This window comes from Pan paniscus, chromosome 4, assembly GCF_029289425.2.
Source record: "Pan paniscus chromosome 4, NHGRI_mPanPan1-v2.0_pri, whole genome shotgun sequence".
In the NCBI taxonomy this organism is placed as follows: Eukaryota; Metazoa; Chordata; class Mammalia; order Primates; family Hominidae; genus Pan; species Pan paniscus.
In genome coordinates this window covers 118,785,754-118,929,932 of record NC_073253.2, presented here as the reverse complement: position 1 = coordinate 118,929,932, position 144,179 = coordinate 118,785,754, and the positions used below count along the sequence as shown (strand labels likewise).

The following is a 144,179-nucleotide window of genomic DNA, read 5'->3' as shown; positions in this document are numbered from 1 at the left end:
TATGAGAAGACATTGGATGATGCCCAATGTATACTTGTGTTCAAAGATAGACAAACGTGCAAGACTTTGCCTGTTTTAAGGTTTTTTAAATTACAGAACAATATTTTTCCAATGATAAAATATCTAGAAGGAAGAACCCTTTTAAGTGAGTGATTGAGAAGTGTTGCTGGTCTGCGTTCATATTCTTTTTGTCTCCTAAAAGTATTATCTCCCTTTCACGTCGCATACATTTTATTTACTGTAAGTATACTGTGAAAGCACAAAGGAGAAAAATATAAACAAAATCTGATTTCCCCTCTAGAAGAGGAAATTTCTACTTGTACTGATATACAAATATATTGCAAATAGAAACTTATACATCTGTGTCTAAACCAGCAAATAGACTCAGATCTTAGCTGGTTAAAACATAAAATGTGTTATGTTCTAAAATAAAATGAAAATTTTAATTTATTTTTTCAACTGATGAATGTACAACAAAGAAATCTGAAATCATTTTCCTATTCTACTTAATTACATTCCTTATTTATTTCCATTAATGAAATCAATTCGAAGCAATAGAATTTTGTGTATTTTCTTTCTTTTTATTTCGGCTAACACCTGATTTAGGAAAGCCTTTTCCTTTGTATATAATCTTCATAATGTAAATATATAAAACTAGTGGGAGTTTTTGTTTTTGTCCCTTAGTTTGTTTTTTTTAATTTTATTTTAAGTTTAGGGGTATATGTGCTGTATACATATCTGACAGCAAAATGATGAGTTGCATTGATACTGAATTTTTAGATCTTGAACTAACTAGATTTCTACATCTATACAAAAAACAATGTAAGATGATTAATATGGAACATTCATGAAAGGTCAGTACATGCATAATGCATCTAATATTTCCAGGAACTCTTTAAAAGAGCAATTTGCTTATGAAACATTTCTTATGTATATGAAGATATTTTTTAAAATGAATTCTTACCATGGCAGAGGAGGAAAGAGTTCTTCATTTTAACACAAGTTTATAATTCAATCATTTTTAAGTCAGTAACTTTATACATTGCCCGAAGGAAAACTGAAGGCCATGGGTAGCAAATACTATAACAAAATTAAGTTTGAAATAATTATGCTTGTTCTTTGAAATTTTTGAGAACCACCCTTAGTCTCTTGATGGTTCCGTTTTCTCTCAGATAAACAGCAACTTGTGGGCAGCCTCCTCTCAGACTCACTTACATCTCAAACAAACAAAAACACCATAGCCAATCCCTTTCTTACCTCCCTCATACACACCATCTCTACAAAGCCTAAATCTGGGCAACCCCTTCTTCTTTTCACTTTCCCCTTTCTTTGGAATCCTAGCTCATCTTCCCAAGGTTTTATTTTCCTCCACATTCTCTCTCTCCCCAGTAGCTTAGTCTATCCTCACTGATAGATTCTTCCCTCAGTAAAAAAAAGTCAAGCTTCTCCAATCCTAAAAACACAAGCAAAACACTCTCCCTTGATTCTGCTCCTCCCTCCAGTTATTTCTCTATCTCCTTTCCTCTCAGGCAAGCTTCTTGAATAGAGAATTCAAGCAATTCAAAGTCTCTGTTTCCTCACCTCTTCATTCACGTACTTCACTCGTTTTAAATTTTCATTTGAAAATTACATATATATGTGTGTGTGTATATATATATATATATATAATTTCCTCATGATCTGATCACTTCTTAAGAAAAATTATATGTTAAAATATGAAAGTTTGCCTTCTCCATTTATGCCTTTCTTTGTCAGGCTCTTAGAAAACTATGCCAAGACTTTCTCTGGGTTAAAGATGAGCCCTCTCCAGGGTAGGACTAAAACATAAAACTTGCTCTTTTATTCCTCTGAAGTAATTTATATACCTTACCATCAGAAGGAAGCAAAAGCATGCAATAGTTTTCAACCATTTTATCTCCCTCAATGTCATGAGAACTTTTACATGCTTACAGCTTTGAATATTTCTATGAGAGAAGAAAGGAAATATGCTTCTCAGTGTCCTAAATGTGAAAGGAAAGGTAGGACTTAAATATCATCATTGCTGGTATTTGGTACACAAAAAAAGGAGCATTGGACTAGATTGCGTCATGGAGCTTAATCACAGGTAAACCTCTTATAGGGTGATATGGTTTGGATTTGTGTCCCTGCCCAAATCTCATGTCGAATTGTAATCCCACTGTTGGAGGAGGGGCCCGGTGGGAGGTGATTGGATCATGGGGGCGGATTTGCCCCTTGCTGTTCTTGTGACAGGGAGTGAGTTCTCAGGCAATCTGGTTGTTTAAAAGTGTGTGGCACCTCCCGCTTTGCTCTCTCTTCCTCCTGCTCCAGCCATGTAAGTCGTGCCTGCTTCCCCTTGGCCTTCCACCATGATGGTATGATTCCTGAGGCTTCTCTAGTAATGCTGCCAGCCTGCAGACCTATGAGTCGACTAAACTCTTTCCTTTATAAGTTGCCCAATCTCAGGTAGTTCGTTCTTTACAGCAAGGCAAGAATGGACTAATATATAAGGCTGCCTTCACTCTTTAAGTTTCTTAAGTAATTTGAGGAAAGAAGTCACACAAGCAAGAACTGAGAAACTGATGGGAATAATATGTAATGATCACTTTATATCATCTTAAGTAGAAATAGAAGGATTTTTGTTGAAGAGCCTTTCTAGCTGAATCTGTCCCTTGGTGTTCTGAACTTTTCACTCACTGTCTTATAGGAAGAACCCATTAATTAACTTGGGATCTGGTCAGAAGAAGAGTTTTTGCCAATAATTTCCTTAAACACCACACCATCTGACTTCTAACAGTTTTCCATTTTTTTCTTGCGTTTATCCATACTTATCTATGGATGTTCACAAAACACAGATAAAACAAGAATTGCATTTTAAACAAATTCAAATGCTATAGGATTTACTTTTACAGTTCTGGCTCCCAAAGCAGCAAGAGTAGGCTAGCCCTGAGAAGACCAGGCAGTGGTCAAGTAATCACTGATTCAGTCCCCAGAATATTAAAGGAAAATACTGTATCTCTTATTTCAAGGAGACTGACTGGAAAGAAAGGAGAGAGATCGAGGAATAACTAGATGGGAGATCAGCATCAAGGGAGGGTGTTTTCCTTGTTTTTTTAGGATTGGAGGGGCCTGGATGTATGTGTTTACTGGGGATTGGGCAGTGTTGGCCCAGATCTGAGAAGGAAGGCCAGTCAGAAGCTAAAATAGTGAATATTAAGGTCATTGAGCAGCATCAGAAAAGCAAGTCTTCTATATCCATTATTTCATGTGATCAACACATTATATGAAAATGCCAAAGGCTAAGAGAATCTTCTTCATAGAATTTTTTAGTTTGTTTTCTTGAAGGAAGGTGTCTTAGTCTGTTTTGTGTTGCTATAACAGAATACCTGAGACTGGGTAATTTATTTAAAAAAAAGACTTTTTTTGCTCACAATTCTGGAAGCTGGGAAGTCCAAGAAGCATGGCATCTGCATCTGCTTGGCTTCTGGGAAGGGTATCATGTTGTGTTACAACATGGCGAAGAAGTAGAAGAAGTGGGCATGTGCAAAGAGGTCAAACATGAGAGTCAACCTCACTTCATAACAACCCGTTCTGGCAGAAACAAATTCATTCCTAGAAAAACTAATCCACTTCCATAAGAACTGTTTCAGTTTCCTGAGAAAGATATTAATCTATTTTAATGACCCAGTGATCTCTTAAAGGATGACCTCCCAACATTTTTGTACTGGGAATTAAGGTTCCAACATGAGTTTTGGCAAAGACACCTAGACCATAACAGAAGAACTCCCTTATAGATATAAAATTGAGGCCTAGAAGGACTGAGTGACACAGCTAGTTAGTGGCATGAGGGATCCAGTTCCCTTTCTGAGGCCACTGTGCCACTGCTGAGGTGGAAAAGAAGAAGAGAAAGGAGAGAAGAAACATTTGACACCTACTTAACATGGAATTATTACCGCCTCTCAGCAGTATTTTCTGTTTTCTACAAAATAAATTCAATTGCCTCATTGATTTGTTGCCACACATATCTTACTTGCAGAGATTTGAATTACTACAAACATGTGCCCCAGTTTCATGCTGAGTAAATGTGCAATCAGGGTTTTCACACATCATCTTTTGCTTGACATCCCTACTCTCTGTATGACTTAAATGATAATAGCCAATAATACTACCATTCATTAAGTACCTACTGTGAACCTAGGATTTTGTTACAATTAACATATCACATCTTCCTCACCAAAATTCCATAAAATGAGATTTATTAATTTCCTTCTCGAAATGAGGAAACCAAGGCTTAGGGAGTTAAATAAGTTGCCCAAGATCACATAGTTTGGAAGTATCGGTCCATGATTTAAACACAGGTTTACCCAGCTGTAGAATTCAAATCTTCAACCACACCACCACTCTGTGTCTTAATCCTAACTGCCAACTTCTCTTCAGGGTCCCATGTTACCCTCATATCTAAGAGTCATAATTGTCCAAAATCACTGATAATAATTCATCTTTTTGTGAGAGAGCTCAAACTCGGAGCTATTTCTCTCTTTTCTCAGATTGATAGTATTTCGTTATTTTTTCAAATTTATTTATGTATTTTAAAGTGACAAATAAAATTGCATGTACTTATTAGGTATGACATGATACTTTGAAGTATATGAACATTGTGAAATGGCTAAGTCTAACTAAAATATACGTTACTTCACATAGTTATTTTGTGATGAGCATTGTTCAAAAATACAATATATGGTCATTAACTATAGCCACCATGCCACAGATTTCTTGAACTTATTCCTCCTAACTGTAATTTTGTATCCTTTGACCAACATCTCTCTAAATCGCCCCCTTGCCCGCTCCCTGCCAAGCAGCCCAGCCTCTGGTAAACAAGATTATTTTCTGCTTCTATGAGATCAACAATTTTAGATTCCATATATGAGTGAGATCATATGGTATTTGTTTTCCTGTGCCTGGCTTATGTCACTTAATAGAATGTCATAGAGGTTTATTCATGTTGTCATAAATAACAGAATTTCCTTCTTTTTATGGCTGAATAGTATTCCATTGTGTGTGTGTATATATATACCACATTTTCTTCACCCATTCATTCATTGATAAACACTTAGGTTGATTCCATATCTTGGCTATTGTGAATACACATGGGAGTGTAGATATCTCTTCAACATAATGATTTCATTTCTTTTGTTTATATACCCAGTAGTAGGATTGCTGAATCATATGGTAGTTCTCTTTTTATTGTTTGAGTGACCTCCATGCTATTTTCTACAGTAGCTGTATTAATTTATATTCCCACCAACAATGTAAAAGAATTCCCTTTTCTGTATATCCTCACCAATATTTGTTCTGTTCTCATTTGTGTTTTTGATAATAGGCATTCTTACAGGAGTGAAGTGATATCTCATTGTGGTTTTAATTTGCATTTCCCTGATGACTAGTGACGAGCATTTTTTCATATACCCACTGAACATTTGTACATCTTCTTTTCAGAAATGTCAGTTTAGGTCCTTTGTCCATTTTTTAAATTGGATTACTTTCTTTCTTTCTATTTAATTGAATTCTTTATACATTTGGGTATTAACCCTTATCAGATGTATAGTTTGCAAATATTTTCTCCAATTCTGTAGGTTATCTCTTCACTCTGTTTATCATTTCCTATACTGTGAAGAAGCACTTTAGTTTAATGGAATCCCACTTGCCTATTTTTGCTTTTGTTGCCTGTGCTTTTTAGGTCAAAAAAATTATTGCCCAGATCTATATAAAGGAGATTTTGCCCCATGTTCTCTTCAGAGAGTTTCATTGCTTTGGCTCTTACATTTAAGTCTTTCATCTATTTTGAGTTGATTTTTGCATATGGTGTGAGATAAAGGTCTAATTTTATTCTTCTGCATGGGGATATCTAGTTTTCCCAACATAATTTATTGAAGACAATGTCCTTTCTCCATTGTATGTTCTTGGCACATTTGTCAAAACTCAGTGGCTGTAAATGTGTGGATTTATTTCTGGGATTTCTACTGTGTTCAGTTGGTCTATGTGTCTTTTTTTTTTTTTTTTTTTTTGACATCCAATGACCTCTGAACTTTTTATTGACTTCCTGCTCCCCAAAGGGTACCCTGCTTCTGCTGGCTGAATGCCTCAGAACTTTGGTGTCGTGGGTCTCAGACACCACTTTGCCATCCACTGTCCAGTGGGTGGTGGTGGTCTTTTGGATGGTTTGCCTGGAGTTGCTGGTGTCCAGAGCATCACCAAAATTGAAGTCCTCGCCATCTTCCAGCAGGCTGCGGTAGGTGGCAATCTCAGCCTCCAGCTTGACCTTGACGTTCAGCAGGTCCTCCTACTCCTGGGCCTGGCGCTCTCCCTCTGCCCGGGTCTGTGCCAGCTCTGACTCCAGGTGCAGCAGGATCCCATTGAACTGCTCCATCTGCAGGGCGTAGCGGGCCTCCACCTCCCTCAGGCTGTTCTTCAGATTCCAAGCTGGCCTTCAGATTTCTCATGGAGTCCAGGTCATCTCCAAGAACTGGACTGTACGTCTCAGCTCCGTGAGCGTCGTCTCAGCAGCTCCAACCTCAGCGGACTGAGTGGTGACCACTGTGGTGCTCTCTTCAATCTGCTGAGACCAATGCTTGTCCAGCTCCTCTCCGTTCTTCTGAGCCAGCTCGTCATATTGGGCCCGGATGTCTGCCATGACCTTGGCGAGGTCCTGAGATTTGGGGGCATCTACCTCCACCGTCAACCCACAGCTGGCAATCTGGGCTCGTAGGCTTTTTGCTTCCTCTTTGTGGTTCTTCTTCATGAAGAGCAGCTCCTCCTTGACAGCCTCGATCTCTGTCTCCAGCTGCAGCCGAGTGACAGTGTCATCAATGACATTGCAGAGCCCGTGGATGTCGTTCTCCACAGACTGGCGCATGGCCAGCTCTGTCTCATACTTGACTCTAAAGTCATCAGTGGCAAGACGGGCATTGTCAATCTGCAGAACTATGCAGGCATTGTCCACAGTATTTGCGAAGATCTGAATCCTCAGGTTCTGGATGGTCTGGAAGTAATGGCATCAGTCTCTGACCTGGGGTCCCTTCTTCTCCAAGCGCTACCGGATTTTGCTCTCCAGCCTCCGGTTCTCGGTCTCCAGGCTCCTCACTCTGTCCAGGTAGGAGGCCAGGCAGTCTTTCAGGCTTTGCATGGTCTCCTTCTCGTGCTGGATGCCTCCTATTCCTGCCAGACCCCCGGCCATCCCCGCGGCCAGGCCCCCGGACTCCAAGCCGCCCTGGAAGCTGGTGGAGCGGGACACAGAGATCCGGGAACCAGAGCCCCCAGCGCCTGCATAGACTCTGGCTGTGCTGCTGACCAGCCGGGCGCCGTAGCTGGTCGCCTGGACAGAGCCCAGGGACCGCTAGTTGGTGGAGAAGGTGGAGCGAGTGGTGAAGTTCATGCTGTCCGGGGAGGAGGGCGACAGGACCCGACTCCGGCTTTACCGACCCGTTGTGTCTATTTTTATGCCACTGCTATGCTGTTTTGATTACCATAGTTTTATATATTTTGAAGTCAGGTTGTATGATGCTTTCAGTTTTGTTCTTTCTGCTCTAGATTTCTTTGGCTATTCAAGGTCTTTTGTGGTTCCATACAAAATTTTGGATTGTTCTTTCTATTTCTGTGAAGAATGTGATTGGTATTTTGGTAAGGATTGAATTGAATCTGTAGATCATTTTGGGTAGTATGGACATTCTAACAATGTTAATTTTTCCAACTCATGAATATGGGCTATCTTTCCATTTAATTGTGTCTTCCTCAATTTCCTTCATCAATGCTTTATAGTTTTCAGTACACCTCCTCGGTTAAATTCATTTTTAAGTATTTTTTTAATCTGTTTTGTAGCTCTTATAAAGATTTTTTATTTCATTTTCAGGTAGTGTGCTGTTAGTATATAGAAACACTGCTGATTTTTGTATGTTGATTTTGTATCATGCAACGTTTCTAAATTCACTTATTAGTTCTAACTTTTTTTGGTGGAGTCCCTAGAGTTTTCTATATATAAGATCATGTCTGCAAACAGGGAAAATTTAACTTCTTCCTTTCTAATTTGGATGCCTTCTGTTTCTCCTTTTGCCTGATTGCTCCGGCTAGGATTTCCAGTACTATGTTTAATAAAAGTGCCGAGAGTCTGACTCTTAGCGGAAAATTTTCAACTTTTCCCTATTTGGTATGACTTTAGCTGTGAGTTAGTCGTATATGACCCTTATTGTTTTGAGGTACATTTCTCCTATACATAATCTGTTGAGATTTTTATCAAGAAAGGATGTTGAATTTTGTCAGATGCTTTTTCTGTATCTATTGAAATGATCAGATGGTTTTTGTCCTTGATTTTATTAATGTGATATATTTTCTCTATTGGATTTGCTTATGGTGAATTATCCTTGAATCCCTGGGATGTATCCCACTTGATCATGGTGAATAATCTTTTTAATGCACTATTAAATTTCATTTGCTAGTATTTTGCTGAAAATTTTTGCATCGGGCACATTGTCCTGTAATTTTTTACTTTTTGTAATGCTCTTGTCTGGCTTTGTTGTCAGATCAAAGTGTCCTCAAAATGAGTTTGAAAGTATTTCTTCCTCTTTATTTTTTGAAAAGAGTTTGAGAACACTTTGTGTTTGTTCTTCTTTAAATGTTTGGTAGAATTCAACCATAAAACAATCTGGAACTGGGTTTTCCTTTTTTTTTTACTTTTAAGTTCAAGGGTACATGTGCACGTTTGTTATATAGGTACACTTGTGTCTTGGGGGTTTGTTGTACAGATAATTTCACCACCCAGATATTAAGCCTAGTACCCATTAGTTATTATTCCTGCCTCTCCATCCTCCCATCCTCCACCCTCCCATAGGCCCCAGTGTGTGTTGTTCCCCTCTATGTGTCCATGTGTTCCCATCATTTAGTTCCCAATTATAACTGAGAACATACAGTATTTGATTTTCTCTTACTGCATTAGTTTGCTAAGGATAATGGCCTCCAGCTCATCCATGTTCCTTCAAAGAACATGATCTCATTCTTTTTTACAGCTGTGTAGTATTCCATGGTATATATGTAACACATTTTCTTTATCCAGTCTATCATTGATGGGCTTTTAAGTTGATTCCACGTCTTCACTATTATGAATAGTGCTGCAATGAACATAAACGTGCATGTGTCTTTATGACAGAATAATTTATATTCCTTTGGGTATATACACAGTAATGGGATTGCTGGATTGAATGGTAGTTCTGTTTTTAGCTCTTTGAAGAATCACCACACTGCTTTCCACAATGGTTGAACTAATTCACACTCCTGCCAACAGTGTATAAGTGTTCCCTTTTCTCTACAACCTAGCTGGTATCTACTATTTTTTGACTTTTTAATACTAGCCATTCTGACTGGTGTGAGGTGGTATCTCATTGTAGTTTTGATTTGCATTTCTCTAATGATTGAGCTTTTTGTTGGCCACATGTATGTCTTCTTTTGAAAAGTGTCTGTTTATGTCCTTTGCCCACTTTTTAATGCAGTTGTTTGGTTTTTGCTTGTAAATTTGTTTCGTTCCTTACAGATGTTGGATATTAGACCTTTGTCAGATGACACGTTGCAAAACTTTTCTCCCATTCTGTTGGTTGCCTGTCCACTTTGTTGATAGCTTCCTTGGCTGTGCAGAAGCTCTTTAGTTTAATTAGATTACATTTGTCAATTTTTGCTTTCGTTGCAATTGTTTTTGGCATCTTTATCATGAAATCTTTGCCTATTCTTGCATTCAGAATGATGTTGTCTAGGTTGTCTTCCATGATTTTTACAGTTTTGGGGTTTATGTTTAATTCTTAAATCCATATTGAGTTGACTTGTGTATATGGTGTAAGGAATGGGTTCAATTTTGATATTCTGCATAAGCCAGTTATCCCAGCACCATTTATTGTAAAGAGAGCCCTTTCCCCATTGCTTGCTTTTGTCAGTTTTGTTGAAGATCAGATGGTTGCAGGTGTGCAGCCTTATATCTGGGTTCTCTGTCCTGTTCCATTGGTCTATGTGTCTGTTTTTGTACCAGTACCATGCTGTTTTGGTTACTATGGCCCTGTAGTATAGTTTGAAGTCAGGTAGCATGATGCCTCCAGCTTTCTTCTTTTTGGTTAGGATTGCCTTGGCTATTTGGGCTCTTTTTTGTTTCAATACGAATTTTTAAATAATTTTTTCTAGTTCTGTGAAGAATGTCATTGGTAGTTTAATAGGAATACCACTGAATCTTTATATTGCTTTGGGTAGTATAGCCACACTTTAATGATACTGATTCTTTCTATCAATTTGTATGAAATGTTTTCCATTGTTTGTGTCATCTCTGATTTCTTTGAACTGTGTTTTGTAGTTCTTATTACAGAGATCTTATTAGCTGAATTCCTGGGTATTTTACTCTTTCTGAGGCAATTGAGAATGGGAACACATTCCTGATTTGGCTCTTGGGTTAGCCGTTGTTGGTGTAGGAATGACAGTGGCTTTTTTCTTTTGACTTTGTATCCTGCAAGCTTAAGGAACCATTTGGCCAAGACTATGTGGTTTTCTAGATCTAGAGTCATGTCATCTACAAATAAGGATAGTTTGACTTCCTCTCTTCCTATGTGAATGCCCTTTATTTCATTCACTTGCCTAATTGCTCTGGCCAGGACTTCCAATACTATATTAAATAGGAATAGTAAGAGAGGGCATCCTTGTCTCATGCCAGTTTTTAAGGGAATGCTTGCAGCTTTTGCCCATTCAGTATGATGTTGCTGTGGGTTTGTCATAGATGGCTGTTATTATTTTGAGGTCTGCTCCTTCAAAATCTAGCTTACTGAGAGTTTTTAATATAAAGGATGTTGAATTTTATTGAAAGCCTTTTCTGCATCTATTCAAATAATTCTGTGGTTTTTGTCTTTAGTTCTGTTTAATTAATGTATCGCATTTACTGGTTTGCTTATGTTGAACCAACCTTGCTCCCAGGGATAAAGCCTACTTGATCATGCTGGATAAGCTTTTTGATGTGCTGCTGGATTTGATTTTCCAGTATTTTGTTGAGGATTTTTACATCAATGTTCACCAAGGATATTGGCCTAAGTTTCCTTTTTTTTTGTTGTCTCTGCCAGGTTTTGGAATCAGGATAATGCTGGCCTTATAGAACAAGTTAGGGAGGACTCTGTCCTCCTCAATCTTTTGGAATAGTTTCAGTAGGAATCATACCAGCTCTTCTTTGTACATCTGGTAGAATTCAGCTGTGGATCATCTGATCCTGGGCTTTCTTTGGTTGGTAGGCCATTTATTACTGATTCAATTTGGAGCTCATTACTGATCTGTTCAGGGATTCAATTTCTTCCTGGTTCAGTCTTGGGAGGGCGTATGTGTCCAGGAATTTATCCATTTCTTATAGATTTTCTAGTTTGTGTGCATAAACCTATTCATAATATTCCCTGATGATTATTTGTATTTCTGTGGGGTCGGTGGTAATATCCCTTTTGTCATTTCTAATTGTGTTTATTTGCATTGTCTCTATTCTTTATTAATCTAGCTACTGATCTATATATTTTTGTTAATTTTTTCAAAAAACAGACTCCTAGATTTGTTTATCTTATGAATGTTTTTTCATGTCTCAATCTTCTTCAGTTCAACTCTGATTTTGGTTATTCCTTGTTTTCTACTAGTTTGGGATTGGTTTTCTCTTGCTTCTCTAGTTTTTTTAAGTGATGTTAGGTTGTTCATATAAGATCTTTCTAACTTTTTTGGGGGGCCTTTAATGCTATAAATTTCCTGCTTAACACTGCCTTAGCTGTGTTCCAGAGATTCTGGTATGTTGTATATTCGTTCTCATTAGTTTCAAAGAACTTTTAGATTTCTGCCTTAATTTCAGTATTTACCTAAAAGTCATTCAGGAGCAGGTTATTTAATTTTCATGTAATTGTATGCTTTTGAGTAATTCTCTAAGTCTTGAACTCTAATTTTATTGTGCTGTGGTCCAAAAGAGTGTTTTTCATTATTTCAGTTATTATGCACTCGCTGTAGAGTGTTTTGTGTCTGACTGTGTGGTCAGTTTTAGAAATTGTGCCATGTGGTGATGAGAAGAATGTATATTCTGCTGTTTTGGGGTGGAGAGTTCTGTAGAACTCATTTATCACATCCATTTGATCCAGTGCTGAGTTCAGGTCCTGAAGATCTTTGTTAATTTTCTGCCTCAATGATTTGTCTGTTACTTTTGGTGGGGTGTTGAAGTCTTCAATGATTTATTGTGTGGAAGGCTAGGTCTCTGTAGGTCCCTAAGAACTTGCTTTATGAATCTGGGTGCTCCTGTGTTGAGTGAATATATATTTAGGATAGTTAGCTCTTCTTGATGAATTGAACATTTTGCCATTACATAATGCCCTTCTTTGTCTTTTTTTTTATCTTTGCTGGTTTAAAGTCTCTTTTGTCAGAAACTAGGATTGCAACCCCTGCTTTTTTCTGATTTCCGTTTGCTTGGTAGATTTTCCTCCATCCCTTTATTTTGAACCTATGGCTGTCATTATGTGTGAGATGGGTCTGTTGAAGACAGCATATCATTGGGTATTGCTTTTTTTATCCAGCTTGCCTCTCTGGGTCTTTTAATTGGGGCATTTAGCCCATTTACATTGAAGGTTAGTATTGATATGTGTAGCTTTGACCCTGTCATGTATTGTTAGCTGGTTATTATGCTGGTTTGTTTGTGATTGCTTTATTGTGTCACTAGTCTGTGTACTTAAGTGTGTTTTGGTACTGGTTGATAACAGTTTTTCCTTTCCATATTTATTGCTTCCTTTAGGAGCTCTTCTAAGGCAGGTCTGGTGGTAATAAATTCCCTAAGCATTTGCTTGTCTGAAAAGAATCTTATTTCTCCTTTGCTTACAAAGTTTAGTTTGGCCGATATAAAATTCTTGGCTGGAATTTCTTTTCTTTAACAATGTTGAATATTGGCCCCCAATCTCTTTTGGGTTGTAGAGTTGCTGCTGAGAGGTCTGCTGTTAGTCTGATGGGCTTCCTTGTCTAGGTGACCTGACCTTTCTCTCTAGCTGCCTGTAACATTTTTTCTTTCAGACATTGGAGAATTTGATGATTACATGTCTTGAGTATGATCTTCTTGTGACTTATCTTACTAGGCTTCTCTGCATTTTCTGAATTTGAAGTTTGGCCTCTCTAGCTAGTTTGGGGAAGTCCTCATGGCTGATTTCCTGAAATACATTTTTCAAGTTGCTTCCATTCTCCCCATTTCTTTCAGGCACACCAGTGAGTTATAGATTTGATCTCTTTACATAATCCCATATTTCTTGAAGGTAATGTTCATTTCTTTTAATTCTTTTTCTCTGTTATTGTCTGTCTTATTTCAGAGAGCCAATCTTCAAGCTCTGATATTCTTTATTTTAATCTATTCTGCCACTAATACTTGTAATTGCATTATAAAATTCTTGTAGTGTGTTTTTCAGCTCTAACAAGTCAATAACATTATTTTGTATACTGACTATTTTGTCTATCAGCTCCTGTATCATTTTATTGTGATTCTTAGCTTCCTTGGATTGGGTTTCAACATGCTGCTGCATCTCAGTGATCTTTATTTGTATCCTTATTTTGAATTCTATTTCTGTCATTTCAGCCATCTCAGTTCAGTTCTGAATCTTTGCTGGAGACCTAGTGTGGTTGTTAGGAGGAAAGATAGCACTCTGGTTTTTTAAGTTGTCAGAATGCTTGAGCTGGTTCTTTCTCATCTTCCTGGGCTGATGCTCCTTCAGTCTTTAAAGTCACTGTCCTTTTATCCTATTTGATGAACTAGAGAATTTGATTGTGGTGTAAGATGGTTTCAGTCAGCTGGTTTCATTTATGGAAGATTTAAAGGAGCCATGGCTCAGCTCACAACTCCTGGACTGCATGCTCTAACTCTGGGGAACTCTTATCAGTCCCGAGAATTTGCTCTCTGGCTTCTTGGGATTAGGAAATCACTGCACTGGCAGTGCCGCAGTGCTCCGGGACCACTGTGTCACAGCACTCTGATGGATGGTGCCACTCAAAGCTTTTTGTATGGTGGTAGCAGCAGGATCTGTTCTCATTTGCATGTGCCAGCAGCAGTGGCAGCAGCAGCAGAGCAGGGTGGACTTCTTCTCTGCTGTGGCAGGGTACTGGCGGGTGCTGGGTGCTGGCCTCTGAGAACGCATTCACAGTAGCAATGGAGGCAGCATGGCTGAGGGTACCTCTGGCAACTATGTGCACAGTGGTGCTGGTGGTGGGGTTAGCACAGGGGGCAGGGTGCTGGTGGGCATAGGACTGGGCGCACCCTCCATGAGCATTCACCCAGGTGGAGATGGCTGCTCAGGGTGGGGAAAGGCCCACTCTTCTCTGTGCCTAGTTTCACTCCCATGGCAGTGTTGTCACAGAGGTGGGGTGCTGGTGGGGGCGGGGGTGCGGCTGGCAGGCTCTGTGCCTGCCAAGGCTTTAACTGCAATGGAGACTTGGCGGGGCTGGGGTGGCAGGGAGCCGGGAGATGGAGTGTACTCATGCTAGCATTTCTTCTTGATTATCCAGTTTGTTGGGGGTATAATTGTCCATAATAGCCTTATAATCCTTTATATTTCTGTGTTATCAGTTTTAATGTCTCCTTTTTCCTCTCTGATTTGAGTCTTCTTTTTTTCTTAGTCCAACTGGCAGGTTTATTAGTTTCATCTTTTTTCAAAATAAAACCAACACTTTGTTTTTTCATCCTTTCTATTGTTTTTCTAGTCTCTATTTTATTTATTTCTGCTCTGATGTTTATTATTTCCTTCCTTCTACTAATTTTGGGCTTAGTTTATTCTTTTTTCAAGACCTCGAAGTAAAATATTAGGTTGTTTACTTGAGATCTTCTTTTTTGATGTAGGTGTTTATTGCTATAAACTTCCATCTTAGAAGTGCTTTTGCTGCATCCCAGAAGTTTTAGTATGCTGTGTTTCCATTTTCATTCGCCTGAATAAATTTTTTAATTTTACTTGTAATTTCTTCGTTGACCCATTGGTTGTTCAAGATGTTCAATTTTCATGTGTTTGTGAATTTTTCAAAGTTCTTCCTGTTATTTTTAGTTTTGTACCACTGTGGTCAGAAAAGATACTTGATATGATTTCAATCTTCTTAAATTTGTTAAGACTTGTTTTGTGACCTAACGCATGATCTAGCCTAGATAATGTTCCATGTGCACTTAAGAAGAATGTAAATTCTGCAACTCTTCAATGAAATGCTCTGTATACATCTGTTAGGTCTATTTGGTCTAAAGCAGAGTTTGAGTCCAATGTCTCAATGCTAATTTTCTGTCTGGATGATTTTTCCATTGTGAAATTGGGGTGTTAATGTCCTATACTGCTACTGTACATACTATTATTGTCCATTTCTCCCTTTAAATCTGTTAATACATGTGTTGTATATTTAGGTGCTCTAATGTTGGGTGCATATATATTTATAATTGTCATATCATATCCTCCTGCAGCATTAAGCCCTTTATCATTATATAATGGCCTTTTTCATCTTATTTTACAGTTTTTTACTTAAAGCCTATTTTGTCTAATACTCATGTAATACACATCTAATACTTTTGATTTCCATGTGCATGTAATATCTTTTTTCATCCCTTCTTTCAGTCTATGTGTGTCCTTACAGCTGAAGTGAGTCTCTCATTGGCAGCATATACTTAGGTCTCTTCTTTTTAAAAATCCATTTAGCCATTCTGTGTCTTCTGATTGGATAATTTAACATATTTACATTCAAGGTAATTATTGATAGATGAGGACTTAACCACTGCCCTTTCACTTATTGTTTTCTAGTTGTTCTGTAGATTCTTTGTTCCTTTCATTCTCTTTTACTGTCTTCCTTTATGATTAAGTGTTTTTCTCTAGTAGTATGTTTTTATTCCTTGTTTTTTGCACACATCTACTATAGGTTTTCACTTTGTGGTCACAATGAGGCTTACCAAAAAAAATCTTATAATCAAAACAAGATATTTTAAGGTGATAACAAATTAACTTCAATTTAAAAAAAACTTTACACTTTTACTCCATTGCCCCTGACTCTGAGTTTTTTTTATCATAATTTACATCTTTCTTGTGTTCAATATCCCTTAACAAATTATCATATTTATTTTTAATAGTTTGTCTTTTAATCTTCACACTAAAGGTACAAGTGATCTTTTTTTACCATGATTACAGTATAATAATATTCCAAATATGATTGTGTCCCTGCTTTTACTAGTGAGTTTTATACTCTCAGATGTTTTCATGTTACTCATTAGCATCCTTTTCTTTCAGCTTGAAGAACTGTCTTTAGCATTTCTTGTAAGACAGGTCTGGTGATGATAAACTTCAGCTTTTTTGTGTGTGGGAAAGTGTTTCTCTTTTTCTCTTTCATTTCTTTCTTTCTTTTTTTTTTTTTTTTTTTTGAGACAGGGTCTCATGCTGTCACCGAGGCTGGAGTGCAGTGGCATGATAATGGCTCACTGCAGTCTCCGCCTCCCAGGTTCAAGCGATTCTCCTGCCTCAGCCACCCGAGTAGCTGGGATTACAAGTGTATGCCACCACACCCGGCTAATTTTTTGTGTTTTTAGTAGAGATGGGGTTTTGCCATGTTGGCCAGTCTGGTCTCAAACTTCTGGCCTCAAGTGATCCATCCACCTTGTCCTCCCAAAGTGCTGGGATTATAGGCATGAGCTGCCATGCCTGACCCTTCATTTATAAAGAACAGATTATCTGGGTACCATACTCTAATTGGTTGTTGTTGTTGTTGTTGTTGTTGTTGTTGTTTTCCCCTTCACCACATTGAGTATATCATCCCAGTCTCCTGGCCTATAAGATTCTAGTGAGAAGTCTGCTGCTATGTGTATTGGAATTCCTTTATATGTTATTTGCTTCTTTTCTCTTGCTGCTTTCAGGATCCTCTCTATCTTTGATGTTTGACATTTTGATAATAATATGTCTTGAAGTAGTCCTATTTGGACTGAATCTGATTGAAGACCTTTAACCTTCCTGTAATTAGATATTTATACCTTTCTCCAGGTTTGGAAAGTTTTTTGGCTATCATTTCTTTAAATACACTTTTTGTCCCTTTATTTTTCTCTTCTGCTTCTCTAACTCCTATGGACTCAAATATTTTCTCCTTTGATACTTTCTCACAAATTCCGTAAGTTTTCCTCATTTCTTTTCATTCTTTTTCCTTTTTTTCCTTCTGTTTATTTTCAAATAACCTGCCTTTGAGTTCACAGATTCTTTGCTTGATCAATTCTGCTGTTTATATTCTCTGTGACATTATTCATTTTGTTCATTATATTTTTCAGTTCCAGGATTTCTATTTGATTTTTATTATCATTTCATTCTCTCTGTTAAATTTCTTGTTCTGATCACTTATGGTCTTCTTTTTATTGAATTGTTTCTCTGTATTTTCTTGAAGTTCGCTGAAAATGGTTACTTTCAATTCTTTGTCAGGAAGCACATTCATTCATCTCCATTTCCTTAGGGTTGGTCACTGGCACTTTATTTTGTCCATTGGTGATATCATGTTTCCCTGATTATTCTTGATCTTTGTTGTTCATTGGTGTCTGAGCAGAGATTCTAGGTATATCATCTGGCATGCTCTCTAAACCTGGTACCGCTGAAGTACCATTGAGACACTGAGGGATGCCCTAATCCTGGGATCACTGCAGCCATATGATGCCAGGCTGGAATCTCATGTCTGCTGAGGATATCATGGAGCTGGGATGTGCCTGAAACTCACAGCTGCTGAAGTCTGCCTTCCAATGGGGGTTGTCCAGAGCCCAAGGCCACTGTAGTAAGCTGTCAGTGATGCATACAGCAGACTGAGCTCACCTAATAGAAGCTATGCGTTCCTGCTGATGCCAGGGCATGTCTGGAGGTTCAGTCTGCAGGTACTCCCCTAAAGTCAGGGGTTGTGGGAGGTCTGCCTGGTGCTACCTAATTTTAGGTTTGAAGACAAAATCCTAGGCTCACTTCTCTTTCCTGCAATTTCATGCTATCTTTTCACTTTGCTGCCTGGGGTTGGGAAAGGAGTGACATGGGTAATGTGAAACTGTCCTTTCTACTCCCTTCAATGCATATTTTTAATAATTGTGCTACTACTGGCCCAGCATGGTGGCCCACACCTGTAATCCTAGCACTTTGGGAGGCTGAGGCAAGCGGATGGCCTGAGCTCAGGAGTTCAAGACCAGCCCGGGCAACATGGTGAAACCCTGTCTCTACTAAAAAATACAAAAAATTAGCCAGGCGTGGCAGTGTGTGCCTGTAATCCCAGCTACTTGGGAGCCTGAGGCAGGAGAATTGCTTGAATCCAGGAGACAGAGGTTGCAGTGAGCCAAGATTGCACCACTGCACTCCAGCCTGGGCGACAGAGCAAAACTCCATCTCAAAAGAAAAGAAAAAATTGTGCTATTACCAAGTACCAAGATTGTTCACCTGACTCACTTAGCTCCTGTGAAGGTATTTTTGTGCATGGATAGTTGTTCAAATTGATGTTTCTGCAAGGGGAAAGATCACTAAAAAGTCCTCTTCTGCCATCTTGCTTTGCCTTTTTCCATTCTTCTCCATTTTTATTTTTAACGTGAATAAAGGAGACATAATCTACTCTGCCAAACTGGTCCTCTTGCAGAATAAAGACTCAGCAGAAGGATAGTCTTGAGCATTAAAGCTTACCAGTCCAGGTACCAGAGCTTGTTTAATACATTTGGATGGAGATCTCTCTATATCTTTAGGGACATAGTATACAGAATACAGAGTGTATAGTTTTCTGATTTCCTAAGCACTCCATACTAAGTTTAATATTTCACATTATTTAGGGCAATGCTTTTCAAGCATTTTTAAAAAGAAGAACCCATTTTTGAAACATTTTTCCTGGAATCTTAGTGTAACAGAAGGAAAGAGAGGGTAACAGTAATAACGTAGCAGAAAAAAGTGTAATAAATTGACTATTTAGAAAGGTGCAGCAGGGTTAAAAGAAGTCAAAAAGGCTGATTATATTCCTGGGTGTGGTATTTCACTGGAAAAAGCTGCTGTTGACCAACAGATTTTCTAAAGCCTGGTTATTGGAGCAAGGCACTTGCTGATCAGCTGTTGTCTAGAAGCATGGGGCTGTCATTAACTTGCTTACTTTCAGAAGACTAGAATGAAGCTGTTGTTGACTAGCTTATTTTCAGAAGCATGGCCAATGGATGATGTCATTGATTGATTTTTTTGTGTATTTATTAAAGTTATCTTAAATTAACAGTGGTTACTTGTTCACAACTTCAGGCTTTGGCTAAAATTCAAATAGCCTTTTTCTTTCTTGAATATGAAATGTAAGTACTTTCAAGTCTTACTCCCCACTTTTGGTATTCATTGAAACATGTAGGAGAGATAAGGGATTGTTCAGATGTTTATTTGTGGAGGAATAATTTTCAGCTGCTGTTACCACATAAGTAATTTAAGCATTCCACATTACTGTGGAGTAAAAATAGCTCTAATTGCCAATATTCTTGCAATTTATCAAAAAAAAAAAAGCCTAATAAATACAGGACATTTAGGGCACCTGACAAAGTCAATAAAGGATTCAGGACAAAATACTGTACAAGGAAGACATGATTGATTTTCTACCTATATGACATTTAAAATGAGATTTTCATTTCCAAGACTTAATTTAAGATGGCTAGAATGTAATGGTATAAGCATAATTGACATGTTTAAATGATTTTTTTGCAATGAGGATGAAGGTGAAAATAGAAGATAAAAATCATGAAAGGGATTGTTATATATACCATCTACCATCTGGTTAGACATGACCAAATGATTCACTCCAGAGAACTGAGCAGGAAGTTTGAAAACAATACCAAGAAGTCTTCACACTAATGCACATACAAGACTATGATCAAGAAGACTTACATACAAATCAGGGTAGTGTAAGTAAGACATAGAAATCATTGACATGGTATGATGAGGTTTCTGACTGGAATACACACTTATGAGAAGGAAGGGGCAGAGGAGTATACTGAGAGGATGTATACTTGCAATGAAATTTAGTACACCCAAGGTAAATGCACTGTGGAAAATATTTGAGCAAAGAGAGGGGAAATTAAGATACCATTATGAAAGTACATTACAAAATGCCAGGCCAGTTAAAGAAAATCAGTATTTAAGCACACAAGTCACTGCCTGACACAAGGTGTTCAAGAGGAGCATAAAATACTAAACATAAAATTGAGTAGTGATAGAGGCCCCCAATTGTCTGGAAATTTCTAATTCTTATTTTACTTCAGCTAGGGTTTCTGATGTTCTCACTCTTTTGTGGGAGCTAAAAATCAATACAATGTATCTCATGGAGATAAAGAGTTGAAGGATGGTTATGAGGCTTTGAAGGGTAGCGGGGAGGGGGATGGGGTGGGATAAACTGGGGATGGTATTATGGGCACAAAATATAGTTAGATAGAGCTGGGTATGGTGGCTCACACCTGTAATCTCAGCACTTTGGGAGGCTAAGGCAGGCGGATCACTTAAGATCGGGAGTTTGAGACCAGCCTGGCCAATATGGTGAAACCCCATCTCTACGAAAAATACAAAAATTAGCCAGGTATGGTGGCGCACACCTGTAGTCTCAGCTACTCAGAGGCTGAGGCGGGACAATCAGTTAAACCAGAGGTTAGCCGAGATCGTGCCACTGCACTCCAGCCTGGGAGACAGAGCTAGACTCCGTCTCAAATTAATGTATGTGTATATACACAGATATATATACACACGTGTATATATACAGATATATATACACACGTGTGTATATACACATATATATACACACGTGTGTATATACACATATATACACACGTGTGTATATACACATATATACACACGTGTGTATATACACATATATACACACGTGTGTATATACACATATATACACACGTGTGTATATACACATATATACACACGTGTATATACACATATATATACACACACACATGTATACATATAGTTAGATCTAATGAATAAGATCTAGTATTTGGTAGCGCAATGTGGCTATAGTCAACAATAATTTATTACATATTTTAAAACAACTAAGAATGAAATTGGAATGTTCCTAACACAAATGACAAATGCTTGAAGTGCTGGATAACTTAATTACCCTGACTTGTTACACATTGTATGCCTGTATCAAAACATCACATGTGCCCCATATAGATACCTATCATGTACTTGTAATAACTAAAAACAAAAACAAAAAAACTTTAAACCCAGAAATTCTGTAAATTCTTTATATGCCTAAAATCTAATCTTCCAGGAAGTAGAGAAAGCAAAAATTGAAGCTACTATTCTGGACCACAAAAATGACCAGCAAGAGGAATTTGTTGATAAAGCAGAAGGGTCAGGCACCTTGAGAGAATGTGAGCATCTCATCTTAAGGTCTATGATACCTTGTGAAAAGAACTGAAGACTCTGATTTCATTTCTGCAATGAAAAGTGATCCTAAAAAGAAAAAACGTTTGAGAAAAGAGTCTCCTTTCTAACAAGCTCAGCTTTTAAAAGGGTATAGGAAATAAATGTAAAAAAAAAGATAACATCTTTAAGGTTTCATATTAGCTGGAGATTCTTTTTAATGCTAAAGCCAACAAAAAAAGAGCTCTATAATCTGTATGTGGAGCCATATGTAAAGGAAAGGCTGAGGGATGAGGAAGAGAATGTAAGACTCAGCTTTCTAAAATCAAGAATAATCTTTAGCCTGAAAAGTTAAGGGGGGAAAAAGGCAAGACGGAAATAAAATCCAAAACTCATGTCAAACTCAATCCAATTCCTTTTTTGATGGCATAATGAGAATGAGGGGGCATGGAAACAGACCAAATGGTTTACCTGGATTTCAGCAAAGCTTCTGATAAATAGCTAATAGTAATTAAGTGGTGTTGAAGGACTCATACATTACAGAGAACATTTAGACATGTTATTGGTTCAATGGATTGATACTGACCTTAACATGGACTACAGCTGCTTCAGACAGGACTGATATTGACCTTAACATGGACTGCAGCTGCTTCAGACAGGACTTTGCCTGGCCCGCTCCTGTTGTCATTTTTATCAATAAATTACATATTTTGAATTTGTTGATGTCACTAAGTGAGGCAGAATGCTAACTGTGCAATGTGATAGAATTAGGGCCCAATATTTTTAAACACATAGGAATAATGGTGTCAATCTAGGAAGACAAAGTCTAATAAACACCAGACCTTATTCTCGTCTTAAAGAGCAGAAGTGTACACACTGTATGAGAAATCCAGGTGTTGCTCAGTTTAAAAATTGTACTTGTAATGAAAGTAATGGTAAATGCATTGAGAGCTATTATAAAGATCATCCACTAATCCTCAGAATCACACTTCAAAGTAGGCATTATCTCCAGTTTAAGGTGAAGAAACAGGGTGAGTTAACTTGCCACAGTTCTCACAAGAAGTTTAGACTGAAATTAAATTTGTCTAATTCTGACATTCATGCTCTTTCTAAAGCTGCACACTGCTTCAATATCTAAGTTCATACGTGAGCCAGACTTAGACCTCATTTGATTTCTAACTCCCATATGTACTGTGGTTGCACTTTCCATAATATTTTAATTCTTGGTGCTACTTCAAAATGAAATTTTCTTTCATAAAACGAGGAAAGGTCATCTTTTGGTAAGCAGTTTCATGCAATTAGGTAAAAACTAATTTAATTCAAACATTCAAATCTTTCCAGTGTGGCACAGAACAAATGTTGGCAAACTATGGTCTGCAGGCCAAGTTCAGCCCGCCTCCTATTTTTGCTCAGCTCACAAACTAAGAATGACACTTAACATTTCTAAATGGTTGAAAAAATCGAGGGAATTTTATGACACATAAAAATTATATGAAATTCAAATTTTAGTGTCCATAAATAAAATTTTATTGGAACACAGCCATGTTCATTCATTTACATATTGACTATGGCTGCTTTCATGCTACAAAGGCAGAGGTGAATAATTGTGACAGTAACCATATGTGGTGCTTTCATTGTTTTGCACTGCTATTCACCATGCTACAAATCTCAGTGATGGCTATAAAACTCAACAGCATTTCAAGTGTCATACATATTGTCATACGGACATTTTATTATTTTTTATTACCAGTGCATATACATCATGTCAAAAAAAGTTTTAAAAAGTGGACTTTGAGTGTTGCACTTTTAAGGCACAGTGGAGTGTGAATTGTAGTACAACTATATGGCAAAGCATTGTGTTTATTATGCAATGACACTTTCACTGTGCTAAAAAAATATATTTCCAGACTAAGCACTCAATATTCCCAACCCACAGGAAATCAACAGAACAATTAGAAAACTTAAAATGTAGTATCTTATCACAGCATAATCTACTAATTTAAAAAATTAGAATAAGGGTGTAACCAAAGTAACTTTCTGAGTGGCTCATTTGTTAGCCAAGCAAAGACAGCTATATACTGTTGGTGAGTTAGAGTTAATTTAATTGTGTTTGATTGTAGCAACCAGAAAGTGGGCCCAGACAAAAACTTCTTCATGACTACTAGCTTTTCAGCAAGAATACTTGCTTGGAGACATGAGGACACTGTGGCAACACCAACAGTTAATTAAAAAACAAGGCAAATGATTTCAAGTAGCTTTGCTTGGCTTTTGGTGAGTCAACAAATGTTATCAATACTGCCCCGTTGTATACTTGAGAAGTCAATGCTGAGTTTGAAGTGACTCAAGAACTAGCCTTTATGAATAGTCTGCATACAATAACTACAGGAAAGAATATTTCAAAGAAGTCAAGAAAACACCAATTTAGTACAACCTGAAGTAGAATCTGCTAAGATGTGTGGCAAAAATGTGCTAAGATGGTGGTAAAAATGTGTGAAGTGGCAAAAAAAAAAAAAAACAAAAAAAACCGCATAGCTGAATAAATTGCTCAATGGTTATATGGTGCATTATTCATCAGCAGGTATTTGTGGGAAATATTTGAATTGTCATCGAACTAGTAAAGTCAATGGTAAATTTTATTCACTTGTGATCTTAATCATCATTGGTTCCATTTAGTTTTGTTAGAAATAGAAGTTGAGTATTCTGACTTGCCCAATTACATAGCGGTTTGATGGCAGCAGTAAAGTTTTTTGGCTTTGTTTGTTAGACACAGGATCTCACTCTGTTGCCCAGGCTGGAGTGCAGCAGCATAATCATGGCTTGCTGCAGCCTCGACTCCTGGGCTCAGGACATCCTCCCACCTCAGCCTCCTGGGTAGCTGGGACTATGGGTGCATGCCACCATGTCTCGCTAATTTTTTGTAGAAACGGGGTTTTGCCATGTTGCCCAGGTTGGAACGGTAGCTTTATTGTAATTTTTTGAGCTCAGAACCAAGACTGAAATCGTTATGAATGAGGAGAATCACCCACAAACTATTTTCAAACACTGAATAGCTTTGGAAATTAGCTTTTGCTGCAAACTTAATACTGCTTTTTAATAAATTCAACCTACAATTATGAGGCAAAACAGCACTTATATGTGAAACATACTGTGACAAGGTCATTTTGATGGCAACAAACGTTGTTTAAATCACAAGTAATATCAAGCTGGCTTTATATATTTCCCATGCTGTCAAGATAAGAAGCAAGATCTCCATTCCCGCACAAACTTGCAGTGAACATATTTTCCAAGTTCCACTATAGTTCAAGCTGCATTACTGAACCTTAAGGCAAGTGCAAAGGAAATTTTTCTATTTAAATATTCATTTAAATATACAATTGAGCATCCACCTAACCTTCAATAGGAAGTGATTAATATGCAATGTAATGACAGCTAAAAGGCAAATGGCAATAGCAGAATCTAATAGAATTCTATAAATACCTTCCAAATGATGAATATGATCAATTAAAATTATACAATCACAACTGATAACAGTACATGGATGTATCTGAGTGAGAAGATGTTTTCAAAGATGAAATACAAAAAATCACATTATAGGCCAGCATTAACAAATGATGCTTGCAATTAATTTTGAACCCCAATTTAGTGAGAAATCCCCTCCAAATCCCTCAATTCTTATCATTAGTAGCCCTGTATCACACAAAAAATTCAAGTATTAATATATTTTGAATTTTATCAATAAAATATATGTGAAAATTTTTCGTTCTCATTACTTAAATATATAAAAGCCTCAATTTTGCCTTTTGGCTCACAAAACCTAAACTTTACCAAAAAAGATTCCAACCCCTAGTCTGGAGAAGTGCCAGAGTGTCTGTCCATTTAAGTGAAATCAAAGTATAAATATCCCAATAAACAATTGGTTTAACAAAACCATTTTTATATCCCAATAATATTACCTGATCATTCTTCTATATATAGTCCTTTCTTTGGTTATGATCCATGTAGTCTTATGAACAAGTAAATGTCCTAAGAAAATAATTTATGTGGGTCTGTATTAGAACTGGGCAGAGAAGAAATTAGTTATCCTGAATATCAGCAAATCTTTATAATTCTATTTGCACTCTAGTAGAAAAAAAAATTTTTAACTCTTCTCAACCAGTTCCATCACCATTGTGTCTCCTCAAGGTCAAACCATGACTCAGGCTCAGCCACTGGGAGAACAATATTCCCTTGTCCATAGTAATTGGCTCAGGGGTGGGCACATCAACCAATAAGGGAAGGTCAGTCTTAAGCTTCTGTTGGAACTATTGAGAAAAATGGCCCTTTGTTTTTGCTGAGACTACTAAGATGGTAGGGTAGAAGTCTCAAGCTGCTGGATGACCACTTTACCATGACACATGGAAAGTCTTCCTGACTTGAAAACAGCAGGGTAGGAAAGCAAAACCAAAAGATATGGAGAGGATTCCTGTCTTAACTCCAGGAATAAGCATGTCTGAAGGCAGTCCTACCACTGGACTTTTCAGTTCAATGAAATAATGTACACTCTTATTGCTCAAGCCAGGTTAGATTCTGTCACTTTCAATTCAAAGAGTTCTGACTAATGCAACTATACATTCATTCAGACTGAAATCCCAATCTTAAGTCGAATTTTTCTAAATAGAGCCTTTAACAGTTTTGTGTCATCTCCAGATCTTTCTCCTGCTTCTGAAGGTCTCTGCTGCTTAATGGACACAATATTCACAGGGTGAGAGAGGGCTGCTTTGCCTTATCTTACCTGTAGCATCCCTAAGTAGCATACCATTAATGCCATTTTGTAAAATCCCTTAAAGCACCTAGCACAATGATGAACTATGAGATACTGTTAGAAATATGGGCTCCCCATCTACAATGATTTTAAAGTCATTCACTTAAAACTGGAATAATGCTTAATTTCTGTGAACATAATAGTATGATTCCATTCTCAAAAAGGAAAAATGATGCTATTTCCCTTAATTTATCAGAAGATGTATTTAATTATTGCTCTATTAAACAGTTCAGAGAAGTATAATTTTTTTTAATATTAAAGAAAGCTTAGATCCTTCCTAGTGTGTGCTTTTTACCACTGGATTTCAAGAAAGCAAAACAAAACATAAAATAACAAAAGCATATTCCTTTAGCTCTGCTTCTCATATATAACAGACTAAATAAACCAAATTTTTATAATTCCTATCTTAAATTAGGGAGTGACATTATTTTACCCATCTTTAGAGGAAATGGGAAAGAGCAAGTTTAAAAAAACTACTTTTATTTTTTTTTTTATTTCTTTTTCAGTTACATACTTTTAAACAGGGATGTGTTTCATTATTCAGACATTCAGGCAATGTTGACTTCATTAGTGTTGACAGAAAATAAGCATAAAAATGCAAAACATTGTTGGCTTAACCTGAACATACCTGCATTACCTATTATTGACCAGTTTGTGTTGCCAAAAGACTTATTCCTCGGCATTAAAATGGAGCACTTAAAAATATTGCTAAAAAGCAAATGCCTACACACTGGTCTTTGCAGCAAATAAGGGTATTTATACTTTTAAAATATTTTAAGTCCATAATTGGATTAATATACACACCTTCTTATGTATAAGGAGTTCAGATCATATAAACACTGTACAATCCAAAAAACCCTACTGAGAATAAAACTAAATAGGCTTATGATAAGAAATACAGATATTCGCATGTATTTACAAATATCATAGACACACAAGTTTGGTCAAATACTGTAAAGAAAGAAGAAGTGGTTTCACATTATAATGGCCAAAACGTTTATCTACCTTGCTCAAAGCAAATAAAAATATAAACTCAGTATGTAACTCCTGCAGTTTAAGACATCATGACAGTATACAGATAGATAAGAAACTGTTGACCAAATTATACAGCAAATGTTTTGTAGGTTAAGTGTAGGTCTTTAAAATAAAAAAAAGATCATTCATAGGATTCATAGCAACAATGATAAACAACGTCCTGATTTGTGGTGTTCATGTGGGTGCCTAATTCATAAAAAAAAATGCATTAAACTTTTGGCTAATAAGAAAAATAAATTACAAAGTACAATTAAATCCCTGTAAATGCAATAATGAAGTAAAAAAATGTAGCTTTACTTTAATATACATCTTAAATGTTACCTTGAGACAATAAAAATAAATAAGCATGCCTGGAGGCACACACTTAAAGACAACGAAGAGACTGCATGGGAGGAATAAGTAACAATTTTATAAATGAAAGATGAATATGAGATTTGTTCAAAATAATTATCTTTCTAGCCAGTCTTTGTTTTAACCCTTCTGGAAAATTCTGGCTAGTAGAATGTGACAAAACTACATGTGTGTCTTTATGGCTTAAAACAAAGCATACTTGAAAAGTGGAATGGGCTTCCTTTTTTACAGAAATTTTTTGTTGTTGTTGTTGTTGTTGTTCATATGCAGGCACTTCAAAAGACTATGGAGGCAAAGCACCTGACCCATCCTTTCCAAAATATTTTTCAATCATCAAAATTATGCTAAAGAGTAGGAAAATTCCAGAGAATCAGCAAAGTTGAATACAAGAGACTAATGTGCACAGAGGGCATAGAGTGACCCACTTTTTATTGCTGGGGGTCTTTTTTTTATCAAAGAGCAAAATAATTACACAGACACCATTGCATGGCACATCCAAAGTTTTCTGCTTAAGGGAGAATGTAATCATTCAGCAGTAAGTTTCGGTGAGATTTCTTTAGGCTTCCACCTTATACATTGCAACAAGGTTCACATTTACTACCTCTCCTTAGTGTATTTCTTTATAACTCCAATATATATCACTTTTTAAAGTATTCATTTCTTGCTGTCTAACATACATTATTATTTGGAAGCATAAAGTTACATTGTACAAATATTTTGCATTTTTAAAAATAAGCGCTTTTGCCACTTCTGCAACACAGTACTTCACATAGTGATGCAACAAAAGCGGAGCACATATTTACCACACTCCTTAAGATTCATTTTACCACCACCATCTGCCGAACCCATATTGCTTTTTCCTCAGTACCTCTGGGCAGTGACTGTACCATGATTTCACGGAGAGAATGTTAATATGACTTATGAATAACAGTACCATCAGTAATACTGAAATCAATGCAGATGTCACAAAATATGAACTTCTCAAGGAATAACTTCTTTTAAATATTTGGGCAACTCTGTTTTCTCTGTTGTATTATCCACTGAGAAAAGAAAATTCCTGTTTGATTATGCTCTTACAGAAGTTATAAAAAACCAGATTAGGTATATAACTGGTTGACACTTAAGATAATGTACTGCTTTCTACAACAGAAGAACTTCTGGAAAATGTTCTATGGAACTATATTCATCGATACCACCTCATTGGTCCATTCCATTCACTGATGGGCAAAGCACTCATGTTTTGACAAAACTTTAAAGCTTCCATAAAAGTTAAATTAGAGAAAAAAAAAAAGAAAAAGAATGTAAGACAACCGCAAAATGAAGTATGAAAGTGTGACATTTTTGTTTCTAAGAGTGAGTCCTTGAAAATATATGTGGTCACTACAGAGATGATTTTAATCACAAGACAGCAGATGAACATGTAAGTAACTCCCCAGGATCTGTCTGTGTCCAGAGTCATTTGTGGCGCTGTATGGTTTTCCTTTTCCTTCGTTTGAAAAAACAGCAGCACCTGCAGATGAGGGAAACACTCTTTTTATTTTAAAAGCACTAAAATGTCACAAAGTTGAGTATATCACTTTAACTTAAATGATCATAAAAAGCAACAGGCTAGTGCAAGATAAACAGTGATTACACCAATGAAGCATACGTATTAGTGAAAATATGGCAGAGCTATTACTATTATGTTTCATTCACATGCCTTTTAAGAATAGCAAGACATTCTATGCAACATAAAAAGGAGCCATTAAATTCAAAAGGTTTTTCACTAAGAGTAATTAAAAATTTCATTCTATGCATTCTCACCCTTTCTCTCTGATATTTATATGTGATTGTTGAAGGCATTAGGAAGGCAATAATGATCCTAACACTGGGGAGTTTATTCTCACCAATAATCAGTTTAGACTCCAAAAATAAAAAGACACTCCAATATACACTAGTCAACAACATTTTCCATCATATTAAAAAAGTGAAAGACAGAAAATACATTATATAGAATGCCAAGACTGGCAATTTTGAATTCTTTAAGGGTTAAAGAAGGTCAAGCTTATTGAAAATTTAGTTAAGGTAAAAACTATGCTTAATATTTAAAGTAGCACAATTGAGGTGATTCCATTTTACAAGTCAAAACTGTATATGCAAAAAAATATAATCCTGACTTTTATTTCTAGGTGAAAAAAAATCTTGGCTGGGCACAGTGGCTCATGCCTGTAATCCCAGCACTTTGAGAGGCCGAGGCAGGAGGATTGCTTGAGCTCAGGAGTTTAAGAATTCAAGACCAGCCTGGACAATACAGCAAGACCCCATCTCTAAATATCTCTCTCTAACTATATATACACATACACAAATATCTCTAAATATATATATACACACATACATATATAAATGTACACACATATATTATATTATACATACATACATACACACACACACATGCACTGGACATGGTGGCACCCGCCTGTTACCCCATCTCCTTGAGAGGCTGAGGCAGGAGGAATGTTTGATCTATGATTGTGCCACTGAAGCCCAGTCTGTGTGACAGGGCAAGACCCTGTCTCTAAAAGAGGAGATGAACACATCAAGGCTGCTGTGGGAAAATGCTGTGGTCTGGTATGAACTGAAAAATTAGAATCACTGATCTGCTCCCACCAAAAAAAAAAGAGAAAAAAATTAAATACACATCTATCTTAAATGCCTCACAATCCTTCAAATAAAGGTATGAAGGTATGGCATTTTCCCCTTCCAGACATAAAAGAGTCTATTAAAATATACAACACGACAGACACTACATATAGTTAGGCACCTTTTCTTTTAACCTTTAAACAGTCAACCCCTTCCTAAGGTTGAATTTACTTTTGGCGCAGGCAAGCATGGTTGAGTATCCCTGGTTTCCACTGAAGTCCTCTGTGGGTATGTGGGCATGTTTATAAATCATATTTTGTAATAAAAGCAAAGTATATTTATATACATGGTGATTTCATCATCGAGAGCTGCCAATTCAGACTGTGTATAATATGACCTTATAAAGATGTTTCTATAATTCTTACTAATCTATATTCATAAAAGAATAGTTTTGGCCAGGAGGGGTGGCTCACGCGTGTAATCCCAGCACTTTGGGAGGCCAAGGTGGGCAGATCACAAGGTCAGGAGTTCAAGACCAGCCTGACCAACATGGTGAAACCCTGTCTCTACTAAAAATACAAAAATTAGCCAGGCGTGGTGACAGGCGCCTGTAATCCCAGCTACTCAGGAGGCTGAGGCAGGAGAATCACTTGAACCCAGGAGGCGGAGGTTGCAGTGAGCCAAGATCGCGCCATTGCACTCCAGCCTGGGCGACAGAGTGAGACTCTGTTTCAAAAAAAAAAAAAAAAAAAATAGCTTCAAGTGTCCCACCCGGCAAAAGATTACAGAATATAAAATAACTACTAGGTATGTTTTATATACCTCTGTGAAATAAATGTAAACAGAAATCTACACTGTCCAGTTAAATTACATAATCTCTCTACCCACATAATCTTTAGTCAAAAATAATTTTAAATTATTTATTGTGATTTCTGCCATAATTATGAAACCACTATGAGGGTACTGCAAACCAAATTACACAACTGCATTTTTTTTAAGTAAACCAAACAGTACACACCAACTAGACCATGGAATGTCAATAATTTAAAATTGTGGATCAGCTGATAAAGATTCAACTAGAAATATATGTAATGATGAATGTTTATCAACTTTACTCTCATGGAGGTGACTAGCAGAAAGAACTGAAATGGATTACCCAGTCAAGAGCCTAGGGAAGAACTGCCACAGTACAAGACGACTACACATGTAAGAGATTTGTTCTGGATTTAAAAAAATAAGTCAAATTTATTTTTAACTGTCAGCTACCTAATATTTCTCAAATCTCAATTACTTTCTAAAAGATAAAATCCTTTACTCCAAATGAACCTTTAAATTTAAGACTTAGAAAAGAGCAGAAAAATATGCAAATAGCAGAAAGCAAGACATAAAAATAGGTATTTAGAAGTGACAGACCAAATACTTAGAATATTAAATTTAAGAATATGGCCATATTTCAATGGAAATTTATTGTTTGATATAAAATTCCCTTAATAATGTTCACTATTCTTAAACACTGTCTTTTCAAATTCCAAAGTAGATTCTTTCAAAATTTTCTAAAGTTGTATTAGCCCTTTGAAATGGGCAATTTAATGTAATACACATTTTGATGAACAAGACAAAGTCCCAAATTTTCTACACTTGTATCAGCAATTTACTTTGCTTAGTTTGTATTTCCAGTACTGAGAGTTCCGAGAGTTGAGTTCTGAGAGTTGAGTTCTTTACACTTAAGTAATCTTTCCTTCAACAGTGTTTTACTGAACTACGCCAAGCATTTATTTGAGACTAAATAAGATTTTCAAATAAATTCTAATGGCCCTTAAATTCAAACACAATCTAAAAAGGACATCTATTTTAAATAAATCTCACTAAATAATGAACGTCCTTATAAAGATTGGCAAAAGTAAAGCTGGCATGCTATTAAAGTTACTACCACCAGAGGACAGCACTGCCTTATGTGATACAAATGCATCCAAATAGACGAGAGAGGTTCTCAAAATACGATATACTTACAGAAGTTAGGAAGTAAATTGATGTTTTAACCTTATGGCTTATTTCTTAAAATAAAAGTAATTACCGAAACAGCTAATTTATAGTCTTAGAGATTAAGAAATCAGGTCTCATCTCAATTGCTTCCTCTTCCCCAGCACTTAATCTGAAACAGTGCTGCTCCCACGTAGCCACTTGAGCACACTATTGTTTTATTTTTCTGTAATAACTTACTCCTACTTTGAAATTATTTTATTTATTTATTATCTGCCTTTGCACTAGAATTTAAGCTTCATAAAGGACTGCTCACAGTTATAGCCCAACAAACTGGCACAAAGTTAGTACTTATTTAATAGTGGTCCTCCCACTTCAGCCTCCTGAGTAGCTGGGACTACAGGCGCCGAGCTGGTAATTTTTTTTTTTCATTATTTTTAGTGGAGGCAACATCTCACTATGTTGCCCAGGCTGGTCTCAAACTCCTGAGCTCAAGCAATCCTTCCACCTCAGCCTCTCAAAATGTGAAGCTACGTCTCTACTCTAAAATTCTTTGGGAATATATGTTAAGTCCTACTTATGATGAACTTTAGAAACAACTTTAGTTTCTTTAAATACAATTAGGCAACAAACAGGCAATCAAAATGGATCAAAGTCCTAAAACACACAAAGGCTTTTGCTATTGACACCGCACCACCATTTCTCCTTTGTTCATTGCCTTTTTCTTCATATATTTGTATATACTTCCTTCTCTCAAATCCACCCAGAAACTGAAGCATGTTTCCCTATCTGGATATGATGTTCTTATTTAACCCTTCTAAGATGACTCATTGCTCACCCTTTGGTTGAGAGACTGTTGGTACCTCCTAGAACTACCCATGTAGGACTCCAGAACCTAGCTTCTCCTGACCTGGGTTGATGAGTGTACAGAAAATATATTTTATGGCATCTAATCTTTAATTCTTTGACAAAGAATATTTCCCCTTAAGGTTTAAACCTGAAGTGTAATTTCATATCTCTGGATCTCTTGATTTAAAGAAAAAACGAGGAACCATTTAGCTAAGCAAGAAGAGTTTAGATCAGAGAACAAGATCATCTACAAAATCACTCCAACCAAAAGCCTGCAGGCCCATCTTCATCTCCAATTTCTTCCTCCCTATCCACTTGCAACTAGTCCCTTAAGTCTGAAATGACTTGCAAAATTTTCCCATTTTCTCATGTTGGCTGAGTTCTGAACTTTTCAACTTGCCTCCACCACTGCTAAGCACCTTTTAAAGGACTTCCCAGTCTAAGTCTCTCCTCTCTCCAATCTGCCATCCAAATTGCCCCCATCATAAATATGGCCATGCCCTTTTCCTCTCAAATCTCATCAATGATTCTCCATTGACTAAAGCATTAAGTTCACAGAGCTCTTCAGAATTTTGTTCCCAACCTATTTCCACCCTCCTCTTAGTCTCATTCTCCATTAGGCTTCCTTCCCAGGTGGCCTATACTATGAATGGAAGGAAGGGAAAGTAAGAAAAAGCAAAAATCTCCTTGTCATTCCCAGAACACACCACGTGGGATTTCTTACCTCTGTATCTTTTCACATGCTCTTCTTTCCACTTAAAATCCATTTGCTCTCTCCCAAAAGAGTTATACAGTCTCTGTCACTTTGTATTATAATTTTTATACCTCTCTCTTCCTCACTGAACTGATCTCTTGAGGAAATAAACTATTCTTTACTTATCTTTACAGTTCTAGAGACTATCAAAGTCCTGAACACTTAATATTATAGAAACTAAACAAATGGTCCAATACTATAATCTTAAAACATTTTTTAAGGAATAGTTTCTTTACTAGAGAATACTAACACAAAATGGAAATTATCCATCTAGTTTCATAGGAAAACTTAATTTATATTTTTAAACCATTTTCTGCAATCTGTTGAACCCCAGGAAGTGACATAAGCCTCATAACTGCTGCCAAATTAATTTTCCTAAGGATCAACCTGATCATATTGTTTCTTGGCTTAAAACCACATGTCGTTTCTTGGCTTCCTTTCTTGTGCTGAGAAAGATAATGTCCAGATTTGGTTACTGGCTACCAAGGCCCTTTGAGATTGGGAAATTAGCCTATCTCAGTTTTCATTAACGTGTTCATATATTCTCTGCCTGCATGAGTTACTCCTCCGACTGGTTCAATTCTTTCCTTGCATCAACCTCTTCTCTCTGACTCCTTCTATCCATTTCCCTTGCCAAATCATTCCCATCTTTGAGAACTAGTGTAAATGCATCCTTACCCATGAGGACTTCTCTGATCTTCCCAACTAGGAGAACATACTCCATTTTCTGAACTCCAGTAAAAATTATCCCTTTCCTATAGTGCTAATCATGTAATACTTTGTATTAGACCAATGATCCTTAACCCTGGCTGCTCCTTAGAGTCACCTTGGAAGTTTTTTAAAAATACTGATAACCAGGCCCCACCACAGACCAACTAGTAAAATCAGAAACCTTGAAAATACAGCCTAAGTATTAGTACATCTTTAAAACTCCCTAGGTGACTATAATGTGAAATCAAGGTTGAGAACCATTGTATAAAAGTTGTTAGTATACTTTCCAACCAATCTAATGGTATGCAAACTTTGACATACCTTAATAATCATCATATTACAAAACATATGATAATCTGTTCGGTAAATGTTGGAAGAAGGAAAGAGAAAGAATAAAGGATGGTTTCATACTACTTAAAAAGTAAATAATTAAACTAAATTATTTTGTTTTCCTAAGTTCCTGGAAGGAATGGTGAAGGTGCTATCATTTGTATTACCTGTCTTAAAATTCTCAACTACAGTAAACAAGAAAGACAAAACCTCATTACTAATGAAGGTAATTAGCTTTTCCATCATTTTCCATATGGGAGAATAGAGTATTTTCCATCATTTGGAAATCAAGTATTTACCCCAATGAGATACTATTCTCAGGAAACATGAGGATGCTAAAATGTGCATTATAGAATACATTCTACTTAATGGGGTGGGGTGAGAAGGATCTCTGCTAATTATAGGTAAGAAGAAAGATGAAAAAGAAATTCCGAAAGAAAATTCTAAGCAGGTCCCTAGTTACGTGTCAAATGGTGGCACAGAGAAGAGAAGTATAAGATGCAATTTAGAAAAGGAGCTGGGTATGATGGTGTGCACCTATAGTCCCACCTACTGGGGAGGCTGAGGCAGGAAAATCACTTGAGCCCAATAATTCAGGGCCAGCCTTGGCAACATAGCAAGATTCCATCTCTTAAAAAAGAAAAAAAATCATGCTCAAATTTCTTAGTCACAGATTAAGAGGGTATGAGGAACACAATAACAAACTTGTAGAAATGTCAGAATAAACCTAAAGAAAAAATCTTGTCTAAATAGAATGTTTAACCAGCAAAGAGGTAGGAAAGTTTTGAGGATTTCTGTAACCTACCTAACCCACCTGAAGTAAGGCTTCACTGATATTATGAGTTGCTATACTTTTTTTAAAACAACCATTTTATTAAGATATTTTTCACGTTATAAAATTTATCCTTTCAAAATATATAATTCAGTGTCTTTTAGTATTCAGAATTGAGCAGCTATCACCACTATCTAATTTTAGAACATTTCCATCACTCCATAAAGAAATCCCATCCTCCTCTTCCCTGCCCTGGGCAATCACTAATCTTTTGATGTCTATATATTTGCCTATTCTGGACATTTCATTTAAATGGAATCACATAACATGTGGCCTTTTGTGTTTGCCTTCTTTCATTTAGCACAATGTTTTCAATTTCATTTCTTTATATTGTCAAATGGCAGTCCATTGTATGGGTATACCACATTGTTAATTATTTAGTAATGATTTATTAGGACATATAGCCACTAGGAATCTGAGGATGAAAAAATACCTGTTTTCAAGAAATTCAGTAAGTTTCAAGAAGTGGGAAGTACATAAAGAGGATAACATAGCAAAGGCAGATTTAAGGAACCAATGCTATATAAAGTTCAGAATGGAAAACGGAGCTGCAAAAATAGATGGGCCAGACTATGACAGGTATGAGAAGCCTTGGTGCCACGCCAAGAAATCTGGACGTGATGTGGCAGGCAATGGCGAACCCTTCCTATAGCAATAGCCTTCCCACCACTTTCTTCTTTCACATCCTCCAGTGTCTACAGATAGGGACCCAAACACACACCCACACTCATTCCAACTAAATAACTATGCCATTCTTCAGAGCCACCTCCATCAAGTATTCTCTGATCATCCAGGTCAGGAAGTAATCTTTATCTTTACAAACTCTAACCATTTTTTAAAATACCTTTTTTATCGTAATAATCACATACTGACACATACTAGTACAACTGCAATCTTCCTGCTGGCTTGTAATCTACTTAACAAGGACAGCATCAGGTATGTCGGAGACCTCAGCAGTGTAACTGCTGAATGAATAAGTGGATAAATGTAATAGATTTTATTAAAAGCAAGTCTCCAGGAGGATGTAAACACAGAACAGCCAGTTTCAGTGAAGAGTGTGGGTATGGAAGTAAAAATATAGGACACAGATAAAAGAGGCACAAGCCCAAGAACAGAGATGAGAAACGTCACCAGCAGTTGGAAGAGAAGAAATAAATAGGGGGTGATAATAGCTATTGAGTACCTGCCGTGTGCCAGACAAAATACCAGGGCTTTATCACATTTAATTTTCTCAACCTATGAAGTAGGTATTATTAGCTTCATTTTACAGAAAAAGAAACAAGCTTTCTTGAAGGTAACAAATAAGTGGCAGAAACAGGATTATATAACCTATGTAGTAGGTATTATTAGCTTCATTTTACAGAAAAAGAAACAAGCTTTCTTGAAGGTAACAAATAAGTGGCAGAAACAGGATTCTATAACCTATGTCTAACTGCAAAGGACATGTGCAGTCGAATCTGCCACACCACCACCCTACTTTCCTGTCTTAGGATTGTACCTAAAATTCACAAACATAAGCTGTTGTTTTTATATTTGATTTAAAAACACACAAGTAAGACTATACTTTCAGGGATTTATTTCTGTAGTTCATAAAAATATACACGTATATAGCTAATTATATCCTGACATACACTAGTCTTAGTCTTATGTCAATAAATTCTATAGTCAAAAGTGATTAAAATGGATTCTTAATCACTGCTCTTTAACAAAAAAAATCCACAAAAGTTTCCTAATTTTGCAGCCAACAAATGAGCATAATTTTGAAAATCATATAAGGTGCCTTTAGATATGAGTAAAATATTTCAAAATTTACTAAACTAAGCAACTTCCTTTATTCACTCCCAGTCTGACTCAAAATTTGTGCTGAAACTGAGAGAAGCATTTTAAGCACAGTATTACAATTAAAGGCAAATGTCAGAAAATAATTTAAATCTAAAATTATTTCTATTAATGTTACTTTCCATAATATCTGCAATTATTAGCAACCATTTAGATGAGGATTTTTAAAATGGCTTTCTCACTACAAGGTTATCATGAAATTTATCAATATTGTACTCAAGGGCAATGATAATTGGTTAGTAAATGAAATACTGTTTTAGTGATACTACTGTGGGGGATGAGGTCTGCTACATGTATTTAACAATTGCAAAGAGAAAAAAGAAAGCTTAATGCAAAAATCTATCTTTCTATTTAAATAGCAAATAAAAACTAATATAAAACAAATGCACAAGCACAAGCAGGGTTGGTGTATCATCTACGCAATTAAAAAGTGGCCCCAAATCTATGTCACTTAAAGTAAAAAAGTTGCAGCAGGCAAAAGAGCTCCTCAAACAATTATTTCTTGCTTTTCAGAGCTATCTTAATGATATCAAATACTTTTGAATAACTTTTACCAATTATAATCACTGTGTTGAGAGTTTTGTTTTCAAAAGACACAAAATGATGCTAAATCTTTGAAATTACAGTCAATGGAGCTATTTCTGCCTGCCTACACTTGAGACTCACCACATGTTCAACACTTTCTGGCAGCTATACACACACACAAAAAAAAAAATACAAGGAAAAAAAAAAAGAGAGAGAGAATCAGAAACAGCTCACATTGAAATTATCACATTGTTTTTCATGCTTAATTTTTTCCAAGCAGTGTTGTTATAATTTATGTTTTGAAAAAACTAATTCAAAATATTAAAACATGCATTTTATAAAATTTATTCTTATGCTTACAGAAAAAAGATTGATAGTACATCAATAACTTTCATGCATCAACACTCCTAAAACTCAAAAGCTAAAAATATGTTGTTAATTCTAAATAAGAATTTGAACACAGTTCTTAAATATTTTGTATTATTAAAATGTTTACTGGAATAGCACTATTTTAAACTCATTCTAGTGATTAAAATAATTAAGCATACCACTTGTTTTGCATGCACCTATTCCCTGAAAAAAATTTCCTGAAATAATTGTATGTAACTATAAATCTCAAGCATGCATAATTTAAGAACAAAAAGTTACTAAAACAAGTAAAACAAACACATACTTGGTTTCATCCATCACTTCTACTTCAGTAGGGGCTGTGATGGGTGCATTTGAACGTCCTGCGGTGGGGTCATCTGTGTTTAACTCTCCATTTGTAGAACTTACAACCTGTTTGAAAAAAATTTTTTTATATATGTATATGTACACACACATGCTCATAAATATACATACATATTAAATAGGTTATACAAGGATAAACATAATTAAGGTTAAAGTATTTCAATTAGAAAGTTAATGTGAGGAACACAAAACAATATGTAGCTGTTCATAACTAAATACAGTAATTGGTCTAGCATTTTATTAAAGATTAAAGTCATCTAATATGTGCTTTTCAACTTACTTTCTTTCCTTATTGAAATCTGTGTCTTCTGTCTCCTTCCCTCTGGTTTTTAAGGCTAACTCCTGCATGTATGTCTCAATCAGTTTCCTCTTGTGTGTCTATGTCCTCTGGCACCTTGCTATATCATGAATTACTTTCCTTGAATATTGAAAAACTTCAATATTACTCCTTCTAATGGATCCTTCACTTCAATCTGCAATTATGCTCAAGTCTCCATTTCAAACTGCCCATTTAAATAGGGACAACACCATTCATTCACCGAGTTGTTCAAGCCTAGGGGTCACTGTGATTCCTCTTTAACTTAAAACCCACATCTAATCCATAAATGGCAGATCCTGTTAAATCCTTCTCCAAACATATCCCATATCTAATCAATTCTCACCATCTCTATTACTACAAGGACTCCAGTCCAAGCCACTATGATCTCTTATGTGATTAAGAGCAAAAACCTATTATCTAGTCTTCAGCTTTGTCCCCCACTCAAATGTATTGTCCACACAGCAATCAGGGTGCTCCTTTTAAGATGCAAATCACATCATGTATAGCTCTCTGCTTAAAACTCTCCAACTGTTGGCTTCCCGTTTCACTTAGAATAAAAAATCTATATTCCTTACACAAATTGACAAAGTCCCACATGATGTGATGCCTGCCTACCTCTCAGAGCTTACACCATCTTCTCTGAAGCTCACTAGCCTCCATCCAATATGTCGAGATTCTTCCCACTTAAAGGCCTTGGCATTACCTATTGTCACTGCCTAGAATTCTCTTCCTACTTATTAGCTGACTTCTCATCTTTCAGATTCTCAAACAGCATCTCTGAGACAGGCCTTTTCTATCACACAGCTAAAAATTTCTATGCTGACACAGCATAGAAATTATGTTACACCCTATTTTAAATTATTTGTACAGTATTTATCAGTATTCATGTTTTTCTTATTTGCTTGCTCATTTATTTATTGTGTTTCTTGACATCCATCCCTACCTCCATTAAAATTAAGCTCCAGGACAAGAGAGACCTTGTATTGTTTCCTGCTATGTCTTGCACAGAATAGGAACTCAATAAATATTTGTTGAAATAAATGAATGCATGTATGCATGAATGAAATCCTGAAACAAGATAAAAATGAGGAAATTCCCAAATTCTCCCAAATTCTCTTGTTTCTGCAAATTTACCTTATTGTTTTATTTCTTCCTTTTCCCTTATTGCTAAACTTTTTGGAAAAAAAAATATATAACTCACCACTTCCATTTTTATAAAATTTTCCATGTGTTTATTCCTTTACTCCTTGCAATCAGTTCTCCAACCCTACATAAGAACTCTAATAAGAGTTATCTTAAAGGTTACTGATGATTCCTAGAAAATGTATTCAGGACACTTTGCTCGGTGCCTCATTTTCTTGTACATCAAATCACTTGGCGCTAGCTGATCATTCTGGAGTAAGATGGGTCTAGACTCAAAGCCTAGCTCTACCACTTACCAGCTATGAGACTCTGGGAAAGATACCTTACCTTGCTAAACCTCAGTGTTCTCAAGTATGAAATGGTGAACAGTAGCATCTAATTAACAAGGTTGATATGAGGGTGAGATGAGATCAATACATAAATGTTAATATATAAAGCACAGTGCCTGGCATATGGGAAGAGGTCAATAAATGGTGGCCATCATTATCACTATGTTTTATCTATAATCATGGCTTCAACTCTCACCTCTAGGTAAAGGACTCCCTGGGCCTAACCACTCACCCATATCCTCAGTTTGCTAAGCCAAGTTTGGCACCTTAAACTCTGCATTTCTAAAGGCAAATTTATCCTACTCCCTCTGAAATGTATTCTCTTCCCAAGGCTCCCATTTCAGTTAAAGCCCTCCCACCTTCCAGACTTCCAGGCTCAAAAATCTAAGAATTCTCTTTGATGCCCCTCCTACCCACTACCTAATCTCTTTAAATGAAATAAAAGGTTAGCAACCCTGGCATGGGCTATAGAGTTGACAACTGACTATTAGACTTGAAAGTAGTATTTATAGTACCTCATATTTCTAAGTTCTTACTTTAGTCTACAACATGCTTAGGCACTGTTCTAGGTATTTGGAATACCAAAGTAAGCAAGATAAACATCCCTGTCCTTCTAGATCTGACACTTTAGTGTAGAGAAACAGGACCCTCTCCAACTCCAAGGAAAGTATTAATATCTACAAATCAACCAACATATTTAACTTAGGAATTGTAGAAATTCAGTTTCCTATATCCTATATGGAATAAGTACTTAGAAATGAACACTGCAGTTGTGCCTACAGCTGAAAACATACAAAACTGCCTTGATAATCTTCAAAGGCAATCTAAAGAAAAGAATACTCTTACATCTAAGCATGCCTCTCCTTTTCTGGGGCACTTGCTTCCCCCTTTCTGTCATTCTATTGAACTGTAAATTTTTTCTCTTTATTTTTCTCTCTCTCTCTCTGAAAACATTTAAAAATAATTATTTGTTCTAATTATTGAACATAATTTTGTTCTTTATTCTTAATTTTGAAAATGTCATTGCCTCTGCACTAAATTGGAAAGGAGACACAAAGTAGTATTGTTATCTCACATATTCTCCACTACCTTGAACAGAGTGCCTGTATCCAGTACATAATCAAACAGTTCACTGAACAATTTCCACTGCTCTTTTCTCAACATACTATTCAACAGGTTTCCTATTCTCCCTTTAGTTCAATGGCCCTAGACAGCTAGCGGGATGCCACCTCAACTTACAGGCAGCTCCTCTAACATGTCTTCCCTTATTTTAAGCAGCATAATTGAAAATGAAAAACTCAGGTAGTCTAAATTCTAGCAACAGTACATATTTTCTAGCAACAGTGACTATATATACACTGTAATTATATAATCGGATTTACTTCAGTTCACAGAGGAAGACTTTTTATACCTGACTTTGGTACACTTTATTTTATTGAAATGTTTCAAACCCCATTTTACCTGGTTGACCAGAACCAGACCAGAAGGAAGCAACATCTTCCTTTAATGTAATTTTTCCAGGGTTTCCCAGATTCCCCAGTCCTCTCAGTAAAGGCTAGTATCTCAAGTTCAGAATAGAATCACTGTGGTAACAGAGTTAAGATAGGATACTGCTGTTGACTTTCATAAAACTGGACTATTTAACACCGGTGACTTGAGAGTGTATCATGGCATTAAAAGTATTTTCACTTAAAATTTGTGTCTTTTTGCAAAAGGGATTTACAAAGAAGAAATGAAGATATAATACTGTAAATAATATATCATTATATTCCTGGAAGGCTAAAACAATCAAATATGCACAAATATTTTTATAAGCCAAATTCTACAGAATAATTCTATTAAAGTGACATTTCTAGAATTATAACTTGAACTAGAAGATGAGTCTCTGAAATACTAGTGTACATCAGGCTGATTTCTTGAAAGCACATAAAAATGACAGATATTCTGAGGTTTGACATTTCAAAAAATAATTCAGGCATTACACAGGATTGTTGTTGTTCTTAAAAAAAATTCCCTCTGACATTCCCAATTTGACAAGAAACTTAATACGGTTCTTATTTTAAGAAGATTAAAAAAAAAAAAAGGCAACTAGACTCCAGTTTTACTGTCAGAATTTAAGAGGGATATTGGAAAAACAGCCCACAAGCAAGTGTGAGACATAATTGTAAACTTAACAGATGCCTGACAAATCCAATTCCAAAAGATGTTATTCTTGTAGATTTTAGAGTACAGACATAACATATAGTATTTTTATTGTCAATGATTTTTAAAAGCAATTAATGTACTTTCCAAATATAATCAATTCATACAAATTAGTTATACTACTGTCTTCCTAATTTCTTTCTTTCTTTTTTCTTTTTTTTGAAATGGCATCTTATTCGGTCACCCAGGCTGAAGTGCAGTGGCATGATCTTGGCTCATTGCAACCTCCACCTCCCGGGTTCAAGCGATTCTCCTGCCTCAGCCTTCCAAGTAGCTGGGATTACAGGTGTGCACCACCATGCCCGGCTAATTTTTGTATTTTTAGTAGAGATGGGGTTTCACCGTGTTGGCCAGGCTGGTCTCGAACTCCTGACCTCAAGTGATCACCCGCCTCAGCCTCCCAAAGTGCTGGGATTACAGGCATGAGCCACCACGCCCCTCCTGTCTTCTTAATTTCTATTTGATACCTTGTAAGCAAGATTACCAAGTAGAACCTTGATACAATGTATGAATTAACCAAATATTTTAATTAGCCAAATTCTCATCTAATAATGTATTAGAAATACTAAAACATTATATATTTTATTTATGTATTCAGCTTTTTAAAAAGGCATCTATAAGAAAGCACACTGAGATATATTAATAGTTAAAAGAGTGACTTCCAAATAACTTCCTGAACCTGTGCTAAAGTATACATATACTATATGAAACCAACTTATTTACATATCCTAAAGACTAAAGGTATAATTGATACTCTTGGTATTCCAAAAGATGACCCTAAAGCACCGATAGTGACATGCTCACCAACTTTCAACAAAGATAAGCCAAAATGGATTTTCAATTAACTTTCACTTAGGATAATTATTTTCCTTGATCATCCCAGTCTTCAGAGATGTTACTGTAAATGTTATTGTAAAAAAAAAATAAATTCATAATGCTGATTTACCCCAATGATACTAGATAAGGAATTTCCTAAACTAGATGAACTATAAATTATTTATGTAATAAAGGCACATAACTATACTCCCTCCACAATCTCTCTTTTGCAGATTTCAGTACCCCAGAAAACTATGAATAGAAAGATGTGATTGTAATAGTCACTAGATTTTGTTCCTTGTTAATAACTGCATTTTCAAATATTTTATAGACTGAAACTAGTATTAGAAATGTTTTAGAAAGGTCAGTATTCACAATTAATGTAATTGAGACAATAGTATCTACTATTCCTCTTGACTTTTAATCACATATGTTTTATTATCATCTCAAGATACATTTATTATCATCTCAAGATAATCCTTTTCAGTTATCACCAAGTGTATTTATTTGTTCTGATGCTTCACTGGCTGAAAGATCAGACTGCTTATTACAACAATGAATGTTATTCTTTCGTTTTCCTCAACAATGCCTGGTTGCACAACATATCTGCACCATTTGTAATTCTGCCCCTTTTTCTCCCAAGTGCTCGGAGTCACATTATTCATTAGATTCAAACCAAAGACTGTACAACTATAAGAGATTTCCAAACAATCAGGAGGTATACATAGTACACATACATAGTACAACCATGTAAAATAGTTTTTCAGCAGTGTCCTTAATATTTGTCTTTTTCCCTTTGCTTACAGTTGCCTCTATATAGGATCAGATTTTCAGTTTGCACTGAGCTCAATGGATTTGTGCTACAGTGAAAAGCATAGCTACAATGGAATTAGAGATTACTACTATCTGTTGCAGTGGTATATTTTAAAACCTAATTTTGGGGATCTTGATTTGCCATGTAGAAACATATCAAAAAGGGGTAACAACTGAACTTTTCCTTTCCCGTCAGCCCCATACCCAACTAAACTCTACCTTCTAATTCTTTTCAAAGCCTTTCATTTCTTGTTTATCCCCACTACCCAACATTTTTCCTCAACTACAGACTTTTGACAGCTGTATCCCTCATTTAGACTTGTCTCCTTTCAATCTAGTGTCCAGCAAACGCAATCTTTAGAAAACACTAATCTAGTCAAATTTGGTCTCCTAATCCCCCTTATGGCTACCCATTATCCTCAGAATAAAGCCAAATTTAGTAACAAGACCCGTTAGATCCTTCATGATTTACCTCCAGCCTACCTTCTCAGTCTCATTTCTCAACACACACCAGCTTGACTAAATCAGCTTCCTCAATATGTCTCTCTCTCCACAACCTTATTCATATTGTCTTCTCTGCCTGGTATACTCCTCTCTTGACCCCTTCTATCTTCAGTTGATTAACTCCCACTGATTCTTTACGTCTCAGTTTAGATGTCACTTTCCCCAGAAAGTCTTGACTCATCCAGGTTAGGTGCTTTTCGTATCAATTCTCCTAGTACCCTGTGCTATCTCCACTTATCACCCTGCCTGTTCATCAGCCTCCTTGACTGACTTCTTCATGGACACAGCCACCATGTCTTTACACACTTCTTTTCATTCAAGAAAACCTACAAGAGCCTAGCACATAATGAACACTTAGCAATTTGCTGAGTAATGAATGGCCAAGAAACTGAATGTGGTAGGTCCGAGTTTCTCAGCCATATTTATTACTACCAATGATTCTAAGAGGGAACCGAGAGGGGCACACTTGATTCCCCTAGGGGTTTTCCAGAACACAGGCTGATACAAAATAAAGGTAGTAGATATCTGAATATTATTCTTAGTCTCGTGAATGGAAAAAGTTTATCAAACGTACAGCTGTATCTTTTTAGCTAGTGACTTAACATGACTGAACTAAAGAGATAAAATAAGAAAAATCCCATTCATCAATGCTTTCTTTTGACTGTACCTCTAATACTTCACTTCCCAGAGATCAATAAAATAAAAATACTAGTCAAGTTTCTTAATTTGCAAAAACAATAGATTCTACTTATCTAACACTTCCTAAGCCTCAACATCTATGCTAAATACTTTTTAAATTAAATTTTCATAACAAAACCATAAGGTAGAGGAATTGTTAAAATCCTCATTTACTAATAAATAATCTTGGCACAGAGTTTGAATTCAAATCTGACTGCAGAGCTTAAGCTCTTAACTGCAACATCATCAACCTGGTAACTCTCAACTTGGTAACTCTGTCTGGTCTGCTATATAATAATTCTGGAAAGGCAGGGAGTTCAAATTTAGACTCTGCTGATAACTTCTACTAAAAGTACATGTGAAATAAATACCTGAGGATCTTTCTATAGGTCAAAAATGGCAAGAGGTTTCATCTTATATGTCAACTCTAAACAGCTTGGAATGATTTTCAGTGCTTCACTGACAGCAATAATCAGTTCCAAGGAAAAGACTGCAATGATAGTGAGGAGTGAAAGCCATAGTCTTACCGAGGCTCATTTTAAGTAACTGTTGATTCTGTTTCTGGATATCCTAAACCTGCGTCACATTTCAATACCAGACAGTGACCTATTAATTAGGGAAATGTCTCTCCTAAAAAAACTATTTGATGACATACTCTTAGTATGTTTATTAAGAATAATTTTTTAATTGCCATATAAAGTCTTTGCATCTCCTGTAAAGCCAATGCTTGAAAGTTTGTTCAACAGGTGATTTAATGACCATTGCACAAATAAGCCCAAGGCAAATTCTTCTCATATTTTTGTATTACTAAAAAGTTTTTTTCTCTTTCTCTCCTCCCTTTATCAGACAATGAGAATAATATTAATAGAACATATTGTTTCCCTTTCTGCCTTCATTCAGAATCAAATATAGTATTCAATTATAATATTAGTTCAAATTTTAGGTACTTTTCTTTGCTCTTATTACGTTTTAATTTATAATTTCATTAGTCCAATTACACAAGGGTCATATTACAAATTTTCAAATAATTTTGAAAGTGTATAGGACATAAATTATAAATGAATTCAGTCTTTATTTTGGAGTGGGAAGGATTCAGGCATGATCCTACTTAGGCTGTCATATTAGTCCATCATATCATGTGTCAGTTAATATTACAAAATACATGAAGTCAATGAAAATACTATTCTTTGTTTTACCTATGTATTTCCGTATTACTAGAAAACCTATTAAGTTAATCACTTATTGAATATTAGGATGAAGTCAGATGTAGTCTCAGTAGGCTGAAAACTCTTAGAAATAATGAGAAACGAGCAATGTTCAAACATCTCTGTGAAAACATGTGAAACAATAAACGTGAAGTAGTGAAATAATGAATGAATAATGAAATTCATTCACCCTTTGACAGTCCAAAGGAATCCCACGAGCCACCTCAAGGAATCACATAAGAGTAAGAAGAGGCTAAGAAAATAAATCTGGTAATGGTATAGAAATGGTAGGAAAATTTTCTAATAGTGCCTTAATTGTTGCACTGAGCAAAAACACTTGCACACATACACACAAACTTAAAAACATGTAAACATATACAGATACATACAAAATATAGTTTGTGTTACGCAAATAGAATATATTTGCTGAATTAGCTTTTCTAACTATATGAATTGAAGTCATAAAAATTTTTACAATTTAGACACTCTTGCCTCTAAGTTCTTCACCCTAGACTTTTTATAGATCTACTCAAATAAGTCTACCACACATTACTGAAAATTCCATAAACTGCAAAATTCTACAAAAGTACTCCATTATATAATTTAAATTACCTCTAAAATTTAATGATGAGAAAAACGTGAGGGCTCATAAGATTTAATCATGATTTAATTTTTAGAACGCAAATCAAGAAAGAATAGAACCCAGAGTACAGAATCAGTTGATTAAATATATACACTAAGAAAAATGCAAATTTGATAAAATGGCAAATTATTCAAGTGAAAATATGTAAAGAAAAAAATGAAAATGTAAAAAAAATTCTAAATTGAAATGTACTGGGATAACATTTGTTATCTCACTTACTTTAAGCTGGCTTTTAGATTACCTTAAACCGACATTTTAAAAGACAATACGAGACTCAGCAATCTTTCCCTATTTCTACAATATACATAAATGATTAAAATTTACGGGGCAACGGAGGGCAGAATATATATAGTAGCGGTCTCTAAGTGTATAAAAAGGTGAAAAGAAACAAATCATAAATAAGGGACTGCTTTGAATTTATCTAAAAAGCCATACAATTTATTGAGGGGAGTATTTAATAAACACTTCTTATTAAAATTTCCATCTGATATTTTCTATAAGTACAAACAAAACATGTATTATAAAAATTAGGGTCATGTTCATTTGAACAATTAATCAGAAAGTACATTCTGAGTACTAAGGATGAAAAAAGATATTTAACTGATTATGTTTGAAGGAGGCAAAGTCAATGAATGGGAAAAAATACAAAGTGCTCTATTAATTTAAGCATTAAAAAGACTGATCTTATTATTGGAAAGTCAAGTTTAATACTTATTTCAAGCATAATACCGTTTGTTTTTCTAATCTGCTATATGACTTAAATATTGTTGCATATAGTTGCAAAAATGAACAAATGAAAAATCTTGGTATTCCTGATGGTCTTTCTAGACCACGTTAATTTTGGTTTTTCTGGTTAAATAACAAAGGAATAGAATTATGGATAGAGTAGTTCAGCAACAAATTTTCCATTAAGATATGAAATCATGCCATGAGTTCCAAAAAAAAGGGTTAGTTGTATAAATCTGGGTAATAATCACTCATGCAAAAATCAGAAAATACCTGTACCGAGCCACCATGTCTGTCTGCTGCAAGGTGAGCTCTCAAATGGTGGGGATTTGCCTGCTGGGAGTCCCAAGCTGCCCTGTGGTCTGCCGACTGCCATTTATTTAATGCATATGGCATGCATGGAAGAAGAAAAACCCAATATGTTAAACATTTTATCCTCATAATATATAAAACAAACGTATAAAAGGAAATTTAAAATACCCTTACTATTCTGAATCATGGTGCAGTTATCTTTGTATACAGAATGTGGAGTGATTTTAATTAAGTTGCCAAATTGTGTAATGATCAACAATAAAAATAAAATAGAACCATAAAATTTTAGAAGTAAAAATACTTTAGAAATCACAGACTCTACCCTCTAGCTTTATAAATGAACTAATAAAGAACCAGAAAGGTAAAAATGCCATGACCAAGAAAGAACTCCAAATAAATCCTGGGCACACTAGAAGTCCACCCACTATATTTTTACACAGTAGATGTCATCACTGGTTTTCTGATGAGGAGCTATTTTTGGCAAGGTACAAATGATGGCCCTTAAAATAACTGTACCTGAGATTCTAAAAATATTTTCTCTCTTGCTTAGTCCCCCATTTCTGATTCTAAGGATAATATGAGAAAACAGAAAAGTTCTTTGAAAAGGGAGAAGCACTATACAGAATACTATGAGAATATGACAAAACAATTTTTTTTCTAAGTGATAATCCTACATACATGAATCTCTCTGCTTCCTTGATCTCCTTTTATCTGGTTCAAATTAAGGAACCCATGTCTATGAAATAATCTGAAAATTCTTGATGTTTTTAGATCCCTTGGCAAATATTCATGGCAATAACAAACATCATAACCTACCAGTAAAATTAAGAGAAGTTTCTTAATAGGGGACAACTTCTGTTTCAGGAAAATGTGGACAACACTAATAAAAAGTAGGGAGAAGAATATACTATTTAAACTTTATTACATGTTTGGTTCTGAATTAGCTGCTTTATATATCACCATATTTTGAGGTAGATATTATCATCCACTTTTACTGATGAAGACAGTGAGACATTAACCACTTCCCCACAGTTACAGACCTACCAAGGAGGACAACAGGAATTCCAACTCAGAGCATAATGCTCTTCCAATAATACTACCTAGCTCCTTACGAAAATTAAATATATTCTAAAGCCTTCAGTACTCTTTTCTTTCTTTCTTTTTCAAACAAAGTCATGAAAATCTTGCCACAAAGTGCCAAGCATATTGGAGTATGGGGAGCCTCAAGCATATTGTTGGCCAGAACAACCTTAAGGGGAGAGATGTAAAATTCAAGTAGACACATGAATACATGTTCTGGCACTAAGCTTCCTAAATTGTACAATGCAAAATTACATACTCTGTGGCATAAAGTATGTCATCAAAACTATGATAGTTCTATAATGTCTTTTCGTTAAGCCCTCCAAATCCATAACCAGAATTAAGTAGATTTGTAGCTTAAGTTGAAATCAAATCAGATGAAGTCAAGTCTAGACAAGATCAAAGAATAAAAATGATGCTAAAATTGAGACAAACATCTAGGGCAATGCGCAATATTTTGGGGTCATGGAACTCTGTAAGAATATAGTAAGAGCTACACGCCCTCTCCTGAAAATAAACAATTACATGTACCCAACAATTTCAGGATCCCCTCAACTTAAATCATTTATCTAGGGGCATTACAAAGGTTTAAGTCACGTGAAATAATCTATCTTCCTCTGGGATTGTGAACTGTGGGTTTCTTGTAGAACTTAAGCTGCTTAGTGGTCTAGAGATATTTAAGAAGTTTTTTTTAAATATACAACTTTTCTATCATGATGAAAGTGTGTATATTCACATCCCAAATTCAATATATAAGCCTATCCTAAAGAATTGCCTAAATATTATACATATATGTGTGTGTGTGTGTGTGTGTATATATATATATATACACACACACACACCCTACATTTAGTGCAAGAAGGACTGGACAAATGAAACATGGTTCCTACCCTCAGTGAGCTTATAATCTAGTTAGCAAGACATGTCTGAAAGATGTAGAAAACTAAAAGTCTAAAACATTAGATTTATAATTTAATTCAACAATAGAGGAATTTCACTTATTATAATACCTAACAGCTCAAGTGGAGAATTTCAAAGAATACCATATTAATCTTCTTCCAAGTACATTCAAGGAATTAACTCTGGCTTATAAAACACAAACTAAGTCTCAACTTCTGAGCCATTTCTTTCTTTATACAGAATCTTTTCACAGCACTCCAGCTATCAACTAATTTTAATTTATATATGAAGTAATTTATGTATGAGATGCTTTATAGTACCAATTTTTCTAAGTCAAAAATTTAATATTAATCTTTTAAAACTGGCCATGCTATAAATATATATATAGCATAATATTGTTAAACACTCCCTAAAATGTAGCATTTTATTTTGCTATGATTTTTAACAAGTGGTGTTCTTTCTTTTGATTGTCATCCTGTTTTAATCTTTAATCTTCACTTAAACTTTGATGGGATAAACAATATAAAAGTCAAAAAGGACGGCACACTATCCTTCTCCAAAAAGGATTGTAAGAGAAAATTTCTAGACACTCCTTAACTCAGTGTGATAGTGAAATTTTTAAGTCAAAGATGTCTTCAATAAAACTTTTTTACCAAAAAAAAGAGAAAGAGAGAGAAAAATTAAAACATTGCCCAAAAATTTCAACAGCTTTCTATTCCTTTACCTGGCCAGGAAACGTGAACTCGCTACTTGATCAACTTCTATGCCTTATCTCAGACTGACTCTCTACCCCCTCTCTAATCCATCTCTACCTACCTTCTGCTCCAAACAAATTGAACCACTTGCTATTCCTCAAATTCTCTATTTTTAAACTTCTGCTTCATATTTTATATTATTCACTCTCCCCAAAATGCCCTTATCTTCATTTCCCTTTAAAAATTCCATTCATTCTTTAGGTTCATGTCAAAAGCTACCTTTACCATAAAATCTTCATAGAGCCCCACATATGATCTCCTCCACGCTACTTTATTAGTGTTTCATGTACTATAGCTTATTCTCTTTTTAAATATAGCTATTTCTGTATTTATTGTAATAATAATAACAGTAACAGCAGACACAAGAGTTTTGATTCAAAGCTTACTGTATGCTCTAAATTAACATGCACTATTTCCATTTTATAGATGAGGAAACTGAGGCTTTGACAGATTAACTTATTTGCCCAGGGTCAAGCCATATCCATGTATGCCTGATTCTAAAGAATTGAGTGAACTCTTAGCTACAACACTGCTTTTAGACACTGGTGACAAAATCATTCTTAAAGGTTATACAGTCTTCTTTACTTCTGAATTTCTATAATGTGTAGAACAGTAGCTTTACAATAGCAGAAATTCAATAAATAATTTATTGAACTAAACTACAGTTAGAAAGACCAAGTGTTATTACAATTCATTCTAATAGGGTATCCAAATACTTCCATTCTAATAGAATATCACATATTCCTAAAAGTTTACACTAATTTGTACCATTAATTAAGGATTTATGATTAAACATTTTAATGCTATTATTAAACTAATAAACAGTGAAATTAAGAGAAAATAGATTATCTATCAAAAATATGTATTTTCAATCCTTCAGTCTGTTTTATCTATTGAAGAAAAAAGTGTATGTTTCAATCATGAAAGGAAGGTATTTCATATCTAAAGGGCAGCAAACCTGGTTTTTGGATTGTTGCATCTTATCTCTGTGTTGATGTGCTTCTCTGTTTGATGACAGAGCAGGATCTTGCTGAACTGCACCCACTGGAGTAGGCTACAATACAATAACAATTGGTATCAATACCTTCCATTTTAAAATTCTTATTTAAAATCATTTAGCTGCTTAAAAGAATTAAGGAAAAAAACAAAAGACTGTTAAATAAACTAAGGCTTTAAGTAAAGGCATCATTCTCAAAATATGTTGTTAAAGCTAAGAAGGTAAAGCAAAAAGAATATACCTACTTTTTAAAGTGTTTTTAAAATATTTAAATTCTTTATAAAGTACTTATTTTTACATCTACAGAACACTTAATGCTGCCATTACTTTTAGGCTACATTTTCATATCAACATGATAAAAATGTATATGTTTATGCCTCTCATTTCCAAAGCAAATGTATACATAGAATAAACTTTTAAGAAAATTAAAAGAATAAAAAAACTAATAAAATTACTTATTTCCAATATTTTGACTTAAAGAGACTCATACAAATTTTAATTTTCATCAAGGGATTGAAGTATTAAATTAATCATGAGAATATTACACAAAAAAGAGTATATTTGACATTAAGAACTAAATCAGGATGAAAAGTTAAAAGTAACTCTTCATGCTAAAAGGCAAAGAATCCAGATGTAGGGCTTTTGAAAAACTCAAAGAACACTAGTACGGCACTACCTGCAGAAATGTCCTTTAAAAAACAATAAAATGAATCCTTTAAAACAACTATTTGTTCTCAACTCTTTTCAATTGAAGATATTGTACTATTAAAAAGGCAACAGATACTGTAAGTAATATATTATTATATAGAATACTCACCAACTGTTTACCAATCCAGTCATATTCATAATCAAACATATATCCTTTTCGATCAAACAAGTCAGTAAAAAGCTTTCTTAAGTAGTCATAGTCTGGTTTTTCAAAAAAATCTAGCCTTCTTACATAACGAAGATATGTTGCCATTTCTTCTAGAAATAATATAAAAATTATCTGGACTATACTTTTCTTTAATACTCAATAATAAAATTAAGTATCTAAAAGCACATTGTATTATATAAAAACACTTGAAAAGTAACAAAATTATATTGCAATTTAAATTTTTCTGAGTTTAATTACAACAAAATTAAAAAGAGGAAAAGAAGGAAGGGAATAGAGACACAAGAAAAATGGGAGGTTTAGTTTAACAACCACTATTTTTGCTTCATTTCATTAGGAAAAGCTAAAATTTTCATTTTTATAAGATTATTTTTAATATTTGGTAGTATGAGAAGTTGAATAAGCAGTTTAATAATGCATGATTAATCACAAAGCATCATATTCAGTTTATAAATTTAAAATTTTATTTAAAATACCGGTGAGAACTGATTTATATGAAAGCATCTGCATTGGCTTGCTGGATTTCCTTTAGAATCAGTGACATATACTAACTAACTAATAGAGAATTCAAATTCCTAACCTTGGCTTTGAGCAGTATTCTAACCAATTAAGCTAACAAAGGAAAGCTCAAACAAATCTCAAAAACATAACACAAGAGGACAGTGTAAGTCTTCTCTTCATTTCTGGTCATATATTTAACAATTATTTGGCGATATACAAATCTCTGCATGCTATTATAATTCCAAAATGTATTAGATACATGTATCTAATACATGCAAAAACAAACAGACAAACAAACAAATATATAAATATAAAACAATGGGCAAAATGGTGAGCAATTAGTAAAGCAGGGCATTTCACCATCAGGGCACAGAAAATCACTACAGTAAGAGATGGTAAGTTACACCTAGCATTCACAGGCAGCCCCAGCCAACAGGAAAAAGATCACACCCAGCACAATGAGGCAACAAAAGTGGTGTGCAGTGACCTTCTTTAGGTGGTGACTCTCCCACTATTCCACTTTCTAGCTAAATACCTGGCTAATTTGATTTGGCAACCCCATTTTTCCCACCTTTATATAGGCTTCCTTAATGACAACTACCCTATCTGCCTACACTAAACTGCTAGTACTATTAACCGACATTTTAAAAAATCTACTTCTAGATATTATAGCAAGAAAGGAAAATATATAATTAAAGTTTGCTGTCAATGAATAATATAAACAAGCTTGAGAAAGAGCTACTTTTGTTATGTTGATAATATAATTATTACATTAATAACGCCAGCATTATACAGGAGAACTACGGAATACTAAAGTGAGATAGGAATTCAGTATTTTATCTTCAAATTTAGTTCTCTTTTCACTTAATGTGGCTGCGCAAATAAATCACAGTCATTATCTTAATATACTAACAAGTTATTCTTATTCCTTAATTGATGTAGAAACCTTAAGTAAATTTTTGTTGGCTTAACTTGAGTTGCCATAAATCTACTTGAAAGCAAAATTATTTTCATAAATGCATACAGCTCCACAATATAAAATTAGCCCCAAACTAGTGAGGTCAGTAAGGTTTTACTGGCCTTACTTAATTTAAGTAAGTTTAATTTGAAAACTAAATCAAATCATACTTCACATACCTCCTTTGAACTTGACATTGAGACCCAAATGACTAACACTGTATACCAAAACTTTGTAACTGGCACTTCTTAGCAAAAATTTTAACTCATTAAAAGTACATCACTAAAGAAAATATTACTTCAGCTGGTACTGATCAACACTATTAACAGACAGGATTTTCTTCTATTAATACCATTTGCAAAGCAAATACACAAAGTGTCCCTGTGGGTTCAGCATCAAATGCTGACAACCTTTAAATCATATTTTTAGCTCTTTTTTTTTAAGCATAGAAAAAAATATGTATAAACTTAAGCAATAAAAATTAGCATTTCTAGTTTTCTGTATATAATGTATCAACCTCACATTATTCATTACCTGGAAAATTTTCACATAACACTTCTATTGGTGTAGCCCGTTTTGTATCTCCAATTTTCTGATACCTCTCCTTTAATGTGTCAGCCTAAAACAGAAAAAAAAAAATCTTGAGAATGTGGTAATTTAAAAATTATTTAGCTGGGGCTGCACACGGTAGCCTGTAATCACAGAGCTTTGGAAGGCCAAGGCAGAAGGAATGCTTGAGTCCAGGAGTTTGAGACCAGCCTGGGCAACACAGGGAGCCCTGATGACTACTTACAAAATAAAATTTTAAAATATGAAAACTGTTTAGTTGGAAGACAGGACCTTAATATCTTAATATTTTATGAAATTCAATAAAGAAACACAAAAACAATTACCTTTAAGCCTTGCCAAGGAAGACTGCCTCTCAGAAAATACATGAACATATGACCTAAAGCTTCTAAATCGTCTCTTCTACTTTGTTCTGAAATACAAAAGAAATATAAATTTCACTTTTCTCTAACAGTTAAGAATGGAAGAATGGAGAGTTTGTTCTTTCATTATGTATAAATTAATTTCCAAAAGTTCAACATATAAATACAAAATACAGATCTAGTAACTATAAGTGATAAAATTATATCTATATAAATAATGTTTTCACATTAAGATTATTGAGCATCTTTAAAATATTCCATTATAATTTTTAGATGCTGTTAGAGATTTATTTATCTGCTTAGATATCTATTCATGGAAGTACAGGCCACGGGGAAAAGAGTTCCATGGTCAGAGTCACTGTATACTACAGCTCTGTCTTAAAGATTCAGAAGGTAACGTATTAAAACTTCTGAGAAATCTAGAATTTAAAATGTTTAACTTTTTCAACCCTGCATTTCCTAAAGTTATATGAGCACAAAACTTCCATGATAAATACTCTCCATTAAATTAAACACGATTATGGAGTATTGTGTGTAATACATTTTAAGAAAAACTTGTGTTTGACACATACCAACATTAATAACCCCTTCACTATCACAAAAAATACTGCTTGAACAAACTGTCATTTTCAAGTTGTTGTTGTAACAAAATGTCATTTAGCACATAAGTGAATAAAGATTACAGACTAAGGCTCAGGGAGATGCTTATAAATACTTGCTGACTGAATATTTCAATTTTTCTGTCACTGAAGTTAAATACTTAAGATTTCTTGATGTTTCAAAATAATAGCAAAATGCTAACTACCAATGAGAAAATACTTTAATAAGAGGATGTTTGTTTATGTGCAAGATGTTTTATCCACATGAACAATCATACTATCTAGGCAGTACTTAATGCTTTCAGAAAAGCAAACTTTTCAAAGTATGGCTCTGAACTAGGATGAAGGGTCAGAAAAGGTTTTGATTTTTACTGTGTAAACATTCTATACTTGTTGATATGGTTTGGTTGTGTTCACACCCAAATCTCATCTTGAATTCCCATGCGTTGTGAGAGGGACCCAGTGGGAGGTAACTGAATCATGGGGGCAGGTCTTTCCCATGCTTTTCTCCTGGTAGTGAATAAGTCTTATGAGACCTGATGGTTTTATAAGGAGTTTCCCTGCACAAGCTCTCTTTGCCTGCCACCATCCACGAGATGTGACTTGCTCCTCCTTGCCTTCTGCCGTGACTGTGAGGCCTCCCCAGCCATGTGGAACTGTAAGTCCATTAAACCTCTTTCTTTTGTAAATTGCCCAGTCTCAGGTATAACTTTATCAGCAGCAGCAGCATGAAAACAGACTAATACACTTGTTTTCAATAACACTTGTTATGATTTAAAGATACTATGTTTGTGTTTTTATTTAATCAATATATATACTTCCACCAGACTGCAAGTTGCAGAAGTATACATCAAAATTGACAGTCATTAAGGCTACAAGATTGGAAGACTAGAGAAGAGATTTCAACTTCCCACTTCGCATGCTAAAAATGTGATATAACGGAGAGGTTTTTTTATTTCTTGTACTTTTTATTATAAAATGTAAGTATATGCTATTAAAAATAGCAAATTTTCCAAAATAAGTAGTGGCCTTAAAGTCCATCTACATCCACTAATGAAAGTGGGGATGAGAATATGAAAAAAACTAGTTATAACTTTTATAATGAAAATTTTACTTCATTAGATTCTCGTAGTCCTAAGGGTATAGTTTGGTAAGTTTTAACAACAAACACACCTGCATAACTACCACCACAATCAAGAGGCATTTCTAATGCTCCAAAATGTCTCTTGCCTATTACTCTCCCCCAACCCCCACAATAGCATCAGCCTCAGGCAACCACTTACCTGCCTTCATCACTACAGATTAGACGGGTGCACATGAATGGAATCATACAGTATAGATTCGTGTCCAAATTCTTGCACTTACTATGTTTTCAGGATTTATCCATGTTGCTATGTGCAACCATAGCTCATTACTTTTTAATGCTGAGTAGTACATTACAATGTGTTTATTCATCTGTTGACAGACATTTGAATAGGTTCCAGTTTGGGGCTATTGTGAATAAAGCTGTTATGAACATTCTTCTTGTACTAGTCTATGTTGACATACATTTTCATTTATGTTGGGTTAATATCTAGAAGGGGGATTGCTACATGATGTTGTAAGTATAGGTTTAACTTTATTAAAAACTTCTATACAATTTTCCAAAGGGGTTGTGTCATTTCACATTTCTACCAGCAATGTATGGGAGTTTCAGTTGCAAACCTGTCCAACCTTTGTATGGTCTTTTAAATTTTAGCCATGCTAGTGGCTATGAAGTATAAGCAGTAATAAATCCTTTCAGAAAAGCAAACTTCAAAGTATGGATTAACTGATTTAATTTGTATTTCACTGGTGACTGACATTGAACTTTATTTCATGTGTTTGCCTGTTTAAAAAATTGGATTGTCTTATTAAAAAGTTGTAATAGTTCCTTGTATATTCTGGACACAAGTTATTTTCAGATATGTTTTGCCAATACCTTTTCCCTTCAAGAAAACAGCTTGCTATTTTTTTGTTTTCTTAAGAGTATGTTTAAAAGAAATTTTACATTTTGATGAAATCCAATTTATCAGGGGTTTTTTCCTCTTATTTTCTATACTTTTTGATGTCCAATCTAGGAAATCTCTACCCACAAGATCACAAAGATTTTCTCCTGTTTTTTCTTCTAGAAATTTTATAGTTATGGTTCCTACATTTAAACCTATTACTCATTTTGAAGTAATTTTTTTTTGCTTTTGGTGTGGAGTAAGGATTTAGATATATTTTTTTCAATACTGATATCTAGCTACTCTCATATAGTTTCTTGGCAAAACTATCCTTTCCCCTCGAGTTGCTTTTGCACCATTCTCAAAAATCAATCGACCATCTATGTATAAGTCTATTTCAGACTCTGTATTCTGACCAACTTATCTGTATCTGCCTTCATATCAATACCACCCAAAATAAACAGAAGGACAAAATAATGACAGATGAGGAAATCAATGACCAATGGACAATCGGTAACGAAAACAAAAGCTGGATTGGAAAGTTCAATAAAATCATTAATCCTCTCAGCAGGCTAAAAGAAAGAAACACAAATTACCAATAACAGAAGAAACAGAAGAGGCATCAGAACAGATCCCACAGATATTAAAAGAATGATAAAAGAATACTACGAAACAACCCAATAAATTAAACAACTTATATGAAATGGACAAATATCTTGAAAGCTACTAATAACTAAAACTGCCTCAAGAAGAAAATGTGAATAGCTCTGCATCAATTAAAGAAATTAAATTTATTATTTAAAAACTTCCCAAAATACAATCCAGATAGCATCGCTACTGAATCCTATTAAACAGTTAAAGAATAATACCAATTCTACATAAACCCAGGATTGGAAGAGTTCCCAACTCACTGCATTACCCTGTTACCAACAACAGATAAAGACATTACAATTAAAGGAAACTATAAGAAATATTCCTCATAAACACAAACATGAAATCCTTAAAAAGATAATACCTCATGACTAAGTAAGGTTCATTCTAGGAATGTAGGTTTGGTTTAACTTTTAAAAATCAATCAATGTAATTCGCCAAATTAATAGAATAAAATATAAATCGTATCGTCATCTCAGATACAGAAAAAGTACTTGACAAAATCCAACACGTATTAATGATTTTAAAAAAAATCTCAGCAAACTAGGAATTACAAGCCAACTTCATCCTGACAACAACTACGAAAAATGTCAACTAACATAATTCTTAAATGATAAAAGACACTCCTAAGATCAAGAACGAACAAAGATGTCCACTCTTACCCTTTCTATTCAGTATGGTACTGGAAGTTCTTGCCAGTACAAAGAAGCAAAGAAACAAAATTAACAGATATTCAGATTGGAAATGAAGAAATAAAACTACTGCTCTTTGCAGACAACAGGATTGTATATGTAGAAAACTCCAAATAACCTACAAAAGGTCTATTACAACTAGTAGGTAAGTTTTAGCAAGGTTACAGGATATAAGGTTAATACATAAAAATCAACTGGGGCCAGGCTCGGTGGCTCACACCTGTAATCTCAGCACTTTTGGGAGGTCGAGCCAGGTGGATAGCCTGAGACCAGGAGTTCAAGACTAGCTTGGGCAACATAGAGAAACCCTAACTTTACAAAAAAAAAATTTTTTTAATTAGCTGGTGGCTGGGTGTGTTGGCATGCACCTGTAGTCCCAGTTACTAGGGAGGCTGAGGTGGGAGGATTCCTTGAGCCTAGGAGGATGACACTGCAGGGAGCCATGGTTGCACCACTGCATTCCAGCCTGGGTGACAGAGCAAGACCCTGTCTCTACAAAATAAAAATAAAAATCAACTGGATTTCTGGGCCGGGCGCGGTGGCTCACGCCTGTAATCCCAGCACTTTGGGAGGCTGAGGCGGGCGGATCACCTGAGGTCGGGAGTTCGAGAGCAGCCTGACCAACATGGAGAAACCCTGTCTCTACTAAAAATACAAAAAAAAAATTAGCTGGGCATGGTGGCGCATGCCTGTAATCTCAGCTACTCGGGAGGCTGAGGCAGGAGAATCGCTTGAATCTGGGAGGCGGAGGTTGTGGTGAGCCAAGATCGCACCATTGCACTCCAGCCTGGGCAACAAGAGCAAAACTCAGTCTCAAAAAAAAAAAAAAAAAAAAAAAAACAGAAACTGGATTTCTATACTTACAATGAACAAGTGAAAATTGAATTTTAAAACCAATACCTTTACAATAGCATTAAAAAACAGGAAATATGTAGGGATACATTTATCAATGTATATGCAAGACCTATATATAATATGCATATAGTTTAAAAAACTTAAAATACTATACATGTAAAAGTATGCTGAGCCCTACAGTAAGACGCTCTGTTAAGGAGAGGAACTCAATATAAAAGGCACTTCCTCTTTGAATTCTATCCAAGGGGAAGCTTTAGTCACATAGTGCCAATAAGCCACGGTCATAAGGTGATCTCGCCTACGTGGTTCTATCAGAGAACAGTATTAGTCTCATAACCCACAAAGCATTTCAAAATTCAAGCCATAAATATTAGCTAGTAAAACAAATCTATTACTGAAACTCAGTCTGAAATGCTCTTTACCCGCATAATTCCTTTTTTTGTGTTCTTTCACCAACTGACATATCTGGAAATAAATTTTACCATGTAGTAAGTTACAGAAATCACAGGAAGGCTTTCTCTTTGAAACACAGTAACTAAAGAACACCCCCTAGGGTCTTTAACAGTTCTTTTACATGAAAAAAATCTCCCAACAGTAATCTGGCCCTTATTAAACCCTGTTCACATTTTTTAAAGCACTTAACTACAAAGGCCTGTTTGAAAGCAAATGTTTTTCCACAAGGCCAAGAATCATTATAAGAACGCTTGCTATGAGCACCTAAGGAAACCAGAAAGTGATTATTTTTCTTTAAAATAGGTATCATTAAAGATTATTTTAAATAGGTCTTGAAACCAATTAAAAAGGTACATAAAGAGTCAATTAAAATTTTCCTCTTCAAGACTATATGTACCATAAAAAATAATCAACACGTATTAAGAGTCTGTGTCCATGTTTCATATATACTATCTTTCAAAATTACAGCTACACTGAAAACAGTTATTTGCAATCCCAAATAAGGAAAGTAAAGCTCAGAAAGATTAAGCGACTACTTCAAAACTAGGTACCTAATAAGTGGAGGGCAAGATTTCAGCCCACTTGTCTGCATTTTTTTCATTTTGGAAAGCATTTCATCACTTAATTCAATGTTGATTGGAAACCTTCTGCAATGCTTTTCTATTTAAAAATTCTACTCTTATATCTCAACATTATTTATTTTTCTTTTTTTAAATCAGATTTCATTCCTCACTTGCCTAGCACTATTTCCATTTCAAATGAAATTTCAATTCAATTTTCAACAAAAAAAATTCCCTTTTTCGTTAACTCAAATTTATCGATGCCTCACACAGAAGCAGGAAGTTTTCTATAATACATGCATATATTTGCAAAAATAAACTTACTACTGCATTTTCTACCATAATGAAAAACAATGAGGCCAAAAGACATGTTGGCTAAGCTAAGTACAGACATGAGAAGACAAAGAAGACAGCTCAAACAACAAAAATTCTCCCTGAATAAAGTTTAAATCATTTCTTATGAGTAAAAAAAAGATAAAAATTATCTACTACAAGGAAGAAAAGGTTCACTATATTTCCTTCTTAAATATTAAAAGTTACTTTAGTTGGCACTACCCTAAAAAAAACAAAAATACATCTTCCTCAAGATTCACTGAGCTCAGTTTTCAAAATTATATAACAAGGATTTTTTTTTTTTTTTAAAGAGAAAACAAACCTAAAAAGGAAAAGAACAAAACACAATTATGCAAGACAATACACAGGAACAGTTCACTAATCTAAACACCTAATCTAGTAATATAAACAAAACTTAGAAAAAGTTTTCTGTGCAACTGAACCCAGTACATGCATTCACTTAATTCCTAAAGTTCTCTTGAAATCTAGTTCTCTTAATTTAGACATAATTCTTGTAAGTTTGGTGACAAGGTCAAAAGAAGTAAATCAAAGGTAGAGAAAAGCAAAGTGTTGCCAGCAGTAGCTATACTACACACACTATCAAAAAGTAAGGCACAACACAGGCGAAGGCCAAAAAAAAAAAAACCCAAAAAACAAAAAGAGAATCTATTACAAAGTATAAATAAAATTGTCTCCAAATTTATTTAGATAAAGATATCCATCCTAACCTTCTCCAACTGATCTTGAGAATATTGCTATATAATAGTAATCATATAAAAAAACTATACCCTGAAACATCAAGAAAATATCAATTATGTTCATTATACTCTAACAAAAAATTATGTAATACATTTTAAACTGTTAAAATATAATTATAAAATGTAAATACATGTTTTTAAACTGCAAAAAAGCTGTGTGAGCAGCTTAAAGAGCAGGCCTCAGAAACTGGGACAATTAACCTAGAAATTAAATTATATGAATCACACCACAGAATGATAGCAGAGAAAGAAGGCATTTTTGGAACACCATAATTCTGTGGTTCCTTCTCTCCTATTCAGAGAACTTACCACTTAGAAGCTTGAAACATCATTCTTCTATTAACACTTACAAAGCAACTCCCAACTTATCCCTCAAATCCTAGTTTTTTTATTCTTGAATAATCAATAAAAATTTAAAAATAAAAGATTTGATTTTTATTTCAAGGCTACTCACCAAAGAGAAATAGACATTATTTACTTAATATCAAATGACTTCAACAAGAGAAGACATAAAAGGGAAAAATAGTCATCCAAAGGAAGATTATGAGGTTCAAGACAGCTGACAAAAGTCTTTAAAAAGATATTAAAAAGCAGACACTTGATCAGATGTGACACAAAAGTAACAATTCAATATGACAACACTAAAGAAAGTTTTCATGCAAGGACACATGGAAATCCACATCTGTAACACAAAGCTTTATCAAGACTGCATCTTGGACAGAGACTTAAGCAGCTATAAGAAAGGTATAAATGTGAACTGCAACGTCTGCCTTCTGAACATAAATAACCTAGTTAAGATCAACAGATACTACAAGAATAAAATGTTAATTCCTATTATGTGATTTTACACTATTCTTCTATATTATTATATTAGGAACATCTTTTTCCTTTTTAAGTCTAAGATAGTGTCAGTCTCCAAAAAGGAAAAATACTTACAAACCCATATAATGTTCCTTTGACCAAACTCTCTATTTTGAAAAGTTCATGTGAGCAAGAAGTCCTTGAGTGCCTAAGAATGAATGAATGGATGGAAAGATGGGTGAATGAATAAGGCTTTAAAAGTAATCACCAAGATCCAGGCAAAGCAGGGAGGGCAGAAATAAGATATGCACAAATTAAAATCACATTAAAAGGTCATGTTTTCTCTGCTCCTTTTCCTTCTTTATCTCTTCCTGACTACTCACAAAACCAAGTACTCTAAACTTAAAACACCACTATGTATTCCATATCCAAAGGCATCGCAATTTGCCAAATGCTTTAATTCCTCAGCATCCAAACTCATATTACCTTACTCTTAATTTTTTAAATAGGAATTCATGTAAACTTAGAAACAAAATTTTTTATCTGTTAATATTACCCACCTACTCCTGAGTTTTACATGAAAACTGAGAAGCAGAGTGTTTATAAATGGGGAAAAGTAAACATTAAGCATTCGTTGTTTGCTATACCTGCCAAATAAATACATTTTTATTTTATTCCTGAAAGAGGAGTAAAGAGAGATTATTATAATAGTTCAATCTCATTTCCCAGGTACTGATGACTTTTCCTAACAATGACAAACATATCACACTCACTTCGCCATTTCTACAAATAGAATGCTGTTACATTTACCATTGTTCAGATAAGGAACACTAGGCCCTAAGGAAGTTGTGACTTCATGTCTCACAATAAAATAGTGGTGAACCTTTGTTAGTTGTTATAAAATAATCTGTTAACAACTCCCGTAAAATGAAAATTTCTCACAGACACTGAACATGTAAATAAATATAGGTGTGCCTGGTTTTAATTGAAGTCACAACCCCAAAAGTTGTATAGCTACCCAATCATATTTTTAAGTCTACCAGGAAAGTCAGCTATTGAAAGCTACTCCCCGAACATATTAACTGAATAAAACTTGTGTTTCATAATTTTAAATATTTGAAACTTACTTTTCTTAAAAAAAAAAAAAAAAAAAAAAAAAAACAGCAAATTTACATTTTTCAGGCATTTCAGATGTCTGAAAAGAAAAAAATACCATAAGCCTACCGTCAGGTCAGCTGTTAGGAAAGATGCCACATCCTATTGAATTATGATTGAGAGGCAGAGCAGGGACATGCTCTATAGAGTAGCTAAAGCTGGGGAGAATGTTTAGAGGAAAAGCTAAGATCAGGATCTGAAAGTTGGATTAGACGACCTCCAAGATTCTGTCCAAATCTGTGATTGTATATTTGAAGGTACTTTTGAGCAGCAGTGATGGATATATACTGATTGGTTCACATTTCTGTCTATCTGTTGTAAGACGTCTAATAGTATCTGAAAGCAGAATAATATCTAAAAGCCGATAATTAAGTTTGTACTTTCTCTGATATGAATACTGAATGTGGCAAATATAATCTAGAATTGACTTTTTAAGAAACACACTAAGGTAATTCAATAAGAAAGAATACAATATCATAGAAAGAACCTCAACCCCTATCTCACACCATATAAAAAATCAATTCTGATGGAGCACAGATATAAAAGGCTAAAACTATAAAGCTTCTAGAAGAAAGCATAAAATGTAATGAAGGTAAAGATTTGTTTACCTTATTACATGAAGGTAAAGATTTGTTAGAATTCAAAAGGCAATAACCATAAACAAAAAAACTGATAAACTAGACTTCAAAAATATTTAACAGTTCTGCTCATCAAAAGATATCATTAAGAAAATGAATAGGCAAGCAAAGACTGAAAGAAATTACTCACAATGCATATATATGACAAAATAATTATACCCAGAGTATATAAAGAACTCTGTAAATTAACAATGAAATGACACACACTTTTCAAAAGAAGATATACAAATAGCCAATAAATACATGAAACAGATCTCAGAAACAATAATCACAAGGAATTAAAAGACTACCCCTTGGCCACTAGAATAGCTACAATGAAAAAGACTGACAACTGTAAATGTTGTCAAGAATATGAAACAAACAAAATTCTCATTCATTACTGGTGGAAATAAAAAAAGGTATGAACACTCCTGAGAACAGACAGGCAGTTTCTTATAAAGTTAAATAATACCTGCCATAGGACCAAACTGAAAAATATGCCCACAAAAAGATTTGTAAGAATATTATACAAGTTTTATTGATAAGTCAAAAACTTAATCCAAATATCCATCAACATTCAAATGGATAAGCAGTTTGTGATATGTTTATGCAATGGAATATTACTTAGCATTAAAAAAGAATAAACTACTGATACTTGCAACAACATAAATGAATCTTAAAGACATTATACCAACCAAAAGAAGTTGGATGGTTCTATTTATATTAAGTAATAGAATCAGCAAAACTCATCTGTTGTGATAGAAATCAGATCAGTGATTACTTCTAGAAAAGGAGGGGAATGACTAAGATGGGTAAAATGGAAGTCTATAGGATAATGATGGTGTTCTAAATCTTGATAGTGTGTGGGTTACATAGTATGCACATTCATCAATACTCACAAATTATATAATCAAATGTTGTATATTTTACCCAATGTAAATTTTACTTCAATAAAAAAAAACTCTTCAATAAAATAAGAATTACAAATGTTATAATTCTATTAGACTTGCTATATAAAGTGGTATCATTTGGCAATATGAAACTACTTTCTGAGTATCCTCAGCTTTTAAAAACAAGTAAATATATTGTAAGTAGCGATAGCCAGATTTCTCACTGTTAAAAAAAAAAAGATACAAATATGGAAAAGGGATGGGAATTACAAATATAGAAAAGGGAAATACTATTTTGTACTGACAGACTGAAATTAAAAGTGTATCAGTATAAACTCAAAATTTTTAACAGATATTAACGTATGTCTGTGTGTGTGTGTATATATATGTATATATGTAGGCATATTTCTATGTGTGTACGTATATACATATATGCACAAACATTTCCTAGTTCTGCTGCAGAAAGGGCCTGGCAGTAACAACATACCACAGTAATGAGCATATCCAGTGGCCAAATCTTGGTTTCTAAATACCATTATCCAATAAAAGGATTCAGAACTTCTTGGAGAAAAGGACTGATTATGGGGCTGCAGAAGAGAAACTGCAAGATGAGTTTGTTTATAAGAACTTGCTGCACCAAAAGAAAGAAAGTACTCAAAGATTCATGAGAACATGTCAAAAGGACAGAGAAGCCAGCTTGAAGGAGCAACCGGTGGCCAAATCTGGAACCCTTTGGCTATCAAAATAAATAATGATAATGCATTCAATACATTACATTAAATAAGATAAGAATTAATAAGTTCATATAGATGTTAAGTCAATAACTGGGGGAGAAGGTAAAGCTTCTGCTGACATTAGAATATCAACTGACAAATAAGGAAATGTAAATATTAGAAATAATGGAGTTAGAAAATCATCAATGGATGCTAAATCTAGAGGGCAAAAATCTGATGAGGAACAACATGTTTACATAATCCCAAAATCTAACTACAAGAAACTTTTCAGTAGAGAAATTTGGCAGATATCATCCAAGCAAGTGATCCCAACATGATGCACTAAGAACACATCACTTCTGTGATATGTGTGGTCAAAATGCCTACCCAAATCTAGTCAAAAAGAAATAACAGACCCAAATTGGAGATATCCTATAAAATAGCCTGTGCTCCTAAAAAATATTAAGGTCATGAGCCATAATGAACGACTGAGGAACTGTTCCAGATGAAAATGATTTAAGGGATACGATAAATATGAACCTGGGTGAAGGAAGAATGCTATAAAAAATCCTGTGAAGTTGATATTGTTTTACTCTTTCTACCAATAAGAAACCCCTTAAAAAGGTTAAACTTGTCCGAAGTCATAGTTAGCATACAGGTAAGCCAGCTCTGCCCACCTCTAAGGTATATGCTGTTGGCATTATACTTATTAGGCTAGTTGCTATTTCTGTGGCTAGCCATATTGGAGAGCTATGGTCTCAATCCAAAATTTCCACATGCACTGAATTCAGTTAAAATTTGGTATTCTCTCATATTTTGTAAGAGAAATAATTAAATGCATCCCCATAACTGTATCAAAGTTGAACACTTCAAGTTATATAAATACAAAAAATACAGTGAATGTAAAGATAGCTGTCACTCATTTACTCTATAGTAACTTACTTTCAAAGAGTTTTATTAAAATATAAGTGAAAGTAAACTCTAGGTAGATGTGGTAAATGAAAATTATAATAAAAGCTATCATAATCTGCAAAAACTGAACCATAACAAATAAAAACTCACAGTGTTAGCGCAGCTGCTAAATTCAAACTTCCATACTTACGAAAGGTACACATACCTTTTCCTAAATGTGTGTTTATGCTCATATATCTAGCTGTTCCTGTAAGGCTCTTGTGTTCTCTGTATGGTATGTGTTTCTTTGTCTCCGGATCAATATATTCCTTTGCCAAACCAAAATCTATAATGTGAATAACTTGCTGGGTTTTGTTTCCTGGTCGTCCTATTAAGAAGTTCTCAGGTTTTACATCTCTGTATATCAAGTTCTTTGAATGGACATATTCCATGCGAGAAATCTTGGTTTAAGAAAAAAAGAAAAGAAGTTTTATTTTTGGCTTTGACTAGCCTAAGCAAGTATGATAAAGGCAAGACAGAATGAAAACATACAAAAGAAATAAATCAGAAATTGTTTCAACCCTTTAAAAGTAAAATGATGTCAGCCTATCATTCTTCACATAGCAAATTGCAATTTAAAATCTTTGCCTTTACTGTTATGGTCACTGCTAAACGAGAGTATTTGAATTTTACGAATTCCTTTCATATCAGTAAGCCTGATTCAATGAACACTTTCAGAGGATGCTACTTCATAAAATCAAAAAGCCACATTGATATAAGACCTTGAACCCAAAAGTATAAGCAGACATATGCAAAACATTGCAATATAGTCTTCCTTATCAGTTCAATAACCAAGCAACTTTTACAAGTATATTAAAGAAACTTAAGAGTCTAAACTATTAAGTAAAAACAACAGCACTATTCAGTATCTTTTTCTTTTTCATAACATGTTTCCTTTACTTTTTCCTAGGTATTAAACATTTAAAAATGATTAATCTTGAAGCTAGAAAGATCATAAAGCTAGAAAAGTTTGAAATCCAACTCTAATATTAATAATATAGCTCATTTTTGTTAATTATTTTACAGATTCTCAATGTTCATTGTACAAACTGTCATAAAATAGAGTATTACAAATAAGAAAATAAAACTGCTTCATTTAGTGATAATCATGGTTAACAATGCAATGTAAACATACGGTTACACAGGCCATTCTAGTTTGTTTAACAAACTTTGCAGCATATAATGTACAATATTCTATGTCTATATATTCTTAATTAATGATATGAGCATTTGCAAGGTCATGAAATATTCTTTGTTTTGTTTGGGGGCAGTTGTTTGGTTTTTTGATGTTTTGTGTGTGGGGGCGGGGACAGGGTCTCACTCTGCCACCCAGGATGGAATGCATAGCTCATTGCAGCTTCAACCTTTAACCTCCGGGCTCAAGCAATCCTCTTGCCTCAACCTCCTCAGCAGTTGGGACTATACAAGCACACCACCACACCTGGCTTATTTTTTTATTTTATTTTTATTTTTGTAGAGACAGAGTCACACTATGTTGCCCAGATTGATCTTGAACTCCTGGGCTCAAGTGATCCTCTAGCCTCAGCCTCCCCAAAGTGCTGGGATTACAGGCACAAGCCACCACACCTAGCCTATAAAACAATCTTTAATATGCACTTTTTAACAGCTGCATATTTTCCTCTGGATATTAATTTATTCAACTAACCCTGTTATTATTTCTGCATATTTGGGTTGCTTCTCCTTTTTTTATTATAAACATCCTTTCATATAAAGCTTTAAGTACCTATGAAAACATCCATAGGATAAATTTGTAGAATTAATGAGTCAATGAATAAAAACAATTTTAAGACTTCTGCAGCACACTTCTATTGGCATGTATTTCGAAACTGCCTTAAAATCACTCTCTAATTGTTACCCAACAGATTCTCTGAAGTCTAAGTAGTTTATCAAGACTCTCTCATTAGTCTGCCTCTTGTTTTTCCAGGTCATAAAGTCTATTACCAAAATTAAGAATCCATGTTTCTGGCCGGGCACGGTGGCTCACGCCTGTAATCCCAGAACTTTGGAAGGCCAAGGCGGGCGGATCACAAGGTCAGGAGATCGAGACCATCCTGACTAACATGGTGAAACCCTGTCTCTACAAAAAATACAAAAAATTGGTCGGGTGTAGTGGCATGCACCTGTTGTCCCAGCTACTCGGGAGGCTGAGGCAGGAGAATTGCTTGAACCCGGGAGGCGGAGGTTGCAGTGAGCCAAGATCTCGCCACTGCTCTCCGGCCTGGACAACAAAGCAAGACTCCGTCTCAAAAAAAAAAAAAAAATCTATGTTTCTGAGGGTTCTCTTTTGAAGTAATCATCTTTTATATGAAGAAATGGCTAGCAACAACTTAATTTGCAAACTGAGCATTTTGATCTTAGAGTAATTATTAGTTTTTATACAAATAAAATATACTTGACTCAGTTATTTTAAGTTACATGGATCCCAGAAAGACAACATGAAAAGTAGAAACATTTGTATTAGGTCAAATGCTCTGTAAGACAATATCACAGAACTTCAAACTTTTAATATGAATTTGTGACCAACAACCATGTAATTGTTCAAACAACTTCAAATACCTTATTTTACTTACCAGTTGTATAGCTATCATGAGAACTGTTTTAAGAGAAAATGTTCTGTCACACAAGTCAAACAAGTCTTCCAAACTAGGTCCCAGCAGTTCCAGCACCATAGCATTGTATTTACCACAAGGGCCGAAATAGTAAACTTGAGGTATACCATCTGGGGGAAAAGAAATACTCATTTAATAATTTCATCATCTTAAATACTAAGGTTTTCCTCTTAAAAACTGATACTTTAAATTTTATAGTTTCAAGAACTAAAGCAGTACTATCACTTTTTCCAGATACATACTTTTCCTGACCAAACCTCCCAACCTCCCAATACCTTCTCTTTGATGTTCACATTGTAGCCTGGATACACCTCTATTGCAGCTGCATGACTGAATTACATTATAAACAGTACTTCATTGTTTCTCTCTACCACCTTATTACTGGACAAAAGCTGGGCTTTTTAGCTTTATATTTCCATGGCCTGGAGAAAGGCTTAGCACATAGGAGAGATTACAGTTCTACTGAAAAGAGAGTCACTACTGGCTTTAATAACCATGTGATAGGCATACTGCTAAGATCACCACTGTCAAGATTCCCATCCTCTGGCTTATACACCTTGTATAAACCCCTCCCTTTGAATGTGAGCATGATTCCTGGGATCTCACTATTGTGACCAGGCTAACTTATATGGCAAATGTAATTAAGGCTCCTATCAGTTGACTGTAAGTTGATCAGAAGGAAGAGAATCCTGGTGCACCTGACCTATTCAGGTGAGGCTTTAAAAAGACAGTCTAGAAGTCAGAGATATTGGAAACAGCAGAGAAACTATCCTGCTGGCCTTAAAGTAGCAAACCACCATGCAGTGGAGGGAGCCACATGCCAGATAGGAATCCTCGAGGAAGTAAGGGCCACAGTTCTATTGCCATGAGGAATTGAATTCTGACAAGAATCAGTGAACTTGGAAGAGAGCACTGAGGCTCATGTAAGATTGCGGTCCAGGCTTACACCTTAATTTCCACATGGTAAGACTCTAAACAGAAGACCCAGCTAAGCCATGCCCGTATTCCTGACCCATAGAAACTGTGAGATAATAAAGTCTTTCATCTTAAGCCAGTAAGAGATAGTAATAATTCATTATGAAGCTATGTAGAATAATACAAACTCCAAATATGAAGTCTGAATAATACAAACTCCAAATATGAAGTCATCTGTATTTTATTTTCAGAACTAACAGACTCCCAATAAACTGAAATGTAAGTGATCAATTTACTTTATATGGAAGTTGTCAGAATCAAAACAGAGTCACTTGTATTAAAACCCTGACAAACAGAGCTAGGGAAGGAGATGAAGGCAGGGTTCTCACACATATATATATATGCCTGATAAGAAGAACTACCACAAAAGACTGCAAAAACCACAACCTGGAACAAAAGCCACCACAACTTTACAAAAAATTACTCTGCGAGGACATCTGCCCAGGAATGCCTGCCCAACTTCGGACTGAGGCCATTCTTGTTAATGATCCTTGTAGCCAAGGGTAACTCTCTCAAAACAACTTATGTGACCCTCCTCATTTTTCCTTTAAAAACTCGTCTTCCTTTACCTCCCTGAATATACTCACATATATTCCCATTGTAATGCCCACTCCTAAATAACTATCATTTTCTTTTAGACAGTCTCCCTATTATTTAGTTTGACACTTAACACTGCATTTATCTATTAGCATGAAAAAATGAACTTCTTCCACCACAAATGTCTCAGTTTTACTTCCAAGTGATTTTTTTTCAGTATATTGAAAGAGAAAGCAAATCTAATGAAAACTTCTCATTCTTTTTAATAAAACGTTTTTTAAATATAACATTATTATTATTTACCCTATTATTTTGAATATAAATCATTGCAGGACAGAACAGAAAACACTGAACTAAAAACCAAGAAAACTACATTCTTAGTCTAACCTAATATTCATCAGCTGTGTGGCTAGCTTGTCATTCAACCTCTCAAGTGGGCCTCAGTTTACTTATCTATTATAATATTAGTGATTTGGATGAGACAAGTATTTCTCAGATATGAATATGAGTGAGGCAGCAGAACATCTGCAGGTGGGAATGTAAGCTAGTGTAATCACTGTAGTCCCAGCTACTCGGGAGGCTGAGGTAGGAGAATCGCTTGAACCCAGGAGGCGGAGATTGCGGTGAGCCGGGATTGCACCACTGCACTCCAGCCTGGGCGACAGAGCAAGACTCCTTCTCAAAAAAACAAAACAAAACAAAACAAACAAACAAAAAAAGATAGTGTAATCATAGCAGGAATGGATACAAATTCAAACTGCATACATGGTGCCCTCCTCAGAAACAGAGATTCTGATACACCCCAATGTGTATATATCACCACCCCCTGCAAACACACACACATCACACACGCTTGTCCCATCTCCTCTTGCTACTGGGAATCAAAGACACTCCTACCACAGCCACTCTTAGATGTATTTGTCATATCTACCCCTCACATGTGTAAAGGTGGAGAAAAGGTTCAGAAACAGGGAATGAGAGGCTTGTTAAGTTTATTCCAACTCTAAAATCCTGCTTTTACAATGCTATATACATTAAGAAGCTGGAGATGCAATTAAGATTTACAGACAGCTCTCAGCTACCACAACATCGATAGCTCTCAGCTACTAAGCTTTGAAAATTCTTTCCATAATGCTTTTTCCCCCTCTCTGCCACTGAAAGTTGTTAATTTACATCCTCTCAATTTAACAGTCTCTAATAACTTATTCCACTCCAGTTTGTTACTTCTGATATGCAGGGTGCATGGAAACCAGATCAAAGCTTGTTAGAACTATATAAAAAATGTAAAAATAAAAAGGTTTTGAACTTCTTCAATGAAAGGACTGTCGGCTGGGCGCGGTAGCTCATGCCTGTAATCCCAGGACTTTGGGAGGCTGAGGCTGGTGGGTCACTTGAGGTCAGGAGTTCAAAACCAGCCTGGCCCACATGGTGAAACCCCATCTCTAATAAAAATACAAAACAGTTAGCCAGGCATGGTGGCGTGTGCCTGTAATGCCAGCTACTTGGGAGGCTGAGGCAGGAGAACTGCTTGAACCCAGGAGGTGGAGGTTGCAGTGAGCCAAGATCGCGCCACTGCACTCCAGCCTGGCTGACACAGCAAGACTCTGTTTCAAAAAGAAAAAAAAAAAAAAGGACGGACTGTCAAAACGTTCTCTACTTCCTTCTGAATCACCATCTATATTCCCAATAGTTAACGTTGTTGAGAAATGACTTCTGAATAAGATAGATAGCAGTATGTTTTGGTTTATAAAATGACTGGTTTTTTCAAAAGTTTTCAACAGTTTCCAAAACAGGAAAACCATTTAGGGAATTTCACTGTCTTAATTAATTGAACAAATACTTACTGAACATATACTATATCTTTATGGGACTGGGTTGGGCATTACGGATACATAAGTGAATGAGAAACCATGCTAAGAATGTTTTAATCCAGGAATACAAAGTTGGGTTAATATTCAAAAATCCACCAATATAATTCACCATAATAATAGAAGAAATGGCAAAAACCTTAAGATTATCTTAATGGGTGCTAAGAAAGCATCTGATTTAACACTCAAAAATTTGGAATAGAAGGTTTCTAAATCTGATAAAGGGAATCTAGGAAAAGCTACCAACTAACATCACATTCAATGGTGAAAGATTGAATGCTTTCCATTAATGACTGAGAGCAAGACAAGAACATCCACTTTTAACTTTTCTATTCAAGAGTACAATGAAGCAAAACAAATAAATAAATAAAAAGCATTATCAAGAATGAATGCAGAGACTCTTACTTCAAGAAAAACTGACATTTATTACCAATAATAAAATTAAAGCTTTCAAGCAATTTGAATTTTGTAAAAATTTTTATATGCTATGATGACCTTGACAGTTTTCCAATACTTAAAAGCTTGTTCTGATGAAATTGTGGTGATATTAGCTATTATGATTTAATGTTGGGTAGTGAAATGTGTTAGTATTTGAAATACATGCATAACTCAATGAACCAGTGTCCTCCAAAAGACAATGCATGTAGTCAGAAATGGTTCATTCAAACTACAATGGATTTTAATGTATGAGAGTAGAAAAAGTTTTTTGGTATGATTTCTATACTCTACATTGTAACTGACCTTTAAGAAATGACGACTTGTCAAATTTTGGTGTAGTTTCAAAGGCATATTCATAATTTAAAAATTAATTAGTCAAGACTGACAAAGTTGTGGGTTAAAACATTGATGAGAATAGAAAGCAGCAAATTTTTGGAGGAAAATTACCCTATCCTTTTGTTTTTGAAGGAAAATTACTCTATCCTTTTGCTTTTGGAGGAAAATTACCCTATCATTTTCAAAGCAAGCATAAGTATGCATATAATCATGTTCAAGCTTCATTGTTTGTTACAGTTACAAAAAGAGTTGGCAGCTACCTAAAAATCCACCAACTCTAAGCTAATTAAACAAACTATTAGCTTGGTGCAAATGTAATTGCAGTTTTTGCATTGTTGCAAATTGCTGTTTGATACTGGAATACATTCTTAAATGTCGTCATGTTATACATCATTTTAATGCGTGTTTCTCTCTTTATGTATTTTTGCTAATGACTTATTACTTGCTGTTTATTTTAAATTTACTTTAGACTATGGAAATGATGTTAGACAAAAAGCAAATTTGAGTGATTTTCTTATTCGAGTTCAAAAATGGGTCGTATATAGCAGTGGAAACAACATGCAACATCAGCAATGCATTTGGCCCAGGAACTGCTAACAAACATAGAGTGCAGTGGCAGTTCAAGAAGTTTTACAAAGGAGACAAGAGCCTTGAAGATAAGGAGCATAGTGGTTGGCCATCAGAGGCTGACAATGACCAACTGAGGGCAATCATCAAAGCTGATCCTCTTAAAACTACACAAGAAGTTGCCAAAGAACTCAATGTCGACCTTTCTATGGTCGTTCAGCATTTGAAGCAAATTGGAAAGGTGAAAAAGCTCGATTAGTGGGTGCCTCATGAGCTGAGCAAACATTTTTTAAAAAAACATCATTTTGAAGTGTCATCTTCTCTTATTTTACACAACAACAATGAACCATTTCTCAATCGGATTGTGATGTGAGACAAAGAGTGGATTTTACATGACAACCGGTGACAACCAGCCCAGTGGTTGGACCGAGAAGAAGCTCCAAAGAACTTCCCAGAGCCAAACTTGCACCAAAAAAAGGTCATAGTCACGTCTGGTGGTCGGCTGCTGGTCTGATCCACTGCAGCTTTCTGAATCCCAGCGAAACCATTACACCTGAGAAGTATCCTCAGCAAATCAATGAGATGCACCGAAAACTGCAACGCCTGCAGCTGGCATTGATCAACAGAAAGGACCCAATTCATCTCCACCACAACACCGACCACACAACCAATGCTTCAAAAGTTGAACAAATTGGGCTATGAAGTTTTGCCTCATCTGCCATATTCACCTGACCTCTTGCCAACCAACTACTACTTCTTCAATCATCTTGACAACCTTTTGCAGGGAAAACGTTTCCACAACCAGCAAGATGCAGTAAAAATGCTTTCCAAGAGTTCATCAAATCCCGAAGCACTAATTTTTATGCTACACGAATAAACACTTATTTCTTATTGGCAAAAATGTGTTGACTGTAATGGTTCCTATTTTGATTAATAAAGATGTGCTTGAGACCAGTCATAATGATTTAAAATTCACAGCCCAAAACTGCAATTATGTTTGCACCAACCTAATATGTCATACCCATATTACGGAATATAATACAGCCTTTGACTATCTTTGGCGATAACTGTGAAAGACAAACTTTTATTACTTACTTCTTATAATACTGCTGATTAAAATTTTTGTTGTTTTAAACCATGTATTACTTTTGAAATATTTTTTTTAAAAATGGAGTCTCACTCTATTGCCCAGGCTGGAATACTGTTGTGCGATCTCAGCTCACCACAACCTCCACTTCACGGTTCAAGTGATTCTCCTGCCTCAGCCTCCCAAAATAGCTGGGATTATAGGCACCTGCCACCATGCCCAGCTAATCTTTTTATTGTATTTTTAGTAGAGACAGGGTTTCCCTATGTTGGCCAGGATGGTCTCAAACTCCAGACCTCAAGTGATCCACCCACCTCAGCCTCCCAAAGTGCTGGGATTACAGGTGTGAGCCACCACGCCTGGCCTTAAAATAAAATATTTCTAATGAGTCACTGATATGGTTTGGCTGTGACCCCACCCAAATCTCATCTTGAATCGTAACTCCCACAATTCCACATGTCGTGGGAGGAACCCAGTGGGAGGTGACTGAATTATGGGACTGGGTCTTTCCTGTACTGTTCTCATAATAGTGAATGAGTCTGAAAAGATCTGATGGCTTTAAAAATGGGAGTTTGCCTGCACAAGCTCTTGTCTGCCAGTGAGATGTGCCTTTCACCTTCCCCCATGATTGTGAGGCCTCCCCAGCCACATGGAACTGTAAAGTCTAATAAACCTCTTTCTTTTGTAAATTGCCCCGCCTCGGGGCAATTTATCAGCAGCAAGAAAACGGACTAATACAATCATTAAACATACATACTAATAGAAAAGATAACACAAGAAAAAAGCAGAAAGCTAACATTACTGGAAGCACTGGTGATTTCTACCTTCACTTTTTTTTTTAAACTTTTCCTAATTTTTATTACGAACGTATGCTATTTTTGCAATCAGGAAAAAAAGTGCTTACTTTAAAGATTCTAGGACCACAAAGAAAAACTTAAAATGATATTTACACCAAACTATAATTTTATTTCCCAGAACAAGTCTGGACAGTTTTTTTAATCACTGAGCAAACAACTTAAATTTTTAAGAGTTAAGAAGAATTGCAATTAACAAACAGAGGTTGAGGCAGGGTATACTCTAAGCAAAAACAAACCAAAACCACCACAGCAACGTAAATGGTAGGTTAGATCACAAGGTAGAGATTTTTTAGAAATGGGAGAGGTAAGGAAAAAGAGGGCACGACAGGCTCAGAAAGGTTTGTTCTTACACCTGGTGAATTTTCAATTATAAAATCTTACTCCACCCATTCCAGTGGTTCTAAAATTATTTTTATTTGATACTAATATAAAAAGCTATCCACTGTGAATTCATGAAAGTTACATCTGATAATTTCCAATATCTTTACTTTTCAAGAGAAGTTTATTTTTTCCCAAGAAAAGCTCAAGGAGTATGAATACAAAATTCACATATTTGAAAATACAATCTCACCCTCACTCCCCCAAAATTCACTTCATTAAATATCTCATTTTATATGTTGGTATTCCCTCCTTTAAGTGACAAAACAAAATTAGGTCACACAACAGTAATACACAGGAACTATTAAAGACTGCTTGGTACTTTGTGTCAAGTTTTTAAATACTTCAGTTCCTTACAGATAAGTATTAGTTAAGTAGACCATTAAGGAAATAATATCATGATCCATTTCACAGTAATATCATGATCCATTTTCAGGTCTAGAATTCTTCATGTAAAATGTAAAATAGTGATATAGTTTGGGTGTTGTCCCCTCTAAATCTTACGTTGAGTTATAATCCTCAGTGTTGAAGGTGGGGCCTGCTGGGAGTTAACTGGGTCAATGGGGCAGATCCCTCATGGGTTTGTGCTGTTCTCATGATTTTGAGTTCTTATGAGATTTGGTTTAAAAGTGTGTTTGCACCTCCCCTTCACTTTCTCTCTCTCTTGCTCCCACTCTCTCCACGTGATAACTGGCTTCCCCTTGCCTTCTGCCATGATTGTACACTTCCTGAGGCCTTACCAGAAGCTGAACAGATGCCTGGCACCATGCTTCCTATACAGCCTACAGAACCGTGAGCCAACTAAACCTCTTTTCTTATAAATTACCCAGCCTCCAGCATTTCTTTATAGCAACACAAGAACAGCCTAACACAAATAAGAAGAATTAGAACAAAAGTACTAACAAACTTATTAGGAAATTTAAACTTCCTGATTTAATTTAAACAGCTCTGATTAAGAAAACCTAAATTGTGGCTAGAAATGCTAAGTACAGAATTATCACACAGTATCACCCTATCTTTCTTTTAGGGTAATTTTGCATTAAGGCATTCTTAACCTTTAGCACAAATGCTTATACTCCTAGGTCAACAGTTTTCAACATGTGGCCTGAAGCTCTTGAGGACAGGGGTGGTCCGTGAGACCCTTGCAGGAAGTCAGTAATATCAAAATTATTTTGTAATAACATAAATATGTTTTTTTCACTCTCATTCCAGAGACTATGGGACTTGTGTTATCACAATATATTAAATGCAGAAGATATGGGAATCTAGCTGTTTACTGTTAAGCCAGACATTAAAAACATTTGCAAAATATGTAGAACAATGTTACTTTTCTCACTTTTTCTGTTTTGGAAAGTATATCAACAAAATTGCCTTGATTTTAAAATGTCTCAATTATTATTTTTATTTTAAACAAATATAGCAACGTTTTTATATTTCTGTGTTAATTTCTAATATGGTAAATATCAATAGCTACAACCCACAACAACAAAAGTGCTCTGAGATACTCAAAAAGGGTAAGAGCATAAAAGAATCCTGAGACCCAAAAGTTTAAGAAGTACTGTCCTAGCTGAATAGTAAGCGCTGCTATGAACCAACAGGTGTACTGAATTATGGACTTGGTAACAGTCCTTCCATTAAAAGACCACAATATCTGCATTTAGCAGTAAAATTCTATCAATTAACCCCAAATAAAAGGAATCAAGTTATCCCACTGTAAAAAAGAGCAACAGTCCTTTCTGTGATGATTTAATTTACACATTTAGAAATTATTCTAACATTCAAACAACATTAAAAAAATAACATCACCTACAAACAAGTAAAAATTTAACTGTTGCAAAAACTGAATAGAACTTAAGTTGTTATCCAATTTGGGCCTATAAAATTTAAGGAAAAAATGGACTCTATGATTCTTCCCCCTAGTCCCTAAGCTACAAGCTTACAAATCTTTTCTTCTTACAATGCATTATATAACACTTAAAGCAAAACTAAATATGAAATTTTCATAATTTTTCATGGTTTTATACTTTCTATCTTTTTACTATTGCACAAGGAATTACAAAAATTATGTATATTTAGTAATATCCTATTCAAAAGTATGGTTTGCTTTTTGCTTAAGATTCCTATGTGCTTAATTAATCATTGAAAATACTATAATAACCACACCACACACAACACTAATGCCTGCACCATAGAAACCAAACTAAAACCACTATCAGTTAACACCTCTTTCTTACTGATAATGCATAACATTCTTTAAATGTACCCATTCTCCATAAACTACAACTTTAACAGAAAAAAATTGTATACTTCCATCTACTATGATAGTAGTAACAATGTAAGTATATATTCACATATAAATAAGTAAATGTTTAGCAGTGTAAAACTTGTAGAAATTTCCATACAGAGAGACCTCTAACTTTAAAGAATTAGAAGTATTACATATTTTTAAAAACTTCTTCTAAAAGCAATTTAGCTATGACAGAAAAAGGAATTCTAAGAATCTGCTACATAAACTGTTGGTTACCTGGGCTGAGATTAAGTTTACACTACTGACTAACCCACTCATATCATATTTTCATTATTTTTGTTAATATCAAAATACAGTAAGCAGTATTCTAAGTATTTATTCACTTAACTTTCATGCTTTTTACAGTACTTCCTTTCAATTTTTTCAAAGAACAGCTTATAATATACATAGAGCAGAATTTTTTGAATGTCTTACCTAAAACATGGTCTGAGAAACTTGATCTGGTAACTGTGAATTAAATCAGTTTTAGATACTACTGAATGGTTTATACCCACAACTTTTAACAAAGTTTATACTATTACCCATAATACTTCTCAGAAGTGAACAGTACAATAAAATTTCCGTACATTACAAAATCACCAACGTTCATTTAACCAGCAGACGGAACTAAATCGTCTTAAAGTGAAAACGTAGGCATCGATAAACCAGAGTAAAAAAATGCAGGGAGCACATAAATCCAGACTTTTTAACAAGGCACAAATCAAGAAGGCAGAAGGATCAGCATAAAGAAGAAAGAGGGGGCTTTTCAAACACCTTTTAAAAGACAGCATTATAAAGAGTTATAATTTTAGTAACAGCACCTGTGGCTACCATCAAATTATTGCTTAGAACTACATAGTCCAAGGAATCTCAAAAAGTCAAGCCACTCGAGAAATGATGATTTAACATATGAATGGTGTCAAACAGTATTTTTAATATCATTTCTATAGTTAGAGATTTGCCAAGAATAATTTATGACAGAGAAAAAGATCATTTACTTCCTCTGATAAGCAGTAATTTATGACAGAAAAAAAGGTGATTTTTTTCTATGATTAAAAATATCAGCTAATTAAGATGTTCCAAGGAATGCATTAATTGCAGTTTCTAATGTAGCCTATTTAAACTAATGTCAAAAAAAATTAAGAAGTGTTACTGAGAATCACAGATCTCCAAAAACAATTTTCCCATAAATTTCAAATATGTTCTATGCATTTTCATGAAATATCAACAATTCAGATATACTTACTTTCAAGTAAATGAAGAAACTGAGTTAATTCTAATAATTAAAGCCCACCCTTCTCAAGAAAGTGACTAATTTTAGATGGCTGAGTTGTATAGTTCAGCAAGTTTTAATATAAAACTTTCTGCATATCTCCTTGGTTACCACTTCCATTAATTAAAAAATTCTCACCAATAATTTTTTCCTTTGACCTCTAGTTGTCCAAAATGAGAAAATAAATTTACCTAATCATAGGATAATACGAATGAAATTAATTTTTAGAATTTAAAAATTTGAAATTGTATTATTTGTCCAGAAATAGAATAAACTCAAAATTAATAATACGACGATTTTGTGTAATATTAAAATATCGAACTTTAATCACAGGGTCACAGAAGTTAGAAAATATAGGAAATTTGAAGATTATACATCCCAACTTCACATCTAATGAAAGAAAACAGTCTGTTATTGTTATTTAAGAATTTATTCTTTCAACCATTTACCAAGAACCTACAAGTGCCAATCATTCTGCTACCAAGAAGAAAAAGATGAACATATCATTATCACTGCCCTCAAAGAGTTCAAAATTCAGTGGAGAAGACAGACATAGACAAATAATAATTACCATATGATAAAAGAAAAATAAAGGTTTCAAAGGTTTACATATTCAAAATATCAGATCAAATAAGATTTTCTGGAGAGGAAAAGATGTCAGAAAACTCATTGCTAAGCAGGTGACATTTAGCTGGGGCTTAAAGAAAAATAGAATTCATTAGAAAAGAAAGATATTCGAGAAAGAATACAGACATGTGAAAATAGTAAGATCTACTCAAGGAATAGTAAGTGTAGTGCAACTAAAAAGTAGGTCAGTAGAAAGAGAAACAAATTTGGACTTTATACTAAATGATGTGCCCCTCTGTGCAGGTAGAGGTAAAAAGCTGGTTGAGATATTCAAAAGGAAGCCCAATTCGAAGAAAAGTAACAATGGGGACTGGAAGAGAATGAAGTCAAGAGAGATTTTAAGAGACAAAATTGACAGAACTTTTTTACTATACCAATACGCCGAAATCAGAGGAGGCTAACATTTCAGCTTGAATAGATGTGGAACTAATGGAACTAGGTAATCCAAAAGATCAAGCAGGAAGGTCTTTTAAGAGAGAGAGAAACTGTCGAGAAAATAAGGGGAAAAGAAGGTAGGGAACTCAATTCCAGCTATATGAATTTCTGATTTCAGTAGGGATATTCATATACAGCTAGACTTTAAGAATGGAAGCAGGAGATAAAGAACTGGAAGTTGTCTCTACACAAATAGTAATTTCATTTCTTCCTCCTTCCCTCCTGTTACAAAAAATCCAGGATTGCAGGATGAAGCTACACACTAAGGTTAGGAGCCTGGTTCCTTACTTTTGAGCAGCTGTACCAACCCTACAATTGCCCACCTCTGAACTCACCTGTCTCACATTACATCCCTTTACTTGTTTAAGCTACTGCTTTCACAACTTTTGTTATTAAGAGTCAAATCTATTTATATCCAATGGAGTAGTCCACACAGCTTTGTTCTTGCTATTCTTTTCTTGTCAACCTCTATACTCTCCTCAGGGAGATCTCATCCATTTCTTTAGCCTTAAAAACCATCTATGTGCTGATGACTCCCAAACCCAGGTCTTCATTTGACTCAATGAATACTGAGTAGATGTGACAAAACAAGACTATTCAATACATTAAATTTTTGCTATCACAGAGAGTGATAATGGTATAAAACAATAGTCTAATCCTATGCAAAGCTAAATAATGTAATGTAAAGAGGGATATTGTCAGAGAAGCTACATAAAGGAAAGAAACATGGATTTACAGGAGGATCAAAACCCAAACGGGCAAAACCAAATTGTATATTTTTTCACAGATACCCCACTAAATAATTCTAAATAAATCTATTTTCCAATTTATTTGTGGTAAAATACACATAGAATTTGTCATTTAAACCATCTTTAAGTGTACAGTTCAGTGGCATTAAGTACATTTACATTACTGTACAACCATCCCCACCATCCATCCATCTCCAAAATTTGTTCATCATCCCATACTGAAACTCTTACCCAATGAACAATAATTCCTCATTTCTGCCCTCTCCCCAAGCCCCCAGAAAACACCATTCTACCTTCTGCCTCTATGAATTTGACTATTCCAGCCTCATGTAAGTGCAATTTCTTTGTCCTTTTGTGACCGCCTTATTTCACTTTGCAGAATTTTCCTTTTTTTAGTACAATGGCATGATCAAAGCTCATTGCAGCCTTGACCTCCTGGGCTCAAGCGATGCTCCCACCTCAGCCTCCCAAGTAGCTGAGACCACAAGTCTCAGTGCTGGGATTATAGGCGTGAGCCACCACACCCAGCCTTCCTTTTTAAAGCTGGATAATATTCCATCTTATGTATATACCACATTTTATCCATTTTTCTGTCAATGTACACTTGGGTTGCTTTTACCTTTTGGCTAGTGTAAACAATACTTCTATGAACATGAATGTACAATTACCTGTTGAAGTCATGCTCTCAATTATTTTATGTACATATCCAGAAGTGGAATTGCTAGATCAAATGGTAGTTCTATGTTTAATTTTTTTGAAGAATCAACATACAATTTTCCACGGTGGCATTTTTTAATTTTTACACCAATGCACAAGGATTCCAATTTCTCCATATCCATACTAACACTTGCTTTCTGTGTATTGTTTTGTTTTGTTACAGCCATATTGAGGGGTATGAAGTGGTATCTCATGGTTTCCAGCTGCATTTCCCTAATGATTAGTGGTGTTGAGCATTTTTTTATGTTTTTCATCAGCCATTTGTATATCTTTGGAGATTTGTCTATTCAAGTCCTTTGTCCATTTTTCAATTGGGTTGCCTATTTTTGTTGGTGAGTTTTAGAAGTTCTTTATATATGCTGGATATTACTTAAATATATCTATTTTTAAAGAGAATATTAACAAGCAAATTGCTATATAAACGAAATTCAGCATACCATAGGAAAATTATAGGTTGAGTTACTCTAAATAGCCCATTTATAATTAAGAACAGTCTGAAAATATAATCTTTTCAGATATGAATTCCAAAATCAAACTGTTTAAAAGTCATCAGTTCTTCCAAAACAATTAAGCACTCTTGTTTTTCTACAAAGCTCACAAAGGTACTTAAAAATGCTTTCACAAAATTCACAAATGACCAAAAAAAAAAAAAAAAAACACAAAAAATATGCCCAAATTCACGACTCGTACAAAATACTAAAAAATATCCACATGTGTCACAGCTCAGAGCCGCCTGATGCACACCTTCAGTAAGACCATTTGTATTTCAATCTATGTAAATGACACCCATAGAGCAGAGAGGAGCATAGCACCCTTAGTAAACAGAGACTACCCTGTAAATGGTGGTCCCTGCAGTTGTGCAACACTGCAGTCCTATGGCATTCAAGTCCTAAAAGATGTTTCATTTTTATTCTTACTATCTCTGACATAGTTCTTAAATATAAAACAGAAAAAAGTTAAAATAATAAAAGTACATCTTTGTTACTCAATTCAATGACTTGCTAAACTCTAAACTGACTAACTCATTTCTATCTAACTAAACCACTCAATCCTATTCTTCCAAATGACAGTTTTATTACTGTACTAGATAGATCTGTTTTTTTTTTCATCACCGTGGCATCCAATCCCCCTTATATAACACCTCGATTTCCCAGTAGGCAATCACCTCCACCATTCTCAGTCTCTAAAGTTCGGATAAGCATTTGATCTAACTTGAGGCAATCAAATTCATAGTAATTAAATCAGGGATAAGCATGACATAAGGCAGTAAGATTTAGTCCTACAACTTTTGCTGAAATTTTTAGGAAAGAGATGCTTTCATAATTGCTAAGCCTAGGTTATTGGTGGCAACCTCCAGCATCTCTTAAGAAGGACCAACTAGAGAGTGAAGCTTACACATACTCATAAGGCATATCATAGAGACTTGACATGTTGATGGCAGTATTTGAAGCACTGGATAGAGCAATGTCTAATCTATCAAGTCATTTCCTTGAATTTCCAAGTACATGAGTCAATAAATTCGTTTTATACCCACTTAACTTCTTATTTGCTAGTATAATAACTAATATGTATAGTTTCACATATAATTCGTTTTATCCCAATAGCCTTTAAATCCCAGTTGTCAGTGATAATTTTGATAACTCCCTGAGGCCTGTCTGTATCAGACTTAAATATGTATTATAGGAAGTCTGTAGTGATGAACACATTACTACAAAATTTAAAACTTATTGCCCCTACAATGACTACTCATTTGCAAAGTGTGCTCTTAGAAAAAACAGAATGTAAAACTGATATCAGTATGAAATGGACAGCTCTACCCACTAGAATGTAAACATGCTTACAAAAAGATACATGAAGAAATTCCATTTTATTAAATCTGGAGAAACAAAATTCCTCTACCTGTATTATACAAGAAGCTATACAAGTAAAATTCTTACAATTAATTGAACATAAGTATACAGAAAAGTGCTGTGAGAACCTTTTAACATAAAGGAAATGTAACATACAATAGAAATTTTTTCCATGAATTTTCTCTAGTGGCATGAAATAATCTCACTTGAATTTACAGTTTATCTAAAAACATACCCATATTAGTTGCCTAGGGCTGCTGTAACAAATTACTACAAATTTGGTGGCTTACAACAACAGAAATTTATTTTTTTACAGTTATGGAGGTAAGAGTCTGAAATCAGTTTCATTGGTCTGAATCAATGTCTTCGCAAGGCCACACTCCCTCTAGAGACTCTAGGCAAAAGTACTAGAAGCCTCTTCCAGGTTCTCTCCACTCTGCTCCACAGTCACAATGCCTACTCCTTTTCTGTATGTGTAGATGTCCCTCTGCCCCCACCAGATAATACAGAATAATCTCTCCATCTCAAAATCCTTAATTTATCATACTTGCAAAGTCTTTGTCATACAGTAACATGTAGAGGTTCTAGGGATTATGATACAGATAACTTCTATGTGGCCATTTTTCAGCCTACCACTATATTGTAAGTCACTTCAACAGCTATAATAGTGCCTCCAAAAAGACTAAGAATATGGAAGAAGTATGCATTTTATATTCGCAAATTAAATTTTTTCACAATGTTCTCTACTCATATCAGCATAAACATAAAAAGCTCCAAATCTGTCATAAAATAAAAAAGGGATCCTAAGACCATAGTAAGAAAATGTATAGTAAACATAGCCTTGCAAAGTGATTTCCTTAACCAAACTTAAAATACCATTCCTTGAAACTAAAAAGTCATGACAATCCACTTTATTTCAAATTTAAAAATTAATATAAGACTTTACCTCCAGATCCTAACTGCTTATAGAATCTGTATTCCAAATGTAGCTGTGGTGCTCTTGATTTCATGGGCTCCTAATTGAAAAACAAATAAAAAAAGACATTTAAGTTATTAAAAGAGCACTAGGTCCCAACACAAATGTTATAAATTTTGGTGTCAATGCCTATATTATGTAATAGTCTACAAGGCGTCTTTGTCTAAGATTAGATTCATATAAAAATCAACTTTCTGTTCAATGTAAAATAAAATGATGCTACAAATGTACATAAACTAAGTAGCCATTAGATCAGGCAGGAGAAAAATCCCTTAAGTTTGACTCTTTGACCCTGAGAAAAATATGTTCTGAACATTCATCACTAGAGAAATGATGGCTCTTATGCTATTTCTCCTGTTCTCCAAATTCACCTCTGAACTGCGTACTTCTTACATAAAGGTTCTAGATTAAAGTTAAGTCAAAGGATAGTAAGAACAAAGATGGTAATTTGAAAATGTTGATAGTAGCAACAATGTCTTAATTTTTTTTCACTAAGGTATAACTTATATGCAATAAAACACACAGTTATAAGCGTTAAATCCATATTAACTCCATATATCCCTATAACCACCACACCAATCTACAGAACATTTCCATCATACCTTTTTTACTTCTATCACCTTTGGATTCGTTTTGCCTGTTGCTGGATTTCACCTAAATGATATTATACAATATATGCTTTCTGTTGTGTCCAGCTTTTATCATTCGACATAAATGTTTTTGAGATTCATATACACACACACACACACAAACATGTACAGAGGAAACATGGGTTTTAGACATTAGAAATAATATTAAATATGAAAATACAAGAAGTAGAAAACTGTAACAGGGTAACAGGAAATTTAAAAAAGAACCAACAGAAAAGTATAACAAGGTAATAGAAAATTTCAAAAAGAATCAATAGAACTTTGAAAAATAAGAGAATACAATAACTAAATTTAAAACTCATTTTGCCAGCAGATTAACAGAAGAGAGAATTTGGAAACTGTAAGGCAGACAGAAAAACTATATAGAATGCATCATGAAGGAAGAAAAACTGGAAAACAGAAGAAAAGGATCAGAGACCTGGACAATCCAGTGAGAAGATTTAGTGTGGATTTGATAACAGTATCAGGAGGAAAGGAGACAGAAAAGTGAGCAGATGCAATAACTGGATAAATTATTGCTATGAATATTCCAGAATTGATGAGGTTAACAACCCACCAATTCAAGAGGAATGTGAATCCCAAACAGGATAACTAAAAAGAATTTTACACCAACACATCATAATGAAACTGTGACCAACAACAAAAGAATTCACATAAGCAATATTAAAATCCCACTGCAAAACTTATAAATTTTATTACAGGAGAAAACAATCAGCTTAGTTTTTGAGAGGCAGGATAGTACAGTAGTTAAGAGCACAGACACTGAAACTAAATTGTACTAGGTTTGAATCCTAAATCCTCTACTTCTAGCTGTGTGACTTTCAGCAAGTTACTTAACTTTTCTGTACTTTCCAGTTCCCTCATCTGTAAAATTGGGTTAAAACTTAACCTTTCTTATATATAAAGTACTTAAAACAGTGCCTTCTATACATATAGCACTATATTACCTATAATTCTTCAGTTAACTACTTAGAAGTACATAACCTTAAGATGCAATAAAAAGATGTCCATGTACACAATCACAAATGAAATTAAATATATAACTTATTCAATCACTACTCCCCCTTAGGATAAAAATACACACCCAAATCTGACTTAGTTGAGTCATTTCAACTAGATTCCAGTACTTAAGCAGTAAAATTTTAACACTATATAATAAAAGTCACCTTCCCCAGGATGACATTTTCATTATTCATGTACAACAAGATATAAGGATGGTAGCTGAGGTAATATTAACAAATTATCCTGAAACAAACTGTTGATCTGAACTAGGGTAATATTAGATAAATGTAAAAAATCTTTGTAAGAGATAACGGAGTGAAAGCAGTCACAGAAATCTGCTCTCTGAACTCACGTTATCAAATAATGCCTTTATTTGTACTGAGCAAAGTATAAAAGCCAGATAACACTGAGGTATGCAGACGTAAGATGTTCAAGTGATTACTTTTATGGCAGGTCTAAACAAAATCATGTTATCTGGCACAAACAGATATAACAGATACAAATGAAAAAACATATAAGGAAATCATGAACTATCGTTCAACAATGTATGTGAAAAGTTTTCTGTCCTTCCAATATTTTGGATGAACTTGAGGTGAACGTGACTAGATACCACTCTACAACCTCAAAATACTAGAGACATAGATCCAAAAATATTCCTAGTTCCCCCAAAGAACAATGTATAACCATAATTATTACATGTAATGCTGATCATTGTGCTTTAAAGAAAGACAAAGCAGAGAGGAGGAAGAATGTTTCCCCCCAAAAGGGGAGAAAACTAGTTAAGAGGACAGAGATACAGCACAAAAATAAACTTTAAAAAGTGATATATGTGTATGTATATAAGAAGGCTGAAAGATGACATAATAAACGTTTAGTAAGGCATCAATGGTATGAACAAGTTCCAAATCTATAAATAACAGGACCTAAGGATCACCACTTAATGAATGAAACAGACAAGGAAAGGTCAGCCTAGAGCAGGGGTTTCTGCTTTGACACGAAGGTTTATCTGCCTTAATATATCAGATAACTATCATTCACATACAAAGCATGCTCCCATGAGGAGAGTTGCCCACTACAGGCTGTTGTATTAATAGCACAGACTGTAAACACTGCCACACTTTTATCCTTGCACACCACAAGGATTGTTGTAGGTTCAGGACCACTGGCCTACAACATGAGAAAAGGAAGAATTTCAAAGAAATGAAAGTCAGCAATGCCTGTTCAAACAACGTCCAGGCTGGGCACAGTGGCTCACGCCTGTAATCCCAGCACTTTGGGAGGCCGAGGCAGGCGGATCCCACAGTAGGCCTTCCCGCTGTGATTAATATTCATCAACCTCTTTCTGATTTCATGCTCATGAGGGGACCTTGAAATTTTAACTTAGCTTTCTATGTACATCGGCCCATAGAAAGAAACTTGGGCTTTCTAGACCTGTAAAATACCTCATTATTAGTTAGAAATTCACTCTTTCCTGAATCTGAGAGCTTGATAGTGTGAATTGATTACTGTGAATCCACCTCTAAGAAACGCTGACAACTGGTGAGATAACCTAATCACGTTTTGTTTCATAAGCCAAGGACCAGATCTTAACCAGTCTAAAGCCACATGTCAGCCAACCAATCTCTCTTCATGGCACTGCAACCCTACAACACATCTTTATTTCAAGTGAAAATAAACATTTGTTACACTAAAACTTGGTCTATATTCAAAAGATACTTAAAATTAAATAGTGGAGTTTTTCTATTTCCTCCCATTTGCCTCTTCTCCTAATAGTCTCTCTTTTATATATTCATTTCATATTACCCTAATAACAGAGGTTATATTGACAGAGACAAGGTTGAAAAAGGCAGAGAAAACCAAGCCATGCTAAACCTCATACACATACATATATGTGTATGTATATAAGAAGGCTGAAAGATGACATAATAAATGTTTAGTAAGGCATCAATGGTATGAACAAGTTCCAAATCTATAAACAATAGGACCTAAGGATCACCACTTAATGAATGAAACAGGGAAACCTGGCTGCAAACCAGACAGAAAAGTTGTACCAGGAAAAGTATGTCTTACAAAAATAATTCCTAGATCCCAATTTTTCCAAAGAGATCGCTCTGCTCTGCAGCTGTCATACTGGGCACATTGAAAACTTCAGAATAATTCCACGGGAGTTTGCTTTCCCTGTTACCTATCACCTACCACATCAAGCATTTCTGCATCCCTCAAAGTCAAGCAATAGCCAGCTTTGCCATATATATGAAGTAACAATTTAAAAAGAAATTTCAGAAGCTACCTGGAAGTATGTTTTCAAAGAATATAATCCTGAATACTAAGAACACTTTTGTTTTACCAAAATGTTTGAATCAGAAGGCAAAATCTTGTTAATTTTTATCTAATTAAAAATCCTTCCCTAAATTAAAAATAGGGCCAAGATCCAGTTCTACAATGCTGCCAAAGTAAAGGGATTGAGTTTTTGTGGCACAGACAAACATGAATGTCCTACACATTACCATATACTTTAAGAGCAGGATGATGTTAGGAGCTTAGCAACAAAGATTAGCTATGCATATAACTGTCAAATAAACATTCAAATTATAAATGACATGAAAACAAAAAATAATTAAAATATATGTTAATCACTTAAAAAGTAACAAAGAAATCATTAAGAAAAATTAAGAAACAGGAACTTACCAACTTAATTGCCACATATTCATTTGTGTATAAATTTTTCCCTTGAAAAAGAAAAAAAAATCAGATTCTGCCAGTAATTGATTTTAAAGATACATTATATAAAACTGTACTCTGAAAAAAAGCACATAATACATTTAACTAAAGCATAAGTTTTTGCTTCTAAAATGGCAAAAAAACTTAACAAGGAAATATTCAAACTTATTATCAACTCGATGTATTTAGTATTTCACCTAGATTCAGAGTAGAAAGTGATACAGACACTACAGATACTAGTAGCCCACTTATAAAAATGGAAAGATTCTGACTTTCTTGGAATATTGTATACAATTTAAAAGTAATCAATAGTCAAATGCATGGTCAAAAAATTTCAAAACCAGAACTCCTATATAAGAATAAGAATACCAAATTCCTCTTCCAACTATCATTTCATTTTAAATTCATCATTATTATGAGATGTAATCTTATTAGGGCTCATATTTAATCCAGTAAGTATATTAAATAAACATAAAATATCTGAAATAATATTTAAAAACATTCAATAATTGGCTGTGATAAACTAACCACTTTGAGGAGAAAAATAGTTACTGGTGCCTCACCTTACAACAAAATTAATTCCAAATATCTTGAGTTAAATATAAGCTAAAAACAAGAAAGAATACTTATCACATCCACATATTAAGGATATTCTGAGCAGAAGAAGATCATGGCTGGGCGCGGTGGCTCATGCCTGTAATCCCAACACTTTGGGAGGCTGAGGCAGGTGGATCATGAAGTCAGGAGTTCAAGACCAGACTGACCAACATGGTGAAATCCCGTCTCTACTAAAAATACAAAAATTAGACAGGCATGGTGGCGCACGCCTGTAATCCCAGCTACTCAGGAGGCTGAGGCAGGAGAATTCGCTTGAACCCAGGAGGCAGAGGGTGCAGTGAGCCGAGATCACACCACTGCACTCCAGCCTGGGCAACAGAGTGAGACTCCATTAAAAAAAAAAAAATTAGGATCATAACGTTTTATACAGATTTGATTACATAAAATATTTAAAATATCTAATATCACTAGAGATTAATATTACTAACTTGTAAAGAATTCAAATGAATTACAGTAATCTTTAGCACTGCAAATCAAAAATAATCTAGAAAATTCCAATTGGTCAGCATCTGTAGTCAAAGTAGAGTACTAAAGAGAATTTTGGAAGCACTAAGTATATGAAGATAATTTGATTAATGTATAAGTACACTAAAAAGAATGAAAAAACTGCACAATATGATTTCTGAATTTCCAGTATTTTTTCAATTAGCATGTATTACTTTTATAGTGAGGAAAACAAAACAATGATAGTTTTTTGGGTTTTTTTAATAGTGAGAGTAACTGGCCCTGGTCACAATGGCTACTGAACACAGAAGAAGCAATCAACAACTATGACACATGTGATTTTCCAGCATAATGGCCTGAACCTCCTTCCATACAGCAGCTGATGAACAGTAGCAAAACTTCTAGGCAAAATTTCAGCTTCAGTTGTGTTGCCACCTTTGTACAGTAGTGTTTATTTATACAAATATTATAATACTTTTCTGAATTTTGTCCTTATTGTACAAAATTGAGAGAAAATAAAGGGCAAAAAAGAAGTATTCATATTAACGCTAAGTAACATAGGTGTCATAAACTCAATACAGTTGGCAAAAAGGATGGAACTCAACAGAAGTTCCAAAAGTGGTCAACTTTAAGCTCTATTCATATACTCATTGAACCTATATACATATTTTTAAAAATTATGGAATATTTCATATTTTTAGTCAATTAGTTCAACATTTAGATGTGCCTTCATATACATTTTCAAAAATGCATTATGAATGAAAAGTTAGGTTTCCTCTAGTAAACTTGGCAGTAAATAATTTAATGATATTCACAATGAAGAACTTGATGTCAAAGAACATTAACAAAAGACAATTCTGGTTTTGAGTTCCAAGACAGAATTTTTATTTCCCAAACATATTATCATCTTTTCATAACTATTTTGTATATGATGTTTATTCACAAGTACACAAGGAAAAAATTTCACAGGACAAGAAGTTAGGTTAACTACAGATCTCAAAGAATCAAAATACACCAAATGCCTCTAAAAGTACTATTTTTGTTGGCTTTCATACCTTTGAGGTCACAGCAGAAAGCACTAAATCCTAAAAGGATCATCTTTTTTTGAATACTAGAGATCTTGCTGAAACTTGAAGTCACAATTATGGACAAAGATTAAACAATAACACAAGTGCATTTTTGTCACCTAGCATAGCCACAGCCTCACTTTTAATCAGTATTTGTTATAAACATAAACAAACAAATGATGCACAAAGTATGTGTTTATGTATGGTGTGACTGAAAGGGAGGGAATGTGCATGTAGTGAGAATCCCATTAAAAGAAAAATCCAAGTAAACTGGTGCCGGTTAAGTGATGTTTTAATCCAATTTAAAAAGACATTTCCAGTAAAGCATTGTGCCATATTAAACTTGTTTTACCAATTTTGTGGCTTTGGGGTGGTAATTATCAAAAACTATGTTCTTCAAAAACTACACATATATGTTTACAGCAGAAACAACTATTTACCCACCAATAGCCATTCTCCCCCTACAGAATGCCCAAGCTTGAAAACGGCTGCCCAGCTAAAGACTACATTGCCTGCCTCTCTTTCAGCTTAATGTGGCCATGTGACTTAAGTTCTGAATGTCAGTAGACATTAAGTATGTTACTCCTCACTTCCAGAAAGGAATGTATACGCTCCTGCCCCTTTTTTTCTTTATTCTTCCTGGCTGGGAGATGGAAACAGCTAAAGCAATTACCTTGTGCACAGAGACTGAAGTCACATATTAAGGATGCAGAGGTACCCTGACAGCCTTCGGGTTTCTCCCTCTGGTCTGTGTCGTGTGAAATGAAAATAAACCATTTGCTTGAAACCACTATATATTGGAATTTTTTGTTACCGTCTTACAGTCTATTCCTTAGTTATTACATTTTTCAGGTAAGTTTTATAATAGCTTCAGTTAGAAACAGCAGAAAAATCAATAAACATGAAAATGATGAACCCATCCAAATCTACATATTCATTTGATACATATAAGGCCTGCAGAATTTTCAACAAAGCAACTATCAAATATAAACAATAAAATAAGGAGTTATTAGCTATGTAGGAATAAGAAAAGAAAAAACAAAAATAAGAAATGTTATGGAAGCTCCTGTGGCATACTTAATTATGTCAAAAGTTACAATATCTTATTTCAGGTATGGTTATTCATTAAACAATACATAATATTCTCTTCTGTGCTCTTTTATGATAGACAGATGTGGCCACAGAGCACAAAGGAAAGTCCCTCATGAAAACAAAGGTTACTATACTTAACAAATTCTGAACAGGAAGTCACATCGCATGCCACACAGGGTCACAGGGGAAACACTAGGTTTTGGTTAGGTGGCAGAAAAACAAGAGCAAGCGGAGTGCCTAGGCCAAAGCATTTACTGGGGTTTCCCAGCGAAAGGCAATGCAGGGCAAGGTAAATGGTAAAGGATTACTTAGTTTGAATAATTCCAGTGACTTTTGGGCTATAAGAATGGGTCTCTAGCTTCCAGGTACCTGGCCGTGGGGAAGATAAGGTAGAGGAATATTGCCTCTTGGGTGTATGGGCCAGACAGAAAAGGAGTGTGGATTGGTTAGTGCACATATCATAGGCATGCTCCCAGCTGAGTTTTTGGCTAATTCTAAGAATTGGCTAACCTCTGGAGGGGTAATCTCTTCCCAGCCAAAAAGGTTTTTTAAGATGTCAAAACATCATAATATACAGAAAAATAAAAATACATATATAATACAACCCTATATTTTAGCTAGCTATGTTTGGTCTTATTCAGTGCCTGTCAAAAACATTCCTAGGAGTTTCACTGCCTAAACTAGAAATACATCTACCAATGGCAGAATGCAAACCTTACTACCAACACATAAAATAAAACTACAAACACAGATGGTTCTCAACTATGATGGTTCAATTTGAGATATTTCAACTTTATATAATGATGCAAAAACAACATGCATTCAATAGAAACCATACTTTGAATTTTCCTGGACTAGCAATATGAAGTATGATACTATCACTCTATGCTGGGCAGGTGCAGTGAGCTGCCGCTCTCAGTCAGCCACACAATCATGAGAGTAAACAACCAATATTGTACAGCGTACTGTGTTGCCAGCATTTTCTGGATATTGTGTTTTGGGGTTTCCAATGTCATTATGTCTATAAAATGCCCATTTTCAACTTATGATATTTCAACTTAAGATGGGTTTATCAGGATGTAAACCCATCTTAAGTTAAGGAGTATTTGCACATCAATTCACCTTCCTTATTATCATTTTTTTTTTTTTTACAGACAGGATCTCACTATATTGTCCAGGCTAGACTCAACCTCTTAGAATCAAGCTATCCTCCTATCCTCCTAACTCAGCCACTCCACTTCAGTAACTGGAACTACAGGCATGCCCCACCACACCTGACTGTTTATTTTAAACGAAAAACAGAATCCAGATAAAAATGATAAACACATGTATTTAAATTTGAAAGCAAATAAATAAATATAATTTAAAATTATTATTTCAAATGTTTACCTATTTTTTTTTAATCTCATGGCCTTTTTTTTTTTTTTTTTTTTTGAGACAGAGTCTTACTCTGTCACCCAGGCTAGAAATGCAGTGGCACAATCATAGGTCACTGCAACCTTAAACTCCTCAGCTCAAGTGATCATTCTGCCTCAGGCTCCTGAATAACTAGGACTATAGGCATACACCATCACACCTGGCTAATTTTTAAATTTTCTGTAGAGATAGGCTCTCACTATGTTGCAGAGGCTGGTCTTGAACTTCTGGCCTCAAGCCACCCTCCTGCCTTGGTCTCCCAAAGTTCTGAGATGATAGATGTGAGCCACCATGCCAAGCACCACAAGTCTCAAGTTTTAAATGCCCTGCAATGTCTGGGACAGTATTCTACCCCAAAAAAGAACTGCCCAGCCCAAAATACCAACAGTACCTTTATTGAAAATCACTTACCTATAACATGTATACCTTATAGTCTTTCTTAGCCAATACTAACCATAAAAAATTTCAGTACCAGTAATCAAATGTTCAAGATGTTATCTATTAATGAGGTTTTAAAGAAAGTACTTTAAGAATATAAACCAGCTTTTAACATTAGTGTTTATCCAGGTATAGAAAGATTAATGCTCATAATAACATTTTCTTAACAAAGAAACCATCTGAGGCTTTTTGAAAAAGCAGTAAAATACCCTTTTAGAAGTCTATGAAAAAGGAAGAATAAATGATTAAATTAGCTCTATGCGTACATATTATAAGTATACATAAAACACAGATATATAGAGATAATACATTTAAATAAATTTAAATAAACATACACAGATATATATATACACACATCAAAGACCCACACACAAATTAGATAGACAGAATAGACAGACAGATGTACTAAGAAGCCACGATACTCCTATTCCTGCTTATTCACAGACTATAAAAGAAAGGGGTGCTTTACCTCTTTTTCAGTATATGACATATATAGCTTCAGTATATGGTACATACAGTTTCTCATATTTCTCATATTGCCCTTGTTAAAATGGTCAACTAGCTTTGTGTGAATACACACACACACACACACACATACCTATATACATGTGCCGTGTGTGTATATATGTGTGTGTATTCACACAAATACATATGTATCTGTGTGTGTGTGTAGTTATTTTGAAATAAATTATATGAATCAGATTCTGAATAAAAATGGCCAAAGTATATGCAAGTATAGTGTTGGTCTTTTTACAGTATCATCTAAATTTAATCCTCACAATAACCTAGGAAGTGGTAATAATCCTGATATAAAGAAAAACGTGAGGCCCTGAGTGGTTAAATGACTTATCTGTTCCATAAGGCACTATTTTTATATTTTACCAGCATATTATCAATGTCTAATCATGCCTGGTACATGATAAATATGTAATAAGTACTGGATGGATGTTGCTGAGAATTATACACAATAATAACAGATTATAAACACGTAAATAATGTTTTCTCTAACTCCGAAGTCTGAAACAATTTAAGAATTTCACAGTATCTAATTCAATACCCTTCAAATAATAAAACATAAAACATTCACCCTTTCAAATATTTGAGTCCCTACTAAATGTGAGTCTGCCAGTCACATCATGTAACAAGTATGTATAAACTATATCATTGCCTTTTATTGGCTTGCTTCATTCAAATATTTAATGTGTATCAACTTTCCAAAACTAGTAAGATGAAGGAGTCACTACAAATTAGGGTACTTCACAAGATGAAAAGGAGAAGTAGTTGAATAGATAAACATAAAATTGGATTTATTTCTAGCAGCAGGATTGAATCTAAAAGAAACTGAGAAGTCAAATTTTCTTTTTACATCTAAAGTTCACTCTTGGTGGTCCACTGACCAGAGCCCTCCTGGTACCTGAATACTGACTTCTATACAAACATTATAACCATAACACCCTCCTTCTTAGTTTTTTGCAATGGAAAAGCTACATCACTACTGTACTGGAAGTTAAAAGACCTAGATTTTGATCCTGAGCTTGTTATTCAATTGTTGTGAACATCTGACAATTAACTTTCCCTCACTGAGTTCCAATTGCCTTGAATATAGAGTTAGGAAGCTTAATTAGACCAGTGTTTCCCAAACTTGCCTAATTATAATAACCTGAATCAACACTCTGAGCCCCTTGTTAAGAATATAGACTCCTGAGCCCCACCCCAAACATACTTGGGGCAGAAGGAAGGGTAAAAGGAAAAAATTAAATTACAATTATGTAAATTTCATTAATTGTATGCAGTTTCAGTATATTAACTTGACTTTAAGCCATACCTATGCCCCAAAAGTTATCAATTACTAAACATTTTTGAATCTGAAAAAGTGGCCTAAATATCATTCCTAAAGAACACTGCAAAGGCTTTACTGGCAGCTATTTCAGCCTACTGGGCTATTTTAATTTAATTGTTTGTTTTCTCATAATCTGGATAGTCAATCTCTGGATGGCTAAAGTAGACACTCCTATACTAGGGAATTCCTTACACATGAAAATACAACTACAAAAGAAATTTCCAACATCTTTATTCTTTAAAATTACCACAACCATTAAACAACTAAACAATTAAATAACTAAATCATTTTCATTAAAAAGTATCTTCCAATTTTTAAAATGTTTCTAACATAATGGAATAAACAAAATAGTCTTACCTAATCGTAATTCTCCAAAATTGCCACATCCAATTTTTTTTCCAACTCTAAAGTTAGGTCCAACCATTAAAACTCCAGACGATGAAGACCCAGTTCCTCGAGTGTTGTGTCCCGAACGACCACTAGGTCGTGCCATTCTATCATCTGATTTGTCCTTGTCTTTCTTTTTATTTTCCATATCAAGTTTGCGGTACTCCACTTTGAATTCTTTAATCAAGACAAGCACACTGAAACAGGGTATTGTGAAAATAGGTACATCACTAGGTAACTGTACCAGATGGGTAATGTTAACATTCAAATTGCAGTAGGTAGTCAATTAACTGGAGCATGTTCATCCCATTCGTAAAATTTTTCTTAGTGTCTTTTCAGCAAAACATGTCTTCAAAATTATCTTTTCAATGATGTGAGCTGATATTGATAGAGAGCTAGAATATTAAGAAAAGGAAATTAGTCAACTAAGAATTTTAAAATATATGTCTGGGAAATTAGATAACATAACAAAAGCTTAGGCAAGAATTACTGCTATCTATTGATGCCCATTGAAATCAAACCACAGTATACTTTTAAATTAACCACTACCCTTTATTTATATACCTTAATAACAAAGATACGAAACAAAGATATCAGGGATTCAATTACTTCTTAAAAATTAAAGGAACAAAATTATACTATTTCATAAATCAACATACATTCACTAATATAAACCTCCCAACTTAAAATTACCTCAATTAGACAAAAAGTACTCAAAAAATTCCAGTAAGTCAACATAAGATTTTCAATTTAAAAGTAGAAAGAGAATGAATTATAAAAATAAAATACCTTAATAAAAATATATTCCCCATGTTCATATACTTAATAATTTTCAAAGTCTTTTTTAAATATATATTATCATATGATTTTCATTTATTCAAGTATTACCTTATAATTACACATGGGATTGGAGCATAGAACTGACAATATCAAGAACATTCTTCCCACCCCTCAAAGAAAACAATTAATTCTTATATAACATTTAACGTGGGCCTTAAAAACATAAATGTAATTTCACAAGACTGTGAAATGTTGACAGGCATCAACCTTATCAGATGCAGAAATTAGGTATTAAATTTCTAACATGCAGATAAAAACATTAAAGCTCAAAATATTTTTCAAGGCTTTTGGAAGAGTCTGCCCCATTCATATTCTCTGGGAATTGCAGTGATCAAATGTACCTTAATTCTGTGGTAATTCTGCACCTTTACAGGATTTCCCTACTTTTGTTTGAACAAATTGAGTGGGCTATCATTCGTTGCTATTAAAGAAGTTATAAATTCAAAATATAGTCACTAATGAAGAAACAAGGACTGATATCAAATACTTATTCCTATTACAAAAATTTTCTAATTATACAATGCAACCATAAAAAGGGTTGAAACGGACAGTATTTACTGATTAATTTTCAGCAACCCCCAAATATACAATTACTGTTACAAGTAGTGACTAACTGGGGCCGGTGGTGTAGGCAATAAGGGAATTTACCAAGACAGTTGGTAAAGAAAGGCAGGCTTATTAGAAAAAGCAGGAAAACACTTTGCAAGAAAGCAATGGGCAGATGAGCAAGAGAGGAGCTGACTGAAAAGAGACTAAGGCTTGGTGGGGATTTTATAGGATCGTTCTTGTGCTGGAGAGGGCTATGTGCAGTACTGGTAATGCCAAGGTTGCAGTGAGCTAACCTGCACTTTTCTATTAGCAGAGGGTCTGGTGATAAGTTGGGTATAGGAAGACTGTGAGTTTTTTGCACAGGAGGACTGTGAGATTTTTGCACAGGAGGGCTATGTGTCCTGGACTATGAAGAAAGGCAGACTTACAGCTTATCTGCTTTTTCCTTTTATGCTCCCCTGCTCCCACCAGCCTGACTCCTTTTCCCTAATTAGGATTCCACAATTAGTCCTAACACCCAATCTATTTATGAAGTTTCTTGTTTTATTTGCCATATTCTTATTTGCAGATGAAACTGAGTTCCTGTTTACTCTGCTTCTAGTCATGACAGAGTAACTATACTGAACATCTCTGCCTGTTGTAAACAAGTAGAAAGCTGGACAAAACATATGAAGCACCTGTTTTTAAGCATCAAATAAAAGGCAGCACAGACTGTGATCCCTTAGAAAAAACACAAAAGGTGAGTCGCACCTTCATCCAAGCTCTCTGGCTAGGAGCAATTTCCTGACCACAGCACAAGGAGGTGAGGCTCAGGCAACACACAGTGATCACAGATCAGAATTTGCAGCTGTTGAAGTAAATGGAATTTGTAGTACACAGTATCAAAAATGAAGGAGTTTTGCAGTGGAGTGGTGTGGTAAGGTGGTGGTAGGGCAGAAGGCTAGGCTACATGTGTACAAGGGAATAGTCTAAAAAAACCTAGCAGAAAATAGTTACTACAGTGTTAAATGAAGAATGGAGACACTAGAAGCTGCACAGAACTGAGAGACTCTAAAGTTCCTATTCAGTCATAGCAGAAGAACCTCACTAATATCCCAGGCATTCAGCTCAGAGGCCACAAAAACTCTTAAAAATAAGGACCATACCCGACATAAGGCCTACTCTAGACTGTCCCAACTAAAGTCTAAAACTAAACCTAGATAGGATTCAGAGTAGCTCTGAGCACATTAACTGCATTCCAGAACAAAACTCAAGTCTCAAAAAGACAAAAAGCCAGACTCTCAACAACACAGAATTTCCAATATCCATGACACAACTAAAAATTACCAAACATGTAAAGCAGCATCAAATGTAACCCATGGTCAAGAAACAAAGCTGTCACAAGAGACAGACTCCAAGATGACCCTGATGTTTGAATTAGAAGATACGACTTTAACACTAGTAAATAGCTGTTAGAGTCCTATTTAACCAGAGAAAAAGAAGAGGGTGGAAAAAAAAAACGAATAATAGCTAAAAACTCCCCAAATTTGGTAAACACACACACACACACAAAATCTAGGCATATCACAAACTGCTAAAATCCAAAAATTTGAAAAGTCTTGAAAGCAGAGAGAGAAAAAAACACACGACATACAGCAGAACTAACTTCTTATCAAAAACAATGGAGGCCCAAAAGAAAATGGAAGGATACTTTCAAAGCAATGAAAGGGGGAATAAAAACTTTCAACCTAGAATTATTTTTCCCCTCTTTTTGCCACAGGTGTTGATCAATTCAGAATTCTACATCCAGTAATATTATTCTTCAAAACAAGGAGAAAAAAAGCCATTTTTGGATGAAGGGAAGCTAAGAATTAGTTGCCAGCAGACCTGCACAACAAGAAATGCTTTTAAAATAGTCCTTTAAGCTGAAGTAAATCACATAATATCAAATAGAAATTTGAAACTTTAAGAAGAAATCAAGAGCACTGAAACTAGGAAATGCATGAGTATTCATTTCCTTTAAAGATAAATTACTATTAAAGCATAAACAATTTCTTAGTGTCATATATAACAGGTAGAAGTAAAATATATGACAACATAAATGGCAAGGAGGGGGAGTTGTAAATGGAACGACACTGTTTTAAGATTCCTTCTTGAAAATTATTGAGAGAAGATTTTAAGTCTTCTCACCACACACAAAAAAAGTAAGGTAATGCATATGTTAATCAGCTCTATTTAGCTATTCCACAATGTACACTTATTTCAAAATATCATCTTCTACACAATAAATATATATAACTTTTATTTGTTAAATATATAAAAAGAAAACAGATGGGGAAAATATTCTATTTGTGAAGAATTACATGGTTCCATATTCATTCTAGGTAGCCAATGATAAGTTAAAATGCACATTTTAATACCTAGTTCAAACAATAAAAAATTAGTTACAATAGGAATAGCTAAAAAAAAGTACAAGAAATAAAATGGAAGACTAAACATTACTTGGTTGAAACAACAGAAGAGAAACAAAAGACATACAAGATAAAACAAATAGCAAGACAGTGGACTTTAAAACATACATAAAATGAAATAGACCAGATTTTCCCCCAAAGAGAAAAAAATTGTCAGACTATATAAAAAAGCAAGACTCAACTACAAACTGTTTACAAGAAACTATTTTAAATACAAAGACACAGCAGTGGCTCACAACTGTAATCCCAGCACTTTGGGAGGCAGAGGTAGGTGATTCGCTTGACCTCAGGAGTTCAAGACCAGCCTGGGCAACATGGTGAGAGCCTGCCTCTAATAAAAATACAAAAATAATAAGCTGGGAGTGGTGGCGCACACCTGTAGTCCCAGCTACTTGGGAGGCTGAGGTGGGAGAATGGCTTGAACCTGGGAGGCAGAGGTTGCAGTGAGCTGAGATTGTGCCACTGCACTCCAGCCTGGGCAGCAGAATGAGACCCTGTCTCAAAATAAATAAATGAACAAATACAAATATACAGAGAGACTGAAAGTTAAATAAAAGAAAAAGATATACTGTGTAAATAGCACATATAAGAAGCCTGTGAGGCTATAATATTATCATACAAACTGGACATCAAAACAAAGGATTATCTACAAATTTACAGAGGTGCATTTCATAATGATAAAAATATCAATTCAACAGAAAGACATAAAAACCATAAATATGAATGAGCAAAACGAGGCAAAACAAAACTAAAAAGAAAAAAGGCAATCATTGTTACAAATTTTTTAATAGCATGATTTCAGTAATCAACAAGGTATAAGACAAAATATCAGTATGTATATGGTAGATCTAGATAATACCATCAACTACCTTGAGCTAACTGCCATGTATAAAATACCGCAAAATAAAATTCCCTTTCAATGCTCACCAAGAAAGATCATATGCTGTGCTATAATTTAAATCTCAAGTCACTAAAATATTACAGAGTATATTTAGTCAAAATAGAATTAAATTAGAAATCGCCAGACTTGTTGGCTCATGCCTGTAATTCCAGCACATTGGGAGGCCAAGGTGGGTATATATCACTTGAGGTCAGAAGTTCGAGACCAGCCTGGCCAACATGGTTAAACCCCATCTCTACTAAAAATACAAAAATTAGCCAGACGTGGTGGCACATGCCTGTAGTCCCAGCTGCTCGGGAGGCTGAGGCAGCAAAATCGATTGAACCTGGGAGGCGGAGGTTGCAATGAGCAAAGATCATGTCACTGCACTGCAGCCTGGGCAGCAGAGCAAGACACTGTCTCAAAAAAATAAAAAATAATTAAATTAGAAATCGACAGCTGTATAGCATCTAGAAGAGTCCCAAAATTTGAAAATTAAACACACATTTAAATAATTCAGGAGTTGAAAAAAAAAATCACAAGAGAAATTAGAAAAAAATCTAATTTGCAATTCTAATGCTTAGCAGAAAACTAGAAGCTTTAAATGCCTATATTAGAGAAGAAGTTTTTAATCGGTGATCTGGACTTTCTTCTTAAAATAGCTAGAGAAAAGAGCAAATCAGACAAGAGTTGAGGAAGTACTTCAATAGAGTTATTACTAATACAGACTTATAGGAAAATATAGTCTTAATGAGCAAAAAATGTAGTCTTAATGAGCAAAAACAGGAATTCTCAGCTGATAAACAGAAAAATAAAACAGAAAAAAAAAGAGACCCTCAAATAAAAACTGTCATATCTGAAATGAAAAACTTCACTAGATACACTCAGTGGCAAACTGGATAAAGCAGAAGAAAGTGTCAATAATTTCCAAAGAAATTATCCAGAGAGGAAAATCAACAAAACAGAAAATAGACCACAATAGAAAAAATAAAGACAAAAACTGATTCTTTGAAAAAGGTCAACGAAATTTCTAACTCTTAGCAAAAATGATCAAGAACAAAAGAGAATATACAAATTACCAATAAGAACAATGAAAGAAGGGATATCAAAATGATCCTATAAATACTAAAGGACAAAGGACTATAAGTAACTTTAGGCCAATAAATTTAATACAGATGAAATGGACAAATCCCTTGAAAAATGTAACACAGGGATACAAGGTGAAACAAAATATCAAAAGTTCCATATCTATTTTTAAAACTTTATTAAAAAAAAGTATTCCCATAAAGATGATTTTGCTGGCAAATTTTATGAAATATTAGGAAAAAGTAATACTGTTCTAAAGCTCTTTCAGGACACAGGAATAATCAATTTACTTTGTGAGATCAGCACAATCCTAATACAAAAGCCTGACAAAAACAATTCAAGCAAAGAAAATTAAACCTGCATTTCTCATGAGCATAGATACAAAAATTCTTCGCAACATGAGCAAATATGTAGAAAGTTTAACAAATAATAATCAAACAGAGTTTAATACTAGAAATGTACCACTGACTTAACATTTGAAATCAATGCACCACCAAACTAACAGAAAAAAGAAAACCCACAGGGATAATCTTTTTTTTTTTTTTTTTTAATCTGCTCTTTCACCCAGGCTGGAGTGCATTAACACAATCACAGCTCACTGCAGCCTCGACTTGCTCAGGCTCTGGTGATTTTCCCACCCCAGCCTCCCGAGTAGCTGAGACCACAGACACACACCACCACACTCAGCTAATTATTTTTTTGTACAGTCAAGGTTTGCCATGTTGCCCAGGCTGGTCTCAAACCCCCAGGCTCAAGCAATATACCCGCCTCAGCCTCTCAAAGTGCTGGCATTACAGCCCAATGAGATCATTTCTACAGACAAGAGGTTATGTTTGACAAAATTCAACCCACAACCAGGCGTGGTGGCTCATGCCTATAACTCCAGCACTTTGGAAGGCAAAGCCTGGAGGATTGCTTGAGGCCAGGCCAGGCTGAGAAACAAAGCAAAACTCTGTCTCTACAAAAATGCATTTTTAAAAAATAATAATTTGAAATGGATCATAAACCTAAATACAAATACCAGAACCATAAAGAGGGGTATCTTTGCTATCTTAAGGTAAGTAAAAATTTCTTAGAAGACGCTAAAATCACTAATCATTAAAAATCTTAATAGTCATCAAAATTAATCATTTCTCATCAAATGATAGCTTTAAAAAACAAATACAAACACTTCAGAATGGGCTAAATTATTTTATATGAGTGTGTATAAATACGTTGCAACTGAACAATAAGAAAAACAACTTTTAAAAAAATTATTATACTTTAAGTTCTGGGATACATGTGCAGAACGTGCAGGTTTGTTACACAGGTATACATGCACCATGGTGGTATGCTGCACCCATCAAACCGTAATCTACATTAGGTATTTCTCCTAATGCTATCCTCTCCTAGCTCCCCACTCCCCAACAGGCCCCAGTGTGTGATATTCCCCTCCCTGTGTCCATGTGTTCTCACTGAACAACTCCATTTTTTTAAATATAGAAACGATCTGAATAGACTCTTTTCACAAAGAATATATACAAATTGCCACAAAGCATATGAAGCACTGCTCAGTATCATTACTTGTCATGCAAACATAAATTAAAACCATAATGAAATGCCATTTCACACCCATTAAAATAGCTAACATTTAAAAGACTGACAATATCAAGTGTTGGTAAGAATGAAGAACTGGAACTCTCAAAAAAGTGCTGGTGGGAGTAAAAAATAGTATGACTTTGGAAAAAAGGTTGACAGTTTCTTATAAAGTAAAATATACATCTATCCTATGACCTAGCAATGCCACTCTTAGATGTTTACCCAAGGAAATAAAAATGTATGTTTACAAAAAGACTTGTACACTAATGTTTACAGCAGCCTCACTTATAGTAATAGTCAAAAATTGGAAACAATCCAAATGTGCATTAACAGAAGAATAAACAAATTGGTATAGTCATATAATAGATGACTACTCAGCATTAAAAAGGAACGAACTGCTGATACATGCAACAATATGGTGAATTTCTCAGATATTAGACTGAGTAAAAGAAGTCAGGCATAAACAATTACCTATTACATGATTCTAGTTATATTTAGCTCTAGAACCAGCAAAACTAAGCTGTGGTGATAGAAATCCTATCAGCGGTTAAGTAGGGTGGTAGGAAATTTGACTGTAAAATGTCATGAGGAAACTTTCTGCAGGAAAGAAATGTTCTATATCTTAATTGGGAGGAAATTACATGGATATATACATTTGCCAAAACTCATCAAACTATATTTAAAATCTATACATTGTATGTAAATTGCATCTCAAAATATGATTTTTAAAAACAACTGCCCCCATACACACATAAAAAACTGCGTGTTTCATCTCAACATGTATGTTTTCCCCAGCACACCATTACTATAAAACTTAGCTTAAAATGCTACGTTTTGTACAAATCTATGGGGTACATGTACAATTTTGTTACATACATAGATTGCATATGGTCAACCTCAGGGCTTTTACCATCACCCAAAACATGTACATTGTGCCCACTAATTAGTTTCTCATCATCCCACTCCCTCCCACCCCCTCACCCTTCCAAGTCTCCACTGTCTATCATTCCACTCTCTAAGTCCATGTATAAACATTTTTAGTACCCACTTATAAGTGAGAACATGTGATATCTGACTTTCTGTTCCTAGCTTAAGATAATGACCTCCAGTTCTATCCATGTTGCTGCAAAAGACATGATTCACTCTTTCTTATGGCTGAATAGTATTCTATTATGTATATATACTACATTTTCTTTACACATTCATCCTTTGATGGGCACTTAGGTTGATTCTATATCTTTGCTATTGTGAACAGTGCTGCCATAAATGTAGGAGTGCAAGCATCTTTTTGATATGTGGATTTCTCTTCCTTTGGGTAGATAGCCAGTAGTGAGATTGCTGGATCCAGTGGTAGTTCTATTTTCAGTTATTTGAGAAGTCTCCATACTGTTTTCCATATAGGTTGTACTAATTTACATTCCCACCAACAGTGTATAAGAGTTCCCTTTTCTCTGTATCCTCGCCAACATCTGTGATTTTTTGTCTTTTTAGTAACAGTCATTATGATTGAAGAAAGATGATATCTCATTGTGGTTTTAATTTGCATTTCCCTGATGATTTGTGATGCTGAATATTTTTTCTTATGCCATTGGCCATGTGTGTATCTTCTTTTGAAAAATGTCTATTCATGTCCTTTGCCCACTAATAGGATTATTTCTTCTTCTAATGCCACTTTTTTAACAATTAATGAACTTAATATTTTATTTTAGAAGTTTTATTTGACATATAATTGTACATATTTATGGGGTACATGGTGATGTTTCAATACACATACTATATAGTGATCACATCAGAGTAATTAGCATAGGCATCATCTCAAACATTTATGATTTATTTGTGTTGGGAACATTCAATATACTCCTTCTAGCTATTTGAAACTATGCATTACTGTTAACTATAGTCCCCCTACAGTGGTACGGAAAACTAGAACTAATTCCTCCTATCTAGCTTTAAGAAGCTTTTTTTTAAAAAAAAAAAAAAAGCCCTTCATATTTTTTCAATTTAGAAGGAAATAATTTTCTTTTGGCAAATTTTCATGTTATTTTAAATATATAGCTTTTCATTTATGTTTAATTAATCAAATATCAAAAAAAGTATGCTACATGTAATAAGAATTCCAGTATTACAATGAAGTAAAAATATTCCTTGGGATATCCATACCCCTTATCTTCCATCCCACCTGCCCTTGTCAGAGAGAATCATTACTTTTCATTTGATGTGTATGCTCCAAAGCTTTTAATGCTTGTGCATGCATATAAATACTTATGTATAGAAATATGTGTAGGTGGATTGGTTCATTTTACATAAGAGGTCCATATGAAGCCTCTGGAGAACCAAAACTGTTCCACAATAAAAGCATTTAAAAGCACATAAAGGACTTTTGCCTTTTCCCTTTCCTATTCCTTCCCCTGACATGAACCCTAGAGGAGCAAGGGGCAGCTAATGAATGGGAGAATGCAAGAAAGAAAAATGAAGAAACAACAACTACTTCCCTTCCTCAAAAGAGGATCCAGAGTCAAGTGCCAAGTCTGAAACTAGGAGGCAGAGAGAGGCAGAAAGAAGTGATGAGTTAGCTTAAAATTGAACATCAAAATTTGACCGGGTCATTTTGATATCTGAAAAGCAATCCACTGAGAAAACAGAACTATTCTTATAAAGATACATGACAAGAAATCAGTGAAAATGGACTAGGATATCATTCATGAGTCAAGAAGTGAAAATAATAAAAGATGTAGATGACAACAGTGGTTAGGGAGAAACTAAGCCATTTCCTATTTTATTCCATCTAGTTTAGTACATTCAGGTAACTGTTCATAAACTTGTAATAATGTATTTTTTTACTTTTCAAAAATACTTTTAACAAATTAGAATTTTAATTAAAATATTTTCTTAGTAAGAGTCTTAGTATGTTATAGTATTTTCCCTACCATAGCACCTATCAAGCAGTATTAGAATTGCCTACATGTTTCTCTATACCAGGAGTCATGAAACTACAGCCTGCAAGCTATTTGCCTATTTTTATAGAACCTTAGACCTACGAATAGTCTTTACATTTTTACATAGTTGGGGGTGGGGGATTATAAGAATAATAATATTTTATAACATGCGACAATGATAAGAAATCCAAGTTTAGTCTTCATAAATAAAATGGTATAGGAATCCATGCTAATTTGTTTACATGTTGTTATGGATGCTTTTGTGCTACAAGAGAAGAGTTGAATAGTTGTGACAGAGACCATATGTGGTGCTCTTATCACTTCACACTGCTGCTCAGAGAATCATAGCAGTGGCACAGTTATAACTTGACAGTAGTGCCACACACATAACCTACCGCTACATCGTACGTATTTTTTATTACCAATGCATATGGATCATGTCAAAACCAATAGAGAAAGTGGACTTTCACGGTCGTGCTTTTAAAGCACAATGGAGTTATTCGTTCTCAAATTAGATGAGAAAGCATTGTGTTTATTATACAATGGCACTATGCTGAACAACACAACACACTTGGACATGACCAAATGTACTAGTTTTCTATTACTGTGTTACAACTTATTAAAATCTTAGAGGTTTAAAACAACACAAACATTATCTCGCAGTCTCTGTGGATCAAAGCCTGGGCACAGCTTAGCTAAGTGATCTGCTCAGGCTGTATTCAAGGTATTGGCTAGACACTTTCTCATCTGGAGGTTCAAGTGGGGAAAAAATCCTCTTCCAAGCTCCTTCAGACTGTGGGCAGAATTCATATGCTTGCAGTGTATAACTGAGAGCCCCAGCTTTTTGCTGGCTGTCAGATGGAAGCCACCCTCAGTTTCTAGAGGTTGCCTAGAGTTTCTAGAAGCTACCTATAGTTTGCCATGAGGGCTTCTCCAAAATGGCTGCTTATTTCTTCAAGCCCTCAAGAAAAATCTCTAGCTCTGATTTTCTAAGATTGAGTATTATATAAGGTAGCATAACCTTCTCTTATACCTAAGTCCCAAGCTTTGTATCCTGCTCCAACACACCAATTCTCCCAGGTCTTGGAATCCTTGATAGCTGCTTCCAGACCTCTTTAATGCTGCTTGCTAGACTAAGTACTATTATAAAGAACATAGAATTAAACAAAAGTAGTCCTGGAATCCCATTTAGCTCCTATGTAGTTGTACAGCATTGAGCAAGACACTTAATCTGTCTAAGCTCATTTTAATAATTATAAAATAGAAAGATTAGACTTGGAAATTTCTAAGGGTATTCTTATATTATATGCAGTTTTATAATTGTCTGTTGTATTTGATGACAAGGGCCCTAGTATACGTAACTTTATGATCCCTGAACCTAGCACACTGCCTGACACCTAGGACAGTTAATACATACTGTAGATGAATAAATGAGTTCTTTCTATCTCTAAACATTTCTAGTCAATAAACCCCATCTGTGCACAGGATCCCAAGAACTTTATGAAGAAAAAAAACAGCAGAGAAAACAGAACAGCAAAAGAAAGCTAAAGCATTTACCCAGAAATATTAGCCTAGTCCCTCAATCACAAATATAAACTGACAATCAAGCACCACTAGATACATCAGGAAAGCTAACAATATGAAAAACACCCTCTCCCAAAAAATAAAAAATAAAAAAAATAAAAAACCTCTGTGGGAAGCAGATCATCTGAAGAACAGAAGAGAACTTACTTTAAAAACAGCAGCAAAAATTGAAACAATTAGCCCCTAAGGGCTTTTGAGAAGTATAACAACACATAAATATATAAGAAAATAATGCTGCATTAAATGGAATAAACAAGAACAAAGTGGAGGAATAATCCTAATATTTAAAACAAAAATATAAAGACATTAAAAAATAAAGAAAAAAAGACGGAAACAATCCAATACCTCCAACTTCCAACTAATAATAAAAATTAATAGGGAGGACAGAGAAAATTAAGAAAAAGAAATCATAAAAGAAAATTTTCCTAAGCTGGGGCCAAAAGGGACCTCAGAAGGTTAAGAAGGAAAGAAAAGCAACTCTATCATACTACTTGATTCAAAAGCTTGTCATAATACCGTACGATAGATAACTGATTTTCAACTTTTAAATTCAATCTTAGCAAAAAGAAAAAATGCAAGATAAAAGTCCTGTAAAAATATAAATTTAACCAACCTTGACAGTGTTAAAATAATACTACAATTGAAACTGACAGAAGCTCAGCTGTTAATGGGGAATAGGTAAGGTAAAAGGAAGGACGGGGCAAGAATATCCACATCCTGCAAAGTACAGAGTTAAGAGATAACCTAAAAATTTACTAAAACAAGAAACAGAGATGTAAGAACATTATTTAAAGTGTCAATGGTAAGTAATAGATTAAGTAAACTTAATAACTACCCAAACATTTAAAGACAGAAGGGAAAGTGGGAGTATGTGAGCTAAAATTTCATCCTTAGTGGAGAATTAAAAGATAATACAAAAATTTGACATAGTATCAAAAAGAAAAGTGTATGCTTATTATTTAGAATTCATAAAAGTAACCACCTGAAGCATTTAAAACTGAAATAACTAAAACTGGTTCTATCTACTGAAAAATTCAAAGACTAGAAATAAAGGGCAAGAGACTATTGCTTATATTTCTTTTCCACATACGGGCATTAATTTAATAGACCTATTAATTCTACTATCAACAAATGAGTAACTTGCATCCTAAAGATAACTAAAAAACACTGTGAAATTTGAGAAGAATATTTCAAAAAATTTAACAGTACAAAGTATTAAGTGCCTCTACAAATCAGTTTTTGCTTTTGCTTACTTTTAATGAAAACAGACTCCATCAATAATAGTGGAGACAGCTGTGGAGTTCTTAACCTGAAATCCATAGACTTCCTGAGAATTTTCTAAAGAGAAAACCACAGTTTTCAACAGGTTTGATATCAAAAGATTATGTGATCTTAAAAAAAAGTTAAGAACCACTGAAAAGAATACTTTTATTTTCTCACTGAATTGCTTTATAAATATATTCTTAGAAGCAATCTATCCTAAAAACTTAAGTAATATCAGCACTTTATTTAAAAGCCAACCTTGTTATAAAAAATTATTTAGGGCAGTTTGTAATACATGCACTACAAAAAGAATGAAGAAAAGATTTACATAAAGAAATCAGCAGAGAAGTAAAATGATCTTAGAAATAAAACTATGTAATACTAATATACCATGAGTTTCAGTACCCATTCAAAGCAAATGTATTTTTGCACTTTATAGTAGTCAGGCAAAAACAAAAATATGATTAGAAATAGAATTAGCTACAAAATTCAGAGTGTACATTAAAATTATACCAGTTGCTAAAAATACCTTAATATTACAGCAGTTGCTAAAAATACCTAAATATTCTTAAAAATTAAGAATAATCTTAATATTGTATTATACCTGCAGATGCAGTCAATGGTAAAAACTGAAAATTTCCCTCACAGAAGCTTTAGATTCAAAAACTACAGGAAGAGAATGGAAAAATGCATCTTGAAAACTTAAAAATTAGGCACCCATTAAAATAAAAACTACTGAGAGAAGACTCACAGAAATATCCCCTGCTTACAATTTTTTGTAACATAGTTACTTATACTGCTTTACATTTTTATTTTTACAAGAGATATTGCCTCTTTAACTGAAATCTTAATCCATCTACTACTAAAAATAACAGACATACATTTAATGTAGCATAAAGCTACATGTGTGAATAAATGGTAATAAAATATTTACAACTTCAAATCTGTAATTATTCTCAGTTTACTAACTTATTGAAATATCTACATTCAAAAGGAATTCTTCAGAAGCTTTTAAAAATTATCTTTGAGAATGAATGAATATAAATAATTTATTTGCTTTCACAAACAATTACAATTTTGATATAGTAATATCTACTAATAAAGATAAAAATGAGCTGCTAAATATAGAAAACATTAGACATAATCTGATTATATGAATAGAAATGTCAGCCACTGGCATACTTCTAATTTGATGACCACTGATGAATCTACAAAACACAGAACAGAAAATCAGATTCTCTAATATGCATGGCCCAATAATTTAGGACTTGACAAAGCCAACTGACCTCCTTAAGACTGCAAACTAAGTCTTAAGTCTTAGTCTTAAGTCTACTTAAGTCTAAGGAGAAAGTAGTCTGAGAACATATCGGTATTAAGTATTGAAAGTTCCTATAGGTATATTTTCATATTTAGCATGTTATTCAATATTGTTTACAAGTATAAATTTACAACAAATGGAAATTTAAAAATCAAAATTTATAGTCAAATGTTACTTGTCATAGAATTGATTTCCCACTGCTTCGTTATCTCAAATGAAAACCTCCAAATTTAGTATATGAAACGACTCATTCAGTGTTTCAAATGCTTTATTCAGTCTCAATAAAAATTATATTACAATACATGTCTTCAGCCTTCTCCAAAATTTAAATCAGTAAAGATATTTGTGATGTGATGGCTAGCCGTTACATCACATGCTTCTATTAGCAGCAAATGTCCCAGTTACTGGTTTCTGGCATTAGCTCAACTGTGGTTGTCTAAGAAAAGAATAAACACTTATTTTTAAAAGCTAAATCATTAACTGTAATGTCAAAAATGGATATCAATTTCTAAAATTACATACTACAGAAACTTTGTTTATCCCAGAAAGATTTAGTAACTATCATCTACAACACTTTACAGTTTTGAAACTTGATTTCAGTGATATCTTTGTACATTCCTATTAAGACCCAGGAATTTCTAGCTTTTAAAAATTACCACCCAGTTTTGTTTAAACAATGTTCTCCAAACTGTGGATCAGGGCCCATTAGTGGGCCACTTAATCAATTTAATGGGTCTCAGACAACAGTTTTTTTAATAAAATAGTACCAAACAGGAAAGAAAATGGAAAGTACATATGTAATAAGGATAAATCATGTTTAACAAGATTTGTAGGCTTTAAATGAATGTACATGTATCATTGGGTCAGTAATCAAAAAGTATTTCTACAGTTTAAAAGCTACTGTATTATGGCACAGGAGTATCATCAAAACATACTATATTATAATCAGTTACAATTAAATAAATTATTAAATGAGAAACCTTATTAAAATCTAAATTTCCTAGGTATAAATATTACTGGAAGTCTAATTAAATTAATAGTCTAATTATTCAGCTCTCACTGTTCTCCAGTAACTACAATACGACCATTTCATAGGTCCTCAAAATGTCTTTTTATGCCTTCTATTCTCAATTTCACAAGTGAATTTACACTCCCATTTGTAATACCCTTTATCATAGCCCATATGTCTCAATAGTTGGAAGGGGAGGAAATATTTAATTTATGATTTTTTTTTTTTTGAGACAGGGTCTCACTTTGTCACCCAGGCTGGAATGCAGTGGCCCGAACACATCTCAAAATAGCTGGGACTACAGGTGCATGCCACTACACGAGGCTAATTTTTGTATTTTTTGTAGAGACAGGGTTTTGCCATGTTGCCCAGGCTGGTCTCAAACTTCTGAGCTCATGCAATCTGCCTGCCTTGGTCTCCCAAAGTGCTCATATAAGTATGAGCCACCACACCCAGTAGAAATATCTAATTTGAAAATGCACACCCTCCTAAGCATTTACTATACCTAAACCCAGAAAAGCAAAGAGCACCTTCATCTTTAAGAATGACAGGAATCAAAACTCAAGACGAGGTCATGCTAAATTTTTATTACCGAAATATTCACCACACCAACCTCCGTGAGCAGGTCATCTTACTATCTATAATCAGAAATTTCACTGCAAACCCTAATCCTAACAATGCCATAAAATTTAAACTGCAAGCCATCAAGGAAATTTTGGGATGCTTATTTTCATTCAACAAATATTTACTGAGTACTTACCATGCACCAGACACAGGTACAGGTCTAGGTGCTAGAAATACAGTGATGAACTTGCCCCCAAAAAGATCTCATCAGGACTCTTAATGATCTATCTACTTCCATTACCCACAACTTTCTGTAGTACATTTTTAATACTGATTTAAAAGAATGTTCTTTCATCTCAGGAAAACCAAAAAAACAGCTGATTTATTAGCAGTTATGTTTTATAAAGTCACTGCAAATACTGAACCACTGCTTCCAGGATAAATACAGAGTTATGTTCCGCCAGCCTCTGGTCACAAGATTTTCATCAACCAATCAATACGTAACTTTGTTTTTTGTATGTTTCTCTTTCAAGACACCTTATTTAATACACATCTCTGATTCATTAACATTGCACTAATAGCCAACAGCATTATACTCATGCCTGAACTCAGCTTATTTAACACATGAATTTTTTCCATAAGGCTTATCACACCTCTCTTGCACTTAGGACCACTAGGCAGCAGCACATCAGCCCTAAGCTTGGGGGCCATTTTAAACAGTGAAATCACCAGGAAAAGGTTAATAAATAGCTTGCAAAAAGCAAGCTCTTCTTCAGAAAGCAGAGAATCACCTTATTCAACGTCAACTGGGAACACACACATTGGGTGACTCAAAATTTTTGCCACTCTGTGTATGTACATGTCTGTGAATGACTGGGATTACTGAGTTTAGGGTTACAAATAAATTTTAGCAAGCAAGTACATTTACAAATATGGAATCTATGAATAATGAGAATAAATTCTAATTGGTGAGGGGGATTTTCTCTTAAAAAGTAATCTAGCTAATAAATGAATAAGAATTGACAACTAAATTATAACCATTACACAACTCTTAGTAAATTAATGGACTAGGCAAGGATCATCAATGACTGCTAACATTCCAAAAAGAAAGACAACTTTTGATCTTCCCAATGGAAGAAAAAATAATTGAAACTGATCAAACCTCTACACCCCACCACCGATTTAGAGGAAAGATATGGGACAATATTTTCACTCTTTAACATTAAGATACTCCATTTGTTAATCTGATGTCCTCAAGGAAAAAAAGTCATTTTATTCAATTCTGTCTCCCTAATACCTACTATAACACATAGCAGTCAACATTGATTAAAAGTTTCTTAAATAAATAAGTGAATAAATGAATGAACAACCTCTTAGAAATTTAAGAATGTTAATTTATATGATCATCACTTTTTCAAATAGAAGTGGAAAGAGAAAGTTATGGGCAGGCAGGCAATTTATAGCTCTAAGAGATACTACAGGTGGAATAACACTCCACAAATCAAAGGTCATTTACACAGTGATTTCAACTCTTCAAAACAAAGCTATGAGCCAGAAGAAAAAGAAATTCACTAAAGGAGGTCACAAAATGCATATTCTCCTCATTAAACAATAAGAGCCCCTAAATTCCACTTGAGTCAGATACTTTCATTTTTAAATAATTCTAATAAGTTTATAATAGAATACAAATTAAAAGGGAAAAACGGAAGTGACTAGTAAAATTATGACTGAGAACAAGGAAGACAAACAACTTTATCCTCATCAATAGATTTACAGACATCTCTGCATAACAGCACTTTATAGCTGAGGTTCAGAATGAGAGCCCTAAACTAACAAGAAAAGATTTGAATATGTTAGAAAACACGGAGAAAACAGTACTACTTTGTAAAGTTTGTCATTAAAAGAAAAAACCTAAAATAAAATATATTTTGGTAAAAGGGTATGCTTCAGTATTTCTAATTTATCTATCAGGTCATTCCCTATAATGCTAACTAAATGAGAAAGTACATCCAGAAAAGTCAGTGGTTGTATCACACATGGTTCTCATAACAAAGTTATATTCGTTCTTCTCAACTACAGCGAAATATTCTAACTTACAAAAATATATAACTACTAATACATAGACTAGTATATGCAAAGGCCACAAATTTAAAAGGCTTATTTGAGAGTAATGATGTTTGGGTAAGCATGTGTCAACTCTCCTCATAGAACAGACTTAGTAGTATAACTGATTGTAAATTATAAGTTAACAACTTCAAAATTCTAGAATGAAATGTGCAAGCTGAAATAGAAACAAGCTGAAAAATAGAAACAAGCTGAAAGTACTACTACTGCTCTGGAGATAGGACTTCCTTCTGCCCAGCTAAATCAAGAGACTTCTTCCTCCAAACTATGAAAGCCTTAACATAGAGACAGAGAATTGACCCAAAGGTACCTTAAACCCCAATATGAACACAAGGTTTTAAAAGCCTAGTTTTTCTTCTAGAGATCAGGGCTACATTACTTGAACAAGAAATAATAGTTCCAGAACACAATGAAGATTGCATTCATTGAAAAATGAGGCTCCCGTAAATCACTATTTCTAAATGACAGAGCTATAGCAATGAAAATATCACATTCAGGATATTACTGTCCCAATATTGCTGGTGTGCAATCAAGCTAACAAATCAAAGTGATTCAATACAGCCAACTTAAATTTTAGAACTGCTTACTACTAGAACTCTTCTATATTGCCAGTGGGAATAAAAATGGTACTGCCACTTTGAAAAATAGTTTGGCAGTTTCTTACAAAGTTAAACACACACTTGCCATATGACCCAACAATCCCAACTTTAGGATCATACTCAAGGAAAAAAAAATTATGTTCATACACACACACACACACACACACACACACACACACAATCTGTACATGAATGAAACATTTCTTAATGGGCAAATAGATAAATGTGGTGAGGTATATCCATACAGTGGAATATTGCTCAGCAGTAAAAAGAAACCACTGACACTCGCTACAATATAAATGATTCTCAAATGCATTCTGCAAAGTGAAAGAAGCCAGAATCAAAAGGTTATATAACACGTTTCAATTTATATGATATTCTAGAAAAAGCAAAATTATAGAAAGAGAAAACAAATCAGTGGCTGCTAGGAGTGGGAGAAGTTGACTGCAAGGGGAATTTTAAGGGGTGATAGAACTGTTTTTGTGTTTTGATTATTGGCAGAGGGAATTTTAGAGAGAAAAACTAATATAAAAATACCTTAAAATCATAACTAATTGAAACGCTAAAAAAAAGAGAATATTTCCTTTAACAAAACTATCTGGCCACCCACTAATATATTTAATTTTAATTTTAACTTCTGCCATTTAAAAAAAAATTGATGTCTAGGCTGGTGGCTCATGCCTGTCATCCCAACACCTTGGGAGGCCAGAGTAGGAGGATCACTTGAGGCCAGTTCAAGACCAGCCTGGGCAATATACCAAGACCCTGTGTCTACAAAAAAATAATAATAATAAATAAATTAAATTAAATTAGTCAGGCATGGTGGCATATGCTTGTAGTCCTGGCAACGTGGGGGGCTGAGATGGGAGTATCACCTGAGCCCAGCAGTTTGAGGCTGCAGGGAGCCATGATTATGCCACTGCACCCCAGCCTGGGCAACACAGTGAGACCCTATCTCTAAAAATAAAATGAAAAATATTTCTATAAAGTATTTCTACTTTTTTTTTTTTTTTTTTTTTTTTTGAGACGGAGTCTCGCTCTGTCGCCCAGGCTGGAGTGCAGTGGTGCGATCTTGGCTCACTGCAAGCTCCGCCTCCCAGGTTCATGCCATTCTCCTGCCTCAGCTTCCCAAGTAGCTGGGACTACAGGCGCCCGCCACCACGCCCGACTAATTTTTTTTTTTGTTTTTTTAGTAGAGACGGGGTTTCACCATGTTAGCCAAGACAGTCTCGATCTCCGACCTCATGATCCGCCCGCCTCAGCCTCCCAAAGTGCTGGGATTACAGGCGTGAGCCACCGCGCCCAGCCAGTATTTCTACTTTTAAGCCTGAGCAGCTAAGTCAGATGCTTGTGTTTATTATTTTATTTAAATTGGAAACACTTTGTGTGTTTGAGATTGTCTCATACAACTGTAACAATGCAAACTGCCAGGCATGGTGGCTCACGCCTGTAATCCCAACACTTTGGGAGGCCGAGGTGGGCAGATCGCTTGAGGTCAGGAAGTTGAGACCAAGCCTGGTCAACATGGTGAAAATACAAAAACCAGCGGGGCGTGGTGGCACACACCTATAATCCCAGCTACTTGAGAGGCTGAGACAGGAGAAGTGCTTGAACCCGGAGACGGAGGTTGTAGTGAGCCGAGATCGCATCACTGCACTCCAACCTGGGCGACAGAGTGAGACTCCGGCTCAAAAAAAAAAAAAAAAAAATGCAAACAACTGGTGTAGGATAAGCTTGGTGCCTTGCAAGGCGTTTAATCAAGGTTCTCCCATGTTAACATTCTCCCTAATTTAAAAAAAAAAAGACAGAAACAATCCATTCAACAAATAAGTGATCATTAAAGACCTATTATGTGCTAAAGGCAGGAAATACAAATGGCAAACAAGACAACCTGTCTGACATCACATAGTTTAAACGAGCAACAACAGAAAATATGATACGAACTACAATAGAATTATAGTGCTTTCCGAGCACAAAGCCAGTGCATATAACCTAACTGTGTAAGTTTTAAATCTTATTCTTGAGGTGGAGAAGAATGGCTACCTATAAGGTTCACATGCTCCTATTAGGATCTAGAGAGTGCCTGGTATCTTGCTGAACTTGAAAACACAGCTTAAAAAGCATATAACACCAGTGCTCCCCCCCACCCATTATCCTTCAGTGTTTAAGGATGGAAAGAAAAGAGACCACATACACAGAACACTACCTCTGCACAAGAAGTACAATAACCATTCCCTTAAAACAAGGTCCTCTTTAGGAAACTATAATACTAAAATATACAGATTTATTTGTCACCTTTCTGGCAGGCAGAAAATTTTTCTGATACAGAATACGATAACTATAAGTTTTTCTTCTTGAGGAATATTATCTTACAGTGGGGGAGGAGGAGGAAGAGGAAAAGAAATGAGAAGAACCAGAAAGTATGGGAATAGGAACCAGAGGCAAAAAATAAGAATAAGCCAAAGCAGATATAAATATATTTGAAACGAAGTCTTAAAAACAAATTAAGGAAGTTTAAGGAAACTAAAACAGAGGCATTGCAACCACACCCCTGCTTCTTTCTATTATTAAAAAAGTAAGCCAAGATATGTAAAAGAGAGGGCTGCCTGTAGGCACTTTGGCATGAAGTTATCATGTGCAAAGGTAAAATTATGTAACCCCAAGGACTAAAAAGAGTGTTTGATGAATACTCAGTTATGCCAAAGTTACCCAAAACATTTTCCGTCTCAGCATCCTAATTACACAATGCTTCTGTAACTACAGTGGGACCCACAGGACCAGAGTTAATAACTTAGTATCAAAAACCCAGGAGAGTTTTCAACAACTGTTAAAGAAACTAACACAGATTCAAATAAAATGCCACTTTGCATTTATATATTTACAAGAAAAAAGGCAGAAGAAATTTACTAGCACGTTACTGAAACTCCACCTCAGAGAAGTAAGATATGGAGTAGTTTCTATTAAGGGGTTGCTGCAGGTCCATAGTTTGTTTTCCAGCATTCTGGCAGTCAAACATGTCTTAGAATTCAGAATGTCTAGAGATTTTTGACAGGTGATACAGTGGGTATACACCATATATTTAACAACACCTCTAGAGAAGGCTGGGATAGTACAGAGAAGCCTAGGACAGCACACTATAATCAAACATTTGCTATTTCCACAATGAAACCTTTAAATATATGAAATAAAGAGAACAGTTCAGAACAGATTTTGTGAAAAAATCAATTTGTACCAAACACACAGAAAAAGTTTTGGTTTTCAGAGTGCTGTGGATGTTAGAACTGTTGAAAAGGAATTAGGTCCTATAGAACGGTACTCATTACTCTTTATCATGTACCAATTTTATTGTGGCATTTTGGTGAATCCAGAATAATTCTAAAAGTCTCCTACTGGTTCACACAACACATCCTCTAAACTCTACCCGGTGCTAAATTTCTGTACCACATTCTCCTATCAGGGCAGTTTTCAGAAATCTAACCCTTGCAATTTATAGAACTGCCAAATCCAATTTTGCCACCACACAAAAAATGTTCATTGAATTGAATATATTGAACTCATCCTAAAATGGCTTGCTCTCATTTTGTCACAGAAAAAAACACTGTAACTGCTGAGGGTGTTCCTGACCCAGGAAGCAACATCAAATCAGTCACTAAAAGGACCCTAATTTTGTCCTAAATATCAAGATACAATAACCCTATAAAACCCTATTATCATAGTGTATTTATGTGTATATATTTCCAGACTATATGCAATATAAACAATATAAACTATATGCAATAAACACAATATACTATAACTAAGGTAAAATATTTTCACTGAGCGGGAATAAACAGAGACCGTTCCTCATCAACAGTGGTATAAAAAAGAAGAAAGCAGTAGAAGTGCAGTTATACTAAATAATCTCTGAAGTCCCTTCCATCCTGATGTTCCATAAAAAATACAGCTCAATGATATTGTAAATATGATAAATATAACCTAAAATGAATAACTTTTTATTAGTAACACTTCTTCCCCTCTTATAATTTATAATAACTTTAAAGATATCACTTAGGTCTCCTAACATTTCCAGAAACAACTGAATTGATGCCTTAATTTATATTTGATAAATTTCCCCATAACAAACTTTCCAAGCTTCAGAAATCCTCTAACTTTGGTGTTATACTTAATCAAAGACTGCTAATGAGCAATGAATATAGGGGCCTCACTAAGGATGCTAAGTACAATTGACCCTCATTATCTATGGGCTCCTCATCCTTGGATTCAACCAACTGCAGATTGAGATATTCAGGGGAAAAAAAAGCATCTGTACTAAACATGCACAGACTTTTTTTTATCATTATTCCCTAAACAATACTTCATAACAACTATTTACACAGCACTTACATTGTATTAGGTGTTACAAGCAATCCAGGAATAACCTAAAGAATAGGGGAAGGTGTCAAAGGTTATAGGCAAATACTGTGCCATTTTATGTCAGGTACCTGGCCACACCCTCAGATTTTTTTTTTCTTTTTTTTTTTTGAGACAGAATCTCGCTCTGTTGCCTAGGCTGGAGTGCAATGGTGTCATCTCGGCTCACTGCAACCTTTACCTCCCAGGTTCAAGCGATTCTCCTGCCTCAGTCTCCCAAGTAGCTGGGACGACAGGCGTGTGCCACCACGCCCGGCTAATTTTTTTGTATTTTTAGTAGAGACAGGATTTCACCGTGTTAGCCAGATGGTCTCAATCTCCTGACCTCGTGATCCGCCTGCCTCTGCCTCCCTAAGTGCTGGGGTGAGCCACAGCACCCAGCCCGACCTTGGATTTTGATAGCCATGAGGGGTCCTGGAACGAATCTGAGGAACTGTATGAAGCTATGAGCAGAAGCCACTACTTTAACTTGATTCTCTTGCTAATATTTTCTTTGCATTTTCTTCTGTGTCATCTTCATACCTCCACCTCAAATTTTAAAAAGACAGTTGGAAAATAAAAGAAAGCCGTTTTTTTAAAGCGCTGAGAGGAGAGTGTAAAAAGAAGGAGAAATTAGTTATTTTCAACCCTGCAGGACACTGGAATCGTCTGTAGAAATCCTAAAATATATCAATGCCCTAGCCCTTTCCAGGCCCTACTGATTATTTATGGAATATAAATTAGCATGGGTAGAATCCCAACATCTGTCTTTTTTTTTTAAGCTCCCAAGAAAACTGTAATATGAACTCGGGCCAAGAACCACTAGTAAAAACTTTCTCCACAAATCCTTCCCTCCTCTCATCTATTTAGTTAAATGTTAGCATTCCCAGCCCATAGCAAGGACTGCACGAACTATCTTTAAAATTGTCCATTTTTCTTCTTTCATTTACTCTGTCACAAAAGAAAAATTACTAATTTTCAACTGGAAATTTTTAAACAAGTGTGTATAGTAAAATTAATTTTAGCTTATTGGATATTCTCGTTCCCAAATGCTCAGGATTTCTTTTTCAGTCTTAAAAAAACCACCTTCATTAGTAGGTATTAAGGTAAACAGCAAAGCATACAATAATAAGCAAACTCACAATATGCATTCTAGTTATCGACTTTCAATAGATATCAGAAAATAAAACAATTATCTTAAGGAGCTGATTATATTTTGATACTTTATTAACTACAAACATTTGCAGAATCTCAATTATATAAAGACACATCAGCAACAATATATCCTGATACTCGTATGACAGAAAAAGTACTCAGTAAAGATCCTTTTTTTAAAATAAAAACTGGCATCACAAGATTCCACATCTTTAAGATTTAAAGATTTACATTTTTGGAGTAGGGAGAGTCAGACTGTTGTCAGATTCCCTAAAATAAATGTAGAAAAGAAAATAATGTTTTGTAAAAAATATGCATCTATAAACACTTTTTTTCAAGGTCATCTACAACTGATACCTACTAGTTTCATCTCCAAAACAATACTAGACTATTTTTGTACTCCAAATTAGAATTTTATTAAAAGGTCCTGTAGTCATAAATTTGCACACCCTAAGACTTATAGAATACCATAAATTTTCTCTCTTCTGTCCTGATTACCTAATATATTTGCCTGCCACTTGAAAGTATTCATTGCTAGAATATAAAATAAGTATTTCACAGAAATAGAAAATAAACATGACACACAGTGGGTGTAAAGAAAAAAAACATTTTCACTTCCCTTTTTACTAAAGGAAATTCTGAATATAATTTTAACTCTAATAAATCACAGTCTAATACACTGCCTAGTATAGCACCTGAAGTCAAACCAAACAAACTAAAAAAATAAATAACACAATAATTTCAAAATATTCAGAAGTCCACTAATTTTATAATGTATATTTGTACCAAAAGATATTATATGGCCAATTTCAATTTAAAATTTTAAGATAAGTAATTTTAATACATCCAATTTTAAACATAAAGAAATCTGCAAAGTATCAATACATTTGAGGCACACGTTATTCATGGTAATATACAAGGAAAGCAAAGTTATATATTAAAATCTAAACTGGTAGAAAACACATCCCACCCCAAGATTCTACCCTCCTCAAAAAAAAAAAAAAAAAAATTACTGTTTTTTCTGATGGCAGAAATAATGCACAGTGATAGCTGAAAACCCAAACAATATAGAGAAGTATATGAAGTATAAAAATAAAAATCATCCTAAATCTCACCATTTATAAACAACTGACATTAACATAAATATTCTTCCAGAAGATGGATGGATTTACTCCATATACTTACAACCCATACATATATGTATCTATGTATACATGTATAGTATATATGCACATATATATTCCTTTCATTTACATATATTGATGGTAAAGAAATGCTTAAGATCATTTTCTTGAAAATAAAATAATAAATTGTCCCAAACAGTCTGCTTTTGCATTTTCATTTAAGCAGGCTAGCTTTAAGATTATTCCATGTGTGTGTGTCTGCCTGTCTTTCTGTGTGATGTTGTCGTTGTTGACTGCTTGAGGCAAGCTGAAAAATTTTGTCTGTTTACTTATTTTACTGGAAAAAAAAGAAAACTTCTGGTTAAATTTTTCCAAAGCCTAAGAACACAGGTATCTGTACTAAAGGTGATTAGCTGACTGATTTACAGTGGTAGCCCACAGTCCTGAGCAAAACTGTAAAGTAGACAAGATTATTATGGCCTCCTAATTCTTACTCAGAAAGAGCACTACACTAGCAATTAGGATATAAGAGTTCTACTAATCAGGTGTGTGGCTTGAGCATTTCAATCTTCCTATGATTCATTTTAATTCTAAAATCCTATGGTCCTTCCCTTCCTCCCCATTCCCTTACCAACTTTGCTGCTCTCAAAATATGTAAAAACCATCCTTTCCTCCAATCTCACTGGAATTCCAGGATTCAAAATAAATCCTTCTGACCAAGAAACTCCCATTTCCTCAATGCACTTATTCTCTCTCCCCTAGATATGATAAGCAAAGTAATTAATGAAATCAAAGGTATGGGCAACTTCACGGTGAGGAAGGAAAGCAACAACGCAGAAAAAAAAATTTAAACAAGTTTATAGGAAAAAATTGTAATGTAAAATTAAATGACTTCATGAGTTTCATAGAAAAAAATTATAATCTTTCAACTTCACCACCTATTTTATTGACTCAAAGTTAGCCAATGAAAAAATAAAGTAGTGTTTTTAGCTCCTAAAATATTCAGACCCAGCCGGGCGCAGTGGCTCATGCCTGTAATCCAGCACTTTGGGAGACCGAGGCAGGCAGATCACCTGAGGTCAGGAGTTCAAGACCAGCCTGGCCAACATGGCAAAACCCCGTCTCTACTAAACATACAACAATTAGCCAGGAAAGGTGGCGAGTGCCTGTAATCCCAGCTACTCAGGATGCTGAGGCAGGAGAATCACTTGAACCCAAGAGGCAGGGGTTGCAATGAACCGAGATCATGCCATGGCACTCCAGCCTGGGAAACAAGAGTAAAACTCCGTCTCAAAAAGTAACTTGCCAGCCACGGTGACTCAAGCCTATAATCCCAGCACTTTGGGAGGCCAAGGCAGGCAGATCACTTGAGGCCAGGAGTTCGAGACCAGCCTGGCCAGCATGGAGAAAGCCCATGTATACTAAAAATACAAAAATTAGCTGGGTGCAGTGGCGTGCACCTGTAATCCCAGCTACTTGGGACGCTGAAGCACGAGAATCGCTTCAAAACAGGTAGACACAGCGATCACTATTTATCATCTCTCTAACATCCATATCCCCCAAATTCTTCCTTCCCACAATTTTTTTAAAATATCCTCCCTCTTCCATCTAACTCAGAAAAATGTGATCCCAACACCAATTGCAGAAGGTATCTCCTGATTAGTAGAAACCAACCATGATAACCTTACTTCCCTTATGATAACTAGTTAGGACGTTCATGTGACCTAATTCTGGTCAATAAGATACGAAGAGAAAAGTATGTTGGTAGGCTTATGAAAAAGATGTATTTGCTTTTCCAGAGACACAGACAGAAAGAGAGAGAGAGATCCATTCCATCCTCTGGCCAATGCATGTCTAGATGTGATCTTGCTGCTGGCCTTAGGATGACTCCAACACACAGAACACAAACAGCCAAGAAAATCACAGAGGGGCAGACCAGAGCTCTCAAGTACTAGCTTGGAGCCACCCACCCTACCTTCATACTTCAATGTGCCATTTCAGCATCTACTGTAATTCAGCAAGCAATGTGGTTACACCAAAATAAATAGCATACCACATATACCACTCCTTCTCCAACCTGGACTTCCTGCTCCTTCAACTGAAAGTTCTCCTTTCCATTTGGACTGAGCTAGGTGAGATAGGAGGCTCAAGTGCTCCTGGTATATATCAAGGGTGTCACATTTCCTCCTTCAAAGAACAATCTCCTCTACCCCAGCATTCCTAATTGGATGGAGATGTTGGAACTATAAGAAGGCTTACCCCTTCAACCCTGACAGTACATAAAAGTTGAAAGGTAGCTTATGAAATCAGATTAGGGACCATACTGGGAAATATGTGAGAACCATAGATTGATCACCTGACTAGATAAACAATTCACTCTAAGGAATGAACCTCTGGGAATAACAGGATCTTCCTTTTTTTTTTTTTTTTCCTTAAAGAGGATGCTATTAAATAAATCTCTAAGCAGTAGTGTAAACTAGGAAAGATGATGTTTTAGAAGCAGACTTCTTTAATATATTACAATTAATAAATGGTTCTGAAGTTAGCCTAAAAAGGAAATCATTTCTCAACATCTACAAACTCTATACATTTTATTACAACTAAAACAAAAATGTCCATTCACAAGACAATCTTATAATACAGAGCTATGGCCTTTTCTTCCAGTGTGGGTCTATCGAAGAAAGTTCTATTTCCTTTTTCTTGCAAAAACTACCCCCATAAAACAACACCTGTGATTTCCAGTTTCTGTTTCTTAAACACAGAAAGACATTTTACAAACGTGAAAAATAATATTATTGCAGATTTTTTTAGATCGTTAGGTGTTTTTTGTTTTTTTTTCCCTAATCATTTAAAATTATTTAACCCTCATCTGTTTCAACCATAATTGATTTTGGCTACTCACTTGATTTCAAAGTAGCCAATTGGTTCTCATACAAACACCTTTTTATCTTCAGAGTTCACTGAATAATAATTCATTAAACTATGTGATTACAACATCAAGTGCCATAACAGTGTGTTGGGTACAAACACAAATGTTTCTTGGTAAGTCTACAGTAACTGGGGGGAATAAAAGTTCAAGATAAAACTAAAGAATAGTCTACTGTCATTCAATGTAGCATGAGCATCAGTCAGCAAATTCTACAGAGAGAATGAAGACTATCATTTAATCTCACGAGTGGGTTAAGCAGAGGTCAGGTATGAGAGATTTTCCTGTAATAGGGTGTTCCCGAGAGTCTTTGCTTGTCTACCCACCAATCCACCCTCTAAAATTCTTATCGGCAACTTCTGAAATGAAGGACAGAAGATTTACACAGTGCCTACTATGTGGCAGGCATCACATAGTCCTTGGCAGTTCATATGAATTTCCTCCATTTTGATGAAGAATATAATGGCAGAATAACAGGGTAACTCTCTTCCCTTTTTTTCCAAATGTAGCTATCAACTGAAGAAAGTACTTCCAGGTAACACAAAGTGATCTAAATAAATGTAATAAGTTTGAATACAACTTCAACCTCACATTACTAACCTAGAGAAAAAAACATTAAACTTTGTATTTAAGAAAAAGAGTATCATGAGACCATCTCTCATTCCATTGAAAAGTTATGAAAAATGCGGACATGATTTAGCCATGTGGACATAACTTACTCATAAATTTTCAATAAATTACAACTATGTAATATATCATTGGTAAACAAAGCGACCAAAAAAGTGTGTCTTATCTCCCCAATACATAAACATTTCAATTCATTGTTAAGAGTTATTTCTTATAACTAAGATGATAAGCATGAAGTGGCAGGAGAGAGTATAACCAATCACTATGGTCTAACAACAAATAAACACATACTTTCCTTAGGTTTCACAATAGAAGGGAAGCCCAAACATTTATAGTTGCTAAATCTCAGCTTTCAGAGAGAGCTTAAAAAAAAGAAAGAAAAAATGTCTAACAGCAGCCTCCACCATGTCGCTAAAAGTTATACATTTCTACATTTATCTCCCATTCCATATTTCCTGAGCAGTTCAGATGCCCTTGAAAATCATTTCACATTATTAAAGCACATTTGATTTCTACACATTAAGAATCCAAGCATAGTTCTGTCCTGCAGATCAGCAAAAGGTGATGCTCTGAGGTACCTTAAATTACCAGAACCATACTGTCTGCACCTACAGGATCCCACAATTAAAGACAGATACCTCAAAACTGCCGCTTCTGAAGAAATTACATCATAAAGAACCAACACTCAGACACATACTATCAATAAATACCACGAATTGCCAACCGCTTGAGAAAAGACCAAAAAAAGGATGAAGATGGAAGATAAGAAAAAACAGATCATTGGTGGCTTAAGACTTTGAAGTCAGAAAAAAAAACTGACTCAAATATGCACTCTGCTACTTCCAAGATATATCTTCAACACATTATTTAAACTCTAGAAGACTGTTTCCTGCTCTCAAAAATGAGGTTACACCACCTAACTCAGAGTTGTCTTAATAGTATCATTTATGGCCTCTATACAAAGTAGGCACTTAATAAATTATAGGAGGTATTGTTGTTACTGGGAGGTTGAAGGGAACACAAATTCAGTTATAAGTCCTTTTTGAATACTAAGAGGGGAATAATTAGGGAAGCTAAGAAGGGAATAATTAGGAGAAGAAAAAAAAACTTCAAACAATTTTCCCTGTAACATGATTTTACTTACATTTATAAACTGATTTTTTTTTCTAAGCACTCCTTTGATAATGATTAAGTGTGGGGTTACATTATTTTAGGGTCATCTAATATTTAAGATGACTTAAAAACCTCACACACGTTAATCCCGAACTGTGAAAATTTCTCATCTTATCATCCCTCTGTTACTATCAATTTTCCTCACGTACAGATTCTTTTATAATTACTTCATTAAAACTACTTTCTGTGAAAATATACATCCTTTACATTTCATCTCATCCACAGCAAATCTCACTATTAACAATAATATAACTATTCAATGACCTATATTTTGTTATTCAATACTTCAGCATTCCTTCTATTTAATTTGATACATCCTTTTGGGAAGCCCTTTGGAACAAAACAACCGCTTGTTCCATTCTGAAAAACATCTGAACCAATAAACTATACCAGAATAAGTCTATTCCCAGCATGGAGAGGATTACAGGATGGATCAGAGGAGACACAGAGAAGTAACTGGAGAGCTTCTCATTTCTTCCTGAGTCACATTTTTACAGTCTGGATTGATTTCATGTATAACCAATTACTAGATTACCAGACACACCCATATTCAAATGCAAATAAAGAAATTTAACGAAACTATGTATAGATTGTTTTGGATTATATACTTTTCTGCTTTCCTTCAGTAGTGTCAATGATAGAAAATTGACTATTTTATTATAACTTGTTTCCTTAAACTTACTACCCTTATTTGCCTACCTACTGTCAGCATACGATCTGTACATTTGGACCTTCATGCCTCAAACTGACTCATCTTTAAATACAAGCTGAACTTCCATGGCCTGATCTCCACCTACTTTCATAGCTTCTCCCACAAAGACCTCCTGGCAAAACAGCCTTATGTCCAGTTCAACAAGCCCTATAACACAATCACATGCCTTTCCTCAGGCTGTTCCCTTCACCGAGAAAACTACCCCCACCATCACCCCCTCAGTCCCCATTTTGCCTATTAAACTATGTTAAGGCCCAGATGGAGTGTTACCAGCTCTACATTCATTCAAAATTTCCCAGTCAAAAATTAGTATCTCATACACACACACCCCATGCTTCCAATACACCTCCAACAAAACCCACAGGAATCTGTGAATTACCTCTGTGTACGTCTGCTTCTCCCTTGAAGGCAGTACTGAGTCTCATTCATCTTCATATTCTACCCACTGTTCCATCCTTGCCACAGAGTAAAGGTGGTCCTGGTTGAATTAAACTATTCCTTGATTCCACTAATTCCAGTCCTTTATTTTCAAGGAAGTAATAAATGCCTTTCATGTACTGAAGATTTTGTTAATATATTGTAAATGCTTGCTAAATCTAATGATGAAAATGTCAATAATTACATAACACACTAATGTTTAAGCTGATGAATGGCAGAAGGGGGTGGATGACTATAATAAATCATCAGTAAAGACAATCGTTTCTCAAGATGCCCAAAAAAATGTCATTCATAACAACATTAAAATTAACCTTTCTGTCCCCCATTTTAATAATTACTTCTATTTAATGCATATTCAGAAATGCCAGTTCACATAAAGCAGAAGTGTCTGTACATTCTGCTAAGAATGTATGTCAAAGCCACACAATGTATTTGATAACACCTTTCTTCCAATGTCCATAAAGGTAATTTTTATCTTTTATCTTTTGTGCAACTATAAAGGTTAACTATACAAAAGAATAAGACAATTTATCTTAAGATACAACTGGAGCAAAGTTTGTAAATAATTACAAAATACACTAAGTACAGCTCAACAAAAAAGAAAGCTATTAATGTCACACACCAGATCTGATTTTTTTGGTGAAAAATATTTTCTTAAACTAGTTTCACATCTAATTCCACATTATTCTCACAATTTCTGTAATGTTTTTCTTCTAAATTTACGGGGAAAGCCAATATTCTTCAAAGAAACATCTTTAAAAAGAAACATCTTTAAAAAGTATATACTTTTCATTTTATATCCCATCTTATAGTTTGCCATCTCTCATATCTGTGGCCAAATGTCATTTGAATCGGACTAAGTAATTGCAAAAAGTAAAATAATGACTTATTTTCTTAATTCATTAAAAATAAGTACATTTTTAATTCTCTAATTTAAAGTAAATATTTTAATAGAAGATTTAAAAGGGGCCACTGACCAGCCTGGGTGCTTACTACAAAAGAGTTAAAAGTAATTCACACAGTGTATCAACAGTAGCTGTCTCCCACACACACAGGCACACTCACTCTCTCCCCCATCTGAACTTTTCCTCCCTAAAACATGAGGTGGGAGAAGGGGAATGACCATGACACAGGCCTCACTACCCCCACCCCACGAGTAGACACACATCTCCCTCCTCATCCTGCTGAAAAGAAATGTGGAGGCTGTGGACCAAGAGACCCGATGCTTCTCAGTGTCACTTCCCCTGCATGTGGGATAAACAAACAAACCGGCACCATGGGAGTAACCATCAGAGTAATTTTGTTAACCTTTGACTAATGTCTTGGTTAAGTTTTGAGCTGAGTCAAAGCTCTAAGAAACAGGTAAATCCCTGTGTCCCCCCACCCAACCCCTTAAACACTCCAACGGGAAGTTTATCCCTGAACTGAACGCTGGCCCCCGTCGCCTCCTCCCAGCCTATCCATGCCTCCTTCCTGCCTGAAGCCCCTACTCCAAAGGTAATTGTCTGGACACAGTCAAGGAGCACCGTGGGCGACACTCCCCACTTCCCAATCTCTCCTAAGGAAGCCCCCGCCGGCCCAGTAGGCCCACCTCCCTCGCCGCCCCAGTCGCGCCGCACCACTCCGGCAACTTTTGCACCCAGCCCGACCCGCCACCCGTGGCCCCCGCTGCCCCCTAGCCCTCCGCGCCCTCAGCCTCCAACCGCGGCCCCCTCCTGCCCACGCCTCCGGGCCACCCGCCCTGGTCCTCGCCCACCCCTCCCCCGACACCCGCGCCTGCGGCGCCGCCCCCGCCGCACCCCACCCCACCCGCCCGGGACCCCAGCCCCACCCGGGAGGGAGGGCGCCGCGGCCGCGCCGAGGCAGCCGCCGGGCCGGGGCTGGCAGCGGAGCACCTACGCGCAGGGGGCTTTACCTCAAAGGCGCGGCCGCGAGCAGCGGGGTCGGTCCCGGGCGCGGGCGGCGCCCCCAGTCCGTCAGCGCCGGCGGGGGCAGCGGCGGCGGCACATCACACCCGCCGGCGGCCGGAGGAGGAAAGCGAGCCACGCAGGGAGCGAGCGAGCGAGCGAGGTAGGGGGGAAGGAGCGAGAGAGAGAGGTAACGCAGCGCTGCTCGGATTCGGTCCCTGCACTGCCGCTGGTGCCTCCTACCGCCGCCGTTGGCCGGAGGGTCGCCGCCCGAGCCTCTGCTGTCGCCACCGATGCAGCCCGGAATGAATGCACAGCAGCGCCTCGCTTATCCGGAGGTCAAACATCCTTCTGCCTCGGGCATCCGGATCGACGCCGGACCCGGAAGTGAACACATGGAAAAAAAATTAAAAAGGAAAGCGTCTGTTTAGCGGCGGCGGCCCCCAAGCTGCCCGCATCAGCGAAAAGAGCCGAGTAGAGCCGAAGATTGCACCAGCCTTCTTGGATTGGTCGGATCGCCGACCGGAAAGGAGACGGCGCGGTCATTGGCTGGCAAGGAGTATAAAGCCTAAGCCGCGCCTTCTTCCCGTCTTTCTAGAGCCGTGCGTGAGGGGAAGTGGGGAGCGGTAGTGGATACGAGTGTTTCTCTGGATGAAGCAGTGGGCGGAGAAGCATAGCAAAGTCTACGCAGAGAACTGGAAGAGAACACCACCGTGCTTTAGGAGAGCTACTAAGAACTGAGTGAGCAAAGAGCCTTAAGGGTACCATTGTGCCAAGTCAAGGTGCTGAGGCTTTCCCTGTTGTGCTCAGCCCGCCAGGTTCCAAAAAAATCTTAGGGCCCGGCCTAGGAGTATGACATCACTGGGTTGACAATTTTCCCCTCTTGTTTGTAACCCCAGTGCCATATCAGGGCTCCAACTGCTTAGAAATATGAATTATGGCTCACATTTGCGTCTCATTTGCTGTGTGGCATTACCTGTTTTTCAAATTCACCTCCCAAAGTTCTGAGAAGCCAAACATCACCCAAGTTATCAAGTTGCAGCGCACAAACTGAAATCGGTGTTTCTGACTCACACTTAAGTCCACTCTGCCTACATAGAAAGACTGCATTCCTTTCATTTTCCCTCTTGCAGTTGCTTCCCTGGGATGGAGATAAGTCATTTTGGTAGACTTCTATGGAAATTGATCCACCATGAAGGCATGGAAACTATAATTTTTTAAAATTGTGATTCTTATGTCTCAAGTCCTTTCAAAAGTTAGGCATTAAGGTGTGCAGGAAGAAGAATCAGCCTGGTGCCATGTTTTTTAAATGTTCATTTTATCAAACCCGTTTATATTCTTAATATACTTACTGTATCAAGAAACTTGAGTCTTGTGTATCTCTGTCTTTCCTGTCTACGTCTCAAAACGAAAAGACTAATGAAACAAATGCACTCCTTCATTTTCCTCCCTACTTTGCTAGATTAACGGTATAGCTAATGTGTTACCTTTGGAAGGGTAGTTAGTATAGAAATCTGTTTTTGATTTTGGTTTGTAATACAACAGTGCCTTTTTTTTTAAACCTCTCTTCTCACTTTCTTCCCCAAACTGGAAGTTAAGAAGTGACTAGCATCACCAGCCTTAGAAGGGTAGTGATAAGAGCTTTGCTCCATGCTTACCACACCATCATTCTGTAGGAGACTCAAAAGCAGCTAAGATGTATGCATGCTCAGAATTGTGAATGACTTGCTTAGGCAGATGACATATCCCAGAATTTCTGATCTCTCCCAGGACCCACTAATAGACAAGAAACAAAGTTAACAACATCTCACTCAATAGAAGAGAAGTGTCTGCAACACAGGGAACTCTAAATATTGTCCTCAACTCCCAACAAACCATTTTATTCTCTCTACCTCAAAAAACTCAGTTTTGATAAAGAACACCCACCCTTCTAAGTTTTCATAAATGGTTGAGAAAGTCAAGTATATAAATATATGATCAAAACACATTTTTAAATTAAAAATGGGCTGGTCTAAGTACGGTGGTACTTACAACGAATTGCTCACAACCAGTTACAGATTTCTTTGTTCCTTCTCCACTCCCACTGTTTCACTTGACTAGTATTTATTAAATTATATTAGAAATGTATGGGAATAAATGTTTACATTTTTAACACTGCAGGGAAGACTTTTGGTTAAAATTTGGCCTATAAGCTCCTATAGATTAAAATTGGCAAAGCCTGGTGTAGTGGTGAATGCCTGTAGTCCCAGGAACTTGGGAGGCTTGAGGCAGGAGGATCTCCCAGTAGTCTAAGGCTAGCCTGGGCCACATAGTAGGATCTTTTCTCAAAAAAAAAAAAAAAAAGCAAGTAACCTAGGTAGGAGGCAATTAAATTTTCAGGTCATTCTATTAACTTATAAGAAAAATTGGTTTGGGAGGCCGAGGCAGGTGGTTCACCTGAAGTCAGGAGTTCGAGACCAGCCTGGCCAATGTGGCAAAAACCGCATCTCTACTAAAAATACAAAAATTAGCCAGGTGTGGTGGTGTGCACCTGTAATCCCAGCTACTCTCGAGGCTGAGGCAGGAGAATCGCTTGAATCTGGGAGGCGGAGGTTGCAGTAAGTGGAGATAGCGCCACTCCACTCTAGCCTGGGCGACAGAGTGAGACTCAGTCTAAAAAAAAAAAAAAAAGTATGTATATATATGAAAAATTGGCAATGTGAAAACAGCTTATATTAATGAAGGAAAAGCCAAGACACAGGCATTGCAAGCAAAACTCTTTATCTTATAGCATGATGTTCCAACCTAAGCAGCCAGATTATACTTGTCAATCTGCTATATTACAAATCAAATAGTTTATTTGTTGTGTCACCACATTTCCTGGCATTGCCACTCTTCAGGTCTTTATATTCTATTAATATTTTCATTATGATTATTGCATAAATTCATGTGATACTGTTGTCACAAGTTTTATAGTACATTGGAAACTTGCATTTATCAAATTCTCTTTTCACAAAAGCTTTCTCTACATGTCCTGCAGATGCTTTGTGTGAGACAGAGAATGGTATGTAGAGTTTGTGGAATGTAAAGCTGGCCATTTTTTCTCCTTTGTAAGCAGTAAAACTTAAAGTTGAAGAAAGATGGAAATGAAACAGTTTGATTATGGTTTTAAGCAGGAAATTATGAGACTAAGATATTTACTAAGACTTCAAAATAAAAACAGATAAAACATTCATTTCCTTCTTTCAAATATTTTGTTTAACTGTAATGGTAAACCTGGCATGGTGATTAACTGGTTGCCAGAATAAGGCCTGAGGCATCATCAAATTATACTTAATTCTTTATTTTTTAACATTATTTTAAAGGAAAAGTACCTGGAAGAAAGATGTAATTAGGAAGAAGTAAACAATGAAGTAGAACGGGGAAGGATGCAAAATGGAGAACTGTAACAATAGCCAGGGGCTGGGAGTAGAGCAACATATTTTACTACGATGAAGAGGAAAATAATTTCTTCCCCCGTCAAGCCTACAGTCAAGGGGAGAGACAAGAAGGATTGTGGGAGAAAGCCAGTGATACACAACAGCTAGATCAGGTTTTGGGGAAGCTATCGCTTAGCAACCTTTATTTTAGACTGTTACATGAGTACAGCTCGAAAAAGTCAAGACACTGTTTTATACCATCCTTAGAAGGATGATTTGAAGTATTTGGTAGGTGGTAAAATAAATGTACAATAATCACAAAACTTTTCTGAGAGGCTTTATTACATGTTATAATGTTGATCTTCAGAAATGTTTAATAAAATCACATTTCCAGGATTCCTTGTCTTAGCTCGGGTTGCCATAACAAAGTATTGCAGACTGAGTAGCTTAAGCAATACAAATTCATTTTCTCACAGTTCTGGAAGCTGGAAGTCTGAGATCAGGATGTAAGCATGGTCGAAGTCTGGTGAGATCTTTCTTCCTGACTTTCAGATTGGCACCTTCTCCCTGTGTCCTCACATGGCCTTTCCTCGATGTGTGGGCATGGAGAAAGAGGGTGATCTCTCTCTCTTCTTCATCTTAATCCTACAGAAGGCCCCACCTTCATGACCTCATCTAACCCAATTACCTGCCAAAGGCCCTACAAATTCCATCACATTTGGGGTTGGGGATTCAGCATATGAACTTTGGGGAGACAAAATTCAGTTCACAGCACTCCTCAAAGGGGTATTTTCCATGCAGAGAGTATATCATCTATAAATTAAAGGTAAAGGCTAAACAGGATATTAATAAGAGAAGACAACTTGTAGACCATGTTAAAACCTCATGGAGAAAAGAATACATTCTTAAGAGAGAGAACTTCCATAAAGAAAACGCTCCATAGGGAAAAGCTAAAACACCATAAAAATGTAAAAGTGTCTTGCCAAAAAGAGTGACTAAATCTCTAGCTAGGCAATTTAATTTTTGTTTTTTTCCATTAGCAGACCTGAATTTTGGCAGTTTTTACCTAAGTTTGGCTATCCAAAGAATGTTGTTTTGTGATAAATGGAAGTTAGCTAAAGCTGTGATTTTCTTGTAATGGTTTCAAGAACAGCTTGAATTCTGAGTAATATATCAATCTAAAGTTTGGAGATGGTCATAATAATTAGTCCCTGTTGCATTTTCCCTCTTCTTGTCTTCTTTTGCTCCCCATAGTTATATCTTCATATTTCTACCTCAAGAGTCCTTCCCGGCTCATGAGACAAATCTAAGCAAGACTAAATGTCTCATCATCCCCCACCTATAGGAACCATGCAGCCCTCTGAAGATGTAGAATGCTAAGCAAGAGTACTGGATTACAGGTAGACTTCAAGCTGTGCCACTTCCCTATATCCCTAATATTTTCCCAGTCTATAGCACTGGACTTCTCCTTTGCTTTTCTTTCATAATTGGAACTGTATCAATTCCTAAGCTCTCATCTAATGTGAAGGTTTAAGCTTGGTTTGGAAAATTTTTCACTAGTCCCTGTTCTGACTAGATCCTAGTTCATTGGACAGGATACTGTTATGATAGATTGCCCTCAAGCTACTGAACTTCTTCAAACATCACCCACTGACTAAGCTTACTGGATTACTATATCCTTCTGCTGAATACAACTGCATTGGTGCCACAGCTTGTCTATGCCATGTCTGAACTTCATGTACTCTGTGGACAGTGAGCAAGGGCCTACCTGTGGGGATCAGCCTCTCTAATTATGTTTCTTTAGTCTCAGTCATGCTTGGTTATGCGTGGCCTTAACGTCATCCCTTTCTTCACCAGCTAGTACTGCTAAATTCCTGACATGTCTTCATCCTCCCACCTATGCTTATTGTGGTATCAATGCCATATCTGTCCGAACAAGATCACAGGGTCAACAGAAATTAAAATTGATGTGAGAGGACACTTGAGTTTAAATTCTCACTTCTGTTTAGTTCTCATTCTACTTCTGCTGTAATTAGGATTCTACTACTTTTTGGCTTCCTTCTATATTCCTTCCTTATGCAAGCTTTTTAAATAGTCTACACCTCAGCTCATCTGTAAAATGAGGCAATAGTATCTGTACCATATTGATATCGGGAAGATTAAATGAATGATAATCTACAATGTACTTATCACAGTGTCTGACATATAGTAAGCAATAAATAAATGGTTGTTGTTAAATACCAGTATGACCCCTAGGAACCTGCGTTTTCCAGTCCAACATGAGCAGTAATCAGAAGTTGAAAATATCAGATCCCAAGTCGTTTCCTAGCTTTAAGAACCTAAGACTTGGAACCAGATTGTGGTTCTGAAGCAAAACATTATTATTTGAATTTGCTTCAGGCCCTTTCATAATTTTATTTACCAAGTACTTATGGACATTCATGGTATATTGGCTGTCCAGCATCTATTTACCCTTTCCTAGTAGCACTCAGATTTCCCTTTGATGAATCTTTTTCTGTCTCACTCTGTTCAGTGATCAGAGGCTGTGCCTTCCTGTAGGTGTGGAGTAAGGGAGGAGGAGTAACGGGGAACATGTTGCTGAAACAATATCAATTGGATTCTCTCTCCCTAGATTTGAATTATTATTATTATTATTATTATTATTATTATTATTATTATTATTGAGACAGGGTCTCATTCTGTCACCCAGGCTGGAGTACACCTAGGTTTGAGTTATGAGGTGAGGAACGTGAAGACTAAAAATGGTTGGAATGGGAGGGACTCCATCCCAAGAGTGACAACCTGACCACACAGTTTCTGACACAGAATAATAGCTATGATCTTACTTGCCAGCCTCTGGAGCATTTTGGATTCTGCCTAGACCAGGTCTTCCAGCTTCTGTCAATTCTGTGACTCCCCTAATTGCCTTTCACTAAATTCTGTTTGATTGCATTACCCAGAGTATATTTCTTTTGTTTGCAATTGAAGAATCCTGATCACCAGGTTTTCATTCTTAGCTTTTGGTTTTCCTCACCTCTTTCTCTCCCTCTCTTCTACAAAGCACTCCTTCTATTCATAATCTGGCTCTGTGCCCACGTGAACATTTAAATTCAAAGCTATAGTTTGACCCTGTTTAACTTCTTTGGCTTCACCCTAACATAATCTTTGACTGTCTCACTGTTGTGAGGCTCTCTAGCTTCAGGTTTGTGTTCTCCTAATTGACAAAGCTAGCTACACCCTACCAAAGCTTTGTATCTCAGCGCAGCTGCCTTCTGTCACCAGGCAGGCCTACCTCAGCTTCTTGCTGAAACTCTGCCAGTTGCAGACCTAACCCTTTGGACTGTGACTTAATGCTTTGTGTTCTGCCAGCTTCGGTGACCTGATCTAACTGACAGCAAATTTCAACCAAATGCCAATGCTTGCTTTCTAGAACTGTTACTTTAGTATCTATTAGTGTATATCTGTCAATTTATATTCATAATAATAAAATCCAATATAGTCCTCTATCTCATTTCCTTTACAATACTATCTATGCTCCTCTGATATTGCTGATTCATATCAGCCAAGATAAATCAACTTGGTCTGTCTATAGTGAAAGAATTATGTGTTATAAAGTAACTATAGCAATTTGGGTACTCAGTGATGGGGTAACACTTGATTTTAAAAGCTGCCTAATCAACTCAGTTCTGGTTTTCACATATTAAAGAGAATCCAGTTGTGAAGTGTTTGAACTACAAACCAAAACAGCATTCCTCAGCTTTCCCCTACATGCCTTTAAATCAGACATTAATATCTCACTGGAAATCTGTCAGTGGCATTGAACAGGCTACTCTACAGAGTCATGATTAAGGTTACAAAAAAGAAGCTGAGTTTAGAATTCACTTCCACATATCAAAAAACCCCAATTGTAAATGATTAAGTGATAATAAATGTTAATTATTATTAAACTCAATAGAGTAAAATATTGTTCAAAGCAATAGAAAGAATATGTAGCACATATTAAGATTATGACTGGCCAGTAAAGGGAAAGAATGCTGATTTTATCCTGTACATATAAAATAATTTTTAAAAGATCATGATTCCAAATGACTTTAAAATGTTGTAACTTGTATATCTCTAGTGGGATTTATCATAAAGACAAAAAAATTACAAAAACTTGTTTGACTTTTTGGTAGTCACATTGTTGGTGCTCATACTCTTTTTTCTGATACTGTGATATGCGCGATGTGAGATAAAGCAAAATGAGTTATAATATATTGTAATTCTGTTATTCTTGACGTTGACATACATTAAAAGAGAGAATAACTAAACCGCCTATAGTTGTAAATTTGAATTACAAGTATCATCATGAACTCACAGTATTTCGTACAGATATTTCCTAGTTCAGTTGACTGAAAAGTTCCAGAAGCAAGCCAAACTCAGTTGCAATGAGTATCTTTAGCCCTTACGCTTCAGACTTCATATAGCAGAGCCTTTGGAAGAGAGAAAAGTAGCATATGGTACTATATTCCTTTCCTATTGCTGCTATAACAAATTACCATAAATTTAATGGCTTGAAACAATAAAAATTTATTATCTTACAGGTCTAGAGGTCAGAAGTCCAAAATGGTTCTCACTGAACCAAAATCCAGGCATTAGCAGGGCTGTGTTCCTTCTGGAGGCTCTAGGAGAGAATTCATTTGCTTGTGTTTTCCAGCTTCTAGAGGTTTCCTACATTCCATTTCCACCTTGAGAGCCAGTATCATACCACTTCAAATTCTGCTTCCATCATCACACCTCTGACTCTCACTGTTACTTCCCTCTTTCACTTAGAAGGAATCCTATTATTACATTGAGCCCACAAGGATAATCCAGGATAATCTCCCTGTCTCAAAATCCTTAATTTAATCTTAATGCAAAGTCCCTTGTGCCATGTGAGATAATATATTCATAGTTTCTGGGGATTAGGATGCGGACATCTTTGGGAGAAAGGACATATTTTGCCTACCACAAGCACCAAGTCAAATAGAAGGGTTTTAGGTTTTAAAAAGGGGTTGAATCTAACCACAGTTGCTGAGATAAGACTTAATACCTACAAATGCCACATCTGGCTCTTAGAATAATTTTATCATTATTGCCCACAGCCTCATGTAATGTCAAATTGGATGAAATAAAACCAACAACTAGTGAGTGCCCAACTGAAGACTTTCAGGCATTTTCTAGAAAACATTTCTTAATCACCATAGGTAGGTATCATTTTCTCTTTCTTTGTAAATGAGAAAAGTAGGACTCAGAGTTTAAGCAAAGTGTTCAGGTCATTCAGCTAGTAAATGACAGAGGTACAATTTCTATACAGGTATTTCTGACTCCAAAGTCCATGTATTTACCCTGCTTTTCATGATGTGGAATAAGGGGAGAGTTAGGAGATCCTGGGACACACTATCAGACTTAGGGTTGACTTATTATAATACAGTGTCTCCAGATTGAACCTGTTTAGACAAAGGAATAAAGGAAAGAGAGAAGGAGGAGGAAAGAAAGGATAGAGAGATCCTAAAGTAGTGATTTATGCCAAACTGAATTAGAGCAACTGCAAGTATGTATATGGGAGAGCAATGAAAAGAGACAGGCTGAAGGAAAGCCTTTTTAAAGCACAACTTCAAAGATTATAGCATTCACAGGAAACAGCACCAGTCAGAGAATTACTGTGGTGTGTACTCAGAATACTCTTTAATCAACTCTTATTGCAAAATGTCAGGTCCCAAAGAATGACAGATTCTTTAAGCTAAATAACCAATATTTACTTGTGTACAACTGGCTCACTTACATAAGTGATCCTTTCAGCCACATATCTACACAAATGATTATTAATAATTATTTTTAGTAAACATTCTCCAACCTTTAGCTGCTTACAACTCTAGGTTCTCTTTTCAGCTACTTTATCCTTGAAGATTCAGTAGGAAGTTGCATTGTTTGAAATTAGACGGTGTCTGTTCTAACATATCCTGGTTAGGATTAGCTTTGATAAAAAGGTTGTGAGTCTAATTAATGGGTCTGCCATTAATTGGCAAGAGGTATTTAAGAATGTAACTTTAAACTGCCTTGTCAAATAATACTGAAAACATTTGAAAAAAATATTTTGGGGGAATTTTCTAAAAAATATGCAGCCTTTCTATTTCTATGGATTTCTCAAATTTATGCTTTGATTTAGATACATCTGGCCCACATGATTTTGTATCTCCTCCACTGCCCCAACAAACACCTTGCATAGAACTTGCTTACCAAAATGTGGATTTCTGTTATGGATAACTTTTTTTTTTTTTTGAGACGGAGTTTTGTATTTGTTGCCCAGGCTGGGGTTCAATGGCACAATTTTGGCTCACTGCAACCTCTGCCTCCCAGATTCAAGCAATCCTCCTGCCTCAGCCTCATGTGCATGTGCCACCACGCCTCCTGCATGTGCCACCACTCCTGAGTAATTTTTGTATTTTTAGTACAGACGGGGTGTCGCCATGTTGGTCAGGCTTGTCTTGAAGTCCTGACCTGAGGTGATCCACCTGCCTCGGCCTCCCAATGTGCTGGGATTACAGGCGTGAGCCACTGTGCCCGGCCCTGTTATGGATAACTAAGTGATTACATTGTGGGACAATATAAGAAACTGTCCTATGAGACTCATTATAGCAATTACTGTAGGAATATTTTTAAGGGTGATATTTACTCCATCACACCATATCTTCGATGTGAGAACCCAAAGAACAAGTTTATTTCAAGTTACAATACCAGGAAGAATTATGTTTCTTTTATACAGCTGGTTTGTTTTAATCTTACGGGTGCCATAAATCATTTAACATTTCTATTTCCTTATGGTGCTGATTGCTAGGAAACCCAGAGCCAACTTTGTAGTCTATCTCAACGTATTCCATGTATCTTAAAACATGCATTTTAGTTAAGCAACTCTGGTGGTATAATCTTGTCTTGTATACTACTCCCTTTCATTTTTATCTTGTGCTATGTGTATTTTTGTAAACTGTCTTGATTTCTTTAAAGCACAGTATAGAAAATATGTTGGGGAAGTTCAGTTTATCTTTGTCTACTTAGGCACGTTGCATGAAAATTATTGGGTTTCTTTTTCCCCTCCAAATTTGGAGAGTATCTTTGGGTTAGTCTGGCCTAAATGTGACACTCCTGAATTTCACACCAAGGGTTATGGAGGGGCACCTCAAGGAGAAACACATTTGTCTTCTAGAGAGGCCAAAACTGAGATGCAAGAAGGTCAATATGACTTCTAATCAGGAGAAATACACTATTAAATTAAAGTGTTTGGGTCAGAGAAAACAAGCAAATATAAACTTAAAAGAAGCAAGGACAGGCAAGTAATGTCACATGAAGCCGCTTTTTACGTGGACACTCGCTATATGTATTTTGCTCCAAAATATACAATGTTCCCGTAATAGCATGAACTTGTGTGTTTAACCATAGCTAATGAATCTCCTGAGCAACATCCCCTGAATGGTCACTAGTAATTGAAAAAGAATTACAAGTGTAAGATAACTATCAACTCATTACACATTGAAAAAAATATAATAATAGCAATGCTACCATTGAACATTTATGGAGTGTCTACGATATATAGCAGGCACTGTGGAAGTACTTTGCCTGCTTTCTCTCGTTTAATTTTCAGAGTCCCAGTAAGTTGGCATTTTTGTAAGTCCATTTTACAAATGAGAAATGTAAAGGAAAGCCACTAGAGGATTCAAGTAGAAGCTTGAAAGAATCTAATTTACATCTAAAGAAGACTCTGGCTGCTATGAAGAGATTTGACTCTAAGGGTAGCCAGTTTGGAGGCTGTTACTAGCACAACATGCTGACTAGGACCAGAATGGGATAATGGGATAATGGAATTGCTGAGAGGTTTTAGACTCATAATATATTTTAATTAACATGTGTGAGTGTAGGTGGGTGTGTGTGTATGTGGTACACCATGTTTTTTCTCAAAGCCAATAAACTAAGTGAGGGTTATCAAATGTCAGTGAAGTTCTCCTGTCATTCTGCTCCATGCTGAGGGTGAAGCTAGGGCCTTTTTTCTGGTGATGTGATGCTACCAACTAGACCACCTTCCAATAAAGGGGTGTGATTTTGTTGTGGAAAGAGAGGAAGAAACTGCCAGCTTCCTTCTTCTGTTCCCTTTTGGTGAGTGCCATGTCATTTCTCCTTTGAGCAGATTGTCATACCCACTGTGTCAGGGAACTTATGGGAAGAGATGTTAGGAAGTCAGAAACTTGGAAATATATTAAGGTCCCAAGACTTCTTAGTTATTTCTTGGCTTTTCCCTTCTATAAGCTTCCCCTCACTTTATACAGAGCTTTTATATGTAAATAAGAGCGATGGGGCTTCTAACAGCCAGGAAAATCTGAGGTAAAACTATGAGAATCAGCTTAAATCCTTGCCAAGTCTCAACCCCAAGGTACGTGACTAAAATGAATTTTTTGTAGATTACTAAATCCATGCTCCCCAAAACAAAATGTATTTCGAAATGACCTAGCATGACATAGACATTTCACTCCCACCAGAGTTCTAATTCTTGCCCTATTTTTCTTGCCTCAAACATATTTTCCTCCTTTATGATCTCCTTATTGTGGTCTCAGTAATATGGGTTTCCCATATGTCTTTCCACTGTCTGCGAGTAGATTATATGTTTTCTGGATTCTCTAATGTGGCATGAGGCTGCTACCATACTATTGGGCTAGTCTGAACCAGGATTCAAGATGGCATGTGGCAGTCATAAAGGGTGTCACTGTAAGTTTTTAGCTAGCTACATTTTAAATGTATGCGTATATATAATATGCATTTAGATAATATATAATGTGTATATAATATACTTATATGTATGTATGTGTATATAATATACTTATATGTATGTATATGTATATATTAGAAAATAGGTAGTTGTTGTGCTGTGGGTATATTTGTTTTATACGTTATGCCTCCACCAGCTTCACCCACAACACACACACACACACACACACACACACACACACACACACACACAGTTTTAGTGACATTGATTCTACATTACTTCATGTGGGCAAAGTCAACTACTTTAACCTCCAAAAATCTGAACCACATGCTTTTCAGAGTGAGGTTTTGTTGCTCTCTGGGGAAGTACATAGATTTTTTTCACCTTTAATTCCATGTCCTTTTACAAACGGTAGATTCCTAGATCACTGTGAAGCCCATCCTGAAGAGCCTCACATGCCCTCAGATTGGATTATGATGACTGGCTTGGTAAAGTTACTGGAAATAAAGAACAGGAAACAAAAAGTACCTTTGCCTTTGGAAGATAGTCAGATCTAAATGTTCTGAAATTAACTCCACTTTAATTCTGCTTCCAGAACCCGAGCTAATTCCAACTCACCCTTTGGTCAAATCATCTACATCAGGGGTCCAAAGGACGGACCTACACTGGAATAAAGTCCCTAGGATAATTTCCCCCTGACTTTTTTACTCACTTTTCTTACTGTCCCTCCCCAAGGTATCCAATTATCTAGAAGAAAATATATTGCTAAGGTGACCCTTGGGCAGAGTTACTTAGCTTTTTAAATATCTTCAAAGTAAGGAGTGGAAGCAGCTTCCCACAATTACTAACTTCTAAACATCACTTTTCCCTATCTTATCTTTCAGTTGTTACAATATTTTTGTTTTTTTAAAAATCCCTTCATTAAATCACCTGTGTTGGAAATACCTAAAGTAGTTTCTATTTTCCTGATTGGGCACTGGCCTATAGAGATCTGAACTAGCACCTGAGAAGAATGCCACTCCTTGGAGCTGAACTGATAATACAAAATTGGCTCACTCTCTCTCTCTCTTTTTTCTTAAT

The 144,179-nt window shown here is 35.4% G+C and overlaps 1 protein-coding gene and 1 pseudogene across 15 annotated transcripts; both read right to left on the bottom strand.

Moving 5' to 3' along the window:
- Positions 1–5,631: 5,631 nt before the first annotated feature.
- On the bottom strand, positions 5,632–9,050 carry LOC100981488 (keratin, type I cytoskeletal 18-like; annotated as a pseudogene).
- Positions 9,051–26,662: 17,612 nt separating this feature from the next.
- On the bottom strand, positions 26,663–133,914 carry CSNK1G3 (casein kinase 1 gamma 3). 15 transcript variants are annotated; one of them, XM_008952042.6, is made up of 15 exons: positions 130,937–133,825; positions 128,963–129,103; positions 97,668–98,092; positions 90,363–90,403; positions 85,993–86,062; positions 70,027–70,175; positions 67,602–67,836; positions 55,405–55,490; positions 55,046–55,130; positions 52,996–53,144; positions 52,140–52,235; positions 48,408–48,503; positions 38,698–38,804; positions 38,166–38,189; positions 26,663–29,095 (listed from the first exon to the last, which is right to left on the bottom strand). In XM_008952042.6, the coding sequence occupies exons 3-15, from the start codon at positions 97,843–97,845 to the stop codon at positions 29,041–29,043; spliced, it is 1,371 nt and encodes a 456-aa protein (XP_008950290.1). In that variant the 5' UTR covers positions 97,846–98,092; positions 128,963–129,103; positions 130,937–133,825; the 3' UTR covers positions 26,663–29,040. The 15 variants fall into 15 exon arrangements, with proteins under 15 accessions (XP_008950290.1, XP_034816306.1, XP_034816307.1 ...); XM_034960415.3 differs by lacking the exon at positions 128,963–129,103; XM_034960416.3 differs by lacking the exon at positions 128,963–129,103 and having other exon boundaries at positions 52,996–53,141; positions 130,937–133,821.
- Between the last annotated feature and the right edge of the window lie 10,265 nt (positions 133,915–144,179).

What these genes read in the sequence shown, in the direction of transcription:
- CSNK1G3 (XM_008952042.6), bottom strand. Translation starts at nt 97,845, where the DNA reads ATGGAAAATAAAAAGAAAGACAAGGACAAATCAGATGATAGAATGGCA. An exon ending in GAAGTGATGGATGAAACCAA is followed by an intron (nt 38,190 to 38,697) that starts GTATGTGTTTGT and finishes GTGTGTGTATAG; the next exon opens with CTGCCAGAAAGTGTTGAACA. An exon ending in CAGAAAGTGTTGAACATGTG is followed by an intron (nt 29,096 to 38,165) that starts GTGAGTCTCAAG and finishes CCTCATCTGCAG; the next exon opens with GTGCTGCTGTTTTTTCAAAC.